At 38.9% G+C, this 144,179-nt stretch overlaps 1 protein-coding gene, 1 long non-coding RNA gene and 1 pseudogene across 6 annotated transcripts; 1 reads left to right on the forward strand and 2 right to left on the reverse strand.

Moving 5' to 3' along the window:
- Positions 1-8,277: 8,277 nt before the first annotated feature.
- Positions 8,278-11,084, reverse strand: LOC126940998 (uncharacterized). Its single transcript, XR_007721039.1, has 2 exons — positions 11,042-11,084; positions 8,278-8,426 (listed from the first exon to the last, which is right to left on the reverse strand). It is a non-coding gene; the product is annotated as an uncharacterized LOC126940998 (long non-coding RNA).
- Positions 11,085-18,530: 7,446 nt separating this feature from the next.
- Positions 18,531-89,398, forward strand: LOC126940999 (putative uncharacterized protein encoded by LINC00305). Of its 4 annotated transcripts, XM_050767168.1 has the most exons (4): positions 18,531-18,805; positions 68,900-68,963; positions 69,517-69,675; positions 89,005-89,398. In XM_050767168.1, exons 2-4 carry the CDS (start codon positions 68,930-68,932, stop codon positions 89,103-89,105), a joined length of 294 nt encoding a protein of 97 aa, XP_050623125.1. In that variant the 5' UTR covers positions 18,531-18,805; positions 68,900-68,929; the 3' UTR covers positions 89,106-89,398. The 4 variants fall into 4 exon arrangements, 2 of the variants coding, with proteins under 2 accessions (XP_050623125.1, XP_050623124.1); XM_050767167.1 differs by lacking the exon at positions 18,531-18,805 and having other exon boundaries at positions 68,930-68,963; positions 69,472-69,675; positions 89,005-89,196; XR_007721040.1 differs by lacking the exons at positions 68,900-68,963; positions 69,517-69,675; positions 89,005-89,398 and adding an exon at positions 28,356-28,909.
- Positions 89,399-104,565: 15,167 nt separating this feature from the next.
- Positions 104,566-106,146, reverse strand: LOC126941032 (aspartate aminotransferase, mitochondrial-like; annotated as a pseudogene). Its single transcript, XR_007721058.1, has one exon. The product of XR_007721058.1 is annotated as an aspartate aminotransferase, mitochondrial-like (transcript).
- Positions 106,147-144,179: the final 38,033 nt, after the last annotated feature.

Raw genomic sequence — 144,179 nt, forward strand, 5'->3', positions numbered from 1 at the left:
TTTCTAGCTTAGACCAAGTTATCTGTTAGCCTGTACATGGTTCATACCACACCCCCAACCCTCAACTTCACTAACCTTTAAAGCAACTAAGTTATCTCCAGTAGAACATGTTGTACATAAGTGTGTTGAAATGTATGTAATAGCCTGTACATGGTTCATACCACACCCACAACCCTCAACTTAATTAACCTTTAAAGCGACTAAGTTATCTCCAGTAGAACATGTTGTACATAAGTGTGTTGAAATGCATGTAAATAATGTCATTATTTCATTACAGTATTATTTTCCATTTTATTACAGACAGTACTTAGTATAGTTAAAACAAAATTAAGAAGAATGTCTTAGTCTTCTTAGAAGTTAGAAATTCTAATGATCTCAAGTTAGAAAATTTAAAACATGACTAAATAAAATAGAAAAGTTCTGTTATAGTACAAGTGTCAAAGTAAAGTTTGCTAAAATAAATAAATAACATGGCTTAAAATCTGTAGTATCAATTGCAACATCCCGCAGAGCATCAGATTTGCGAAGTACAAGTTTAATATTTAAAGTATCATATATTAAAATAAAGCCACATTTATTTGATTATCAAAAAGGTAATCCAGATAACTTTAATTTAAAGAAAGGAGTGCTCTTATTTTCAAATACATTTCTGTGCACCATTCATTTTCTAACTGTATAACCCTAGTGTATCACAGACGTAATCCCTCAAGACAGAGCAGGTCCTTTCCTAGAACTGCAGAGGAAGAGTTTACAATGCTCTGTATTAAAAGCTACAGAATAAAGCAAGGGAAGAGGGAGGGTTTTTTAAAAAATACATGAACATCACCCTTCTTTCCTTAATGTATTTTCCCGTGCTGCTGAACAATCTATTACTCAGCATTAGGAAGGCTTTGCCTCAGCAGGAGGTGTCAAGTGGCTTATGGATTTGAATGTCGAGGCAATCTGTAAGCAGTTAGGGGAAAAAAAACTACAACTCTAGATTGGTTAATGCTTTCTCTTTGGCTTGCCAAATATGCATTTTATTTACAATCTAATGAATTATTTACTTTGGTTGAAATAATCCATTCTTATTAAGGCACATCTGGTGATAATTATGAAATGTGTAAACAATGAAAACATGTATTTTCCAACCAGTAAGCAGAAATTCATCAATATTGGTAACAGCCAAGTTGAAACTGCATCCCCTCTCTTTATCCATAATTGGAATACCTAAAACACATCTTATTATCATGACACATAATTAATATACAGAAGAAAGGGTCTCTTAATAGTCATATTTAACTCACCATTCTTATTAAAATCTAATTAAAGCTTCCCCAATGGAGAACAGTCTGGATTTAGTGAGTAGGTTTATATAACCATTGAACTCTCATTATTACTAATGGGCTAAACAAAATATTTTGGAGACATCAGATGATTTAAGCTTATATCTAGACACCAATTATATATTATGTATAAAATTTCTTTAAAAGGAACAAGTGACAAATAGTTTTACAGAGAAAAGTATACTTATTTCTTACACAAAGCTTTTATTATTTCAGTAATATATTTTTTCCATTGGTCTTGAGTATAATTTTTTAAGCTACGAGAGACTAGCACTGAGACATTGAAGGAATAGCAGGAGCAAAACATCTATTTTCCCCTAAAGAATAAAATAAAAAAATTTAAGTGGATCTTATATTTTTTTGTTATAGCCTGATGTTGATTTTTACCAGAAATAAATTTACGTTTTTTAATCAACCATCAGAGCATAAATCAGTTGTCCTTTTTATGTTCCCAGGGGACCTACACTTATTAATGCCGGCAGCAAATGTTAACATTGTATGCTTACCATGTGCCTTGCCCTGTGCCAGGAGCTAAAAACCCAAAACAGCAAAACCAGATGAGGGTGCTGTCTTGCTGCAACTGAGGGTCTAGAGGCATTACTGTTACTAATCCCTAGTAGGTATTCTGAGGGTTTCGGCTACCTGCTTACAATAGTATGGGGGTTACCTCGCACCAGAAGACTTTGCTGGGGAGTCGGTATGACTATGTCCCGTCCTTGGCACACCTTGCTTTATTCATCCTTGTTTCTGAAGCTCAAACAAAATGCAGAGCTTGTCGTGGAGGAATGAACCTATTGGGTTCAAACGTGGTCTTCACTATGTCAGTTTCCTCAGTACAGGAGCCAGTGCTGACCACCTCTTACCCCTTGGTGTGCTCAAGCCCTCTGTTCAGAGTTCTATTAAAGCACTGGTCCAACTGTGCTGCAGTCATCAGTTCATATCAATACTTAATTCTTAAGGAGGTATGAGGTCACATGCCCCGAGAGTGATAAACCAGAAACCCCGAGGTCCTGCATTGTGAGAGATTTGTGTTAGTTTGGTTTGTTTTCAAAAGAAAGTATGACTTTTCAAAGTTGAAAAATCATTGCTATATAGAGAGAGAATATACAGAGAGGAACATATATATACACACATATATATATATAGAGAGAGAGGAATATATAAAGAAATACATATATATACGGAATCACATGTAGGAATATATACCTATAGGAATATATATATATTCCTTATATATATATGTGTGTGTGTATATATATCTTCTTTTCTCCTTTCACTAGTTCGTCTATGAACACCTCTCAGCCCCCTAGCCAGCATCTTCTTCAACTCCTCTTCTCCAGACCTAGCATCTTGCCTCACACATCAGCTGGCTCTGTACAGCCATCCGTCTGCCTCTCTGCCTATCTTTACTCTTCTAAGTCATAAAGTTTCACAGGAATGTGGCAGGAACCCCACCGCTAACTGTTCAGACACCTTGTCTCTCGTCTCAGTGGAGATCATAAGGCTTATTTCAATGTATCTCCAGCAATTGTCTACCCAACAGCAATTTCTCTGCGTTTCTGAAATGTAAAAGATGTCCGTACTGCTACTGCTGATGTAGTATTCCAGGAGAATGTGGACTTTTGCAGACATCAGGTACCCTTACTATCTACCATATATTTGATTAATTTTTCCTTTATCTTGGGAAAAAATGATTAAAATTATATTGTTCTCAAGTAAGTGACACTACGATGTTTATGAATCTTTGCAGAACAAATTTCATTCTATCATGACATCATACCAAACATGGAAATTTGAGAAGTTACCCCAAAGTCTGATAAAGTTTTATCAACCTTTTTTTTTTTCTTTTGAGACAAGGTATCGCTCTGTTGTCCAGGCTGGAGTACAGTGGCCCAGTCTCACTGCCTCATTGTAACCTCTGCCTCGTGGGGTCAAGCTATTCTTGTGCCTCCCCCTGCCAAGTATCTGGAATTACAGGTGCACACAACACGTCCGGATAGTTTTTTGTATTTTTAGTAGAGAGAGGGTTTCGCCATGTTGGCCAGACTTTGTATCAACCTTTTGTTTAATGTTATAACCAGCAAACAAGGGCCTATAAGCCTGGTGGCAATGAAGTGATGGAGTTATGATTTGATATATTCAGGCTAATCATTTCAGTCCTGAGACTGCATAATAAATGGGTTAACATTGATTTATTCTTTGGAACAGATGCTACTTTTTAAAATACCATATTTATCACTGAAAAAGCTGTGAGGTGAGGGTCTCCAAAAGTTTTATTTTATAAAGCAAGGGCTAAAACTACGTAAACAAAAAGCAGAGTCCACCAAGGTGCTATCTGGTTTTTGTTTTTTTATTTTGCACAACACTGCTTTTAAGTAGAGACGAAGGTAGGAATGTAACCTTCGACTTGTCTTCAGGGCTTGGTTATGCTGAAATTTCTGCATTGTTTTTATTTTAAAATAATTTAAAATTAGGCCTGACTCAGGGAAAGAAGTCCCTCTAAATTGAGCAATCATTTTTCCATAAGTTTCTTTGGTCAAATTTCAAGAACAGTGGGAAGAGAATTAAATGCCTATAAGCTCAATATTTTTCCCATTTGTTCTATTCCTAGGGTTCATTAATTATTTCAATCATTTAACAAATATTTAGGCATTAACTAATCCTGTGTGCATCTAGAGATTCAAGGATCGATAGGACACGCACTCTTCCTGCCTCATGGAACGTAGAGTCCCGTGGAGCAAACAGAAAAAGGGGCAAGAAATAACAAAAAGAGGTGGAGAAATGTCATACTTAGCGCAACTTCAGTTCTTAATTCAGAAAAGTAAACCAGGTTTCTTTAACAAGTCTTCATTTTCATCAGTTTAGTTGACTGGGTCATTTTCTCCCAGGAATATAATATCCCATTAATTCTTCAAAAATACCATCATTGATGCTTTAAAAAAGAGGACTGAGAAATGTAAAAACTTTGAAAAGTCATTTATGAGTTATATTGTGGGGAGTGGAGATTGAGGGGAGCAGTGGTCAGGAGAAAATCTCCGGAGAGCTCTTGAAACGGTTGCAGTTAATGTGAAACTGTAAAGACACCTTTAATAGGATTCCAGACCCCAAGGACTGACAGCGTAGCTCACCTGAATACTTAGGGCTCTCTTTACCTCTATTTTAATGCAAGAGAATTCAGGGTGAGCACATTTCTGAGGGAAGAATGGAGATTAGTTATTCTGTACCCTCCCCAGCAATTTTCCTTCTAGCCAAGTAAGTTTCTAGCTAAAGGGAAGAATCCTGCATTTGGTTTCCCAAAAGCCTTTTGTGACAAATGACACCTATATTAACCTGGTGGATAGGTGTGCTGAAATAGAGAATTATTGCATCTACATTGCATTGGATTCTGATTTCATTCACCCTCGGTAACTCCAGGGCTGCTTTCTTTGAAATTTTTGTGAGCAAATTGCATCAGGAGAAGACTTTTTTTCCCCCTGATTAAGTAGTGTATGGCTAGGTCTTGATTAACTGCTATGGTAGCTGCCTTCTTTCCAAATTATAGGGAGAGAATGAGCTAAACTGTATTTCAAGGTAAAGAAGACATATTAAAAATAGCCCTTCCCTACAGAAAATACGGCATGGATCACAGGAATCCTCCCATCAAAGAAGCATTTGCCTAAGAAACTTTCAGGTCATGCACGTTTTCTCCACTAGTGTCTATAATGATATTCAATCGAGCACATTCAGAGATTTCTGAGAATCTTTGCTTTCAGTTATCTATGTGATTATGTACAAATTAATTGATGAAATTGCTTTGTTATAAGCTGTCAGTCTTTATAAAATATAGTACGCCTGATCAATATTAGATTTCTATTGACAGAATGATGTTAACTTTAGGAGGGTATATCCTCTACCTCTCCTCCAGGAGTTTCCAAAGTTATTTGGACTGCTTCAAAGTCATTAGATACGTAGTTCAGTGTCACACCACTGCTTAAGACTGATGTGCCTTTCTTCATACTCAGATCTGCAAATGCACCATGCTACAAATGGCAGCATAGGACATACATGTTTATATCATACTATTGTATTTTGGTCCAATTATAACATAAATATAAATATCATCAAATATTTATAATTTATAAACATGTATTAAAATAATCCAGCCAGGCCGGCGCGGTGGCTCACGCCTGTAATCCCAGCGCTCTGGGAGGCCGAGACGGGCGGATCACTAGGTCAGGAAATCGAGACCATCCTGGCTAACACGGTGAAACCCCGTCTCTACTAAAAATACGAAAATTAGCCAGGCGAGGTGGCGGGCGCCTGTAGTCCCAGCTACTCGGGAGGCTGAGGCAGGAGAATGGCGGGAACCCGGGAGGCGGAGCTTGCAGTGAGCCGAGATCGCGCCACTGCACTCCAGCCTGGGCGACAGAGAGAGACTCCGTCTCAAAAAAAATGATAATAATAATAATAATAATCCAGCCAATTTCAATGCTTTTAGTTAACTCTATAATCTTCAGATGTCAAAATAGAATCTTTGTGCTGTCTATCCCAAATAATTGTTCCAACTTTTTATTCTCTCTGTAAAACCATAGCCAGAAGAACATGGCTGAACTATCAAGTGGAACGGGAAAGAGAGAAAGAACATGGACATGGTTTGGCATACTTGATAGACTCAGATATGTATTCTTATAGGCCAGTGGTTTATGGACAAAAATACTTTTGAAATAATTTTGGAGTAGGATGGGAAATTTGTATTCTTTTGACAGCAAGATCTTAGGTAACTTTGGCTGTTCATCCAGAGTTAAGCATGTGAAATACCTTGTAGAGATGCATTAAGTAAAACCTAGAGATTTCATTCAGGTTGCCTATAAATAAGCTGGTCAGAGCTAGCACAAAGTTTTAGTAGGCATTGACCTACCTTTTTCATGAAACCTCAGCACTTGACTCCTAAAAATGTTAAAAGCTCATCTAATTATATAATATTTGTGCATCTGGTATCACATATATATTTTTATAGTTCTGTTTGGAAACAACTGGAATGTGATTTCTCATCATAAGAAACTTTATAGGGGTGAATTGCAGGCTGTTCCTTAACTGTATACTTCAGAAGGGGCCAACAATTCTGCCTACCTAAGGAGTAACTCCAACACTATTCTTTACTATTGATATTGTTAGGCTTTGTGTCCCCACCCAAATCTCATCATGAATTATTATCCCCATAATCCCCACATGTCTAGGGAGAGACCTGGTGGGAGGTGATTGAATCATGGGGTGGTTTCCTCCATGCTGGTCTTACGATAGTGAGTTCTCATAAGATCTGATGGTTTTATAAGAGGCTCTTGCCCCTTTGCCCCTCACTCTCCTCTCTCCTGCCACCATATGAAGAAGGTTATTGTTTCCCCTTTGCCCTCTGCCATATTGTAAGTTTCCTGAGGCCTCCCCCAGTCATGTGGAACTGTGAGTCAATTAAAGCACTTTCCTTTATAAATGACCCAGTCTCAGGTATTTCTTTATAGCAGTGTGTACAGACTAATACAATTATAAAGAAACAAAGCCATAGTTCTTCAGTTTCTTATATTCTAAACAAAATATATTTTTAAAATTTATCATGTTACTATAAAGCACCTGTATTTATATATAATTTATATAATTATGTAAATTATATAAAGTGAGGAAATCCTCACTTTATCTTTTGAAATCAAAACATTAGTGCTATGTAGGAGAAAAGTAACTTTGTAAAGCTGCAAAATAATGCAAAAATGTTTTGTTACTTGCCTGATTTACATACAATTTAGGCAATTTACCCAAGTGATTAAAATGATTGCTTTTGACTCTAGGGGAAATATTGGTATCTTAAATCAAAATATAGAAACTTTATCATTAAATTATCAGTTTCATATCAGGATTGCATTTAATTTAAAATTAGTAGTCAACAGTATTCAGATCATCTTTGCAACAAATTTTCTAGCACCTAATCTATATTTGATTTATTCTATTTCTTTTAGTTCTATTTCATTTCAAAAGCCCATCCAATTCATCTACTCACAAAATACCTAAAATTAACCACCAAGGGAAGCTCTCTTTCTGTAATATCTTTAATTCCCTCTTTGCTCCTGAAAAACAAACAGTGTGGGAGAAAAAAACTGAACTAAATCATATAACAAAACTATAAATGCTTGTCTCTTGAAGGCACTGCCTCGGCGCCTGATTCTCAAAAAATAAAAAATAAATAAATACTTAGGCAGCCGTGATGGGAGTTTCCAGGGTATCTTTTATGCATGAGAAGAAATGTTCAGTGCACTAGGCTCAAAAACAAAAGATAAATTGAGGATTCATACGAAAGTATAACCATTTAAAATCTAGGATAGGGAGTGAGAAGAGAGATGGGGGCTGCACGAAAGAGGAGTGAAAATTACACCTGGCAGTCAAAAATGCATTATCCTGAAACAGAGCGCATGAACTCTGTGCTGTAATGTCCTGTGTCGCTCTCTGCCCTGCTGGCACCTACGTCTCTGGCATGTGGACACAGTAAGCTACATTTATTACCCAGGAGAGCAAAAGGCATGGGCCTCAACTCTTCATCCATCAGACCCAGAACAGAGTGCATATTGGGAGATGGGTCAGGTCTCTCACAAATGAGCCAATGAAATCAAGATTTCTGGTGCTACCATAAAAGAAGTATTGGAAGTGAGGCAGGAGATCTTTATTTCTTCTAAAGGCACCATAACGGGAGCTATAACAAATCTCTTTCAAGTAATGAGTTCCACGGCCAAGAAATGGCTTGTCAAGGCCAGAGATGAACTGTGGCCACTGCAGACCAGAGCCTTGAGTTCTGAGATCAGGTTTCTTTCCATTTGGAAGCCATATGCAGGATTGTTCATTCCATCATCCAGAAATGTGAGGAAGTTTTAGGATTGATTACAATCCAGGTAGAACAGGACAAATATTGAAACACTGAGTGTGAGAACTGAAGGGACCATTAAAGTACCGCTTTACTTTTCAAATCGAACAACTCCACCGAAGCCCAGATAAGTAGTGACTTGTTGTGCATCCATTCAGCACCAGAAATGTGGCACAGCCAGTGGAGGTCATCAGAAAGCTGTGAGGTCACTTGAACAGGAGCTGTCAGTAAAGAGAATGGGGTCCTTTTGATCAGTTGTCCAAATATGCGGTAGGAATTATTAGACTATGAATTCCTACAAATGGGGATAAAACTATAACGTTATACTGGAAGAGACTGGTATTCACATATGTATCTTTTTGACCATATTCATACATAACAGCAGAAACACCATTATTAAGGTCAATCCTCTTGAATTTCCAAAGTAGGGGCTGCCTACGACATAGTTCAACTTGAAGGACATTAACAGATACATGTGCCAAAACTATCTGCTCCACCTGGTAGCCAAGTGACTCTAACATCAGCATGAGATCTACTCTTTCACATTAACAAATGATCTATGGAATTTCTGTATTAAAATGCAGTTGTATTATCTCAGAGGAATAGCAGATAATCTGATTAGCACCCAATATCACCTTCACTTGGATTCACTTATAAAACTAGCAAGCTGTCACCCAGCAGAACCAGGGCTCTCAGGGAATGGTTTTTAGACAGAGGTTTTGACAAAAACAAAGCCCTCAGAAAAGTTCCTAGACACAGAGTATCCCGTGCAGTGCCTGTGGGGCGCACCGAGTCACTCACAATCGGAGGCTGAGCTCCCATTTAACCATTTAGCAGCCATCTAACTCCATGTTGACTTACCGAGATTCACTTTTCTCTGTTAGTTAAAGTCAGTAAATCACAACTCACAATATTTGTGAGAGAATTTAATACAACGAGAAGTAACTGATCCAAAGTCACAAGAGAATTAGTGGAAATTTCAAGGCACATTTACTAATGTCTATTTGCCTATTGAGTCATAATTCGGTACTGAGAAGAACTCAAAGCAAAAACAAAAGCAAAATGAGCTCTGCTTCCGTTTCCTTCTCAATTTCTCCAACGTGGCTTAATGTGGTTTACGTGAGAACTTTGCCTCTGGCAAATGACCTGTGCTTTGTGAAAGTTAAATGTAAGAACAGCTGACCACCTCCCACCCTCCTTCTTTCCCAAAACTTGGAGCAAAGAGTTTTCCTTCAATAAATGAAGACTACTCTTTAATGACTATTTAAAATGTGAACTTGAGCTGGAGAAGCCCCTCTTCCCAAAGGTTTTCCAAAAGAAAAGCAGTTTCAAAAATATCCAGAAGTATAGTCAGTTGTCACTATTTTTTGAATATCCTAAAATGTAGAACATGTTTCTCTGTGGGTTGATCAGGCAATCTTTGAGAATGGTTTGAGAGCCCTCAATCTGCCCTCTAGGTTTTGACATTTCCTTCCCCACAATTATTAATAATCCAAAAGTGCAGGAGATGATGGAGACATTTTGTGTCATTTCACCAAAAAAAAAAAAAAAAAAAAAAAAAAATGTGAGAAGTAGAGCACAGGAAAAGTTAACTAACTTGAGAGAATATGGAAGAGGAATGCAGAGATATTTGATTACAAAGAAACAGCCCAATTTAACTCTGAAGTCACTTAAAGTATAAGCATTCTGGATTCTCTGGGAATAGGTGTTGTCACTTATTTCATTCACTATCAGTGTTCTGTGTACATGATCAACAGAGTCACTTCAATGAACCAGCTGATAATCAGGTTTCTGGAAGCAGTCTGGTTGTGAAAATGTTCATAGCAGGTCATGCTCTGTTCATACACGTTAAGGCATCTTGGCTATTAATCCCAGATAGACAAGGTTTTATTATAGAAACAACACATACACATTTTGATAGACATAATTACTCACATGCAAAGTTTTAGCAAAATGAGGCACAGAACAATTTCCCCTAACTCTCAAATAGGAAGATGACTGTGGAGGAAGGTAGATTATTCGTTCTCTAAGAAAATGTGTAGGCATGAATGATTTGCCAATTATTCCACTTCATTGTATTTAAATAGTATTCAGTTCTTTCAAAATTTAATTTTGAATATTTACTGAGACTAAGAATGCTCAGAACTTTAAATTCTAGGATATAGCTAGTCCCATCCCCACCAGATGTTAAGAGCTGACAATTTTAAGTCTCAGTTTATTTACAATGTTTTCTTACATTTGAGAAACATTTATTAATGTGGTTAATAAAGCCAACACCAGGTAGGTGACAATACCTATCTTACTGGCTCGATCTCTCAAACCATATTTTCAGCTTTCATTTGAAAAGGGTGTTTGCATTTACAGAAACTTTTCTGAAAGTTCAATCCAGCATCAACCGGTGTGATTTCAGAACCCAAAGAAGTAAAAGAAAAAAAAGCAACTCTCAGTACAATGTACAAAAATAGTAATTCCTATTTAAATGGCACCTTCTACTTAAGAAATTATCTGAACAGAGGTTTGAAAATAAACTTAATCTGTAATCATTCAGAAATATTTAACTCTTTTAAAGAAATGCAGTTATAATTATAATAGTTTGAGCATTCATTTAAATTCACAATTGGTCCTATTTTCCTTCTTTGCAATTTGACTTGTTTTAAGGGGAAAAAATCCATTTTTTTATCTGTCCCTTATGGGAAATGAAATTATTCATTTTAGTTATTTATGAATTCACATTCTGGACCTTTTCTCTATAGAGTAGACAATCTTTTACAAGTAATATTTTCCAATTTTAATCAACTATAACTTCTAACAATGCTCTGAGGAACTGTGTCTGTACCTTATTTTTTATTCAGCCTTCCACTTTTTGTATTCTGTGCAACCTGGAAAATGGAAATAGGAAAGTCAGAGGAATTCCACACTTGGAATCCTAAGAGGCAGAGCAGAGCAGCAAATCTGAGATGCACCCAAACCAGGAAGGAGAGAAGAGGATGAGATAGGCTGGAAGGAAGGCAGCAAGGCCTGATCACAAGATAAATTATTGGTGACAAGTGTCCTTAATACTATAGACTGATGTGACTAACACAAACACTTTTCCAACTACCATGTGGGGTACAGGAGGGAAAAGTACCCATGATGATCTTTACAAATGAATTCATTGCATCCATTTAGAAACAGAAAACCTCAGGCTGGGTGCAGTGGCTCACGCCTGTAATCCCAGCACTTTGGGAGGCCGAGGCTGGTGATCACCTGAGGTCAGGAGTTCAAGACTAGCCTGGCCAACATGGTGAAACCCCATCTCTACTAAAAAAATACAAAAATTAGCTGGGCATGGTGGCGCATGCCTGTAATCCCAGCTGCTCAGGAAGCTGAGGCAGGGGAATCCCTTGAACCTGGGAGCGGGAGGTTGCAGTAAGCCGGGATCGTGTCATTGCACTCCAGCCTGGGGGAAAAGAGCGAAACACCATCTCAGGGGGAAAAAAAAAAAAGAAATAGGAAACCTAGATTTTCTTGAGAATAAGATAAAGCAGAATTTCATTCCCTGTTGTTTAAATCTCCTTCTTTCTTTCATGCAAAACTCCTGGCAAAGCACCTTTTACACTTCGAGTTATTTTCTTTTTCTCTCCCCTGTTTGTTCAATTGGCATTTAATGAACATTTAGCATGTGCTTGGCACTGAGCCTGATGAATATAAAAATGAATAAGACATAGTCTTTGCTCTTGAGAGGTTTTGCCTATAAAGAAAGATGAGCATTTAAATAGATGATTTGCATGTACCATGAAGTCCTGGTGTGGACTTACCCAGATACGTGAAGAGTCTTCAAAGAGAGATAGTATGTTGTATGGAAAAGCAATGTAGAGAAAGCATTCCAGGAAGATAGAAGAGAAAAATTCTAGACATCCTAAAGATACAGCACGATATGTGCAAAAAAAAAAAAAAAAAAAAACCACGAACTGATTGGCACGTCTTAAACAGGATATTCAAAAATACAAGTAACACATCAACTCTAACCCCCACATAACACCCAACCCCCCAGGGATATTGACCAGTACTGTCCATCCTTAATATTACATAGCATATTTAAATCAAATCCACCCTCGTCACCACGGATACCCTCCTCCATACTTATCTCTTATCCGCCATCCTCCGAGAAATCAATATCCTCACAAGTACCCTACCCCCCTCACTCCAAGCCCACAGACACTTGGGTTGAGAGTCATGAAGATAGAGGGGAAGGAAGGGGGTGAAAACCACTAGAGGGTTTTTCTGGAGAGTAGAGGCCAGCGAGGCAGGGCTTCCTGTTCTGCTAATGTGAACCCACTCCGTCCAACACCAGAGTCTCTGCTCTCAACCACTAAACTCTTTTAGATGGATATAATTAGAATACCAAGTGTTAATTTCTGAGAGAGGAAACAAAGTTCTTTGTGCTCACTTATGGAAGAAGTACTCAGCACAGCATTGGCTGGTCAGTGGTGAGTTTCTGAAGGAGGTGCCTACTCAAGTGAGATTTGAAGTACAGTTAGAACTAGACAGGTGAGAAGGAAGAGTGGAGAGAAGAGATGCATTCTCTGCTCCAGATTCAAGAGAGAACACTTTTCTAGGAACCAGGAAAGGTCAAAGATCAAGGTAGGGAGAGAGAAGGATTAAGCAGGGATTGGATCATGGACCCCTTGGAAATCACACAAACAGGTTCAGATTTTATCCTAAAAGCAATGGTAAGCCAATGAAATAGTTTAAGCTACACAAAAACACCAATAAGTTTGCATTGTAGAGAGATTACTCTGGCTATGTTTTAAGGAATTGGCTGAGAGAAGTACAACTGTGGGCAAGAAAAATAAGGTTATTTCAGCAGTGTAGAGGAGAGATGATGGAGACCTAAACTATGTTAGGAACAGTGAGGCTGGAGAGGTGAGTCACTGTCAGAGATACATAAGAGATGAAAAAACAGGATTTAATGAAATGCACATTAGATTTGAAAAAGAAAGAAAATGAAGTTGTAAACTTTTAAATTTATTCAACAAGTATTTAATGAGCATCTACTACATGCTCTCCAAGCTTCTAGGGCCTAAAAATAAAAATGGTGAAGAAGTTAGGCAAAATTCCTGTTATTACGTAGTTTATGTCCTAGTGGAAGATGGGCTTGGTGAGAAGCAGACACGAACTGCATAAACAAATCAGTGAATTAGATTATTTCAGAAGGTAGCCAGGGCTAGCAATAAAATGAGTAGTACAGTGCCATAATAAATAGCTGGAAAGGATTGCAAAACCTCCTTAGATTGGTAGGTCAGGCATATGTTTCTGCAAACAGGACATTTGAGTCACGATTTGAATGGTGTGAAAGAGTCATGCAAGTCTCTAGAAAAGAGTGTTCGAGGATCAATAAAACCTTATGCCAAGTCCCTGAGATCAGAAAAAGCATAAACTATTCAAGAGTGAGAACAAAGGTAAATGAGAAGAGTAAACAAGTGGGAAGGGAGAGTGAGTAGGCAGAAGCCAGAGCCATACGATTTTTAGGTCCTAGTAATGCATGTGTGTTCTAATCTAATTTTAACGAGCAGCAATTTGAGGATTTTAAGCAAGGAAATGATATAAGTTGACATTTTCTTTTCAAAAAATCTCTTTAGCCTCTCTGTGCATTTTACTGGGGGAATGGGGAATAAGAGTAGAATCAGGACGTCAAATCAAGGGATCACTACAGTAATCCAGGTAAAAACAAATGACTTCGCGTAGAAGCAGGAGACATGATGAGAAGTGGTTTGGTTTAGAATTCAGGAGACACAACGCTGATATGATGGGCTGATAGAATGAGTATGAGAAGTAAGAACAAAAGGTATCAAGCTGGACTCCTCTGTTTTGAGCTAGAGACATGGGAGGATGGTACCATTAACCAAGATGGGAAGGAACAATGGCGGAGTAGTATTAAAGAATACCAAAACAGTAAGTATGATTTTGTCCACCAAGTAGAGGTATTAAGTAGGGAGTTACGTATGAAAGAGTTCCAGGCTGGAGGTAGGGGTTTTGGAGCTATCAGCACTTAGATATTATTTAGAACCATAGGGACAAGAGGGAATTGCCCAGGGAATTACTGTCTCTAAAGTAAAAAGAAGACTGGGTATAGGTTTATGTATGCTGTATGCTGAGCTGGGCAAGTGGGTGGATGATAATGTTAACTCTACCACAGGAAACACATGAACAGAAAGAAAAGTGGGATTGGGAACAAAGCGGGGAGCTCAATTTGAGCCATGTCGTATTTGGAATTCTGGTCCTAGGCACAGCTGCATTTCAGCAAAGACATTTGCACCAAAGATAATTCAGATCCGTGAGCGTGTACATGGTAGTTGCACAAAAGCCTGTGTGTGCGGTCTGAGAAGGCGTTCAGGCCATCAGCCTGCACGTATTTACAGGTAGGCTGCAATGAGGACCAATCACTTGAAGGAGAGGGACGTGGACTAGGGACCAAGAAAGAATGAGAAACTGTTGCTAGTTCTATGAGGAGGAAATCAGACTATGCTGTCCTAATTAATGAGGCACGATAACATCTTAAAAAGGAGCACAGTACAGTGGAATGGAGATTAGACTGTGGAAAAGAGTAAGTAACCAAATTTAGTGACTTCTGCAATGTGCAGCTGTGGAGAGGACACTCTGTGTAGTGTGTGGAGGAGATTACGTAAGAGTGACTTTGAAGATATGGAGACATAAGAGACTTCTGCAATATCCAGGAATGAGTCCACGTGGCTCAAGCTAAAACCATGGTAACAGTGTGGAGATGGGAAATGCGTCCAAGAAACATTCAGGAAGTAAAAGCAGCAAGTCCTATTCATTGCCTGGATGTGGGACAGTGAGAGATTAGCAGTCTGGAAAGATAAATTGTTATTTTCTTGACATGGGGAACTGGGTAATTGTCAGCACCACTGATTGAGAACACAGAGGCTGTGAGAAGAGCAGGAGGCAAGTAAAGATCCCTGAATAGGGACAAGGAAATATTGACTGCAGCTGTGGACATGTGAGTCTGAGGTTTGCTTATTCAAATATATCAACCTGGTAGCAAGATGGACATGCGGATATATAGCACAGCAAAGAGTCAGGGTCAGAGACATAATATAGAGAATCATCTGCATATACTGAGTAATTAAACCATGAGGATAGTGGAAATGCTTAGAGAGGCTCCTTTTTTTTTTTTTTTTTTTTTGAGATGGAGTCTGGCTTAGTCGCTCAGGCTGGAGTGCAGTGGCACAATCTTGGCTCACTGCAAGCTCCATCTCCCGGGTTCACGCCATTCTCCTGCCTCAGCCTCCGGAGTAGCTGGGACTACAAGTGCCCGCCACCACACCCGGCTAATTTTTTGTGTTTTTAGTAGAGATGGGGTTTCACCATGTGAGCCAGGATGGTCTCGATCTCCTGACCTTGTGATCTGCCCTCCTTGGCCTCCCAAAGAGGCTCCTTTTACAGCCGAGAAAGGTTTCCAAAATCTTTTTATAAAATATAATGAATGAATTAAATTTTTGTACTCAAATAAGTCAGCCTTCTTGTTTCCTGTGGGCTTGTAAGAGGCTTGGAAATCGTCACTCTATCCCAACAAGTAAAATGCTTAACAAACAAAAAAATTAACAACCTTCTTAGATTTGTCAGAAAAGTGAGGTCACAAGGCAAGCCACAGGTCCCAAAATTTGAGACTGACAAGCAGATATAGAGAATCATAGCTTACCAGAGCAGAAACCCATACATGAAACCACCGTGGACACCAAACCCAAATTATAACTGACAAATTGCTGGAGACTTGGTGTGGACAAGTCTGAGAGTCAAAAACTCCAGGGGAGCCCAAATATAGAAGCGGCGGAGTTGGGGGGCAGTGGGGGCGATTCGCAGTTTTGTAAATTTTACCTGTGGGAGCTCCTCTAGGTTCTTACAATGAAAATCCAAGAAAATCCTTCTCATGCTTCTGGCAGGGAGAGGGGAAAGAGAATCATTTTAAAATATTCCAGAGCATTCTATTCTTCTTAACAAGGCCTGCCCACAAGAGAAACTATTTCACCCGACCTTAAACTGTGAAAGTTTTAACCAGACCCTAACTGACCTGGGAGGTGGGCAGTACCCAACTCTACCTCCCGCTGCTGGAAAAGGGGAGAAAACAATTCCAGCCCACCCAAGCCAACCTGTCCCACCTAAGGTGGTGGGAGTGGAGGGGGACTGAGAAGCACTTGTGAAGTTCACAGCCCAGGGTACAAGTGGAGAAGTAATTATAAGACTATAGAAAGTCCCATCCCCAACACTCACCCACATGCTCCTTCCCACCACATCGTGAAAAGCTTATGTGGTTCTTTTACCCCATCCATCATGTTGGTTTTCAACACAACAACAAAAAATCACAAGGTATACTAAAAGGCAAACCAACCAACCAACAAGCAAACCCTGAAGCTGGAAACCATCATTCTCAGCAAACTCACACAGGAACAGGAAACCAAACACTGCATGTTCTTACTCATAAGTGGGAGATGAACAATGAGAACACACGGACACAGGGACGGGAACATCACACTCCAGGGCCCTTCGAGGGGTGGGGGGCTAAGGGAGGGAGAGCATTAGGAGAAATGCCTAATGTAGATGACTGGTTGATGGGTGCAGCAAACCACCGTAGCATGTGTATACCTATGTTACAAACCTGCACGTTCTGCACATGTATCCCAGAACTTAAAGTATAATAATAATAATAATAATAAACCATCCTAAAGAGACAGTGCAAGCATCAGGACTAGAATCCCATAAGGCAGGGATGTTGGAATTATGAGACTGTGAATTAAAACAATTAGGATTAATATGCTGGAGATTCCAATGGAAAAGTAGACAACATGCAGGAACAGATGGGGACTATAAACAGAGAGATGGAAATTCCAAAAAAAAAAAAAATCAAGAAGGAATGCTAGAACACAAAAAAGCGTCAGAGACAGACGGAAAAGCCTCTTTTCTTCAAAACCTCTTCAGGATTAATTGAGTTGTATCAGTTGGGGTGGTAGATGAAGGGATCCACAGTAGGCCTGTTAAGCAAAGTCTGGTCCTTCCGACTAGGACAGAAAGCTCTGCACTGGAGCTCCTCCAGGCCCTGCACCACCTGCTGTGTGCCTTCATTAGGCTCTGCTACCTGGAAAACTGATGGGAGGGAGGCATTGAGTACAAGAGCTCTGCTCGATGAAGCATTTCATAACTGCTGCTTGCACACTGTCCAGGCATATTACACCATCAATTGTGTGAGCTCCCACTTATTGCTACTAATTGCTGCAGAGAAAACGATGCTGACCACGGCACAGCAGCTACTAAACCAAGGAAGGTAAGGCCAGGAGCACTTAATGGCTTATTGGGACCGTCGGGAAATTCTGTGAAGAGAATCAATTTCCCTGTAAGTATCAGCCTGCTAACAGCAAAAGGCACTCAGGTTTTTAATAGTAAATAAAGGCCTCCTGAGGACAAATCGTTAATTCCTCACTGAAACTTGCCCTTTACAGTAAGTTATTTATCATAAGCCACTGCTCATCCTCACGTACACATTTCTTGGCTCACAAATGAATTTCCAAAACTGGACACCCTATAAGGAATGTCAGTGATTTAAAGATATTCTCCATTCCTTGCTTGTTGGTAGTAAATGCCCTTATGAGAGTGTCCACAAAACACCCAAGACAAGACTTTGTTCTCTTTTGTTGTTGTTTTTTATTGTTATTCTCTTTTAAGTGGACATTTTTGAATGAGTTTTATCACAGAAGGGATTCCTGAAAATAGAAATGAACTTTGTGATCAGTGACATTGCTCTGTTTGACTGGAATTTCTGGGAAAGAGAAAAGGGTTTTAAGGCATCAAGTTTTATGTTACTTGTTAGTGCAACATTTCCATTCATCTAATGGCCCTTGATATTTTGCAATGAGGCACTCTTCTGAGAATCTGCGGAAAGCCCCAGAATCTCTCCTGAGAAAATGTGCAGAGGCACACGCACACACGCTTGCGTGAAAAATCACCCTGGTTACCATCGATGGTTTCTCTAGAAGTTCAATGACTTCAGATAAAGGCTCCCAGCTATGAGGAGTGAATTGGGTGCTCGCTTTTTCACAAGCGTTGTCTTTAGTAGATGGCTCTTTCCATCCCATGGTGAGAAATTCATTCCTGCCACTCTCCAAGAGATGATGGAAACATTTTACAAGGCACTCAACTCACGGATTCCTTCCGCCGGTGGCCATGAAGGGGAGTATGGTTGATATATTTTGGTATCTGATGTATCTTTCTACACTATGTTCCTTTAACTTCTCAGAACGTTCCTGCCCCTTCAGTTCAACGGACATCTGAAACCCACCTGGGAGCTGGTCCAGGAAATGATGGACTCTGATTTCCATGCCCCCTTCCTGTGAAATTGTCTCCAATTTAGTCTCTCAAGATCCCTTTCTTGTGAGTTAGTTTCTCCCTAGTGCTACTTCTCAGATTGGCCAGTGACTCACAGAATGGCACAAGTACAAATCCAGGCTGCCTTTTGTCCAACTCAGATTCCAGGACCACTGAAACCAGCTGAGGCATCCTGAAATCCTAAGATTGACCACACCAGAGGAACCAGACTGCCCTTCACAAGGTACTTGTAAAAAGACCCTCTCCCTACTTACAACTTTGAAGAAAAAGAAAGTAAAACACATCAACCAACAGCTGCCTTGTGGCCACTGTATGTAGAAAACCTCAAGTGTGGCTCTAAGAAAAAGAATAGCCAAGAAAGATAAAGATATTTTTCCTTCCAACTTTTTAGAAAGAGCCTAAATCAGGAGATAACCCCCCATCTTGCTTTGCCTCCCCACTTCTTTGGAGACAGCCTAGAGAAAGGGAACTTTGTTCCGCTTTGGAGGCCTCATTAGACATCATTAAATTCCCTTATAAGACAGTGAGTTGCAAGTTTGGCTTGCTTAAGGGTATGTGGGATGATTATATAACAAGAAAAAAAATGCATTTTTCATATTAAGAGCAAAGCTTACACATCTGAACATAGTTTTACAGTTAGTCCTAGTGAAAAGACATAAAGATATCTGAGATAAGGAAAGTTTGCACCCCACAGGAAGAAATTTCTTCTGGTCACTATAGGTTCAGATGCTGAGGCATGAAAGAGAGAGAGAGAGACATGAGGTTAGACTTTACTCTCCTCTCTTCCCTCTGAACTGAATCTCAGAAGAGAGACTGCAATAAAGACTTCCAGAAACATTTGAGGATGAGTGGAGATCCTAGATAGGAAGCTTCTTTCTTACTTCCCTGGACACAACCTGGAAGATCCCTTGTCTCCTGGAAGACCTGGAAAACCATGTCTCCTAGGGGCCCCGTGGTCAGCACAGCATCTGAGAACGTACATCTGAGATGATTCCATATGATGTTACCAGATGTCCCAGACAGAATGTGTACTATTGCGAATGGTGTTCACTGGTCACCAAATATAAGGACAAAAGGACTTCACTGTAAAAGGCCCAAACCAGCTGCACCAACCTGGGCAAGATGCAGGCTGAATTCACACAGGAGGCTTGGTCCTTGACCAATATGAGAAAACCAGTTACGAATTATGACAGCTGTAGTCACTTAAGCAGCCCCCTCCCCCAGGCCCCCTCTACCTATCAATCCACGTCATCATATTCTGTAGATTTCCCTTTGCTTCCGGGTGCAACGTGGGAGAAAGAGGAAGAGCAACTAAAATACTGAGTAATTAACTCAAGCTGACACATTTTAATTCAAGAGAGACTGAGACATCCTTGGTGGACAAAGCCAGACATTTTCAGCCAGAATAGGGGTGGACAAGATGAAATGAGCTACAAGAAATATAGTTATGTATTTGTATAACAGTTGTACAAATCAGTAAATTTTGAGTCCAATTTACTCGCAATGTTAAAAACAGAAGATAGAGCAGATATAGCACTGTGGAGTTTCTTAGAGAAAGTGTTACATACACGCAAATGTATGTAAATGTCTTCAATACTTTAACTCACATAAACTCATTCAATAAACTTTATCCACCTTTAACATTACTGTAGAATAGTGCCAGTTTGATGGCTAAAATTCTTATGCTGCCACATAAAAATAGCATACCTATTTGCTATAATCTTTATAAGGTATCGAATTTGTTTAAAGATATCTGTGAGTTTTCATTTGCTGAAGGGAAGGAATAAGAATGAGATTGTACTACCATAGCAACCACATAATGCTTAAATATTCCAAAATTTTCATGTGGCATTGGGGGAGGTGTTCAAAATTACTGGACCTCAAGTAAGTTCTATGATTCTTTTAGACTAAATATATAGCTTTCCATTATGCAATTTGTATGTGTACTTTCAGAAGAAGCAAAAAGTTGGGAAAGTAGTGTGATAAAATAATTCTGTTAAAAAAAGAAACATTCTGAAAAACATACAAATTGACTTGCTAATATGTGAAGCTGAACTAAAAGCATCCCCTTTCGTTTTCAGCAGGAGATCCACTCCTTATTAACAGTGGTTCAATATAATAAACACACACACACACTTAAACCTCCCCTCTCAACCTGGGTCCAAGTCTGCTAGAGAAATTCTCAGCATTTTCATTATGCTAGTCCCCCACAGCATGTGTTAAAACATGTCTCTCCTTAAATATAGCATTCTACTTTCTAGTGTCTGGAAAGGTGTAGGCATCTTAATGCTTTCCAATTCTTCTCCATTAATGAGTACTTTAATGGAAACTTAGGAAAGGTCAATTCAATCTTTCTTCGCCCACAGAAGCCCCGCTGGTGGGAGCTGGTCAGGTGTACTGCAATGTATGCTGGTTATGTCTGGCTGTCTCACTTGGGGATGACTGTTGGGGCACCAGGTCGATCAAATCTCTCACATCTGTGCTTTTTGGGGTGCCACAACACCCTGGTATTCAACCTAGAAGGAATGCTGGTCACTTAAGCTACATCTTACAACCACATTCACCGGTCATAAGCTTTCATTGCGTATTTACACACACACAGTCTGACTACATAAAATACTGTTACAGTTTTAAAAATTCATAATGGGAGTTGTTTCTTGGGATGGTCACACTGTTATCTTTGGACATTCCATTCTCTAAACAAATTAGCTTTCTTTATAATTAATCTGTGCTATGGTGGACATATTTGTCTAATACTACTATCCTAAAAAAGCTTTCTTAATCCAGGCATCAACCATAACTTATTTTGGCCACTAGATAATCTTGAACAAAATTAACTCAGTGCTGACTAAAACTTTGAAATTAACCTAAAATAAAAGTTAATTGTCTTTCAGAGTTTTTTTAAATGACTAAGATAGCTTGTGGTTTGTTCTTTCCATAAAATACTAGTATTTCACATTGAGTTTTTTCTTCTTTTTGAAATGACTAATAAGTACCCCACATTTTTCTAGCAGTTTTGTCTGCAATCTATCTTGTGAGTCCAAAAATTAATGATTTTCAAAAACAAGTGAACCCTACAAAAAGAGAAATGTTCTCACTAGGTATTGCTAACCTAACTTTGAGGGCATATCATTATAGAGCCATATGATTATGCCTTTATAACAACAAAAACCCAGAAACTGCATTAATTTTCTTCTGATGCTGGAAGTTACCACAAACTTAGTGGCTTAGAGCAACACAGTTTTGATAATGCACAGTTCTGGCCAGATGTAGTGGCTCATGCCTGTAATCCCCGCACTTTGGGAGGCCGAGGCAGGCAGATCACCTGAGGTCAGGAGTTTGAGACCAGCCTGGCCAACATGTTGAAACCCTGTCTTCACTAAAAATATTAAAAAATTATCTGAGTGTGGTGGTGGGCACCTGTAATCCCAGCTACTCAGGAGGCTGAGGCAGGAGAATCACTTGAACCTTGGAGGCAGAGATTGCAGTGAGCTGAAATCATACCATTGCACTCCAGCCTGGGTGACAAGAGCAAAACTCCATCTCAAAAAAAAAAAATACTCATTAATAATGTATAGTTCTATAAATTACATGTCTGATACAGGTCTCGCTGGGCAAAAAACAAGGTTTCAGTAACACTGCATTCTCTTGTGGAGGTTCCAGGGGAAAGTGCATTTTTCTGCTTTTTCCAGCTTCTAGAGGCTGCCCATATTCCTTGGCTCATGGCCCCCTTTTTTCATCTTCTATGTCCGTTCTCTCATAGCCTCAATCCCCCTCTAATTCTGAACTCTCTTCCACTGTTAAAAACACTTATGATTACATTGGGTCCACCTGGTTAAGCTGGGCTACTCTTCCTATTTTAAATTCTCCTAATTAACAACCTTAATTCCATCTTCTTAATGCCCCATTCTCCTTTGTCATGTAAAGTAGCATATTCACAGGTTCCAGAGATTAGGATGTGAACATCTTTAGGGGTCGTTATTCTGCCTACCTCAGAAAATAAAACAAATAAGGCGATTGGCAACAAAACCTAATTCTATAGAGCAAAAATAATTCACCAACTCTAGTCAACTTCCTTTATAAGAATCTCTTTATGGGACAGAAAAAAATAAAGCAAGGTAGATATTAATACTAGGCCAGTTTCTTCTTTTCCCATCAGCACTGGCCTCAAGAAGCCAAAGACAGCGTAAAAAGAATTTGATAAAGAGGCAAATCTTCCTTGTATAATTAGCAAGCACTGTATGTAATTCACAAAGAGGAGAAATTTGTGGTGTTTCAGGAAACAATATTCTTACTTTTTATATTCACCTGTATTTGCAAAATTTCTCCAAATTTCTGGCATGTTTGAATGAAGAATTATCTCTGTGTGTGTGTATATATATACACACACACACACACACAAAAACACACACATAATATGTATATTGATGGTGTGTATATATATATACACCATATATATACATATATATATGGTGTATATATACATACCATCAATACTTTTCAGATACTAGGCCATCTACTACTATATAAGGAAATCAAGGCTGCTAGCTAGATATCAACAGGTATTTAGTGTCATCTTGGTGCTTTATTAATCTTATGTTTACCTCTTACAATCCATCCAGATTTGGCAAGCAAATGGAGGGAATCATATTTAAACAAAATAAGGACAAGTAGATCATTTTTAAATAAAGGACTAAATTATATTATAAGCACATAACCCAAGGCCAGTTTATTTCTTCAACTCCAATTTTACGGGTTGGTTTCATAATGCTAACATCACTGTTTACTCTTACAGCTTTAACTCCCATTCTCTTCCCCTTCCCCTCATGGCACCCACTTTGCTTGGTAGGTTTGATCCTTTAAAATATGCAATGATTTTATTTCCATTAATGATAATGAATTGTGGTTTCTATTCTGTTTTTAACTTTTAAAATTGAACACTATTTTAAAAGTTCATCTATGTTGCAGTATGTTCATATAACCCATTGTTTCTGAGTGATTGGCATTATTGTATAGCATGCATCCATCTCGTTTTACTTACTCATTCTCCTAGCTTTCAACACTAAGTTGCTTTCAACTACTCTCTACTACATGGAGAAGGTTCCTGTGATTATATAAAAGGAGTGGAACAGGGCGGAGGTGGCCATGCTGTAAGACGCAGATTTTGTTTCACCAAGTCTTGCGTGTCATGCTCCACGAGGGCTGCTCTGAGATGTGCTCCTACCAGCAGGGCATGGGGGTCCCTGCAACACTCTTTTATGCTTATATTTGGTCTCCAGAGACTCATCAAGCACCAGAGTCCCATTTAGAAGTGGTGGGATAAGTGCCTCTTTGACTTTGTATCACTTTGCTATTTGCTTGCGCCAAGAGGCTCACAATCCTCTGGTAAATACAATTCCAACAGCATTGGACCCTCATTCCTCACTTAGCCTGGATCCACCAGGCCAGGCAAGAAGGAGATGCTGGGCCAGCCACTCCACTGCATCCATCTATCCCTCTGCAAGTAAAAGAGAATCTACACTCTTTTTCAACAACAACTTTTTTTAAAGCCTATTCAATTTCATAACATTTTATAACCTAGTCTCCAGACCCAGACAGACAACATTCTCTTCTTCCAGTGATGAAATGAAAGCCCCATGCTGATTAATACATATATCCACATTGTTGGGGAAAATGTTGAGCCACCCCAACTCGCCACTCAACCAGTGCACATAGACAGTAGCATCTGAGCTGCAGCTCAGCCAGCAAAATGCCATTTCTTATGCTAGCTCCCATACAACTATGAATATAGGAGAAAATTTCATTCCAAGACCTTTATAGCTCAATAATGTACATCCCATTTTAGCTTAGAAACTGTGAAATGATCATGTTTTCAAGATCGTAAGATTAATCAGCCTTAAACATGCCATAAATATTTTGAGCTAGCTTCTCATTTTCACATTAATCATGAAGTGAGAATATTCTCATTTAAAGTATGCATATAATGCTAAAGTACATTGTTTCATATGCGTGAGTATCATACCAAAGTATTTTGGGAAAAGTTGCACTTCTGAAAAATAAACATCTCAGAATGATCAGAATTGGATAAGAGAACTCTTCTAAGGACAATAATTCCAGTACATACAAGAGAGTTGTGTTATCATATTTAATAACTTATAGTTTATGACTTTTTTTTACCACATACACAGTCTTTTTGTTTCTTTACCATTCTTGTAAGGTAGATACTATCATTATCTCAACTTCAGGTGACTTGCATATGGTCACTGGGCCTGTAAATGATGGAGTTGAGACTGAAACATTAACCAACAAATTTTACCCCCTTTTTTTCATTTTTTTCTACAACCATTATCCTTTAAGTAAAAGAGAATTCATGCTCTTTTTCAACAGCAATCTTTTTAAAAAACCTATTCAATTTCACAGCTTTTGAGTGTATGCCTTATGTACATATGTCCTTACATTTTACTTCTCCATCTATTAGCAGGTAGCTTAAGAAATTATTTGGTTCTTTCTGGATATCAAATCTCAAAACCCAAAATACACCTTAGTGATTTATTTTATGCTTTGTTATTTTTTTCTTTATTCATCCATACTTAAAACAGCATAAATTTATTATCTCATAGTTTTTATAGGTTAAAAGTGTGGTGGGCTCAGTTGAGTCTCTGCTTAAAGTTTCACAGGCCAAAAATCAGAGTGTCTACAGGCCTCTTTCTTTTTCAGGCTCTAGGGAAGGATCCTTTTTTTTTTTTTTTTTAATCATTCAGGCTGATTATCAGCAGAATTTGGTTCCTTGTGGTGCTATGTCTGAGGTTCCCATCGCCTTGCTGTCTGACAGCTGAGGGCCACTCTCCACTTCCCCAGTACACCCAGCTGATGCCTCCCCTTCCTCCCCTGCAAAGCCAGCAACACTGCATCTCTCCGTGTCTTTCTTCCCTGGTCATATCTCTCTCCGTGAACTCTCCTACCTCCCTTTTCCATTCTTGAGAAAATGAAGCCATGTGATTATATCAGACCCATCCATATAATAAACAATAATCTCCCCAAGGTCAGATGATTAGAAATCTTAATTCCATCTGCAAAGTCTCTCTTGCCATATCACATAACATAACCACAGCAGTAACACCAAAATCCTGTTGACCACATGGATGTGTCAGGCTCTGCTCTAAGCAATAGGATCAAGAAGTCAACAAAATAAAGCCCTTGTCCTCAAGGAGCATTCATTTTAGTTGGGGAGATGGAGAGGAAACTACTTAGATGGTCTCTACCATGTAGGGAAAAGTACTCTAAAGAAAATCAGGCTGGGTGTCTACAGGTGAGCCAGGTGGCTCACACCTGTAATCCCAGCACTTTGGGAGGCCAAGGCTGGTGGATCACCTGAGGTCAGGTGTTCAAGACCAGCCTGGCCAACATGGTGAAACCCCGTCTCAACTAAAAACACAAAAATTAGCCAGGCATGGTGGCAGGTGCCTGTAATCCCAGCTACTTGGGAGGCTGAGGCAGGAGAATCACTTGAATCAGGGAGCTGATGTCACACTATTGCACTTCAGCCTGGGTGACAGAGTGAGACTCTGTCTCAAAATAAATAAATAAATAAATAAAATCAAAGCAGAGCATAAAGAGGAGGAGGAATGCAAGGTAATTCCAATTGGATAGTCAGAGAAGGTCTCTCTGATACACGAGCAGAGAGACAGAAAGTGGGAATGTGGAAAAAGCAGCAGCGTGCTTGTCTGTGGGCCACACATCCTGAGTCAGGGGAACAGCAGTTACAAGGGCTCCGAGGTGGGAGCAGTCTTCGTGTGTTTAAAGAAAAACAAGGTCAGTATCATTGAAACAGCATGAAAGAGGGCGAGAGGGAGGATGGAGGCTTTGGGTCATGATGTGAGGGTCATTGTAAGGTCTTTAGTTATATTCTGAGTAAGACGGGAAGCTATTGGAAGGTTGGGAAGAAAGGATCCACCTGCCATAACATGTTCAAAAGGATTCCCTCAAGATTCTTGGAAGTTGTTTCTAGGAAGTTAAAAGGACACCTTCCAGACCTGTGGCCACTTCCTGCCAACCTGCACCCATCCATCCTGATAGAGAAGGGACTGGTTATAAACAGCAGATCTACACTGGAGGGCTGTGCCTTACCTATTGCTTGCTTTATTGATTTTGTCTTCGTTTACCATTAAATATTTATTTGACAGTGATTTTTCAAGATTAAAATACATACACATGCACATTGTTTTTTTCCAGGGGAAGACTCTTGAACTTGCCTGACCCAAAGATATGATGCACGCTTCAGACAATGCTGGACTGATTTTTCAATTAAACAAATGCACCACGAAAATGCTGCATCTAAAAAGAGTAAACTGCCAGGATTTCTCTGCTGTATCTAACCACAAACCGAGAGCACCAAAGTCGCTCTCCTAAGGATTTTATCAGGCTATACCTATTACCCGTTTCCTACAGATTACAAGCATGACTTCATTTGAATGTATCCTCACCTAGCATCCCTTTGTCCTTAATTATGTGAATAAAGCACAGCAGTGTGATTTGAGGAACGAAAGTAAAGATAACCTTGTTTAGAGGCTGCTGCTGTGAATGTATTCTCGCTAAAGATCTGGTTCCTTGATTTTCAGGAGATTAAGAATTGAGCTGTTTGCTAAAAAGTATTTCAGACTTGATTTGGAATTTCAGTTTTTGATTGGAGGCGGAGTGCACACAGAGGAAGAATGTTTGGAGGCTGTTAAAAGCAGTGTCGTTGAAAAGAAACCGTTCCCTGCAAAAGTTCTATTATGAGGAGTTGCCTGTGGCAGTTCTGGGTGTTTTCACTGCGGAGCTGACAGTTTTTACTGATACTGTCTCCATGCACTGGTTATGGGCTGTGCCCCACACGTACTCTTTGATTCATTTGGATAGGGTCATTTATTGCAAGTTTATTCAAGTCGTTCCAGGCGCACAACCAACATTATCTTCAAAAAACAATAAGTGGTGGCTGAGCTTTATATACTAAGAAAACACAGAGAGTAAAATAGAAGCTGACAAGCATCAGAAAAGATTCTGCTAGAAATGAAGTACTAAGTATGCCATGGCCAAGGGTTAGAAAATAACCACAGAAGCACCAAACCCGCAGCTGAATAAAAAATAGGCCCCCCAAAATGAGAAAAACAGTGAAGGAAAAAAAGCCAGAGTAGAACTAAAGCAGCTCTGCATTTTCACATGCCAAAAAAAAATCTCATTAGAAAAGAAATTGCAAACCAACAGTCAGATTGTTATGGACTGTGAAGAAATACACAGACACTTGAGAAAGGGCTGTCAACTATTCTACAAGCTGTAACACAGCAAAACCAGGGTGTGATGTAAATAACATTTCCATAATAAGGTGCTTGACTTTTTACTTCTCACTTGTGTCCACTGACCTGAACTCAGGATTTATCATCAACTTTAAAACATTTTAAACAAAGACAATATTATTCTTTGGTGAATCAAATTCAAATAATAGTAGGTCGACAGAAAGACTACAACACAATTCTGGACTTTTTTTTTTTTTTTTTTTTTTTTTTTTTTTTGGTGGGGAGAAAAAGAGGTAATGAGAAAGCAGCCCAGATCTTTCTCATGGATCAGTTTTCCATTTCTTTCCTCGTTCCCAGAATGCCACCACTTCCCTCACTTATGTAACCTGCAAACTGCCTGCCTTCTCCACAGCTAATAATAGCATCCTGGATTCTGTTATCTGTTTGATCTGCTCATCTGCAAACTGCTTCTCTGACAGCAATCTTGTTTTGTTTTCCCAGGGAAAGCCCAACAGCACTGACATTTGGAAAGGCAATCTGAAGAATTTCAGTGGAGGAAATGAATATTTCTCATCCAAATCAGGCAACACTCTAAAACAAAGAAAACTTTAAGGAGTTTAGTTCCTAAAAAGGGTGGAGGTGGTTGACAGAAGGAAAACTAGTGGTTTATATTGTGTGTGTGCGCGTGTGTGTGTGTATGTTATTTAATGGCTTGTGTTTAACTCTCAGATAAATTCCTTTTTAGTAAATTCACATAGGTATTCCTCTCTAAACAATGTACAACTGATCTTAACAATGAAAGTTTAGGATTTCTGATAATTCATAGGTATAAAATAGGAATTCTCTGAGTGTGACATAGCAGGACTCCAAAGACAGCTTTGCAAAGGAGAATCACTCCTCACCAGCCCCAACTTCGGAACTGTAATTATGTATTTGAGTTGTTTAAAAGTGGTGCAACTCTTTACTTTTGAAACAAGTTGTGAGCCTCTGACATATGATATCTGCGTCCACATATGTACTCATAATTTAAAACATTTTAAATAAAGAAAATATTATTCTTTGGTGAATCGAATTCAAATAATAGTAGACAGACAGAAAGACTATAGCTCATAATTGAAGTGCCCACATCTGTCACAATTTCCCAGGGTTGTCCTAACAAAGTGCCACTAACTGGGTGGCTTAAAATAACAGAAATGTGTTCTCTCACAGTTCTGGAGGCTGGAAGTCAAAAACGAAGGTGCTGGCAGGGCCATGCTCCATCCGAAACCTCTAGAGAAAAATCCTTCTTTGCCTCTTTCAGCTTCTGGTGGTTGTCGGCAGTGCTTGCTGTCCCCTGGACTGTGGCTGCCTCATTCCGGTTTCCTCCTTGGCATCACATGGGGCTCTTGTTGTGTCTGTGTGTCCAGACTGCCCTCTCCTCCCCCTTAGAAAGACACCAGTCACTAATTAAGATTCATGAGAATCCAATAGGATTGCATTTTAACTTGATTACATCTATAAAGACCCTATCTCCAAATAAAGTCACATTATAGGTTCCATGAAGACATGGATTTGGGGAGGGGTGCAGGTGGACACTATGCAACCCAATGCAATGGCAAATCAAGTGAGCACCAAACAGCACCGCTACCCTTCATCCTCATGCCTTACATAAATTTTTATCAAGCCAGCGTGTCCTTCAGTCCAGCATGCTCTACACCTGTGTCCTGGACCGTCTCTCAGGCTGCGTTACTTCCCTTCCCGAGGCACAACAGGTCCTTGAATCTAAGGACTTGTGCTACACACAAGCCAGGCTCCTAAGCTCCCATCTTGTAATTTCCTTCTTCATGTTGTCTCTTCTGACAGCCCCACCATCTACTCTGTGTTCCAAAGACTATTACTTAATTTCCACCAATTTCAGCCTTCACAGCTGATAGAGTTTGGCTCTGTGTCCCCACCCAAATCTCACCTTGAATTGTAATAATACTCAGGTGTCAAGGGTGGGACCAGGTGAAGATACTTGAATGATGGGGGTGGTTTGCTCCATGCTGTTCTCACAATAGTGAGTGAGTTCTCACGAGATCTGATGGTCTTCTAAGGGGCTTCTCCCTTTGCTCTGCTTTCATTCTCTCTTCTGCTGCCCTGTGAAAAGGTGTCGTCTGCCATGATTGTAAGTTTCCTGAGGTGTCCCCAGCCATATGGAACTGTGAGTCCATTAAACCTCTTTCCTCTATAAACTACCCAGTTTCAAGTATTTCTTCATGGCCACATGAGAACGGACTAATACAACAGGCCAAGATTTTTCCAGTGTGGAAAACCCTCATCTGTACTTGGAAGGCAGATACCTAAACAAGTCCTGTATCATACATGCACAATCAGTAAGGACAAAAACACATTTTTAACTAGCATTACTACAGTTAAAGCCTATGGAACTGCCTACCTCCGAAACACCATCCTCCTGGGATAGAGCAGGTGGAGTCACAATTGCCACATTCTTCCCTGAGGCCACTCCAGAAGGGGTAGTCTGGGGTAAGCACCTGGTTGGAGCTGGGCCACTAGATGCAAGCCCTGCTGATTATTCAAACTTGAATGAAGTCCTCCAAGTCCCTCCCTCCCCATGCCCACCCTCAGAAGAATTGTAAGATGTCAGCAGTCTTTGGTTATGTGGGAAGCCAATCTATAATGAAAGAAAATAGGCCAGGCACAGTGGCTCATACCTTTAATCCCAGCAGTTTGGGAAGCCGAGGTAGGCCTAGAGGTCAGGAGTACCAGGATAACCTGGCTAAGATGGTGAAACCCATCTCTACTAAAAATACAAAAAATTGGCAGGCATGGTGGTGGCAGCCTGTAATCCCAGCTACCCAGGAGACTGAGGCAGGAGAATCATTTGAACCCAGGAGGTGGAGGCTGCAGTGAGCTGAGAGCCGAGAGACTACCATTGCACTCCAGCCTGGGCAACAGAGTGAGACTCTGTCTCAAAATAAAAAAGAAAAGAAAGCTGAAACAAAGCAAAGTGGAACAAATGGAGAAAGCCTCCTGCCAACATTGAAGGGCCTGAGCTGCATCTCAACAGAGATGTCATTCCCTGTTCCTGGATTGTGTCAACAAATTCCTCCCTTTATGCCAAAACCATGTACATTTGTGTTTCAGTCGCTAACAACCTCAGGGGTACTGACTGGCCTATGTACAGCCTTAACAAAATGTTCAAGCTGAAAAGAAGGAAGTCAGATGTCGTTATGGGTTAAACTGTGCCAGCCTCCCAAAAAACATATGCTGGAATCATAATGCCCGGAGCCTTAGGATGCTACCTTATTTTGGAGATAGGGTTTTCATAAATCTGTTCATGTTTAAAGGAGGGCATTAGGGTGGGCCCTAATCCAATATGACTGATGTCCTTAGAAAAAGGGGTAATTTGGACAAAGACACAGACACACCAAGAGAACACATTGTGAAAAGACACAAGGGCAAGACAGTCACAGACAAACCAGAGACAGGCCTAGAACACGCGGTTCCCCACAGTCATCAGAAGGAATTGATACTTCTGATGCCTTGATTTCGGACTTCCGGCTTCCAGAACCGTGAGACAATAAACTCTGGTTGTTCAAGCCTCCCAACTTGTACTTTATTACAGCAGCTCAAGCAAACTAATGCAGACATTATCTATTAACTCCTTCATGACTAGTACGGAAACAGGCCCAGAGAGCTTAGCCTGATTGCTTCAATTCCTGTTGTAAGAGCTAGAATCAGAATACAGACCTCATAATTTATAACTCGATGCTGATTTTCATAATTGTATCCTAATTCATAGTCCAAAAGTTTTCCTGAAAACTTCACATGTACACTTTTGTTTCGGGAAAATATTACAATGATAATAATAAATCTGACAAGTAAATAAATTGTGAGAAAGAAAATGACACAACTTGGACCCCCATATTTTATAACAGCTGTCATAATATCCAGATCGGATCTTTTGGTTAAACATTCTCATTTAAAACCAATTTAGATAAATAATGATGAGTCATTTCACAAAGAAACAGCTTGGCAGCGCAATAAACAAGATTGACTAAAAGGTAGGTATGCAGAACGCGTCAGACCTCATGCTGGGCTTGAGCGTTTTCCTACCATTGCTCCAGAAAGAAAAGCATTTTCTTCTCTAGCTAGGGAAGCAGAGAAGTCATATTTTCTCAATAAAGAAAAACAAATCTTGATCAGTTCAAGAAAATTTGTTTATATAAATACTGGACATAGTTATGAAAATGTGATTTACCTGCTGTTTTCTTGCTAAGAACTTTTTTGCCTCCCCAAATAACATTCACCAGCTGTAGACAACTTCCTTGATTTCAGGCTATTCTTGTTTTCCAGGGTTTCCATATATGAATGCCCCAAAAGTGACGAATTTACCTTCGTGATTTTGAGTGATATTTTTCTTACAGTATCACAGGATGCTTGATACATTTATACTGAAATAATCTTCCATAAATTAAGAGTCTAGTATGGTACCATAGAAATTTAAAATATTTTTGTCTGAAGCCCCTCTGATGTTTAATACCTTAAAAACTATATTTCTCAACCAATATTTATTATGCATGTATACTTTTTAAAAAGCACTGTAATAAATGTTATGTTATTCAAGTATTTACTATTTTATATGAAGCTGGTTTCATCTAGGGTAAAGTTCTACTTTAACCTTTAGGAAAAGGGGAAACAGTGAATGTTTCCAGCCAGAAAAGAACAATAATAGATTTGGATTTTGAAAGATTAAGTTATAAACCATGAAAATGACATGTTGAAAGACCTTTTTTGTTGTTGTATGAAATGGGAAAATCAGGAAGAGTTTCCAAGGCATGTGTGATTTAAGCTGCTCCTAAAGAAGTAAGTAGGATTTTTACTATGGAGTAGGTAAGGAAAAAACATCACTGGCTCTAGAAATAGACCTGTGCAAGACAAACAAAGTAGAAGAGGCAAGATGCTCACTGAGGACACTCCATGTCTGTGACTGGAGGTCAGAGTAGAAAGATAGAAAGGAACTAGTTTCTGGGAGCCTATCTGTGACCTCGTCACAGCTGGGGTTTTATTCTGTAGGTGACTTTAATGAGGAGTCACTTACGACTTACATTTTAAAAGCACCATTCTGGCCTCAGGGTGGAAGATGAATTAGAGAGGAGTAAGTCTGGAAGTAGAGTCTTTCTCTCAGCTCTTAAAACTCAAAATTTATATAGGACTCTAAACTCCCACTCAAATCTGACTGCTCTTCTCCATCCACCTCTGGTCTGGGTCCTTGTTGTAATTCACTTAGAGTCAATCAATGCAATAGATTCCTCCCCAAACTGTATGTCCTCTCCTGTCTGTCCCTTACATCGGCCAGTGTAGCACACAGCCAGAAAGGTTAGCAGATGGTTTAAAATCCTCCACTGGCACCTCATCTCCTATGGAACCAGTTCCATCCTTTGAGACTGCTCTGAGACTGCCCTCCGAGGCTTCTCAGGTAATGAGCAAAGGGACGTAAACAACCCAAAATTGGCAACAGCGACAACAGGAGGCTCTTCTGGCTGAGCTTCTGCCATGTCGTGTCTGAAGTCCCAGCTGCTCTTATGCCTGCATGTGCCCTGGAACCATGTGGAGGAATCACTAATTCTCTTGACTTTGCTTGTCAGCACAGCTGGCCACACAGCCAGGCCTTCCATCTTTCCTGACTTTATCCTGGTTGCGAAGTCATTCTGGGATGGTGCCACCCTCAAAAGACTAAGGCAGAAGCCACCCAGAGAGTCCTCAGCGCTTCCTGGGCGTGACACCTTAGCCATTTTTCCAGCACTGCTATGCCCACAGCACACACCCCTTGTCCTCTGGAAGGAACAAGACCTTCTCTTCTCTGCTCTTCCCAACACCAAAGAGGTCAGGCTGGGCCCAGAAGAATCATGGAGCTGTGGCTAAACTCATACACTGTGGAGTCAGGTGACACTGCATACTGATTCAGAATCTGCCACTCAGTGGGAATGTAGTCTAAAGTTAACTTTATTAAGCTCTGTATTTTGTGTTTTGTTTTTCTTATAAAGAGTTAATACAATTATGGTATCCATGAGTTACTGGGTCGGGGAGGAAATTATCTAAGGTTAATACAAGGTGATGTACGTACGGAATTCGGCAGAGTGCCTGAAACAGATCATTACTGAAAACATGCAAATAATTAATATAATGAGGCGCCCCTTTTTATCGTCACACACATATAGATGTAAGGAACCAAGAGAAAATAAAGTAATTCTCAAGTGTTTAAAATTAATTATCTATTAATCTATTTAACAATAGAGTTACTGCTAATTGTTTTGTTCATGCAAATGCCCTAGAATAATTCTGCCTGTCTATCTTAGAGAAATCACTTAAAATGATATTTTTCTTTCCTAAGCCTTTCATTCATTCCTACCAAATATAGGTAAATTATAAGGCAGTTTCCCAACTTCCTTCACTTTTTATGTAAATAAATGCAACAATTATTTATATTGAGCTAAAAATTTACATCTTACTTAAAACTGGCATTATTCTGTTATTATAAAACAAAATAAAAATACTTTCTACTGCAACTGCATCAAGTAATGGAAAATAAAGAACACCCTTGAACCCAGGGGACAAAGAATCAGGCTAGAAAAAATTAGAGACTTTTTTCATTTTGGGGAAGATAATTGACTTCTTCCATGTTTCTTTATTTCAAAGAGTGCAAGCTTGTGAGCCATCTTGGCATTATCCAATCCCCATTTCTGATGACACTTCTGGAGCTATCTTCACATAGCACATTGTCTTCCACAATTCAACCACCTAGAGCAGACTTGTTCTCTGGTTTGCCTGCTTGTTGCACCAAATCCCTAACGAGTGATGCTACCACATTTCTAGTACTTTGCTAGCAATCACCACCATCTCCTCATCTATAAATTAAGCATCATAGGCTATCCCTTATTCCACTGAAATATTGTGAGAAACCATTACATAAGTGCTGTTTGAGCCCTTCATGGACAGATGCTATATATAAGAAAAAATTATTGGCTTTGTATTTCAAATCTGAACTACATGACATACCAGCAATACAGAAGCAGGCACTTTCCTCTCACATAAATGGATGATTTATCATTTCTCTCCTGCAGCTGCCCAATTCACTTCCTTTCAATTTTTCTACGTAGATTTAGCTTTTCCTATCTGAATGATCTCTGTCAATGGGTAATTTAAATTTCTCGACAGATGTCACATAAGCCAAGCGTGAATACTTTTTAGGTACAAGTCAAATTTGCAGCATAGTGTATAGAAGTCAAGGTTTCCATTATAATCTAAAATGATAAAGAAATGAATACCGTATTTTTAAAATAAATGGTAGCATGTAGTTCCAACGTTTAGTCATGAATATTATTCAAGTTGTTTAAAAAGAAACTCTTTTAGTAACACATATCAATTGATGAACATATTATTTCCACCTTTTAACCTGCAAGTTCTCACATTTTTGTAGCCGGGCTTCTGCATAATAGAACAACACAGGAGCCTATGAGTTAGGTAAGCTCCAAAGAAAAATCTAAGCGAAATGCCTCCCCCTTTTCATTGGTCTGTGAATATCAACACAAGTTGATAGTTGAAATTTAAATCCATGGCCAACCACCTCTGTTAGTTGTCCTTTACCTATAGACTAAAGCTCCATTTCATAGGATGGTATGAAAGGTCTTTCACAATAGCATCTCCCCTACCTCCCCAAGTTTATCTATCATATCTCCTTCCTATGCAACATGAACATCTCAATCTTTCTTAAACAAGCAATTATTGAACAAGGTGGTTCAATAATCTGGAATGTCATTGCCCCCACTTCTGTTTACCAGGAAACTCATATTAATATTTGTCAACTGAATTCATCAATTACAGCACAAATATCAACCCCTCTGTGAAGATTGTCCTGAATTTCTTATACAGAGCTGATGAATCCCTCCTCTCTGTTCCCATAGACTTTTTTCAAACTTTTATTTCAATTAGTCCATTATGTAGAGAAATATTTACTTACCTATCTATTAATGCGTAAGGTAAGTAAAATTTATTGGGAAAAAATGCTTTCTTTAGCTATGTATTTTTTTGGAAATGTGTTTGGCACACAGTAAGTAATGTATTATTGATTGATTGGGTAACTGAAAAGGTAGAACAGATGGATGATAATGATTATTCTTTTGATTGGCAGAATGGCAGAACTTTAAGAGATTTAAAACACACAGAAATTGTAAGCAAAAGGGACCTAATTATTCTCCAATGTGCTAAGCACATAATACATAAAATTGAGTAAACAATCACTGAGCACATATTATGTATAAAACCTTGAACTAAGAATGAGAAGCACGAAGATAAAAGCATAATGTCTCCAAATTTATGGAATACACAGACTACTGAAGATACATAGAATGCATTAAAGTAAGTTTTGTATTCATTTTGGCTTATCGTCTGTGGTATATAGGGTAAAAGAGAATGTTCTTGAAAATGACATGCACAGACAATTGAAAACGGGCATACACTCCAAGCAGTCTTCTCAACATTTAACTTTCAAACCCCTTTTTCTTTTTTTCTTTTTCTAGTTAATTTGTTTCGCAAAATGAGTGTTTTGAATTTAACCTCTTTCTGCCTTTACCAATTCTACAAAATAAACAAGTTCATGTGAAATGGCAACAAGGAAGCTAGGAAAAAGAAGCAATTGGAAAGATCGCAATTGTCCATGAACTAAGTAAATATCACATAAGGCAAAATGTAAAATAAGAATAATATTATAATGGATATTTTCAGATTTCCTTTTCTCATATCTAACCAGGTCAACTTTAAAGGTTTGCAAACCTCAGCAGAAGATTCCTGAATAGGAAACATGGACAATTAAATGGATTTTTAATATTTATTCAAACCTATTTTTATTTTAATAATAAGAGGTTTCAGTTCTAACTTCAGAGGAATAACTGCAAAAGTATGGAACTTGTTCAGGAGAACACAGTGAAGCATTAGGGCATCCCTGAAGCTCTTGGTACCCAAGGCACTTAGGTATGATTTTTTAAAAACCTATCCCCATAACTCCAATTTTTTAAATGCGACTTCTAACATTAAATCATATTAAAACGAATACAATTTTAAAATTAGCAAACCAGTCACTTAAGAGGAAAGAGAGACACATCAAGTAGCTTGCATAATTTTATTGTTCAACTAGGTGTTAATTTTAGTATTAGAATTCCAGAAAGACAAAGTAAAATGAAAACTACATTGCAATGTATTCCTCCTACCTGATTAAAAGAAACAGGAGTCTTTTAGTTTTTTGTCTTTCTTGGAAAGTAAATTACATTCCCAGAATAAGGCACTCTTGAAGAAATTAAAAAATGTATTGCATGAATTCTGTAATGAGAGATGATAGACTCATAATAGACAATATCTTCCACTGAAGTTTTATAAAAGATCCAAACCAAACAATAAAAAAAGTATTTTTACAATTGATCCTGTGTAAAAGCCAAACCACTCAAGTTCTCCACTCCTCATTTCAGGGGCAATAGTTAAAATATTTAACAACAGAATGGCAGATGCCTCAGTATTGGTGCAGAGTTCCAGAAGAATCTTGCTGTGTCAGGGTTATTTCCCTTATTTGCTGGATTGTGGGAATCTCCTGGGATCCTGAGGGAAGGTCTTTGACTGGAAGGGAGTTACTTAGGAGGTTGAATGCAGTGATTATTTATCAACTGGCATAGAAGTATTTCAATATTTTAACAATAAGTATGGCCATGCCTATACACACAGCTGTGTATGTAAGTCTAGAGTGGGATATGAAATACTACCTGTGACCAGAAGAGCAAATAAATCATAAATTCAGAGAATTTCTCCCAGCACTCCACCCCCAATAATTTTAAGGTGATGGCTGGCTGTGATTTTCATTTCAGTGCTCCCGGGTAAATCAAAGGCAGCTGCCAGTCATGTTGAACACCCCCACCAAGACTGTAGTTGTGAAGCTTTAAATAAAATAACATTTTGCAGTAGGTAAAGGTTTTTCAACTTCCTTTTCAGTTTATGTTAAGAGCAGTTCAAGATTCTGACCTGGAGGTGACAGGTGACAGGTGGCAGGTGATGGTGTCACAGACTAAAAATTTATATCTTTTTCATTCACCTCATTTGGGTCAAATAAGCCAAGCTGATGAATAGCTAGGTGCTTTCTACATTGCACAAGCAGCTCAGGAATCTTGCAAAGATCACTCTTTCAGAGAATCACCTTTTCTATTTAAATCTTTATAAAGTCAGGCTACATTGAATGTAAGTGACTTGGGTTGTTCATTTGCAAAACAATTAGACAGACACCATTTTTTGATTTAATCTGACACTTTACATTAGTATCCTGCAGTGACATTGGATGTCATTGATAGCAACTTTAGAAAAAGAAAAAAAAAACCCCAGAAGAAGAAAAAGATTTCTTATTGGAGTAACCTAGTTCTACCTTGAGAGCTCAGCATGTAAAACTGAAATCAGCCTCCCTCCTCCCAAAATTAGCTCAGTTACAGAAACCCAAACTTCCTCATTCCTAGCACGTTCGGGGCCCTCTACATGAGAATAAAATTTAGAAAAGAGAGTAATCCACAAGATAAATTCAGCCCTATTATTTAAGGAGTTTGGATGAGAATAACAATGCAGAAACACACATTGAGAAACATGGGTTACTAATGACAACCATCCCACATAGCAGGTAGAAGTTCGAACAGAGATTGGGTCCATTGGGCTGGCTTCCAAGGACTTGATAAAGGGGTTACTTCCTTGGTTATCTTACCATGACCTGGGGCTGATTCCAGGCAAACTCTGTGAAAACAAGCACACTATGCATACACACATCTCTGGACAGAACAGATATAAACCAGGTTTTTCAGGATGAAACCAGGCTGATGATTCATTAAGCTACAAAGAGACATGAGACCACCATTTGGACTGAGACATGGGCATTGGCAAGGACTTGCCCATTGAGATTTTAGCCTTCAGTGTCAATTTCACTTACCAGTAGTGTGACCTTGGTGCAGTACCTCACGTCTCTGAAAGCCTCAGGGTTTGATCTGCAAGATAAGGATAATAAAATTACCTCATGTCAGTATTGTGAGAAATTAACAAGTGATACATGTAAAATGTTTACCACAGGGCTAAGCCACAAAGCATATGTTCAAAACCTGAGAAAGCAGGTATTAAGGAAAGCAGAGCTATACAAAGTATATTATCATACCTGTAATATAGCAGTGACAAGGGACCCTAAATATTGAGATGAAGGAGCAAAAATTAAGGATAAATTATCGTTGATTTCTCATGTTATTTTGGACACCTAACATATTATTTGGTTTTAAAACTGGTTACTTGGCAGGGGGTGGGGAGGAAGGTTACTCTTTCATTGATCTATAACTGGGATATATGTAATTAAGATTAAAAAAAATTTCTAGACCATGTAACAAACCTGCACATATACCTCCAAATCTAAAATAAAAGTTGAAAAAAATTTTTCCTGAAATCAAAAGTGCTTAATGTCTGAAATATTTTCCTTACCTGATTAGAGACAATGAAGTTTAAGTAATTCTATGAATATTATAATTTTCGACAATCTAATGCAGTAGACTGATAAAAATCCTAAATCAAGAGTAGTTATTTGGAGAGATCTCCTGAGTGCTTAACACTACACTAGGGGCTGAGAGATGTAAAGATGAAAAGTCTGTAAGCAACATGAAAATACAGCTGGACATGCTTTGATCACTACTCAATCATTCAATCTCAAGCATTAATTTGATCATTAAGATGCATCTTATAAACATTTGTGGAATGAATGAGCCAGTCTCAGAATTCCCATACTAAGAAGGGAAGGAGATGAATGAATAAATTATTAAGGGCAGCTCTGAGCAATCCTATATCTCGGTGAACAGCTCCTTGTTCATAGAGGCTGAGCGAGAGTCTATGTTTGTCAGCATGTCTAACTGAGGGGCAAAGAAGGGGCCTAATAATGCCCATTTATATTTTATAGAAAAAAAAAGTAGCCCCTTACAGTATCTTATAAAATAGCTGCTATTGTCCTTTTTCTTGTGAAAAAAACAATTACTGTAATTGTTTTAAGAAAGTATATTCATTGCAGAAAATTTTGAAAATATAGAAAATAATAAAGGAACTAAAATCACTTATAATGCAATCATCTAGAAATGATCCTTATGAAGAAGGTTTTAGTATAATTACTTCAACTGTATGAATGATAATTGGAACAGAGGGAAGATTCAAGAAGGAGAGGCTATATGAGAAACTATCATCACCATCTAATTGCAAGGTAGCTCAATCTGCTTGTGCTGCGGTAACAAAATATCATAGCCTGGGTAAATTATAAAGAACCAAAATGTATTTGCTCATGGTTCTGGAGGCTGAGAAGCCCAAGATCAAGGAAATAGTGTCTAGGAAGGGTTTTCTTTCTGTGTTATCTCACAGTAGAGGGACAAAAGAGAGTGAGACAGAGAAGAACCAAACTCTCCCTTTTATAATGTATCCATTACTGCAATAACAAACACACTCCCCCTGATAATGGCATTAATCCATTCATGCCTAATCACCTCCCATTAGGCCCCAGCTCCCAACACTGTCGTACTGGGCATTAAGTTTTCAATGCATGGTTTTGGGACAACACATTCAAACCTTAGCACAAGGTAGTAAGTATCAGACTCACTGTGAAAGGAATGAGGAAAGGAGGATAAGAGGACCAATTTAAGAGATAGAGAGATAGATAGATTTAAGACATATATGGATGGATTTAAGATATACATGTATGTATATATTTTCCTTTTTAAGTAAAATATTATCATTGAGATATGCTTAATGTATCTCATTAAACATATTTCAATGATAATTAGTTCAAAAGATTAGCCATGTAACGCTACTAGTATAATTAAGGAATAAATATTTAAGAATATGAATTAAGATAAAAGTAATAATCTTCAGGGATTTTTTTTTATTTAATTGTGAAAGAAAAGCCAACATCTATTTTAGAGACTTGGAACCGAAATGTGAGTGAGAAGTTAAGATGAGGGGAAAAGATACTGGGAGCACTGGGGTATGAGTGGTAGCAGATGCCCAGGGAATCAATGAGTTACTGAGAACCTGAGTGCTGAAGGCAGGCTGAAGGGGGAAGAGACTTTTACAAGTTATCCTAGCTAGAAAACCAGGACAAGGCAAATGAAAAACTAGAGGCAGGAAATAAATAGTTTAAGTGTGGAGGCAACAATTTCATGTCTTAGCAAGAAGATTTCAAGGATGAATGTTGTTGGTAAGATAGTTATTTACATGCTTTTGATTGAAAATATTCTACAACTCACTGTGAGTGGTGTCAGTGTATTAGTAATTAATGGAAAGGATGGATGGTTAGGAAAAGAAAACAATGAATATATTCCATAAGTTCATCAGATCAAAAAGTGGGGCTTTCATTGAAATTAATTCAGAGCAAAAAGGTATTGAATTTGGACTTAGACTTCCTAGGTTAGATGCCTGGTCATTCCACTGATGCGATGCAGGATTCTAGACAGTTTATTTAATCTCTCTATGCTTCAGTTTTCTTCTAAAAATCAGGAAAAATTAGAGAACCACCTCACAAAGGTAAATGTGAGGATTAAATAAGTATCGATAAAGCACTATGTGCCTGACACACAGTGACTGCTATGTAATTGTTTGACAGTATCATCATCATCATCATTATAATCATTATTATTAAATGATTAGTAAGACTTTATTAGAGATCAAGAGCTCAAATTTAATACAACAAATATTTTTCTGAGAATTTTATAAATGCAATTACTAGGAAGAGTGATTGGGATATATTAAGACTTGTGTTTGTCCTCAATTCATTTTTTTAAAAATTTAATCAGTTTGGCAACACACTTTTACTGAGTGTCTAGATATGCCAGGTGTTCTACCTGGCAGAGCATGGAGACAATAACACAGTGTGATTAGTGCCCTGACAGAGGCACACACAGGTGCTATAGGACCACAGAGTAGTGACCTTTTAGTCAGGAAGATGTCTGTGAACTCTTCCTGAAGGACATGAGGAAACCAGCTGAGAGAGATACAGGACTGCAGGCTGGCCATTCAGCCATTACATTCAACCAGCTAGGTTCTGATCTGTGGATGACCATGCCATGCAGAGGTTAAATATTGTGACTGTCATTCCTGGAGAAGTACAATCTGGAAGGCTAATCTGAGGTACGTGTATAAGTGAAGAGCAAGGGGAATATCTCAGAAGGCTTTTGGGAAGAGGTAGTTCTTACAATGTGTCTTAGTTCATTTAGAGTTGCTATAACAGAATGCCTGAGACTGGGTAGTTTATAAGGAAAACAAGTTTATTTAACTTATGATTCTGGTGACTGGAAAGTTCAAGACTGGGTACCTGCATCTGGTAAGGGCCTCACCTCCAAAAGCAGAAGGGAGCGGTGTGTGCCAAGAGATTACATGGTGAGAGATGGGTGGGTTCCTATGGGCACAGAGGAAGTGGAGGATGGTGCTGTCAGAATCTTTTTAACAACCAGCTCTCAAGTAACAAATACAGCAAGAACTCCCTCACCTTTGACAGAGGGCATTAATCTATTCATAATGAATCCACCCACATGACCCAAATACCTCCCACCAGGCCCCACCTTCCAACATTGCCACCTTGGGGATCAAATGGGAACATGAGGTTTGAAGAGGACAAACATCCAAATCATAGCACATGGATCCTGAATGATAATGTATTAGCATATAGAAATGGAAAGGAAAGAGCATTCTTAAAAAAAATAAAATAGGATGAGCCAAATGACGAGGTTGGGGTGAGTGAGAAGAAAAGCATATAGAGTATGTATTGAGGTACTGCTGCTTTGTGAATTTATTAGCAGAGAAAGGGCTACAGTGTGATTTTTTAAAAAAAAGACTGGGCATTTTCAGAGGGTCTGGTGGTATAGGAAGGCCATTTTTGGATTAAGTAGTCTGATTTGATTCTGAAATTTGAGTCTTGAATATTCCTAAAAAAGAAGTGCATTATCAGAAGATAATTCCAAGTTCATTATGAAGGAGTTAGTGGAAGTAGAGTGGCATATTTGGCTACAGCTATAACCCAGATGAAAAGAGAAGAGATAAACTAGGGCAGTTCCTTAGGAAGACCAAGAAGAGGTAATCGCTTTCACAACTTCTATTCAACATAGTACTAAAAATCCTTGCCAGAGAAACCAGGCGAGGAAAAGAAAGGCATCCAAATTGGAAAAGAGGAAGTCAAGTTATTCCTATTCACTGAAGATATAATCTTACATCTAGAAAAACTAAAGTCTCCACCAAAAATCTCTAGATTTGATAAATGAATTCGCAGGATGCAAAATCAGTGTACAAAAATCAGTATTGATTCTACATAGCAATTACAATCTAGCTGTGAAACAAGTCAGGAAGACAATCCCATTTACAATAGCTACAAAAAATAATGAAATATCTAGGCATATATTTAACCAAGAAGGTAAAATATTTCTACAAGGAAAAATAGAAAATACCGATGCAAGAAATCAGAGATAATACAAACAAATGGGAAAACATCTCATGCTCATGGATTGGAAGAATTAATATTGCTATCATTAAAATGACAATCCTGCTCAAGGCAATCTACAGAGTTAATGTAATCTCTATCAGAATACCAACATAATTTTTCACAGAATTAGAAAAAAAATCATAATATTCCTAAAAACCAGAAAAGAGCCCAAATTGCCAAATCAATACTAAGCAAAAAGATCAAAGCTGAAGACATCACATGACCTGATTTCATCTTATACTACAAGTCAATAGTAACCAAAACAGTATGGTACTGGTATAAAAATAGACACATAGATTAGTGAAACAAAATAGACAACCCAGAAATAAAGCCACATTTTTTACAGCCAACTGATATTTGACAAAATAGACAAGACCATACACTAGAGAAAGAACAACCTTTTCCATAAATAATTCTGGGAAAATTGGATTATCATATGCAGAAAAGTGAAACTGAACCCCTATCTTTCACTGTATATGAATATCAACTTAAGATGAATCAAAGATGTAAACATAAGACCTAGAAAATACTAGAAGAAAACCTAGGAAAAACTCTTCTGGACATTGGTCTAGGCAAAGAGTTCATAACTAAGACCCCCAAAGCACCAACAACAAAAACAAAAATAGACAAATGAGACTTAAACTAAAAAGCTTCTGCACAGCAAAAGAAATAATCAGTAGAGTGAACAGACAATCTACAGAATGGGAGAAAATATTTGCAAACTATTCATCTGACAGAGGATTCATATCTAGAAATTACAAGAAGCTCAAACAACTCAACAAAAAATCAAACAAAGAAATAATCCCATTAAAAAGTGAGCAAAAGACATTAATAGACATTTCTCAAAAGAAGACATAAAAATGGCCAAAAGACATGAAAAATGCTCAACATCACTAATTATTAGAGAAGTTCAAAGTAAAACTACAGTATCGTCTTAACACCAGTCAGAATGGCTATTATTGAAAAGATAAAGCATAACAAATATTGGTAAGTTTGTGGAGAAAAGGGAACTCTTATATACTGTTCCTGGGAATGTAAATCAGTACAACCTCTATGGAAAATAGCGTGGTGATTTCTCGAAAACTAAAAACAGAAGTACCATTCTATCCAGCAATCCCATTATTGGGTGTCTACGCACGGGAAAAGAAATCATTGTATCAAAAAGATACCTGTGCCAGTATATTTATTGCAGCACAATTCACAATAGCAAAGATATAGAATCAACCTTAGTGTTTATCAACAAATGACTGGATAAAGAAAATGTGGCATATATACCTAATGGGATACTATTGAGCCATAAAAAGAATGAAATCATGATTTTTGCAGCACAATGGATGGAATTAGAGGCCATTATCTTTTTTTTTTTTTTTTTTTTATTATACTTTAAGTTGTAGGGTACATGTGCATAACGTGCAGGTTTGTTACATATGTATACTTGTGCCATGTTGGTGTGCTGCACCCATCAACTCGTCATTTACATCAGGTATAACTCCCAATGCAATCCCTCCCCCCTCCCCCCTCCCCATGATAGGCCCCGGTGTGTGGTGTTCCCCTTCCTGAGTCCAAGTGATCTCATTGTTCAGTTCCCACCTATGAGTGAGAACATGCGGTGTTTGGTTTTCTGTTTTTGTGATAGTTTGCTAAGAATGATGGTTCCAGCTGCATCCATGTCCCTACAAAGGACACAAACTCATCCTTTTTTATGGCTGCATAGTATTCCATGGTGTATATGTGTAGAGGCCATTATCTTAAGTGAAGCAAGTCAGACACGGAAAGACAAATACCATATGTTCTTACTTGTAAGTGGGAGCTAAATAATGAATACACAAAGGTGTAGACTGTCAAATGATAGACAACGAAGACTCAAAAAGGTAAGGGGGCCGAGAGGGGTGGATGATGAGAGGTTTTGGGGTACAATGTACGTTATTTGGGTGATGGATACTCTAAAAGCCCTGACTTCACTACTACACAATCTATGGATGTAACGAAATTACACACATATCCCATAAATTTATACAAATTTTAAAAAGAAGAGGTGATCAGCAATGTCATGCCAAATGTTTAGTGATTTGCTTTGTTTAAAATAATCACACACAGCTATTCAAAGTAATTTCTGTGTATAACATAAATGTTCCGTGTACCATTTTTAAACTGGAGGGGAATAGATGATTCATTGCCTTAGAGAATATTGCTTTCTTTATAATATACTTTTAAAGTAAAATGAAAAATTTTTAAAGTTTACCAAATTTTTGAGCACATGTCTATGAGTAATCTTAAAGTCTAACACACTCCTAGCAATTTAGAAGAAAGTTTCTGTGGAAACACATTTCCCAGTACTCTATAATCATCTACAGTCTGCTTTGTACCGTGCACAGAAATATTTAAGTGTGTTGATGATATTCATTTTCACTTGCAATCTGGTTTAACTGGCAACTGGCAAAACCAGTTAAAATTAAGAAGATGGATATTTTGAGCTAAACTACAAACAATTCTGCTGGAAATAGAACGTGATAACTAAATTGCTATCATTCATGCCTTGCTCTCTAGACTCTGGCTAATGGCGGATTAAAGAGGCTACAAGTTTCCTACATTGAACATAACAAAACAGACCAATAAACTGGCTCTCCTTGAGCATCTGAAATTTTCTCCAGACATCTCACAAATGCAAAAAGAAAGTCAGTGCCAGAACAAGTATTATACTCAACAATTTCAGAAACTAATATGTTAAGCAGGAATTTCTCTCTAAACACTATAGACTTAAAAAAAAAATACCCTAGTGTGCATACCACACAGGGATAAGTAGATCATTAATCTGAACCAGCTTTACCAGTTAATTGAAATATTTGGCGTGTCACTCAGAGTATTTCTTTAAACTTAACTATTATTGGGACTTAGAATCTCTTTAAACTAACAACAACAACAAAAAGCCATCTTAGAGAGAGGATGGAAGAAGAGCATCTGTTCTGCAAAACATCCCACAGCAATTGGTTTGGTTTCTCTGCTAATTATGCTCCGCATCAGGCTGGGAGATTTAACAGGTAAGCTTTTATTATTTACTTTGATCTCTTTGTTGGAAGATGCTGCCTCTGGTGGCCATAAATCTATTTTTAAAGAAAAATAATTAATTATAAGTGCGTCTCAAAAATTGATGGTGAGGGGAGGACATCAAAATACTTTAGACCCTAAGCTTTTTTTGCTTTTTTGTGGAGTTGGCTGTTCGTTCTCTCCAAACTTTTAGTTACTTTGTACACATGGACAAGAAGCATCACTGTCAACTTTAATATCTATCTAACAGACTGCATGAGAATACCCAAAAGCAAAAGCAAAATTGTGTCCCAAGACTCTAATAAGAGAAAGATGCCACAGAGAAAAGAAGATCTGAGCAGATCAGTCTTCGAGGTAGAACAATCCAGATTTTCGCTTTCTTGCCAACTGCCAAAGAATTTCAAGAAAACCCATCTCACCACTGCAAGAGGAGACCATAGAGGTCTTTGGAAAAACTCACGGGAGAGGTACTTCTCCTCCCATTCCTTCACTATAAGGAATCATATAATAGTAATTTTCAATCAAAACAAAATGTGAAAAAGCATTGTTGACAAATTTTATGTCACTGTGGCAAAAAGTCTACATAACTACCGAAGTTCTAGTAGTTATGATACCTTCTTTAGTAAAAGCACCAGTGTCTATTTCATCTCATTGTTTTAGTCCCTATAACATTAAACCTAGTGAAACTCAATATGCAATTAATTAGATATAACTATGATTAATTAAATATTTGTAAATTATTTAACAAATATGCTAAGTGAAAAAATCAAGCTAGTCTCCGACCTAAACTTCACAAAGCTCTCAGAATTTCTATTTAATCACTTCTAAATGATTCTCCACCAGAATCAGCCAGCTTCAGCCTTTAACTCAGTCAGTCCATCAGCTTGGAATGACCTCCTTCCTTCTGTTCTTCCTCTCAGTTCCAATCAGTGCTCACTGAAAATCCAATCTCCCCTAAGAATTCTGTACCCACAGGAAGCTACATCTTTCCCTGAATTCTATTGGAGTCACATGTATTGTCTTTTGTCATTTACCTGTTTGTAAGTGATTCGTAGCTCTTCAGCTAAACTGTGCAGTCTTGAAAATCAGGATATATGATTTTTTTTTGTATACTTGCCCAAAAGTGATATTCATTGAATAATGCTGTACAAGTCAATGAGTAAGTATATTTAAAGAAAAACAAATCAATCATCAAACAAAACATATTAATTAAGATCCTACTTTGTATGAAGTGTAATCCTATGGACAAAAGATGACATATGTACACACACACACACACACACACACACACACACATATACACACACCAGGGTCTTGATCAAGTAAGTTGATTTTATACTTAGGAAAATAAGACCTAAACTGGTGCAGGACAGCCAATGATGCATAGATAATAAGTATAAAATGGGCAATTAAAACTTATTAGCATAATTTTTAATTTATATATGTATATAATTTATGTACATTTGAGTATAAGTGGAACGTTGAAAGCAGATGGAGCCAGCATTCCACGCAGAATGTATCAACGTGTAAAGCTTTATCCCACAAAACACAAACACAGTGCCAGGGGTAATCCAAGTGTTTGGAGTCATGTCCTCTTAAAATCTTGGTTGATTTTATCGGCACTCATACAAAAAAGTTATAATGATTTTATATCTATATAATGTATATATTTTTAAGATAGAGACATTAAAAATAATTAAAATTAATCTTTTCATAGCACTTATTTGGGAAAATAGGCACAACCTTATTATAAAACAAAAGAGCAGGTACTACCTCAAGCAAGTTAAATACTGTTTGCCTTTGTAGACTGTGTGTATAGCTACATTACACAGCATTTATTATTGAGGATTTTGAGAAAGACTCTTAGCCTAACTGACCTCAGTTTCATAATATTACATAATTGTGCATGTTCTTCATCTGTAAAATAAGAGCATTAAACAAACTGATGGCCGAGTTTCCTTTAAGCTTGCTTTATTTGCCCAAAACAAATACCAGGGACACTCCCTGACTAGAATGAAATGCCTCCTAGATGTTCACACCAAGTAATTACTTTTATATAATGCATTCAGCCTGGAGAACTCAAGGATCTCTGAGATTCTACTCTATCTTATTATTAGAAAATCTCCATAAGATGGGTGTTATCACCACTCTTTAAGAAGTTAAATGAAGGCTTAGAGAAACGAAGTTGCTTGTTTATGGAAGGTCAAAGAGAAGAAAAGCAGGCAGAGCCAGGAATACACCTGACATCGTGGATCGTTTCCTTTGCCATACCCTAAAAGCATCTCAAGAACAGATTGACAGTAAGTGTCACTTCTCTGGGTTTAGAAAACAAATGTGTGGAAACATGGAGGAAAAGACTGGATCTGCTCACTGGAGAGGCAGAGAACTGTTCTCTAGTTGGACCAAGTTACTGTTACATGCACTCGAGTGAACCAGTGGGGTAAAGGGTTTTAAGTGTCTCAAAAGAGACAACTGTTTCTACTGCCTTCCTTGAAAGGTTTGGATTCTGCACACTTCTCTGGGTCCAAGACACTCTCTTTCAGGACTACACCTCTGAGAATTCCAAGCTTGGAATGTAACTTACACATCAACTATTGTTCTGTCAATTTTACAGGGAAGAAAATAGCACAAGGCATAGAAAATTCACAGATTTTGAAGCCACCCGAAATGAACTTTGAAATAGACATCTGCCAACTGGAGTATGAGGGGTAACCTCTCCACCCTTCCTTATCTGCAAAGCAGAGATAACAATACATTACTCCTATGAGTGTTTCGGGCATTAGATTATTATGCAAAGAACCTATCATGGTGGGGTCACTTACTTGCTGTCTAATTATTGCTAACCTGGAAGGCTTTGGGGATGGTAATTTAACTAAGTCACAAAGTTCCATAGGGAAAGTGTTCAGGGCTTTGTCTAGTTGTCTCATTTCCCTATAAAACAGAGCCTCTACAGAAGAACCACAGTTAGCATTTTGTTAATAATTCTAAAAAAGCACTAAGGTTTGTCTTTAGCCACTGGATTTATTAGCGTGAGCAAGGACTAGGGGCCTGAGGCAAATCACTATGGGGAATAAATTAGGCAGAGTGAAGAATGAAACTCATTGTTATGCAAACACAGGTTAAAAATGCAGTTGTGTGAATTTTGTTTGGCTTTGTTTTAATGAAGGAGTGAGGCTTGTGTGTTTTAGCACGCTCGGCAGACGGGGCCCATTTCCACCCCAGGATTCATTTCCATGGAAGGCCGGTGGTAAACCTAAGGCAGCTGGTAAGTTTAGCATTTTTTGCTGTCCATGAAAGTATGTAAGAAACAAGGGCCAGAATTTTCACTGGACTGTCAAAGCAAAGATTGCAATAATTTTGTAAAATTTTGCAAAAAAGTGATAACTCTGTGAAGTGAAGGCAATGTTCATTAGTTCGATCATGGCAATCCTCTCACAATGTCTGCAAGTGTCATAGCATCATCACATAGTACAGTGTAGATATATACAATGTTTGTCAATTATACCAAAACAGAGCTGGAAAAAAAGGAAAGGAAAGAAACATGAAAAGAAAGTGACGATTGACATATATGTTGTGTAGCATCAAATAAAACTGCATGTGAACCAACACCATGTTTGTAGAAACAGAGGAACTCAACAGTTAATGTCAATCTTATGAAATAAATATTCTTAAGATGTTTATATAGGAGTACAGTTTTTGCAATTGATATGTTCTTAAAACACGAGCCAACATAACATAATTTTGCAAATTAAAACTTTTTGTCATGCTAGCAGGAAAAATATTCGAAAGGACATTCTCTGGTCAATATTTCTATAAAAGTTACTTATCTCATTATAATATTAATTCTGTAGGTTGTAAACTGGTTCATCCTGAGAGCCACTTTTTGTTAATGAATTCTTATCGAAAAGCAAATTCCTTTAGGGCTTAAAAAAGTTGCAGCACACAGAATCACACAGGCAAGGAAGACTTTAAGGCTGTTGCAATAACGGAAAAGACACCAGAACTCAGTCTCGAACTCCACTGGGAAAAAATGGCTGGAGAGCTTTTAAGAGCTAAGATTGGGGGTGGGGAGGAGGGATTTTAGGGCATCTGTTTGCTTATTGGCCTTACCCCGTGGAAAAGTAAATTTTCTCCTATCTTCAGGACAGCAGGCAGTTTTACAACTTGGAAAATGTTAGGCTCCTATCCTCCCACAGAAACTGGGAGATAGGAATGCTCTCTTTTTTGATGATTTCTTTTCAAAGAGATGACTCCCAGATCCCCGAGAAAGACAGTCCTGCGTTGCAAAACTGACAAGAGGATTTTTATTTTTTTTTAAGACAGAGTCTGGCTCTGTCTCCCAGGCTGGAGTGCAGTGGCCAGGTCTCCGCTCACTGCAAGCTCCGCCTCCCAGGTTCACGCCATTCTCCTGCCTCAGCCTCCCGAGTAGCTGGGACTGCAGGCGCCCGCCACCACGCCCGGGTAATTTTTTGTATTTTTAGTAGAGACGGGGTTTCACCGTGTTAGCCAGGATGGTCTCGATCTCCTGACCTCGTGATCCACCCGCCTCGGCCTCCCAAAGTGCTGGGATTACAGGCGTGAGCCGCCGCGCCCCGCCAGCAAGAAGCTTTCAATAAGATTTGCAACTCAAAGACGTGGAGGAAGAATTTAAAATTGCAATTTTTTAAAAGTAAACACTTATTTTTAAAAAAGGAAGGCGAGGATTCCAGAGGCGTGAAGAACGGCCTAAAGTTTAGAAAAGCTGAGAGGAACATTGAGGCCTCCTTGAGCAGACTCGTCATAAAGGAGTTTTAACGAGAGAACCTGGGCTCCCCCACACTTCAAAACGTTCTGTAATATCTCAGTACATAAAATATGTCTTTGGGTTCTCATTCCACTGTCCCCTCTGATACCCTCATGTTCCACCTCCTAGCTTACCCCCATAGGCAGCCTCCCCACACACAAATGCACCTGCAAATCATTCCTACCTCATTTTCCTTCTTCTTTGCAAAGTCCTCAGGCTGCAAAACCTAATTTTGTTCCTCAGTGAGGCTTCCTTGCCTCATGCACCTCACCTGTGTTCTCAGTGGGTTGCCTGATGCCATAAACTCTGTGTTCACGCCCTCATGGACGGCTCATGGTAGATTATTGTGTCATCCTTCTAAGGATGCCTGCATATGTACAGTGGCTATTTGGGAACACAATATCTAACTCACTAGACAGGCCCTCTAGAAATTAGTGTTAATGAAATGTGAACAAGGCAGACAATTTGGGTTGAAGATAAAGTAGAGATGAGTGCAGTCTTCAGAGCCTCCCCTAAATTTCAGCACAGGGCTTTCCCTTTCCCTGGTGTGTTCTTTCAAAACCAATGGTGGTACTAAAGCACTCCAGATAGCTGACGACAAATGGGTGCAACACCACAGCCCTGCATGGAGGAGGGTGGGAGGAGGGAGCAGGGCATGTAGAAGCTCTCACAAAGTTTTCAGGCTTTTTACCTCTTTATGTATATTTTCTTTTATGATCATCACAACACTCACTATCTTTACGCACAAGCTCATTTTCAAAAAAAAACATAAAATAGGCCAGGAGGAATGGCTTATACCTGTAATCCCAGCACTTTGGGAGGCCGAGGCACACGGATCATCTGAGGTCAGGAGTTCGAGACCAGCCTGGCCAACATGACAAAACTCCATCTCTACTAAAAATACAAAAATTAGCTGGGTGTGGTGGCATGCGCCTGTAATCCCAGCTACTCCGGTGGCTAAGGCAAGAAGGAGAATCACCTGAACCCGGGAGGCGGAGGTTGAAGTGAACCGAGATTGCGGACTTGCACTCTGGCCTGGGTGATAGAGGGAGTTTCCATCTCAACAACAACAACAACAAACAAACAAATAAACAAAAACCCATAAAATACATGAATATTTTTATGAATAAGTACCACAGGAGATATCAGAAAGTTCCAGTATTGACGTAGAGTATAAATGTCATCAATCAAACCAGAATCCTCCTGACTCATAGCACACCCAGAATGTCCACTTAGTCCCATTCAGCAATCCTCTGGTTAAGGACTTGGAATAAGAAATTGAGGCAACTGTCTCCTCCTCCAAAGTAGAATTCAGAAGACATCCCTAAATATACAGGCAGGGAGAACCTCTTTGGCAAGTTTGCACTTTAGAACCCTGAAAGTTATATTTTCTTTCATTTTTATGTGCTTCCCATAAATTTCATGAATCTCTGCTTAAGATTTTATAATTATTTATGAACAGACCAATAGAAATGGATATTTGAGAGAATGACAAGTTTCAGTGTGCTTTAGAAAGTCTACAGAGTCAGCCTCCAAAGAAACATTATGGAAAAGAGCGGCCTCTTCGTATCCATGACTGGGTGGGCTCCCAGCAGCAAAGATCAAGGTTGTTGATCTCTTCTCTATACATCTGCCCTCCACATTTGGGTCTACTGCTAAAGTTGAGTATTACTGGCCATCTTTTCCCTACAGGTGAAACAAGGGCTTTCGGGTAATATAGCACAAATACAGCACTTACACCTTTCCCTGGAACTGGGAAGACAGCAGAAAGCATGTCTCCTCACTCTCATGGGCAGCATAACTAACTTAGAGATCTAAGCCTGTGGCTCTTCTAAGTCCTGAAAGTGCTTACCTTCCATTATGTGCAAACCACCTGGGGAAGGGTGCAGGGGGCAGGAACTTGGAGGGCAGAAATTTTGAACTTGAAAGAAACAGTCAAATCAAGGAAAATAATTAAATAATTTATAGCTCTTTTCCAGGATAAATATGCAACTGCTCTTCTTGGGGTAATAATGATAATAATCTCTTTTTCTGCTTTTTACTCAGACGTAAGCATTGTGCTATATTATAGGCTAGGTTTTCATTTGAAATTGGAAAGCTAAGTATCATTTTCACTGGAAAACTAAGTAAATTGGTAAGGCGGTAAGTGGCAGAGTGAGGTGTGGTTCCCTGGTCCCTCTGACTATAGCCCATGCTTGTGCTGTCTCTGCCTCTGCTCTTATAGTACCTACCAGAGTAGAGAGTAGTTAATTCTAGAATACTGTGCAAGAGTGGAAAGACCAGGAGTTTGAGTGTCAGAATAACATGGCTTTCTTTGAATGCAAACTCTGCAATATACTCAATGTATAGCCTTAGAAAAGTTGTCTAACACCTCTTACTGTCAGTTTCCAACCTATAAAATATAAGAAATTGTCATGATAGCTCTCAGTAGAAGGCTCAGCATATAGTAATACGTTCACAGTAACTATTACTTCTTTTCCTCCCTGGAGTATGGGGGGTGGGGAGAACTATTGTTTTCTTAACAAGGAATTGAGAAAAACCCAGTAAAATTGCTGGCATCTCAGTAGGGGGAATAATGTGCCCAGATGAAAAACCAAAAGTCATTGATTATGAAGTGAAATAGAAAAGATTCTTTCTGGAAAGAGAGATCAGTGATTAGCGAAAGACACCCAGGTTAGAGCAGGTTGAAGATAGGCAAGATTTGTAATAAATATTTATAAAACAATGAAGAAAGAGGGGAAATAAAAGAATTAATAGCCAGTCTGATAAAATGCTGCCCAATCCATAAGTATAGAATCTTGCTCCCCAAAATCAACAAAATCATACCACTAAATTGTATTATATTATTGTCCTCTGTTCTCAATAAAAATAAACACCAGAAATAGCATTTATCTTTGAGAAAAAATGCATATGCTAATCGTAAGTCCACATATTTTATTCCAATGGAAATATGAATATTTTCCTGGTAAATATGCCTTAACATCCTGTGATAGATGTTCCCATTGTTCTTCAGGAACAAACAAGGATTTTTTTTTTAAACAATGTGCAAAATGGAAACGTTTGAAAAATAGTTTCTTAAATCGCAGTGTGTAGTCGCTAATGGGCTATGACAAGCTATTTTTCCAGTCTTCCAATTTCAATCCATATTTCTGGATAGCATTGTGAGATTTTGCATTAGTTTCACAGATTTCCCCAAATGATTATGCCGCAGTAATAGAATAAGGAGCATCTGCGGCAGGCTGATTGTATCACACAGTGTTTACTGAGAATGAAGGACTGTCACATGCATGCTGATCGGAGAAATAAGCTTGAAGATTACTATTATTAAACAACCAACTGTTAAAAGATCCACACAACATATTAAGGGGAAATACAGAATAAATTGGTTTTGTTGCTTAAGCCAAATATTTTGGAATTCATCCACAATAAGCTCTGACTTTTGCTCACCATGGTCCTTGATTTTGTGATAAGTTTGCATACATTATTCTTCCCAGAGGTGCATTTAGTTTAATTAAATTTTACTATTAAAAAGTATTAAAGCCAGCTTCTCATAATCCTTAGAAAACCTGGCGTGGAAACACATTGCTTCCCTAACACTTTCCTGGGGGAGCTTGGACGACTTGACTCAGGCAGATTTAGAGACCAGAAAGCCATCCGGAGAGAGCAGGGACCCAGCCATCTACCACCTGGTTCTACTCCCACCCTAAGGTTTGCTTCCTCCAGGCAGCATCATACGGTAACAGGGCTAGAGGTTAAGATACTTGTATTCTACTTTGGAATCTACCAGCTGACTTAGTCTTTTCATATTCTGTTTTAAAATATTATGATTACGTATTTTCCTTACTATTCTATAAACAAGAATTCACATTTGAAGCACCAAAAATGACAGGGTATCAGGGAGCTTATTTTCCATTTGAGCTGTACTCAGAAGTTTCTGCTGTCCTTAGGCTCTCCCCCGGTGTTGGCTGAGAACCTACTGTGTGCCATATATTAGGCTGGAATCTGGGCGTACAGAGGTGAGTAAGGTCAAGTCCTCTCCGCCAGGAGATTTACAGTCTCATCCTGAAAATGCCCTGCCTTAATCCCTATCTCACACTGACAGCTGGTCTTGAAGGAGGAAGAGTTGCAAGTTCTGCTAGTCATTCTGAAGGGAGGAAATGGAAAAACACGGTAGGCCACAATAAGGCAACCATCTTGACAAAATAAACGTGAAAGTATGCAAACTATATATTTGAAGGTAGTTTGTCATCTATTTTTTCTCACATAGTCTTTCCTCTGATGGATTACTGAGTGCTTATTTGATCCACGATTGTCAATCATCCATCCTTGCAATATTTAACAAAATAGAGACCCTCTCTGTTCTCAGAAAGCACCGCACAGAGATTCTAAAGCACTAATCAGGATATAGAAAAACACCGCAGTCACCCTGCATTGGAAACAGAGAAGTGCTTTCAGAGCCATACTTCCTGCTGCGAGGTCATTAGCAGTGCGTCCATCCACAGCAAAGTGTTTTGCCACAGGTAATAATGGCTTAGTTTTTCCTAATGTTTTCCAAGTATAGCATGAATGAACCAGTCAGTGTTTCTATCAGGCCAAAGCAAGGGCTCTTCTGTTGTTGTTTATTTTATTCTACATTTCTTACTTAGCAGCAGAGATCTTTTTAAACTTCTAAATAACTCATGCAAAAGAAAAATTATCTAAAATATGGACACAGATACAGGTAAATGTCTAGACAAGGCTAAGTCACTTCCAAAAAGAAGGTCCCCAAGTCCTCTGTGCTGGTAACTTTGTAGGTCACCATAAAAAAATCTCAAGTATTTCTTCTTCAAAAAATGTCCCATTTATACCCCCAAAGTCTTTCCAATTTACCTTTCTATGCTACCAATCCTCTATAGTACTGTCAGTCTAGTATAACCCAGTTAGCTGGTTACATTGATCAAACTACTTTACTATCATCCAGTTGTAGAGACAGAAACAGACAGGCTTATACTCCAGCTGAACTGAATGTGCAATACCAGCTTAAGGTATGTTCCTGTTCCAAGCCTCAGTTTTCTCAGTAAAATGCAACTAATAAGCAGATATTCTTTGCAGAGTGAGGAGAGGTTAGGTTATGCTACAATAACAAACCTTCACTCAGTGGCTTTACACAATAACATTTTATTTCTTATTCATGCAAAGTCTTCTGTGGGACCAGAAGGCCTCTCAGGGATCCAAGATACCTAATAATTTTGACTCTACTATCTCAACACAAAGCTTCCTTTCAGATGTCCAGGAGAAGATGGAGTAGAACTGGTGTGTCCAATCTTCTGACTTCCATGGGCCACATTGGAAGAAGAAGAATTGTCTTGGGCCACACATAAAATACACTAACATGAACGATAGCTGATGAGCTAAAAAAAAAAAAAAAATCGCAAAAAAAAAAAAAAAACCCTCATAATGATTTAAGAAGGTTTACAATTTTGTGTTGGGCTGCATTCAAAGCTACCTGGGCCACATGTGGCCCACAGGCCACGGGTTGGACAGCTGGGAGTGGAGGGTCTTGCATTGGCAATTAATTGAGTGATTTAGCCTGAAGGTGGTGCACATCAATCCTCTTCCATATCCAATGGCTAGAACAAAATAAATGGCTACATCCAACCACAGGGAGTCTAGGAATTGCAGTCTTCCATGTGCCAGGAAAAAAACACAAGATATTTCTGAATATTAGTAATAGTTATGTCTACCAGAGTTATTGTTAAGATTAATGAAGTTACAGATAAAAAAATTCCCAGCATACTCAGTATACTTTCAAAACTGGTAGACACTGAATACATAGAAGGCATGATTGTGATGATGATGATGATGATGATGAGGCCAATGATGACAGTGAATAGATGACTCAGTATGTAAATAAGCAAATTATGAGTGTTTCATTTAATTACTCAAATATTCACATGCTTTATCACATGAAACACAAATTTGTTGTTAGTTCCAATTGTAAGCCTTCTGACCAAAGCTGTCCTGATCAGTAAGAATCATGGTCTTTTCCACTTAATTTCTCCAACCTTTCGCACAGTCTTGTATTACAGGCGGTTCCTAACATGACAAGCTATCATACTCTTTCATTAATGGGAACCCTCTTGAGGTCTGTTCCCTGTACACTGACCCCAATTAAACAACTTTGTATTGGTGTCCCTGTTTCAAGACCCTGTTAGCCTACTTGCTAATGTTAGTCTCTTAAATTACTCATCAGAGTACCTCCCATGGCATCAAATCCTTTTTTCTCAAATCCTAAATGAAATTATTACTCTTCTACAAACCCATTTCACACATCTACAGCAGTGATTTTTCAAATGTGGGGGTAAGAGAGATTGATGTGTTGTAACATATTCTAGAAAAGCTTTAGGCAGAGCTTTCTCCCCCTCCACATAGATGGGAAAAGAAATAAAAGTTAGTTTTTAATCCCCTGAATGGGGAAAATAGCATTAGATGTATTATGTTTCTTTCTTTTTCTCCAGGTTCCATCCTCCATTGTATAAATACTTTGCAGTCTTGCCAAGGCTCTACTCTGTATGTTTTTACACAGAGGGACAGGTGAAAAAAAATATACAATCAAAGTATGTATTGGGTCCAATTGTACACTTGTTCAGGGCTGGTTGCTCAGTGACAGTGTCTACTACACAGCTAACACTATCAGACTGTGGATGTGACTTTCTTGTCCTCCACCCTAGTGGCTGTATATGTAAGCACAGCTGAGGAGTTCTCAATTCTTGTTTGTTTCACCCTTTATTTTCTTATCACCTCACATTTGTTCATCTGGTTCTAGTTTATTTGTCCTGGGAGACAACTCAGGACTTCAGTGACCAAGGAATGGGAATATAGAGTCCTTGGCTCCAAAACAGCAGTAGCAGTTATGGTTAAACTAGTATAGTTACCTACTTCTCTGACTTGAGTTTTCATCTTTCCTTCTCTCTGTGCACCCATCTGAGGAGGGGGAATGGACCACCATCAGCTTATCATGCTAACCCATAATATTCATGTGTTTTATTTCTTTCTTTTATGATTTCCCCTTACCTCTCATTTTTCAGGCACCCCAAGCCATCCTTAGCTTCCTTTATAGATTTAAGCAAGTTCTTAGCATGCTGGCAATTTTCCAAGAAAATGTTACCCTTCCTTCAACTTTAACAAAGTGGGTATGTCGCTTCTTCAATTTGTAGAGTTGGATCATTATCCAGAAATCAGAAATCCCCATTTTTTTTCTTAAGGCTGGTGGTCTCTCAACCTGGGTCTGAGGCTCTGCTACAAGTAATAGAAACCTGGAGGTATAATTCTGTGCCTTTACCTTCATCAGTAGCACACCAACTGTAGATTTTTAGAGGTTGCTTGCCTGCCTTGTCTCAGCTCCCCTGCTTGTGTTCATTCTCTCCATAGTTACAGCAAAATAACTGGTGAAGCCACCTTCAGTGGCCTGAGCCTGTTCTGGAGAACCCTGCTCATGGAGACGTAGAGCCAGCCTATTGTCATCCCCGTGGCCTTGGATATTATGGATAGGCCTCAGGTGGTAGGGCCTTACTGCACTTTAATCCTCCCTCCAGAAGGTGGATTTCAATCCTCTAACTCTACTCTCTAAAATACATTGACCACATGCCTCTTCTTCTGCCAAATTAACTCAAACATGAGAATCCAAAGTCCTTTTGTATCTCCAGTGTCACTCAGGCTCCAGTATATTTCTGTGCTTGGGCAAGCCTGGTTTCTATTCTCTAAACCCTCCACTGCTATGTCTCCTGGAACACATATGCAGAGGACTTTTTTCCATTCATTTTCACCAGTCAAAAATGCAGTAGGCAAAAGCCAATGCTTCCTCCATGCCCATCTATCCCAATGCCTTCAGGTATGCAGCCATCATCACTCCAGCTCTGAAGCTTGAAGGACTTCAGATTTCCCTTCAGTTTTTCTCTTTCCTCAACACCGTGCTGATTCACCAGGATTTATCACCTTTATGGGAAGTACAAAACATAGGTCACAGTCCTCCTCCTTACTCCTTCACATTCTCTCTCCTCCAGATGTCCCCAGTGTTTGGTAGCACATGGCCTCTACCAAGCATTCTATTACTTGTCTTTTTTTCTGACCCAGAGTATGAGCCCAGAACAATCAAAGTTAGGCACTTCTAATCCAGGTTCATTTGCAATGAATCTGTCTTCACCTCCACCAAAGACTATGATTTTCAGTGATGACTCGGGGATCTGAGCTCTTTTCTCCATGGGGCTCCACCATTTTGAATTTCTTCTCTTTCTGCCATGCAGAGATGAGAAAATGAGGTTGAGGATTTTGAAAAATATTTTATGGGCCAGGCCTGGAATTGGCGCACATCAGTTAAACCCTATCTCTTAGCCTAAACATCACTGTCTGTAAACAGCAATCTGCTCACTAGCTTTCAAGATTTTTTCTTCATGTGTCATCCCCCAAGGCAACCAGGAGCCTTCATCTCTTCTGTGATCACATAAACAACGCAGGTGGCAAGTCGGCGACCTGAGCCACAATCAGGAACACAAAGAATGAAACAAAGTTGTGTTTTGTTTTCCTTTTCTTATTCTGCTTGCTCTTCTAATCCCAATTTTTCCTGCATCATGTTTCTGCTCCTTGACTCACTGGAAGCATCATGACCATACTTGGGTCAGTGTGTTCTCATTCCAGAGACACACACGTGGGATGCCAGTCTGTGGGTTAATTATCAGAACACTGACAAGGCAGCATTGATTCGAATGACAAATTAGTGTTATTTATATATCGGGATAGCAGAGGCATTTTGCAAGTGTCATCATAGAACCCAGAAACTCCAGATGACAATGGAGGAAGGGGGTATGAATGACAGAAAGAGGAATGGGCAGAGGGAGAGGGCATCTTTGAACATTTGTTACTGGAACTAGAAGCTTCTAGGTGGTGACAAAATAGATCTAAGTGTGTAAAGGTGGAAGTGAGTGAAACAGCCAGGAGCAGGTATGGAGTAAAGACGTCATTGCCAGGAAAGCCAGAGGGTAGGCACAGCCGCAGCCAACCTACGTCCAGACTTCTAGGCATAGCACATGTGCCCAGGTTTATGGAAACATGCTGGGAGAAGCTAATCTCAAGAGCAAGGGAATTCGGAGGCTAAGCAGAGGTGAGCAATGGATCACTGGAGAAAATATACACAACAGTTCTGAACTGAAGGGCAACCTGAAAATGCTGAGGTGCTGTAGCATTAAATAAACCTTCTAAAGTTCAGGTGCCAATCAGGGCTTCAGTTTGTAGAAGTAGAAATCTCAAAGGCTAACTCTGTTGACAAAATGTCATTGGAAACAATGTTACATGCATTCCTACAAACAGTAGCACCCAGGTATGGCCAATTGCAGGGCATGAGAAAGCACAGGGATGAAAGCCTTTCTAATTATATCTCTTCATTTTCACTCATAACTGCTATTTCTCCTAATTTGGTTGATGTAAAAGTAACTGTGAGCTATTGGAAATTGTGATGCTTCTCTCGCCTACTAACCAGGTTCTCCCTGTGTCATTTCAGAGATATTTATCATAGTATTGATATTATTGGATCAGCTGTGGCCTCTTTAAGAAAATGAGTTGAGCAACTGCATGGATCGTAATTTCATTTTAATGCAAATGTTGGGGGATAAGCACACCATTGCCATGCTATCCCTTACCATTACCATAGTGTAAATGTAAGGCATCATTTCTTTGAACACATGTATTCTACACACACATACACACACACACACACACACACAGAAAAATAACATGTAATATTTATACAATTTTAGAGGGGTTTTTAAATTTTTTAATGATCAATTTCACTAGATAACATTCTCTTTTTTTTTTTTTTTTTTTTTTTTTTTTTGAGATGGAATCTCACTCTGTCACCCAGGCTGGAGTGCAGTGGTACAGTCAGTTCACTGTAACCTCTGTCTCCCAGGTTCAAGGGATCCTCCCGCCTCAGCCTCCCTAGTAGCTTGGACTACAGGTGTGTCACCAAGCCCGGTTAATTTTTGTAGTTTTAGTAGAGATGAGGTTTCACCATGTTAGCCAGGCTGGTCTCAAACTCCTGACCTCAGGTGATCCACCCACCTCAGCCTCCCAAAGTGCTGGGATTACAGCCGTGAGACACTGCACCCGGCCTAGAAAATATTTTTTAAATGCACAGTGATACCTCAGGGAAGCTACATGGCAGGTGGAAGCAGAAAAATAAAAAACTTTTTTTTCTGACTCTTGCTCTGAGGTCTTAGAGCACCCAAAGGGTTTGTGGAGGAGGTAAAGGGAGGGGAGCTGGGGGGTGGGTGCTGAAGTAGTAAAGAAGGAGACCAAGAACAGCATGCTGGAGATGTAGGGGGAGAGTGAGGGGTGCTACGCCCCCCAAACCCCACCACCGATAATAGAACGATTCCACAGGGCCTGGAGGAGGAAGGGTAGACGGGCCTCTGGGTCCCAGAAGGCAGTCTGGGCCACATTTCCTGGCTGTGTTAATCAGGAGAAATGGACATAAGGTGAGTGTCCAGACAGACAGGTCCCTGGGCAGCCTTAAAGAAAATTCCGTTTGTCCCGGGGAAGTGAAGCAGCAGCAGAGAACTGCCTCTCCTGAAGGAGTCTCCCAAGCATAACACTTTCTAATTTCCCAAAGAGGTTTTGCCTCTTCAAGGTAGGCAGAGTCCTTGCTACTTCTCTCCCAGCAAAATAAAACAAAATCTGCTGTACAATAAATCCCAGTCAGGGAACCCAGTCACGCCTCTTCTATGACATCCCCTGTCATTGTCAAAATCTGAACCAAAGCTGCTGAAGTGCCAGCATGTGAAGGCAAGAATGGTAATTGATTAAGGTGCAGATTGTGTTCTTAAGAGGAGGAATCTTCTTTCTATGGATGCTTACAGTTCAGACACACAAATGAACACTCCCTTTTCTCTGCCTCAAAATTAAGCTGAAGTCTGCCTTCCTCTGTAATACATATTATGTCTATACTGCTTTATACAACTTTCTAGAGGAAATAGAAAGCAGAGAAGATGAAGACTTCAGGAAACCACTTATTATCCAAGGAGGATGAGGAAAACTCCAAGTGGTTATCCCATACCTGCTCCCCACAATATGCATCTAGAAGGTTCTTTCTCAGAAGAGCCCGCCACCTGCCACTCACAGTGGAAACTTCACTAGGAACTTTGCTACCCATTCTGGGTGGTATTAGGCAATGTGTTCCTATAGGTCTTTGCAAAAGACTATAGGTACCACCTACATCCATAGGTCTTTGCAAAAGACTCAACACTATAAGGATAGAATCTTTCTCTCTGTCAAGAAATAAAAACTACACCAGATTCCATTGTGACATAGGCAAGTCATGGATTGGCGTAAGAAATACATTTTTAAATAACCATATACATATGTAAATATTTGCCTATTTGAAAACCTCACAACGCTTTCTGTGCCTGTAATTGTGATGCTGTCTATGTCCACAGATCATTCTACATTTTTTGAGGCTAAAATTAACATCACCACTGACTCTAGTATCCAAGCAACACCAAAAGAGTAGTTATAGATAAACACAGCATCGACAATAACTCAAAAAGAACAAATTAGGAATCTCCCCTTGGTGTAGGGTAGACATTTTTGTCTTAAAATATACAATGCTGGTTATCAGCCATGGAGGTTAGAATTAAAAATTCAAACACATTTGGCAGGAGTTCCTGAACTGAGAAGAGAGAAAGTAGGGGAAGTATAATATTCTACAAGAAAATGACTAAAATAAAGACATACATTTTTAAGAAATGTATGAAAGAAACCAAGCCCTTGGACAGAATATGAAATCAAAATCAAACACATTTTAGACCCAGTTTAGTGAAACTAGAGAGTGCTGAAGACAACGAGAAAACAACCAGGATGAGAAATGCCCGGAAATGAAGATAATTAAGAGGCTTTTCATTAGTAACATGAGAGACTGTGAATAAGAAATGCTCTCCTCAGGCTGCTTAGGAAAAAATAATTGTCTACCCATACTCATTTGAACTTTCAGTTCAACAGTGGAATCAAGAAATCAACACACAAATGAAGACTAAGAGACTACTATTTGAGAAAGACAGGAATTGAGGACAGAGGAATTAGTAGCAACATGGAGCAGAGAAAATGGCACACACACGTGGACGAATGCATACACTACAATTTTAAGTTTCTGTTTGTGTTTTATATCTTCTGATTCAGGAAGCTAGAAATAGAATGTGACCAAGAGGGTATGTCAATAAGAAAAAAAGAAAATCCAATAAGAAGGAACTAAGAGCTGCTTCGGGTGTTAGGAATCGTGAGAACTAATCCACTACAGAGCATGCTTGTCCTGCCTGCCAAATATAAGTTGATCACTAGCTCACTGATATGGTATGGATCTGTGTCCCCATCCAAATCTCACATTCAATTGTAATCTCCAATGTTGGAGGTTGGGCTTAATGGGAAGTGACTGGATCATGGGATCAGAGTTTTCATAAATGGCTTAGCAACGTCCCTCCTTGATACTGTATACTGAGTGAGTTCTCGTGAGATCTGGTACTTAAAACATGTGTGGCGTCTGCCCACTCTCTCTCTTTCTCCTGCTCCGACCATGTAAGGCAAGCCTGCTTCCCCTTTGCCCTCCATCATGATTGTAAGTTTCCTGAGGTCTCCCTAGAAGCAGAAGCTATTATACTTCCTATATAGCCTGCAGAACTATGAGGCAATTAAATCTCTTTTCTTTGTAAGTTACCCAGTCTCGGGTATTTCTTTATAGCAATGAAAGAATGGCCTAATATACCGACCTATCCTGATTTTTAGCATTTTGGTCATTTCTGGCATTTGGTTATATATCTTCAGTTCTTTGTTTAAATTGCCATTATATTTTACCCCTTATACTTACGTTCCCAATATAAAACAGGGGACTTGTAACCACAGAGTACGTATTGCTGGAAGCTGACATTCTAAATGTCTACTTATAATGAATCCAAAAAGTTGCTATGAAACTCTAGGGAAAGGTAGGAGATTAAAATGCTAAGTTCTATTATTGTTTTTTAGCCCTTGAGTATCAGTTAATATATCTTACCTCACTAGATCATGGGAAACAATGCTGAATGAGCACAGCAAAGGGAGAATAACTGATGGACCTTTAGCCTTCTCTCATGAAAGCATTTTGTCCAGTTGCTGCTGAGGGCTTTGTGCTTGTGTATGTTTATGGGGCAAGTGAGGATGAATTTCAAATGTTTCTGATATGAACAGCAGTCACTGGGGCATTAGACCACAGGATGATGTTGTGAAATTGACTAGTTGTCAGGACTTGGGAGGGCACATGTTCTAGTGTGGAGTTACGTTGAGCACTTCAGGAAATGTCTGGGGAATCTATTTTCCACTATAAAAATATGACTGGAAAAATGTTAAGTAGTAGCCCAAAAGAGTCAGCCACATTCAAGCAGCCGTGTTCATTTGTGGGCTACAACCTACCATGTGGAAAACTCTGGCTGTATAGTCACATTATACTCAAGATGGATTTCCATTTGAGTAACTGATGCTGTAAATTTGGTTTTGCTTTCCTGTGAGGTTGCTGCAAGGAAATGAAGATGCCAGAGAAAAATGTAGTGAGTTACACAGTGTTCCCCAAAAACTTCTTCCAGAAGAAGCTTTCCTCCCAGAGCCTCAGAATGTGACCCGATTTAAAAAAGAAGGTCTAATTAAATGTAATCTGTTAAGGTGAAGTCATAGTGGATTAGGGTGGGATGTAATTCAGTGAGTGGTGTCCTTATAAGAAGGAAACTTGGACACACACACCTACATAGAGGGAAGACAATGTGAAAGCAGAGACACAGAGAAAATACCATGTGACAATGGGGGCAGGGATTGGAGTGATGTGGCCACAAACCAAAGAAAGCTAAAAATTGCCAGCAACCACCGGAAGCTAGCAACATTTTTTCCCCAAATCCCTCAGAGCATGCGCCTGTCAACAACTCAATTTTCTGCTGCTTTAAGCCACCCAGCTTCTGGAACTCTGTGACATCAACTCAAGGAAACCAATACAGAGGGCATTGTTCCTATATGAGCACTGTTATCTTTACCCTAAGTAGGGTGTCACATTCTTGTCCCTCAATGCTGAGTTAATGATTATTGCTCAGGTTCATTTCATTCTGAAAATATAGCTTCTCAATCCCCTGTCCTGAACTGAGGCGATCGTAAAAAGGGGTTATCAAATACAAACCCACCATGAGATTCAACTTCGAATGGAAATAAACAGCACTTTGCAACAGTAGATATGGGGTTGCTCAGATCATCTGCAAAGATGTCCAGCTTTGTGCTCCTGAGGGTCCAAGGGTCTTTCAAACCATTTGGAATTCACAGGAGGTTTTTGTGGAGGAATCCTAGAAAGGTCTCTGGAAAGCAAGCACCCTGTTTTCTCCATAAAATAAATGAGGATACAAACACACTTTATTGCAAACAGAACAATCACAACACTCTTCACCAGCACCTTTCCATGGGACATTCATTCATGGCTCTCCCACCCAAAAAGCCCTGAATCTGAACATAGCAGGCGACTGCCTGATGTGACAAAACAGGAAGCCATATATGGGCACACAGGTGCACAAGTCTCTCAAGTGCTGATTTTCAAATGCTGTAAATCCCAGGAGAAATACACAGCTATAACTGCACAGGAGGCAATTTGCCAGAGAAAAAAAGAGAACATTTATTTTTGATTTCAAGTAAAAAGAGAAAATCAATTCATTCAAAGACTTTATGAGTCATTTCAGTTATTTGCACTCACTTGTCTAGGGATGTGAGTAAAAGTAGGGTAAATTGGGCTTCCACAAATAACCAGTGAAGATGATGGACTGATTTCACAATTCTGGCCCTGACTGCTTCAAGCTGTACTGGGAAGCCCCCTGAGGAAAAGCAAAGCCCAGCACCGGGACAGTCCTGAGATTGTGGTGAACACACAAACCCTCCTGTGACATTCTTTCTTCACACTTCCAAGAAGTTTCATGTAGTGGAGAGCTCCAATTGACTCTTTTTTTTTTTTTTTTTTTTTGAGACGGAGTCTCGCTCTGTCGCCCAGGCTGGAGTGCAGTGGCCGAATCTCAGCTCACTGCAAGCTCCGCCTCCCGGGTTCACGCCGTTCTCCTGCCTCAGCCTCCCGAGTAGCTGGGACTACAGGCGCCCACCACCTCGCCCGGTTATTTTGTATATTTTAGTAGAGACGGGGTTTCACCGTGTTAGCCAGGATGGTCTCCATCTCCTGACCTCGTGATCCACCCGTCTAGGCCTCCCAAAGTGCTGGGATTACAGGCTTGAGCCACTGCGCCCGGCCTCCCAATTGACTCTTTGGGTATTTAATTAAATGAAATATCATGCTCGAGTAGCTTTGAGGGAGTGTTAAAGAATCACACAGAGCAAACTACTTTGGTCTACACCTAATTACTTTATCTGTTACACAAGGCTTTCTATAAGGCAAAAGGATCCTGTCATAACCACCATCTCCCCTGAAGAAAAGAAAATATTTAACTGAAAACTAAAACTTCTTGAAGTTAGCCAGCCAGCTTTCTTGTAAAAATAATTGGATATTAAGTCTTCCTTTAAAAATATATGTACTATGTCAAAGTAGGGGTGCATTATAAATAGAGACTGCTACTAATTCAGTTGCAAACTGTAACTAGCTTTCACTTTATATTAACGCCCAGAGCAATACGGAACATCTTACAGCTTTGCACAACTTTGAACTTATTTGTGTTATGAAAAGCTGTATGTATGTTAACAAGGAACCACAGAACACACCTTTTTTGTGCCGTTTGACTGGCAGACTTTGCTGTGTAGAACACATCAAGTAGGCCGGGCGCGGTGGCTCAAGCCTGTAATCCCAGCACTTTGGGAGGCCGAGACGGGCGGATCACGAGGTCAGGAGATCGAGACCATCCTGGCTAACACGGTGAAACCCCGTCTCTACTAAAAATACAAAAAATTAGCCGGGCGAGGTGGCGGGCGCCTGTAGTCCCAGCTACTCGGGAGGCTGAGGCAGGAGAATGGCGTGGACCCGGGAGGCGGAGCTTGCAGTGAGCTGAGATCCGGCCATTGCACTCCAGCCTGGGCGGCAGAGCGAGACTCCGTCTCAAAAAAAAAAAAAAAAAAAAAAAAAAAAACACATCAAGTATTCAGGAAAGGGCAACTCACAACTTGAAGGATGCAAACATTACAAAATCCACCACCTGCAACGAGAAACAAGGATCCCAGTACCTAATAAAACCAAGGGGCTGGTTTTTATTCTCCCTGATGGTCAAAACCAAGTCTTTGCACTCAGTGTCGAGTTCCTGTCATTACACGTTAAATCCTCTGTGAAATCCTACTACAGGAAAAAGACAAGGTAAACCAAATGAATTCAGGTGACCAGCTAGCAAAGAAGATTTTTATTTTCAGGAGTGACATCATTTTAAAGCTTAAGAGCAACTCTCTCACTGTCGGTGCCTCTTCCACCTCTGGGTCTATCCCTGCCTCAGCAGCACCTTGCATCTTACCACTGAAACCTGTACTTAGTTCTCAGCAGGTTTTAAATGTCTGCTGACCTCTCTGATTCTCCTATGAGGCTACGAGTTTCTACGACTGTGCCTTATTCATCTTTTCACCCATCACCACCTCACTCAATGTTTGGCACAAGCCCAGTGATTAATAAATAGGACTTTTAAATAAATGTTTAAAATCACAAATTTAGAGAGTACACATGTATGAAATGTGACCATATTTAGGGACCATAGAATACACCAGCAAAACATTAAAAGTAATGTTTCCAGGGATATAGCATTATATATATATATATATATATTTGTTTGTTTTGTTTTGTTTTGTTTTTGAGACGGAGTCTCACTCTGTCACCCAGGCTGGAATGCAGTGGCCGGATCTTAGCTCACTGCAAGCTCCACCTCCCGGGTTTACGCCATTCTCCTGCCTCAGCCTCCCGAGTAGCTGGGACTACAGGCGCCCGCCAACACGCCCAGCTAGTTTTTTTGGTACTTTTTTAGTAGGGACGGGGTTTCACTGTGTTAGCCAGGATAGTCTCGATCTCCTGACCTCGTGATCCACCCGTCTCGGCCTCCCAAAGTGCTGGGATTACAGGCTTGAGCCACCATGCCCGGCCTTTAATATATTATTATAAGGAATATCTGCTTTTTAAATTACAATATTTGTACCTCTTCAGACAGTAAAAGTAAACGAATGATTGGTGATAAGAAGGAGAAGATCAACAGTGGAATAGAGACAGGATATCTTCTCCTCTTACTGATTTGAATAATATCCCTCTATATTCTCTCTCGTCAAACAGCCCATTTTCCTTCTATTCCTGGGATGACCGAGGTTCTTTCTCCCTCAGGTCTTTCTCCTTCCTTACATTGCACGAAACTTCAATGGTCCTTGTCACTTGGCTTAGTGCCTTGACCCTACCAAACATTTTTGTCAAATTTAAGCCAGCAGCACACGTAACTTCTGAAAGAGGCTTAGGGTCATCTAAACCATGCTGGGTGCAAATAGGGGACATGTCTAAGGCTCTTCAGGTTCAGGCTTTAGATGAGCACTGATTCACACGGAAGAATGGGGAACTTTTACACTCCCGGGGTTACTCACTTTCGTTGTGTTTTGCAGCATTCACTGAAAATAACTATTTTCTTTTTTCACTTGCAGGATGAAAAGCATCTGGTCCCACCCCTGGATATGATCGACCTTCATATACGGTGTATTATACATGGTGAGTAACCATTTCAAATTCCTTCTTTAAAGTAACAAACCTAAGAAAACAATTAACCCTATTTATAGAGTTTTTCATAATTTGTTTCCCAAATTAGAATGTTACTTATGACTAGGTCATGAACTCACTTCAAATTTTCTACTTCTCTTTCAAGATGGAGAGCCACTGATTGAATACAGAACTGGTGTGTGATCCATGCCAATGAAAAAAGAATTACCCTCCTTCTCGTTGCATTCTGCACTCTGGGTTACACTTCTAACTGCCATGATTTTTATAATAACAGAACTCACTCCTGGGTCTTCATTTACTGCTGTACCTCTGAACACAGTTAGGTTTATGAAGAGCTTACAAAGGCACTAGGAACTAAGAGTTTTAAAATCTGAATATTGACATAGCAGAAGGCTTCAGATTAGATGGATAGTTTCAACTTTTTTATTTCTAGCATTATCTTTAAAGAACAATGTTGGTCAATAATACATAATAAATCTTTAATTTTGTTGTTGGTTAGTTGTTGCCACCTTGCTCTCCACCCTCTTGTCCCTTATCTCAGTAGCCATCTCTGCGACCTGCAAAGATGAAAAGGGAAAGCAGGAGGTGGAAACTGGTCAGGAGCCTTCTGGTTTATCAGTCATACTTGCAAAGGTCAAATGTGCAAAGCGTCAGAAGACAGTGGTTAGAGTGAGATTCTACACGCTGTCAATGAGGAATAAAGGTAAGTTCAATATTTCATGAAACAAAAAAGTTTTTTTAATTTATTATAAAGGAATGTTTCTGTAGCTACTTTTTTATTAGTGTTCAATACGAGGACTTGAAATAATATTACTTCTGATAATAGAGTATGTAAAATTTTACTTTTTTTTGCAATCTAAAAGCTCCCTCTTCTGACCATGTGGAGTAATTCTTTATAGGCTCTTTTTTTAAATGTTCTTTATTTTTTTTTATTTTGTATATATTCTACTTTAAAAACCTTCATAAGTCTTAATAGTAAGAATAAGCAAATCTGAAATTATAAAAAAGACACCTTGTGCTCAAACTTTGGACTGAAAACATAGCAATTACAAGTTTTACATTATTGTTTTCCTCCAAAGTTACAGTAAGTTGTATTTCTAAGACAATAAGAATCCCTTGTCTTGAGTAGTAATTATAAGCTGCTTTTTGTGGCAAATATTGTGTTATTGAATCACCAGTGGTGGGGCAGACTCTTTGGTTTTTACAAAATGACATAATTGTATATAATATAAGTCAAATACAGAAAATCTTGAAAATACACAAATAGATTTAATTCACGGCACATTAATTCAGCTATTAGCATCTTTAAAAATACATCTTTTGTGGCTGCATAATATTCTATGATAAACATATATTACAACTTTCATAAATAATCACATATACTTATATCCAGTTATAATGATGGAAATATCATTACACTAACATAACTTTATAAAGTCCCTTGCAGAAGCATTATGCAAACTTACAATTCTGTAGACTGTACAGGAGTTCTCACCATGTCCTCCAGAATTCTTAGCATTTTAAATATTTACCAAATTTATTAATTTTAAAAATGCTATTTAAAGTTTTATTAGAGTCATATAAAAATGTTATTCATCTAGTTATTTTGGCCATTCTTCTTATTATTGTACTTCTTTGTGAATTAATTTTGTGTTCATTAAACATTTTTCTAAGAGGGCATTCAAGATTTATTTGGGAATTTCAGTAGTCCTTCATATGTTCATTAAATATTTTATTATTGTGTTCTTTAACTCTAACTTATTATGTTTTGTAATACAAAGGAGATTTTCATATGTCATATAGTCAAATCCACCTTCCTGAATGGATATATTTATTCCTATATTATATTCATTAATTTTTGGTATGATTGTTTATAGTTAGTGTTGTAATTCATCTAGAATTAATTTTGTTGAATACTGTAAATATATAAATAGCATTATATTTTCCTAACAGTTAACGCTCAACAACATTTAATAAATAAATTCATATTTATTCAATTGATTTTAATACCAACTGGATTATACACTATAAACTTCTGTGCATGTACCTATTTCTGGTTTTATTATTTTCATTTATTGATTTCTCCATCTAGTCAGCTATATTAAGCATTTTGACAGTATAGTTAAGTCACTTTTTATTATCCCCGTTTTTCAAAATATTTTTGCTGTTTCGAACATTGATAATTTTACATTTTAGAACCATTTTGCCAAGTTTTTAAAAATTTCTATGATTTCTAAGTTTTTTGTTGGAATTGCATTAAATTTGGGAAAAATTGATATTCACACAATCCTGAGTCTTTACATCTAAGAGTAAGGACTAAATCTTCATTTCTTCATATCACTTCAAGTTTTATGCTATAATGCATAAAGATTCTTACGTATATAGGCACTTGCTTCTTAAGTCTATTTGAGTCATCTTATATTACTATCTGTAAACTCTCTCCTTAGTAAACTCTTTTAACTAGTATATAGGAAAGTTTTATTCATTTTTTAATTTTTTTTTATCAGGACCATTATAGAACTCTGTGAGAATTCTTCAGGCATTTTTCCCATTTTATTGTTGAAATTCCAAATATTCATAGGGAAAACTGAATTTTTGTTCCCTTTAATAATATTCCCATGTTTCATAATTTTTTCCAGATACTCATTGATCTCTTTTTATAGGAAGGCTTGTGTATTTCTTCAGCTCGTAAAAGTCCTTATTTCATATCTTCAAATAATTCCACTTTTTTAGTCTTTTATTCAGAAACGTTGATTTTGTATATATTGAAACTCCAAATCTGTTCTATCTGCTATTTCTCTCTGATCTGTTTCTTTTCTCCACCCACTTTGTTTGTGTTCTGTTAGGATCCTCAAGTGAGTTTTCTAGCCAGTAAGTAAAAATTCTGCAGTGTTGGTTCTGTTCTTTAATGACGAAATGCAGTTGTAAATTCTAAAATTGCATTTTTAATTTTCTTAAATTATTTCACTTCATTCAGATTCCTTTTGGCATGTTTTTAGTTTTCAGATAGCTCCTGTTTTACCTCAGTCTCATAGGATTCCGTGTCATTTTTCACGTCTTCTATTAAAAAAAAATAACTCCTCTTGTCTTATATTTTAGTGAGATCATAAAGCAGGTATTGCGCAAATATAATTTATCTTCTGTAATAAATCTCTTCAAAACTAGTTCCTTCCCTGGATGTGGAATACTATGTCCCTCTCCTTATTTTGAGCTGCAAAAATCTTTTCACAGGCCTCCTGTTGGCTGTTTTCTATTTACACATCCTTGAGAAAGGAGAGGTCCCTCCTAGCCTCGTGCTTGCCTGTAAATAGAGTAGGAGGATTATCCTTGTGTCTCCTCACTATCCATCTGCTTGCTGTTAGAAATCGTCTCTCAAATTTTAAGCTCAAAAGGGGTATTTTTTTGTCATCCTTGCTGTTTTAATTTAAAATTGCTTTGCCCTTTTAGTAAAGCCAGCAGCCTAAAAGAAATAGGGAAGATTCGTAACCATGATCAGTCAAGGCCAATTCTGCTCAATCTCTTCTCTGCGTGGCTCAGAGGTCAGTTTTCTGTATCCAGATTTGTTTGTCCTGGTCTCTATGACAGGTACACAGATTGAGGCTTCTTGGGAGTCTGCTTGTCCAGAAAGAAATTCTTTTTTTTTTTTTTTTTTTTTTTTTTTTTTTTTTTTTTTGAGACGAAGTCTTGCTCCGTCCCCCAGGCTGGAGTACGGTGCAGCTCACTGCAAGCTCCACCTCCCGGGTTCAAGCGATTCTTCTGCCTCAGCCTCCCAAGTAGCTGGGATTACAGACACCTGCCAACACACCTGGTTTATTTTTGTATTTTTAGTAGAGATGGGATTTTGACATGTTGCCCAGGGTGGTCTTGAACCCCTGATTTCAAGTGATCTGCCCCCCTTAGCCTCCCAAAGTGCTGGGATTACAGGTGTGAGTTTGGCCCAGGAAGAAATTTTGCTTTACCAAGGGAAGGCTCGCTGCTTTAGGGGGATGCCTGGCTCACCACCAGCTCTCTGCCTGGTTCAGTCATGCTGGAAGCTCCGGACATCCTGGAGGATCTGCCCTGGGCTTATCCTTACTCCCCAGCAGCAGAAGTGATTCTGAGGGTGCTGTGCTCTCTGCCCACTGTCAACCCTCACCCCTCCCTTCACCACTCCAAATAAGGGAATATCCATGGGGTGCTGCCAGGACTTGCTTTCCTTAATTTCCATGTTTGTATCATCTCAGAAGGGAACCTTGTGAAACAGTCTTCATCAGTGCTTTTGTTCAATTATCCTCCAATTGCTCTCTTCCAGCAGAAGTTATTTGCACTTTCTCTCAGATGATAGACTCTTTTCCCTAGTTTTCAGTAATAACATTTCTTTTAGTTTGCTATCATTTTGGCCATTTCGCAGGAGATCTAGGAGGAGATCAATGAAATGCCTGGACTCCATCAAGTTTCATCTTACCAAAATGCCATTCATTCAATTATTCTCCCACAGACACCAGGTATAGCTGGGGATTTGCATTCCCCTGGTCCAGAATCCCTTCAGCGGAAAACTATTTCCCGTCTTTTCGCAATTGAGAGCACTTTTCTATTTCTCATATTCTGTGTGCACCTCTTTCCAATTAAACTGTAACTTCTCTGAGTAAAGGTGGGGTGACCAATGCCTCCTGGTTTTGCTAGAACCTCTCCTGTTTTGAAACCAAAAATCTCCTGTACCAGAAATCTTGTAAACAGGGATGGGTGACTATGCTGCTCAAGTCAACATATGCTCTATCTTTAAGCCCCTCCCCAGCTCTAATCATTTAAAACTGTCTTGCCTATAGCAGAAGTTAATGACACATATATTAAATGAGTCACTTTTCCCCATGGCTACAACCCCCTATGACTACAAGCACATATTAATAGGGTAGGATTGGCTGGGCACGGTGGCTCATGCCTGTTATCCCAGCACTTTGGGAGGCCGAGGTGGGTGGATCATTTGAGGTCAGAGTTTGAGACCAACCTGGCCAACGTGGTGAAACCCCATCTCTACTAAAAATACAAAAATTAGCCAGGCTTGGTGGTACACGCCTGTAATCCCAGCTACTCGGGAGGCTGAGGCAGGAGAATGGCGTGAACCCGGAAGGCGGAGCTTGCAGTGAGCCGAGATCTCACCACTGCACTTCAGCCCGGCGACAGAGCGAGACTCCGTCCCAAAAAAATAAATAAATCAAATAAATAAAAAAATAGGGTAGGATTAGCCTGCAACTGCTAACCAGAGCACCTAAATGAACTAACTGGCAGTCAGGTATATTCATGTGGGGAAGTCGTGAACTTCTTGTAATAAATAAAGTAGCCTGGTTGATTATCTCTAGACACTTACACATTTTTTTTAAAGTCCTCTTCGCTGGAGTGGATTCAGACATACTTACTAATAGCAAAGTATGGGTGAAATGATTCCTTTAAGGCTAATATTTTTATAGACTCGCTATGATGCCATTCAGTAGATATGCAAAATATATTTTCCAAAAGCATTGGTGCCTCAGGCTGTCCTCCACGGCCATTTAAAACATTATATTGAATTGCTTACTGGATGTGTGATAATACACTAAATGTGCTTTGAGACATGTTCTCTGTCCTAAAGAAGATTTTGTTCAGAAGGAGTGGTTAAGAGCTGTGACTGTTTACTGCTTCCCCACAGCCAGCTCAAAATCAGCCCAAGTACATCCTTAATGAAATGTATTCTGAGCAGCTTCTCATTTCTTAAATATTTTAAATGACTTTCCCTCTTTAAATAGGCAGAACAAGTCTTGCTCTCGGCATAATCACTGCACGCAAGCCACAGAGAGTTCACTTGAGAGGAGAAAATTCACTGGGCCCTTGGTGAAGATCCACCCCAGTATTATTCACACCTCAACTCTGTTGGAGGGGTCAAAGACCAGGGGAAAGGAAAACATCCCATCATCCTTAATTTGAAGAATCAGATTAGTCAGCAAATGTTGTTTGTTTGTTTGTTTATTTGTTCGTTTGTTTGAGATAGAGTCTCGCCCTGTCACTCAGACTAAAGTGCAATAGTGCTATCTCAGCTCACTGCAACCTCCACCTCCTGGGTTCAAGTGATTCTCCTGCGTCACCCTCCTGAGTAGCTGGGACTACAGGCACCCGCCACTACGCCCAGCTAATTTTTTGTATTTTTAGTAGAGTAGGGGTTTTACCATGTTGGCCAGGATGGTCTCGATCTTCTGACCTCATGATCCGCCCGCCTCAGCCTCCCAAAGTGGGCACGAGCCGCCATGCCTGCCTGGCCTAGTCAGCAAATGTTTTACAAACCATAACAATATGCAGGAGACAAACTCATGAAAGCAGCCACGCAGTTGCTGTTGAAAAGAACGTGAAACTAGAAAAGGCACCCAGTAAGCACCAAAGAGAAATGAGGAGAAACAAAACTTGTGAGAAAAGCCAAAGGAGGTGACATGGGTGAAATTATCCTAAAGGAAATGTTGGTTTTTCAAACATATTTAAGTTTCCTAAGGGCAGAAATTGTGCCTTATGAACGAATCCATTTTTATTCTTATACCTCAGTGCACCCAATGCATAGGAGTGGTTTTGTGTGGAAATAAGAGATCAAGTTAAATAAATACCACTATCAGGGCAGAGAGTCTCTACTTAAATAATTTTAAAAGCCCTTTCAATATAGCACAGATTATACAAGCTTTTTCTCTGGAAAACTATGTAGGTGTGTGTTTACATCCTTAACAGGACTTGGAAATTAATCACGTATTGATTATAGAGTGACTAATTAATCATTGAACCAAACTTCCCACAACTATATCATCTGCCTTCAGATATATCTAAATATAGCAACACTGGGGCCGAGTATGGTGAAATGAAGCAGATTTTATGTTAGCACATGAGCTTTGCAGACCAATGGTCTGATTTGAACCCCAGGTCTGTCACTTTCCAGCTGAGTAGCCTTGAACATTACTTGGCCTCTGTAAACCTCAGTTTCCTGATTTGCAAAATGAGGATAATAATAACTCCCTGGCACAAGGATAGCTTTATGGACATGGGACCTGTGCCATCACACAGAAGGGCCCACACTTGATCTGAAGTTCTACCGTACTCCTCCTGAAATTTTTAGTAACGATTATCTTTGAACTTGTGTGTTGCACACAAAGTCCAACGAAACAGTGGAGCATCCATGTGGGCCGAGAGAGACCCTTGCTGCCCCATGTGCACACTGTGTGGGCAATGCTCCATGAGCACAGAACTCAGGTGAACACACAGTGTTTGGGAGTTTAAAGAGACCCAAAGGAAAGAAAAGGAAAGCATATATTATGTCTATCAGTAAGCACGGGACAGACAGCCCAGAGAGGTCGCACCTTCTATTTGAACCAGAACTTGCTTTCAATTCAGAAACAGGCAATGATGTTCCAAGAAACATGAAAAACCAGGGAACACTATCATGTTATTTGTCACTCATTTATTTCCCTGTATTAGTCACCCACTTAGTTGACAATGACCACGTAGTAGAAAAGGGAAAGACAGGGCAGCACATACCTCCTTTTCTTGTCAGTCCTGCCTTATTCATAAGTAAGTCAATGGCAGAAAGTGTTGGTAAATGCTAATCAAGACGTGAATTAAAGACAGTTGAGTTAGTTTTGTGCAGCATTTCCACTGGTCTGGTAAGAAAGAAATACATACACCTGTGTAAGCTACGAAACAGAAATGGTGTCGTGTCAGTGATTCCACATACAAGTTAAATGCTCTAATATTTGCATTTAAAACTGGCATCATACAACATAAAGATGAATGATACAATTCAGGCAGATAATTTACATTTTTATTTTTTTACTTATAACATCAAAAAGCAAATAAAAAATACCATGACACATAAAGAGAGACTGCAGAGGAAAGGAAGAAGCTTCATATTTCAGTACCATTATCACATCATTTTCTGAATACTTGAGCAAGGGGCCCCACATTTTCATTCTGCACCAAGTCCTGCAAGTGATCGCTAGTGGCACATACTGATCAATTGAAAAAAGCAGGTATTTTTCTCACATAAACCCTTTCGGGTAACATTTCCTCAATTTGCCTGATCATAAAAATCACCATTAGCACTATTGATAGTAGCACAGATTACACAAACTCTTTTCTGGAGAACCGATATTGTAGGTGTGTGTCTGCATGCTTAACAGGAGCACCAGGAGAATTTTATTATCAAGTAAGTACAGAAAATGCCTCTTTAGAAGAATGAGGTTGTGAGAGATGATATCACAACTTTCTATTATTTGATTCTTAGAATTTTATTCTGTGCTTGGCAACTATTGTAATTTGCCTCTAGTATCTATTGTATGTATGATATTTTCATATTCTACTAAAAAGCTCACTTAATGCTTTCTGCTTCCAAACACTTAGTGATATTGCCTATAAACTTTTCCACCTAAGTTTAATGATAGCTTCAAAATTGGCCTCTTCCTGCCTATTGAAACATATGCCTCTATTCTCCCAAATGCACGTTTCCATCCATGTCTTTGAGCCCACTATTTGCCCCTTAAGTATTTTCCCCTCTGCCTACTGTGTGCCTGTCTGGAAACAGGCACTGATATGGTTTGGCTGTGTCCCCACCCAAATCTCATCTTGAATTACCACGGGTTGTAAGAGGGACCTGGTGGGAGATAATTGAATCATGAGGGCAGGTCTTTCCCATGCTGTTCTCGTGATAGTGAATAAGTCTCATGACATCTGATGGTTTTATAAGGTGAAGTTTCCCTGCACAAGCTCTCTCTTTTTCCCTGTTGCCATCCATATAAGTCGTGACTTGCTCCTCCTTGCCTTCCACCGTAATTATGAGGCCTCTCTAGCCATGTGGAACTGTAAGTACACTAAACCTGTCTTTCTTTTGTAAATCATGCAGTCCTGGGTATGTCTTTATCAGCAATCTGAAAATGGACTAACACAGGCACAATCCAGGATAATTCATTTCCTGCCTTTCCCCTACTCCTTACTTCTGTAAATGACATTTCTCAGGCTACTTTGACAAGTTGCTTTCCCTTGGGTTTAGCCAACAGAGAGCCTACAGAGCAGTGGAGGGAAAAAAAAGCCATCATGTGTGTTTGCGCTGTCTCTGTATTAGTCCATTTTCACACTGCTACATACTACCTGAGACTGGATAGTTTATAAAGGAAAGAGGCTTAATTGACTCACAGTTCAGCATGGTTGGGGAGGCCTCAGGAAACTTATGCTCATGGCAGAAGGCAAAGTAGAAGCAAGCACCTGCTTCACAAGGTGGTGGCAAACAGAGAGGAGTGAGCATGGGAAACTGCCCTTTGTAAAACCATTGGATCTAATGAGACTTACCCACTATCATGAGAACAGCATGGGGAAAACCGTCCCCGTGATCCAATCACCTCCCACCAGGTCCCTCTCTCTGCATCTGGGGATTGCAATTCGGATTACAATTCAAGATGAGATTTGAGTAGGGACACAGAACCAAACCATATCAGTCTCTATCTCTGGAATTACCTGTATCTTCATGTCTCCTACTTCTTCCTGACAGTCTATCCTTCTGTGATCATAGCTCAACACAGGTAGCTCTGTCTCCTTGGCTCTGGTAACCCCATATTCCCCTTGTGCCCCTGCCCTAAGGTTGGTCCTGTTTTCTGTTGATGTTGACTTTTGGTCACCTTCCTGTCCCTTTTTTTTATCTGTTTAACTTTTTCAAGACTTCTGCAGCTAATCCTCCCTATTAAATATCACCTCTCATTATACCTGGCACAGGCTTTGTTCTCGTGATGAGGTCCTCCACCACTGCAATCTTCAAAATGCAAGTTTTCCAAAAATTATGTAACACGTAGTTTTTGAGTATCTTAGGAGGGCATGACACTGAAGATACCAAAGCGAAGAAGACATAGTCCCGTTGTCCTCAAGGAACTTACAGTCTCATGGGAGGGAGACAAATCCATGTATGATTACAATATGGTATTTTGGACAAACACATCTGCTCTGGAAGCACACCACATGGACATGAGTCCTGGCTCTACCACTTACTGATTCTGTGAAGGTGGATAAGGCAGGCACCCTTCAAGAAGGATTTTGTGCATTGAACTAAAGAGCTAGACTGGGAGGTACTCTTTGTACACATGGGAAATATTTAGGAAGATTGCCCAAGCAAGAGCACTGAGATGCATGAAGAATTTCTGATCAGTTTCAGGGCCACTCTTTAGAACTGTACTTCCATATTTCAGGATGGTGGGAGAAGAAATAAGGAGATGGAAGCAGAAGAATTATTTGGCCAGTAAGGTCATCTGGAATTACTGGTCAACTGGAGAGGGAAAAGAAAGAGTTGAGAAAAATCACAAATTTCTGGTTATTTAGGAAGTCATTCATGACTGCTCCAGAGCTGCCTGATCTTGCTTCTCTCTGAATTTCTATTGAGTAATGGTTAGCACCAGACAGTAACTCATTTCCTTATCTCTAATTCTGTTATGTATTCATCAGTGACCTCCCTCCACCCAGATCAAGAAATGGAGCCTTAAAGACAAAAGCAGTACTATATTTTTCTATACCCTAGAGTGTTCCCTATAATATTTCATATATAAAGGTATTTAATAGGTTTCTTTCATGAATCTATGTTTTCAAAATATATTTCAAAAATGTTATATCACTATAAGCAAGATTAAGTAACAACATCAAGAATTCAATAAGGTAACTCTAAATTTTTAGCTTTCCAAAATATCAACTTACTAAATGTTAATTATTAAATGGAATAAAAATGCAACTTACTTTTGAGTTTGATCTTCTATGGTTTCAGTTTAATTTTACTAACCATCTTTAGTAATAAAGAGCTGCTAATGGCATGATGATTAGAATTCAGAGAACCAATTTGATTGGATTTTCTGACTAAGTAGACTAATGTTAACTATGCAATATGATGCATAATAATCTATCAAACCCCATTTTTTAGCTCTCTTTTAATGGAGGGCTAACTGCATGATTAGAAAATGAAAAATATAGTTTTTCAGGATTCATTTACTGTAAGTTGACTGAAATTGAGTAAAATAAAACCCAAGCCTATTTGCCTTACAGATGTTATTTCCATGTGTATACTAATTATTTCCTAATATCGATTTGAGAAACTGTAATTTGCTTTCACACTTAATCAATGGAGAACAATATTTGGATCAGAATTCTTTTTGAGTAATATCATAATTGCCACATTATAGACCCTCTCTTTCCCTTTTCTTGCTAGCGATATGAGGTTTCTCTTTCCTACTAAACTGTTTAGCCTGTTTGGAATTCATGTGACATTTTACATGGAAAGAAGTGTGAAATGCCACTTTCCATACTGCTACCTTATAAATTATTCATCCCTGCTGTTTATCAGGCAGCTTCTGCTTATAGATAAGAAGTCACCTCTCGTTTGCTGCACACATCATAGGGGCCTAAACAATCAAAAATAGTGTGCAGTCTGCTAACAGAGCAAGGGGAAAATCCAAGCAAGAATCGTTTGGAATGAGACTCTTCCATCGTGAAACAAGCCCCACCAATCTTCTTTGACATGCAGTGATAATATTTAGCTTGCTAAAGTGCATAGCTGAAAGAAAGATGCACACTCTCAATAGAGGACAGACAACAGAGGGTAAACTTTCCCAATCCTGAAGGGTAGCTTTAGTGAATCAGAGGTCAAATGAGCAACTATTGTTACCCTTTCAAGCAACCTTAGAAATTTCCAAAGCTACAACTATCAAGAAATTCTCTATTTGTTTTTTCAATCTTTGGAAAATATGACAGTGATCCTATCCACATTATCTATTATCCATATTGTTTTTCCTGTGTAGAAAACAATTTTCCCACTGTGGTCAGGTTTTGATATGACATATATTTTGATCTAGAATATCCATTTTTTTAACCAACTTAACATAAATCTATTGGTAAAAATATAACAGCATCTTTATGCACTTGAAAGCATAATGGATTCAAATGAAGCCTATGAGAGGAACGACTAAATTTATTATGACTTTAAGTGATTATTAGTGATAAAAATACCACTGAACTAACTAGAACATTTTTGGGCCAGCTCAGTCTTCCCCATAGAGAAACTTTCTTCACTGGTCTTAATTCAATCCTAACTTTGCATGCAGTATAGGATTCGAGTTTATAAATCTCATTCCACATTTTACCAACCCACAAAATGCATATGTTAAGAACATACTCTGTGTGTAACAGTATGTTAAATGAAATACTATGGACAACTGCAAAGAAAGGTAAGACACACAGTGGAGGGCCTTCTTAACCCCCTCAGTTTAAGAAAGGCAATTCCCGACCGGGTGCGTTGGCACACACCTGTAATCCCAGCACTTTGGGCGGCCAAGGTGGGTGGATCACGAGGTCAGCAGTTTGATATCAGCCTGACCAACATGGTAAAACCCCGTCTCTACTAAAAATACAAAAAAATTAGCTGGGTGTGGTGGTGGGAGCCTGTAATCCCAGTGACTTGGGAGGCTGAGGCAGGAAAATCTCTTTAAACCATAAGGCAGAAGTTGCAGTGAGCCGAGATTGCGCAACTGCACTCTAGCCTGGGCAATAAGAGAAAACTCCATCTAAAAAAAAAAGAAAGGCAATTCCCTTTTATAGATTAAAACAGCTTCCTTATTAGCTAATGGCAGAGTCTGCACCAAAAGTCAAACTTGCACTCTTTAAAGCTAGAGTTGCCCCAATGTCTTCTTTTGAGACTGCATGCTGCCTGGGCAGATAAAAATGACACATACAGCCAGGCATGGTTGCTCACACCTGTAATCCCAGCACTTTGGGAGGCTGAGGTGGGTGGATCACTTGAGGCCAGGAGTTCAAGACCAGCCTGGCTAACATGGTGAAACTCCATCTCTACTAAAAATACAAAAAATTAGCTGGGTGTGGTGGCAGGCGCCTGTAGTCCCAGCTACTCGGGAGGCTGAGGCAGGAGAATGGTGTGAACCCTGGAGGCAGAGTTTGCAGTGAGTCGAGATCGCACCACTGCACTCCAGCCTGGGTGACAGAGAGAGACTCTGTCTCAAAAAAAAAAAAAAAAGAAGAAGGCATTATGTGACCAGAGTCAACTCTCCTTGAATGCACATCCACATCCACAATTTTTTCATAGAGCACTAGTCACTAATATTCCACACTATATGTGGTTGATGACATCATTTGGCACTGATTCTTCACACCTCCGTGTTCTCATACTTTTTTCCAAACAACGGCTCAGCCACATACCTGCTTTGATGGACCTGATGCTAGAAGAGATGAAGCCTTGAAGAGTTGTGCTTGGTTATTATTCTCTTGCACAGCTACAAGCATCATGAGAAGACTGGCTCCTATCAGGTGAAAGATAGATGTGGATGAGTTTCATCAGCCAAGTTTAGCCTAGACCATCTAAGCCTCAGCTGCCTAAGTGAGCACAGCCAAAATGAGCAGAGCCCTCCAGGCAAGCCCAGTTTGGATGGACGAACCCTGCAGAAGCACGAGAAATGCATGTCTACTGTTGTTTGCCACTGACATTTTGTGGTTGTTTATTGCAGAGCAAAAATTTATTAATAAACCATGAAAGATATTCAAATGATGCTATTCACTGACTGTTATAATATGAAGTAAAATATCCAAAAGTATGAAGGCTAAAAAAAGAGGTCAGTAACATTGTTTTTTAATTTTTTTAACTTTTATTTCAGGTTCAGGTTTGTTACTTAGGTAAACTTGTATCATGGGGGTTTGTCATACAAACTATTTCATCACCCAGTTTTGATGCCTACATTTTATGTACTCACTGCATACAGCTTAATGAAGTGGGGTCTTATGGGGATAGAAAGGATAAAAAAACATCACCCCTGTTCTCAGGAAGCTTAGAACTGAGTTGATACTATATGCCATATACATGAGAAAAGAGACAGGAAAATTCACTCAGCTATTTCAATGCAGAAATTGCCTTTCTTGGATCACTGCATATGAGACACTGCCAGGCAGATTAAGAGAAAAGGGAACTAGCTTCAAGGTGTGAGAACGCAAGACATCTGGATGAGGAGGGTGTGTTTTTTGTGGGTGCTTCCACTAACAGCCTGCATGCAAACCATGGCGCTGCAGGGACTCGGGCCACCCCAGACTCCCATTTCTTTAGCGAAAAGAGAAGCCCAGCATGGGGATCCTCCCGACAGGAGCTTTCACTGGGGAACAAAGTGCGTGTCTAAGAAAATGGGCTTTTCTTCTTAGGTAATGACATTCGAGTCAGATTCAAATTGCTAAATACAAATCGTAACAAATCAAGGTTACCATCAAGCAGGTTTATAATTGTCACTTTAAAAAAGCTGCTCTAAATAGATTCCCTTTGAGCATTATAATGAGAACGAGGAATTTAGGAACAGCTCTAACAGGTGCTAAAAATTAGGATCCACTTATGCTCCACGAGAAGAGAAGTGACAGCAACTTGGACATAAGGGCATTAAAAGGGGCCCATGCTCCTTTTCTCTGAGTTTCCATGTGCAGGTCAACACCACTTGGTTCTTTACCAAGGGCAAGACTTGCCAGACAGGGCTAGTGCGTAAAGTTCCTGGTGTGACTGTTAGTGCTGTCATGTACTTTTTCTCTTGGCTGTTTGTCTCAAAGTTAATAGCACGTACAGTGTATTGAAGACTATAGATTTTAAATGCATATTGCCTAGGTAAAGACCAGACTGTATGAGAACTTGGGAAGAAACACTATTGCCGGAAATCAGAAGTGTCAGGCACACTAATAGAATTATAGCCAGCGGGAACAATGGGGTATCACAGTGAGGTTTCTGAAGAGCCAGCCTTAAGTGGACCAGGAAATCCATTAGGGGAAAGCAAGCGGAAGCTGCAAAGACAGTGGTGGGAGAGCTCCTCCGTAGCCCCTGTCTGGGGTGAGGAATGACTGCATTTTCACCACTTCTTTGGCTAAATATTCTAAAGGTCACTTTAAAAATATTTATTAAAGGGGAGGGGAGTAAAAAATTTAAAAAAGAAAATTAAAGTAGGATGATAAAGGGAAGGTGAATGGCTAAAGAGACTAAAGATTAAGGACAAGGTAAGGGAAAATTTAATGGAGTAAAATTTTTAACACAATTTAAAAACCCAATAATATTAAAAAGTTAAACTTTAACCATCAAATCAAGCATGAGTTAGAAAGTTCTAAATGTTTTATCTGGAATTTTTTTCAAATATTTTAGAAACAAGAATTTTAAAAGGAGAAAGATTAAAATGAAAGAAAAGAGAAGCAAGAAGCCTAAAGAATGAACAGATGACGTTAACTGAAATGGAAACAGAAAATAAGTATATAATAATCAGCATTTAGAAAGAGAACAGAAAGTTCTAAAACTGTGTTGAGAAACTAATAAAACAAAACAGATCATTAAAGAAACAATATAGTCAGTGTCGGGGAGAAAGAGGGAACAAGACTGGAAAGGGGGATAGGTTGAGGATAGATATAGAATTCACACTGTCAACAGGCCAGTTATGTGAATTCCTGGTTAAACTTTGTGCAATCCATTTCTGTCTCTGCCACTGTAGCTGCCCAAAGGATTCTCCTTGCCCACTGCCCAGATAGAGCCTATTTATCTAGACAGGGGAACTGCAACAGAGAAAGAATGCATTTCACACAGAGCCAGCTAAATGAGAATCTGGGGTTTTGTTACTCAAATCAGTCTCCCAGAAAATGTGGAGACTGAGGTTTTTTAAGGATCATTTGGCAGGAGTGGGGAGTGTTGATTGGTTGGGCCATGGATGAAATCATTGGGGCTGTTGGTAGGTTCATTCTGTTGTCTTCTATCCCTGTTCTGTTGTCTTCTGTTCCTGATTGAGCCAGATTACCAGTCTAGGTGGTGCCATCTGGTGCATCAGAATGGCAATGTCTGAAAAAAATGTCTCGAGCACCAATTTACAACAGTGATGTTATCCCTAGGAGCAACTGGAGAAGTTAGGAATCTTGTGACCTTTGGCTGTATGACTCCTAAATCATAATTTCTAATCTCGTGGCCAATTTGTTAGTCTTACAAAGGCAATCTGGTCCCCAGGCAAAAAGGGATTTTAGTTTAGGAAAGCACTTTCATCACATTTGTTTCAAAGTTAAAGTATAAACTAAATTTCTCCCAAAGTTAGTTTGGCCTAGTCTCAGGAAGGAACAAAGGCAGCTTGGAGGTGAGAAGCAAGATGGAGTCAATTAGGTCAGATCTCTTTCACGGTCATAATTTTCTCACCGTTTTAATTTTTGCAAAGGCAGTTTCACCACTCACAGTCATATTCCTCTTCAAACCTCAGGACCAAGATTAAAAGAGGCCACTTTTCCCTCCACCTTCATCATAGCCATGCTGTTTTTTTATCTGTTTGTTTTTGGGTTTTTTTCCCCAGCTTGCCCAGAGAAGAGGCTTGCCAAACCATGTGGTCGTGTCCCCCCGGAGGATGCAGATTTCTCCACTGTGTACAAGGGCGTTATATGGACTGGCTGTCGCCCCAGATGTTTTTTTAAATTGTTCACATCATCTCACATAATATTTTCACAGTTTGGGCTTTTCAAAATTGAACTTCCTAAGTACTTAACTACTCAAATTCTTTTAATCCAATATTTATATGAATACCCAAAATAATCAAGAAATGAAATCAAACAAGTATGCTAAACAAAAGCCATCTGAGTTTCACAATAAATAGTTATTTTATGTGCAGCAAATAAACCCAGGGAATTACTAATGTTGGTATCTTTTGAGACCATTTTTTTCCTTTGTGACTTTGGTTTATGCAAATAACTATATCTTATGAGCTCATATCCTGAAGCTACAACTTGATGCCTGAGGATTGATTCTTGTATTCCCTTTAATCTTCCTCCAGTCTGACCTGGTACTTACATAGTTTAATCCTTGCATGAATATTTTAATATAGATTTGATTTGGATTGAAATGAGCAAGAAGATTCACTGGAATCTATCTAAAGAGATTACTTGTGTGATTTCATTTTGCTACATTAGTCTGTGATAGATATACTCTATTTGCAGAGTACATCTACCTTCAAATCAAGTGTCTTGCCAAAAGGCAATATGACAGCTAAGCTTGAAGTTCATAAAAAACAGCTATTTGGTTCAGGAAAAAAATAAAACAACTCACAACTTTTCACTAAAACCAAGCCTGCTCTTCTTTTCCAGATGGATTATATTGGATAAATGTGTTTATCCCTATTTTCAATACTTAAACACACAGACACACACAGATAATTTGTATCTTGAGACCAATTTCTTTTATCTGTCCAATGAAAAAATTGGACTAGATACTGTTTTTTGTTTTTAAAAAATAAAAATAGTTCTCTTTTCCTTTTATTAATAATTCATGGTTATGACAGAAAAGAAAGAGATTTAAAATAAGTGAAGGTCATTCTAGATTTACCAATAAAAAATATTGTTAATATCTTCATATATAGTCTAACAGACATGTTTTGCATATTTGTAAATACACAATTATATCTTTTAAATAATTTTGTACTACATATTGTTTGATAACATCTTTCACTTATCACTGTATTGTTTATATCAGAGATTATCTTTTAATTTAATATACCATAAATTATAAACCTAGCTCCAATTAATGTACTTAAAATTATTTTCTAGTTTCTGCTTTATGAGTAATTCTATGATAATCATCCTTTTATAGATACCTGAACATTTATTCAGTTATTTTTAGAATCACTGCCTGCAAGCAGAATTTGTTTTTAAAAGTACACATATTCTAAATTTAGGTATGTATGAATTTTGAATCATTTGATCAAGTTTTTAAAAAATCTCTTGGGTTTTGCTTGAGGTCTCATTGAATTTGTAGTGTAGGTTAATGATCATTCATTATTAATTGGTTTCGCAGATATGTATCAAGTTCCTGCTATGAACCAGACTAACTGCTAGAGTAGTGGGAAAAAAAAGTCTTCCCTATGGAACATCTGCATAAAAGAGTCAAAACCATGGGGGAGCCATAGCCATGGGCTCCCTAAACGTTTGCTGAAAAATCACTAGCATGGGGCAGATTGGTTCATAGGATAAAAGACATACAAACTTACTTACCATGTATACACAGGAGCCTTCAGGATGAAGATGCAACCCAAAAATAAGATATGATAGGTTATATACCATCCTGAGGCCACAGTAAAGAATGCAGACTCAGAACATGGCCAAAAGCAAGTTATGTTGGTAAATCAGGTTTAGTGGCAAGACAGGGAGAAAAAAAAGAAGCTTGGCTGGCAAGGGGAGCCTTGCTATGTAGATGAAGCCTCCCTGAGAGAGAATAGATGGTAAATGTTTCTTTTCAGACTGTTGAAGATCTCAGACTCACGAAGATGTCAGACTCTCAATCCCTCCTGGATCTTGAAAGGTAAGAAACCTACCTGGGGCAAGGGGGGGTGGGGAAGTTGGCTATATAAATGAAGATTCTCTACAGGTGCAAATTTTCCCCACAAAAAATAGCTTTGCAAGGCCACTTCTGTTTGCTGGCCAAGCAGCAGCCATTTCAAAGTATGTCAAAGAAATAAATTTTGGGGTGAAATATTTTAATTTACTTCAAAGTCAGCAAACAGATAAACAACACAAAGTCAGGGTGTGGAGAGTCCTAGATGATAAGAGCTCTCAAGGTAAAGCAAAGAAAGGAGCCAAAGAGTGATGGGGTAATATTGTATATAAGATTATTGGAAAGGCTTCTTATATCAATACCGAATCATGAAACTGTCTTTGCAAAAATTATAACAGAAAATTATGACAGTGAAAAGGATCTGACCTAACCAACTCCATCTTGCTTCTCACCTCCAAGCTGTCCTTGTTCATTCCAGGGCATAGGACTTTGGGAGGAAGTTAGTTTATAGTTTAGCTTTGAAAGAAAGATAACAGCCTTTTCCTGAAATAAACTCTCTTCTTGCCTGGGGACCACACTGCGTTTGTAGTCACAATGTAGTCACAAGATTAGAAATTATGGCTAGTCATGCAGCTAGAGGCCACAAGGTTCTAAACCTTCCGGTTGCTCCTCAGGATAACATCACTACCATAAAACCTAAGAGGGATGCTGGAGATATTTTCCAGACCCTGCACTAGATGGATCAACTGGTGCCACATAGTTCAATAAAATGGCTCAGCTGGTCATGTGACCCTCATCTAAGAACTGACTCAGTGCAAAAAGACTGCTTCAGCTCCCTATGATTTAATCTCCAACTCAACCAATCAATTCTCCCCACCCCATGGCCCCTTACTGTAACCACCCAAGGGGTTCACCTTGCCTGCTGCCTAGACAGAGCCAACTCATCAAGACAGTGGAATTGTAATAGAGAAAGAGTAATTCACACAGAGCCAGCTGTGTGGGAGACGGGAGTTTTATTATTACTCAAATCAGTCTCCCTGAGCATTCAGGATCAGAGTTTTTAAGGATAATTTGGTGGGTGAAGGAAGACCAGTGAGTTGAGACTGTTGGCTGGTTGGGTCAGAGATGGAACCATAGGAAATTGAAGCTGTCGCTTGTGCTGAGTCAGTTCTTGGGTGGGGGCCACAAGATGAGTCAGTTTATCGATCTGGGTGATGCCAGATGATCCATTAAGGGCAGGGTATGCAAAATATCTCAAGCACTAATCTTAGGAGCAGTTTATGGAGGGTCAGAATCTTGTAGCCGCCAGCTGCATGACTCCTAAACCATAATTTCTAATCCTGTGACTAATGTTGGTCTAGTCCTCAGGCAAGAAGAAGGTTGCTTTGGGAAAAGGCTGTTACCATCTTTGTTTAAAGTATAAACTAAGTTGCTCCCAAAGTGAGTTCAGCCTATGCACGGGAATGAACAAAGACAGCTTGGAGGTTAGACGCAAGATGAAGTCAGTTAAGTTAGATCTCTTTCACTGTCTCACTCATAATTTTGCAAAGGCAGTTTCGCCACCAGTCAAATTATCCTCAAAAAACTCCAGTCTCTGAATCCTGGGGGAGATTGATTTGAGTAATAACTCTGTCTCCCGCACGGCATGGCCAGCCTCCTGTCGATTAAACTCTTTCTCTACTGCAATAATGTGGATTACTTTTGTTTGTACAGCATGCAGGAAAAAACTTTCAAAAGGTTACAACCAGAGACCTGAAGGAAGCAAGGAAGAAAGCCACATGGTTGTCAAAGAGAAGAGGAAAGGAGAACACTAAGCTGGATGACGTTCTCTGTTTCTTTGAAAACAGAGAAGATGACAAGTTAAGGAGAGATCAGAGGTCATACTATGAAGCATCTTTGGATAAATGGCAGGGACTTTGGAATTTCTTTTTGAATGTGAGCATAATCCATTGAAAGGTGTCATGCAGGGAAGTGGCAAAACACTTTTAAAATTTTTCATCTTTTCTTTCTGAAGTAGAGTTCACTCTCCATTTATTTGTCTTATTTGATATCTCTCAATAGAATGTTGCAGTTTTAGTATTCTCCTATTAAACATTTGTTTAACTTTCTTGTTCTTCTAAATCATAATTTATTTTCATAATTAGTGTCTCCGAAATGCCAGAGTTTCTGACTAGGTCTGCTACTCACCACACAAAAAGCCAATCACTGAGACACAAGTATTGACAGGTAAGAAGGCTTTAATCAGGTGCTGCAGCCTAGTTGATAAGAGATTAGTCTTAAATCCACCTCCCTGATGGACTAAAATCTGGGGATTATGTAGTAGAGAAGAAATGTGACTATATCTGAGAAAATAGGAATCGGGGAAGGATAAGCAAGAGGAGTTGGTCAACAAGACACAGGTGGTCAGTTAGGCCACCATGATGGGTGAGGGATCTGGCATCCCATTGTCTAGATGTGGTGATCTCAGTGATCTTGTGAGTTTTAGCTCCTTGATACTATCTGGGAGGCCTGAGGGTTGGTTTCCTAAGAAACGAACTCAGGTAAGAGAGAAATGTCACTTTCTTAAGTTTCATGACTAGGAAGGTCAATTTCTATGTTTATTCAAAAAAACCCATAAACATCAGTTCTGTGGGACAATTGGGTCAGTTTCATCAGCATTTTAGCAAAAAACATCTTATAGGTCCCTTCAGTAGTTAATTCGCAGGGTCTGTGAACACTGTGTTGTACCAATGATTCATAAGTAAGTCTCTGCAGATCCATTCAAGAACATAAGTTTCTAGGGAGCTAGGGAGAACGGTCTGGGATTACCTTTATGTCTGGTCTGCTCTAGTCACCTCAGAAGAGACAGGGGGACAGATTCGAGCACATTAAAATCAGATGAGCTGTACCTTCCTCTTAATTTTGCTATGAATCTAAAACTGCTCTAAAATAAATAGTATTTTAAAACATCAGATGAGTGCTTTCTAGGAAAACTGTGACCTCCTCCAACAAACTCTTACAGTTCTCTGGCTCTGGTGGACTCTGGTTCTCAGGCCCTTAGATCTTTCCTAAATTAAATACCTTAGATCAGCATCCCCCAAAATATATGTGGAGGCTCAGATCCTAAAGGTCTGGATTCTAATGTGCAACAAAATTTGAGAATAACTATTCAAGACTAACCTTTGATCTCCTACTTTTTTTTGGAAGATCCAGGATTCCCTATCACTGTACTAACAGTAATCAGGACAGGCCTTGGAAAGCAAGTAATCTGATTGGAGTTGCTCAACATGAAATTGCCATGAAGTTAAGTTTCCGATTCAGAGAAAAACAGATGAAGAGAAATTCAATATCAAATTTTATTTAGGCCTTCATTTATGTGAAAAAAGATATATGTATTTGTGATCTAACAATTTTATTTTTATCCTTATAATTTTCTAGGAAACACTCTGGGTAAAATTTAGAAAATGGTACAGATAGACACAGAGCATACTGGAAAGGCTATACCATGAGGTGATACTTTGAAGGATAAGACCTTCTGAAGATGTAGAGAATAGCTTACTTTAATGAAACGAGAATGAGTTAGTATGGGAGAAGGCCTGGGTTCAAAGCTCTAGTCACTTAACTTGACAAAACCTTAGTTTACTCAGCTGTAAAATGGAGAAATAGCAGATATGTCTTTTATAAGATTTGTGTGAAAATCAAATATGAAAATGTATGTTAAAGTAATCAATCAAGGGCTAAAAACATACAAACTACCAATCCACTTACATTTCTAGAAAGTATATATTATTGGTTCATGTGTTAAGAGAGAGCTCTCCTTCTCCACATACATCCTTGGGATAAAGTTTGCCAGACACTCAGGCCTTGGGTGAAAGAAACTCTAGAGCTGAAATTCTTCCAAGTAATTTATAACCATAAAGCAAACATCTGCAAAGACTGAAATCTATTTGAAATATAGGGTACATTTATTTTTTCACACACTACTATTGTCATATAAAAATAACATAAAAATAGTAAAAAGTAAAATTAAGAAGTCATTGGGAAATACCCAATTGCCCTTTTCATACTTGAAGTATAGGACTCTTAGGATGTTCACAGTCTCCAATATGAAGCCACTAGTCTTGTAACACTTCCAAAAGACCACAGAAAAGATGAAATAGGAAACCCAGTATTCGTATTTTATCCAACTTGTAGTTCATCAAGCTGATCACATACTATGTGTAACATGCTATGTTAGGCACAGCAAGGAATACAGGGAAGCATTAACCATCAAAGAGCTTACAATGAGGGTGGGAAAACAAAACACACACCTGTCAATATTTAATTAAAACTATGACAGATGAAACAGCAGCCATATCAGAAGATAAGAAAATAAAAGCAACAATTAATATGATTCAATATGTAACAACTACAGAAAAATACCACTCTGGTTTCTTAAAAGGATGACATTTAAGTGTCATTTATTAAAGGATAATTTTCAAAAATCAGGTAAAATCATGAGTCTCATATAGATATAAAATGAATACGTGTTAAAGATTGTTTTAAACTCATTATTAATGTGGAAAACAGTAAGCTGTTACAATCAGTTTTAAAAATAAGTTAAAGGAGCAGAAGGTTATGTGTAGTAAAGGAAAGTTGAAATGCATTTACAAATAGAGAGAAATCTGGGTTTTTTCGCTGGAGGGAGGGAAGTCAATTGAACCACCAAACAGAATTATTTTGCATGTCTATAGAAAAGAATTATTACATCTTGCTATCAGTTATCTACAACTTACACAGTTGTAAATGGATTAAAGGCAATGCCAAGAGTCCCCAAAGAATCAGAATCAGATAACGCAGAAGGGTGTGCTCAAAGCACTTAGTTTTCCATTGAAGCACACAAATTTCCCTACAAGGTTTAATCTAAATCTAAACTATCATTTCCTCACATGTAGTTTCCAAATGTGACATTTGTTATGAAGATATTACTAATATGAGAAGATTTATCAACATTTATTATACATTTTCACTATGCAAAGTATTTTAAATGACTTTAATTAAAAATTAACAAAGTAAAGCAATATATTTGTATCACAATATGATACAGTATAATATGAACTATATTAATTGAAATCACATATTACTGTAACTGCCCAATGGGTTCACCTTGACCGCTACCTAGATACAACTGATTTATCAAGACAGGGGAATTGCAATAGAGAAAGTGTAATTCATGCAGAGCTAGCTGTGTGGGAGACTGAAGTTTTATTATTACTCAAATCAGTCTCCCCAAGCATTTGGGCATCAGAGGATTTAAGGATAATTTGGTGGGTGAGGGAAAGCCAGTGAGTCAAGAGAGCTGGTTGGTTGGGTCAGAGGTGAAACCATAGGGAACTGAAGCTGCCCTCTTGTACTGAGTCAGTTCTTGGGTGGGTGCCACAAGATCAGATGCCATAAGACCAGTTTATGATCTGGGTGGTGCCAGCTGATCCATCAATGGCAGCGTCTCCAAAATATCTCAAGCATTGATCTTAGGAGAGGTTTAGGGAGCGTCAGAATCTTGTAGCCTCCAGCTGCATGACTCCTAAGCCATAATTTCTAATCTTGTGGCTAATTTGTTAGTCCTACAAAAGCAGTCTAGTTCCCAGGCAAGTAGGAGGTTTGTTTTGGGAAAGGCCTGTTATTGTTTCTGTTTTTATAAACTATAAACTAAGTTCCTCCCAAAGATAGTTCAGCCTACACCCAGGAATGAACAGGACAATTTGGAGGTTAGAAGCAAGATGAAGTTGGTTAGGTCAGATCTTTTTCAATGTCTCAGTTACAATTTTGCAATGGCGGTTTCAATATAAAATTGAATATAAAACATTAACTTGTTATGTAAAAAATTTGAGACACCTGTAAAATAATGCTCTGATACCCATCAATGGCTCTCCCAAAAAATCAAAATATTCGTCTCAATAAAGTGTCAATCAGTAAAATGTCAAGATCAATTAAATTACTTAGGTTATATTATTTTGAAATTAACACAAGTGAAAATATATTCTTTCAGAAAATTCCTTTTTAGCAGCTTTAAGGAGCTTCTCTTTAAATTTTGTTTTCTGGCAAAATATACTACACCATTGATTTTATGCTTGTTTCTTAAAATAAATATGACTTCATCCAATGTTGGGGACCTTATAGTCATTCAAATCACTTTTTTCCTCCCAAAATACCCATGGTGTGACATTCCTAAAGTAGAGATTGTATGTCCTACTGAGTCATATTTCTAGCTAGTCACCTTGTCCCCTGCTTCTCTTTTTGTCTTTTAATTACAAGACTAGGATCTACTAAATATAATGTTTGGCTGCTTTTACGTCCTGTAGGGGTAATAGGTGATTTATAGGATGACATTGATATGGGTTGACTGACCGATAGGTACCCAGCATTCAGATTAATGCATTGGACTTTTCTCTGGGCTGTGAGTCCTAAAATTTGGTAGGATTGATTGCTTTATGTGCAACTCTTGTGAGTTTTAGAATACATTTTCCTCTTAATTTCCCCTAGATTTGAAGCCATGTCCTAAGAAGGCATTAAATTCCAAATTTAATTATAAACTCAAGAATGGCAGAAGTGCTTCTCTATTAGAAGGTTAAGTAATAAAATAGTTAAGATCTAAAATTATATCATGCCATAAAGAATAGATGTTTTACCTTCATTCTTTCCTCCACACGTATAACCAACTCTATCTCTACAGAAAAGGGTAGCCACAGTCAAACCAGAAACACAATGGGCAGAGCCTTCACTTGCTTTGAAAGCTTGACAAGTACAGAGCTTATTCCTATCTAGAAAATGCCAGGAACATACACTACTGGAAAAGCCTCAGTGCCCCTCCAATAAATAACAAAAGAAGTAGGAAAGGTGACACGCATAACTTCTGTTTCATGAATTATCTATGTACGGTGATAAGATAAAGCAGTGTGGTATAGCAGACAGATGCAAGCATGGGAGTCAAGTTCACCTTGATTTTGATTTCAGCTCTACTGTTCATCTGCTCTCCAATCCTTTGAGCCTCAGTTTGTTCATGTGTAAAACTAAATATAATCATGGCTACTTTATAATGCATTGCAATAAAAATAACATATAGGCATTTAGTAAATTTTAATAATTGAAATATGAGCACAAAGTCACAGGTAGAGGGTTTCTCCAGTGGTTCTTTTTTTTTTTTTTTTTTTTTTTTAATTTATTTTTGGAGTCTCCCTTTGTTGCCCAAGCTGGAATGCAGTGGCACGATCTCACTTGCTGCAACCTCCGCCTCCCAGGTTCAAGCGATTCTCCTGCCTCAGCCTCCCAAGTAGGTGGCAATACAGGTGCCCACCACTACAACCAGCTAATTTTTTGTATTTTTAGTAGAGAAGGGGTTTTGCCATGTTTCCCAGGCTGGTTTTGAACTCTTGAGCTCAGGCAATCTGCCCACCTTGGCCTCCCAAAGTGCTGGGATTACAGGTGTGAACCACCACACCCGGCTTCCACTTGTTCTTTAATTCTTCATCTAAAGTAGATTTAGGAGTCAGAGAGATTATAGAGCTCATCGTATCCAGCTCAAGCACTGCCCATACTGATCCATGGGCTTGGAATGACCTTCAGGCTGACCTACACCCTTCTCCTTTCTCATCACTCTCAGAAGCAGTGGCTGCTCCTTGCAATGAATATTCACCCATGGTGAGGAAGAGCAATAATAAACCAGAGTCACATCTGGTATAGAGAAAACTGCATTCACTTTGGAGTCAGCAAGACCCAAATTTAAATTCTGTCTCCTTTACTGTCTCTGTGATCATGTTGAGGCTTTGCTTTTTTATCCTATATAAAAAAAATAGCTTCCTTTAAAGACTTTTGTAAAAGTTAAATTCCATACGTGCTGTAAGCATTCTAGGCATGGGGTATATTTTCATAACCCTTTTGCTTCCTGCCAGACACTGCCAATTGTTTCCTAACAGCTGCCAACTATTACTTTAAAAACATGCCTATTTTGACAAAATCAAGTTCTATCAAGAAATAATGAGGCAGAGGGACAACAGACTGAAAGAAGAGAAGCAGGAGATCTGGCCTTTGCCCTCGGCTACTGGGAGGTGATCTTCAGGCCCCTCGAGTGCCCTGCCTGATGAGAATGTATTTTCTGGAGCTTTGTCTTTCAGGAAGTCCAAGAATGTGATTTGTGATGAAGACTTAGAGCAAGGTCATATAAGTTCTGACCTCCAAAGAAACTGATAATTAAAGATATTAGCTCAAACTCCAGGAAAGCTAGGGACTGAAGTTTAGCCACACAGGTAGTATGTTATTGACCTGAATAAAATTTTGGATACCAAAGGCTTGGGTGAGTTTTCACGGTTGGTGATTGTCTGTGTATATCATCACACACTGTGGCCAGGAGGAGGGAAGGCCACTCTTGAAGCCACAGGGAGAGGGCAACCAGAGCTCTACATTGAGCCCATCCTGGACTCTGCCCTATGCCTCTCTTTCCTTGGCTGATGTTCATTTGTATCTGAGCTGTAATAAACTTTAACCATGAGTATAGGAGCTGTCAGTAAGTTATATGAGTCTTTGCAGCAAATTTTCAAACCTGAGGTGTTTATGGGAAACCCTTCAAACTTCCATTTGGTGTCAGCAGTGAGATTCGTCTTAAGGGAACTGTTCCCTCTAGCTTCACAGTTGTTCTCAATTTCTCACTCTTCCAAAGAGAGGAAAAACGTCAAAAGGGCAAGGAAGTTTTAAAGGGATGCATGGAGATAGAAAAAAAAAAAAAAGATAGAAAAAGAAAAGGACAAATCAACTAATGGAAAAGATAGGTAGAAAAAGGACAAATGAATTTTTCTGAAAAGTTATGTGAGGACTAATAACGGACAGCAAGACAGCAGGACTGAAGAGGTAATTTCGGACAGTAAGCTGGGTTAGATACATAAGAATGTATTAGCAAGTTGCTAAAAAGTAAAGTCTCTAGGATCATACCTTCAGAGATTTGGATTCAGTAGGTTCAGAATTGAGCTCAAAGAATCTGTAATTGTTTTAAAGCACCATGGGTGATTCTGCCATGTTTGGGAATGACTAGTATATGGGAAAATCACAGAGGACTTTAAATGTCAAGCTAAAGTGAATAAACTTTTGGTGGTTGAAATATTTTTCTTTGCACGCTTACCTAACTGGAAATTTCACTGCAGCACCATTGATGTCATCTGTGATATCGTGAGGGTGGAAGCATCAACTCTGCAGCTGACAGACCACAGATTGGGCAGTCCCCAGGATCTCCTTATTGGTTCCACAGCATTCTCTGCCCTATCACTCTCCGTAGTGATCTGTCAGGAAATATTGACAATCTCATCAAAAGTGATATTCTCACAGTGTTTAGTGATTTTCTACTTTCTTCTGTCTCTTGGCAGATCCTTGAGGGCTTTGATAATCAGGGCAGAGGCAGAAGTTACCCGTTCCCTCTGGGCCTGTCTGTTCTGAATGGTCAGTTTCCCTATAATCTTTAGACCCTTCCAGTCTCCAGTTACTTTGATGATGTCATCACCAACTTTTTTTGGAGACAGATCCAGAGGACCAATTTCAGGACTTCGGCAGATGTGGCATGTGTTTTCCACCAGTACACCTCAGGTATACAACTCTGATCTTCCTGGGGTTGAACTGAGGCAGAATAATAGAGGATATTGGTGTGGGATGAACCTGGATGTTGGACAAATAAAGAAAGTTGCACCTTGGCTTTCTTCAAGCCAAAAACTGGAAGCTGGACAAGTTTTTCTAAGTGCGTGTCCCATAGATTATTTCTTCTAAGTTTTTTCATTTTATACACAAGAACAGAATTGTTTATTAAAAATTAACTTATGATGTCTAAGTATGCCACATTTAGCAATGCAGAAAGAGTGTCCTTCAATTCCAGACCACTTGAGGAGGCACAGAAGGTATGCTTCAAGATCTGAATACTTGCTTTAGCATTGTTCTCATTCTTCCTAGAGAGGGCATCTCTACCAATACAAATTTAGTTGATCTAAAGTAGAAACCAGGGCAGTCCTACATGACATAGCAAAGCTCTTAAGTTTAGGGTGATCAGTTTTCCCATTTCAATGGGATCTCAACTGTAGGATCTCCCAATAGCTAAGTATCCACAGTCTGGCAGTCCCATCTTGTCAATGAATGACTCATAGTCTCACAGTGTTGCAATACCTGCCTCATTCTTCAAAATTACATTTTACAGCCTAGTGGCAGTTGCAATTTTGAAAAGAAATGTATTAAACTTTATCACACTAAACTTGTATGACTTCAGAAAGTATTGTAAGGATTAATGGATTTTAGGCATTACTTTTTAAGACTCCGTAAAGTATACCAACTGTAAGCTATGGGAAGGAGGAGTAAGAGCCTTAGAGCGGAGCTTGGCAAACTTTGGTGGAAAGGGAAAAACAGTAAATATTTTAGACTTTGTGGGCCATTCACAGTCTCTGTCACAACTACTAAACTCTGCCATCATGCAAACGCAGCTACAGGCAATATGTAAACTTTATTTACACAAACAGTTGTCAGGATGGATTTGGTACTAAAGCCAGAGCTGCCTGACCCCTGGCTTACAGAAATGAGGAAAATAGAAAAGTGTGAGAGAATCAGTAGACTCAATGGACAAATTATTAGAATTGATAAGAGATTTTAGTAAGCCTGCCAGATACTGAATCAATTACAAGAATAATAGTATTTCTACACGATAGCAAGAAAAATAAGAGACTGCAACTAAAAATAAGACACTATTTACATTAGTAACAAAAATTATAGAGAATCTGGGAATTAACCAAGAGTGCACCATACTACTGTGGGGAAAAGTATGAAACTCTCATACAGGATACAGTGATTGATCTCTCTAAAAAGAGAAGTAGGCCACCTTAAATTTTCCCTAAGTTTTTCTGTAAATGTGATGCAATTCTGGGATAGTCCAAATAATGGATTCCCAAAGATGCCCACATGCTAATCCCCACAACCTGTGAATATGTCACCTTCCATGACAAATAAAAAAGAAAAAGATCTGCAAATGTGATTAAGATGATCAACGCTGAGATAAGGAGACTATACTGTAGTATCCAAGTGGGTATATTTAATCACGAGGACATTTAAAAGCAGAGGGCCTTTCCCAGCTGTGGTCAGAGGGACATATGACAATGGCACTGGCTCTTAAGATGGAACAAGAAGGTTATGAGCTTAAGATATCCTCTAAAAGCTGAAAAAGACAAGGAAATAGATTCTCCCTTAAATCTTCCAGAAGAGAACACAGCCCTACAGGTGACTTATTTTTTATGCAAGTGAGATCATGTGGGATTTCTGACTTACAGAACTGTAAAACAATACATTTCTGTTAAGTTTGTGGTAATTTATCGTAGCAACAATAGGAAACTAACACAGATTTTTTTTTTTTTTTTTTTTTTTTTTTTTTTGAGACAGAGTCTCGCTCTGTCACCCAGGCTGGAGTGCAGTGGCATGATCTCAGCTCACTGCAAGCTCCACCTCCCAGGTTCACACCATTCTCCTGCCTCAGCCTCCTGAGTAGCTGGGATTACAGGTGGTCACCACCACACCCGGCTAATTTTTTGTATTTTTAGTAGAGATGGGGTTTCACCATGTTAACCAGGATGGTCTCGATCTCCTGACCTCATGATCCACCTGCCTTGGCCTCCCAAAGTGCTGGGATTACAGGCGTGAGCCACCGCACCCGGCCACTAATACAGATTTTTATCAAAGTTTCAGTTGAAATGTTTTGAGGATTTTGTAATCTTAGTCTAAAATCTATAATGGCCACAAAAAATTAATTCAGCTTTGAAAAAGAAGAGTGAAGAGAAGGAGTCATTCATTACCTGTATTAACATAGTATAAAGCCATAGTAATTACTGTATGAGATGTATGTAAAAACAAATAGCCCAATAAAATAGAGTGCTCAGAAATATACTCATTTATATATACACGTAGATAATATTTGATAAAGGTGTTCCACAAATCATCGGAAAAGCACAAGTTTTTAAATATATATATATTTGCACCCTGTACCTGCCTACCACAACCAGCGACTGCATGCACCATCAAGAGGCCTGAGAACAGCTCTGCCCAGCCCAGCTCTGGCCCTCCCAGTACCTAAGCATGCCATCCAGGTTTCTGGGGATTGCCCAGCTCAGTCCACAACCATTGGCACCTGAGCTCTTTTACTGGGATCTGAAGTCAGGCCCAACCAACCTACCGCTACCTACACAGCTGGAAGGCACCCACATGCAGGCCTGGGGATTCACCCACCCCACCCACCACAGCCATTGCCAACATCAGCATGAACCACTTGGGTCCCAGAAGGTTGGCCAACTATTGCTACCACCATTGTCCATACCACACACACTACGCAAGGGCCAAGAACCTAACCACTCATTCAGTCCACCATTGTCATTTCCAGCACCCAAGCAAGCTACATGAAGGCCCAAGAATTGGCCTGCCTGAACCCACTAACACCAGTGCCAGCATACGCCACTCTGAAGCCCAACGACAGGAATACTCAGCCCACTGCTGCCATGACTGGAGCCTGAAGGCTGGCCCATGTAGCATCTCAGGGCTCAGCAAAACTTCACCACAGTATCCACTAACAACCACACCCTAAGCCACCAAGGAAATCACAGACATCACTGATGCTATTTACAGTCGAAGAAATCATACAGAGACTACACTACTACATATACCGAGAAACAAAGCCAAAGTACCCTACACAACCAACACTATACATACAGCTTCAGGAAGAAGTCCTCCCCCTTTGAAAGCAAATTCAAAAAGTTGGAAGAAGCGACTGTTATACCAGATGTGCAGATATCAACATAAAGACACAGGAAACATGAAAAAACAAGGAAATATGATATTTCCAAAGGAACATAATTATTTTCCAGCAATTTATCTTGATTTTAAAATGATATTTAAGAAATTATAGAAAAAAATGAATTTAAGGAATTTTTTAAAATTTGAAATATTAAAGAAGCTCAGTGAGATACAAAAGAATTATGAAAAACAATAAAAAGAATTCAGAGAAACAGAACAATGAATGAGAAATTTACCAAAGAGATAGATATCATAAAAAAGAACCAAACAGAAATTCTGGAACTGAAGAATTAATTGAATGCATACAAAATATGTTCAAAAGCTTCAACAATAGACTAGATCAAGCAGAAGAAAGAATCTCAGAACTTGAAGACAGATCTTTTAATGTAAGCCAGTTAGACAAAAATAAAGAAAAAAGAGGCCGGGCATGGTGGCTCACACCTGTAATCTCAACACTTTGGGAGGCCATGGCAGGTGGATCACCTGAGGTCAGGAGTTCAAGACCAGCCTGACCAACATGGAGAAACCCTATCTCTACTAAAAATACAAAATTAGCTGGGTGTGGTGGAGCATGCCTCTAATCCCAGCTACTTGGGAGGCTGAGGCAGGAGAATCACTTGAACCTGGGAGGCAGAGTTTGCAGTGAGCTGAGATTGAACCACTGCACTCCAGCCTGGGCATCAAGAGCAAAACTCATCTCAAAAAAAAAAAAAAAAAAAGAAAAAAGAATTTTTTAAAAATGAGCAAAGCCTACCTGACAGATGGGACACCATAAAATGACTGAATATTCAAATATTTGGTATCCCAGAAGGTAAGGAAAAAATGAATTGATTATAAAACCTACTTAAAGATACAATAGATGAAAACTTTCTGTCTAGTAAGAGATTTACACATCCACAAATAGGAGGCTCAGAAATCCCCAAGCAGATACAATTAAAAAGCTCTTCACAACGCATTATAGTCATATTGTCAGAAGTCGAAGACAAAGAAATAATTCTAAAAACATCAATAGAAAAGTGTCTAGTCACTTATAAGAGAATTCTCATCACACTAAGAGTGGATATCTCAGCAGAAACCTTACAGGCCAGAGAGAATGGGATAATACATTTAAAATCCTGAAAGAAAAAACTGCTAGCCAAGGATATTATACCAACAACGTTTTTCTTCATATATGAAGGAGAACTGACGTCTTTCCCAAACAAACAAGCTGAGGGAATTCATCGTCACTAAATTGGCACTGCAAAAACTCTTTAGTCCTATGCCTGGAAGCAAAATAATAATATGTACCATCATTAAAATATGTATATATATAAAAACCACTGGTGGAGCAAACACACAAACAAAGAAGAGATAAAACACAAATATTACCATGACAGAAAAACCACCAAACAACGACGACAAACAATAAGAGAGAAAGAAAGAAAAAATAAGTATAGAACCAGAAATCAGTTAATAAAATAATAGGAATATGCCCTCACCTATCAATAATAACCTTGAATGTAAATAAATTAAGCCTGCCACTTAAAAGATACAGCCTGGCTGAATGAATTTTTAAAATGACCCAACTATATGCTACCTACAAGAATCTTATCTCACCTGTAAAGACACATATAGACAGAAAGTAAGGGAATGTAACATAATATTCCATGCAAACAGAAACCAAAAGTAAGCAGGAGTAGCTATACCTATATCAGATAAAACAGACTTAGACCAAGTGGACCTAACAGACATTTAAAGAACATTTCGTACAACCACTACAGAATACACATTCTTCTCATCGGTACACAGAACATTGTCCAGAATAGATCATATGTTAGGACACAAAACAAGTCTCAACAAACATTTAAAAATAGAAATCATGTCAATTATCTTTTCAAACCACAATCAACAAAACTAGAAGTCACTAACAAAAGAAACTTTGGAAACTTTACAAATACATGGAAATTAAATAACATGTCCTGGGAGAAATTAAGGATGAAATTTAAAAATTAAATAACCTGCTCAAGAAAGAAATTAAGAAGGAAATCAAAAAAAATTTCTTGAAACAAATCAAAATAAAAACACAACATACCAAAACCTATGGGATACAGCAAAAACAGTGCTAAGAGGAAGGTTAAAGCAATAAACACCTACATCCAAAAAGTAGAATTTTTTTAAAAATCTAACCATGCACCTAAGAAATTAGAAAAGCAAGAGTGAACCGAAACCAAAATTAGTAGAAGGAATAAAATAAAGATCAGAACAGAATTAAACAAAATAGAGACAAAATAATACAAAGGGTAAACAAAAAAGTTTGTGTTTTGAAAAGATAACATCAATAAGCCACTTGCTGGAGTAATCAAGAACTCTTATACACTGTTAGTGAAAATGTAAATTAGTATAGCCACTATGGAAAACAGTGTGGAACTTCTCAAAAATCTAAAAATAAAACTACTATACAATCCAGCCATTTCACTACTGGGTATTTATCCTAAAGGAAAGGAATCAGTATAACAAAGAGATATAAGCACTCCAACATTTATTGCAGCACTATTCACAATAACATATGTATGAAACAAAACTAAATGTTCAGCAATGGATGGATGGAGAAAATGTGGTGTGTGTATATATATACATATATATACACAATGGAATCCTATTCAGACTTAAGAAGAATAAAATCATGTCATCTGCAGTAACATGGATGGAACTGGAAGTCATTATGTTAAGTATTAAGTTTAGAAAGCTAGGCATAGAAAGACAAATACTCATGTCCTCACATGTGGGAGCTAAAAAAGTTGATTTCATGGAGGTAGAGAGTAGAATGATAGATACCAGAGGCAGAAGAGTATGTGAGTGGGAGAGGGGATGAAGAGAGGTTGATTAATGGGTGCAAACATACAGTTAGATAGAAGATATAACTTCTAATGTTTGACAGTGAACTAGAATGACTAGAAATGACAATAATATACGGCATATAACAAAGTAGCTACAAGAGAGGACTTGAAATGTTCCCAAGTGATAGAAATGATAAGTATTCAAGATGATGGATATCCCAAATACCCTGACTTGATCATTACACATTTTATGCATGTAACAAAATATCACATTACTCCATAAATAAGTAAAATATTATGGATCAATAAAAAATAATGTATTTGTAAAACTAACTTCTTTAAAAAATAAAACTGAATCCCTACATTACACATATAAAAAATTGATTAAAAACTAAATGTGTAAGAGGAAAAAAACTTTATATTAAAGTTAATAGAAATACAGGATTTATATGCATATATATACATATTTATAAAGCATGACTTGGTAAAACTTCAAAAGTAAAAATAATAAGGCATATGCATGATAAATTTGATTGTATCAAAATTAAAGATTTCTATTCAAAGACATATAATATGGATGGTTCTTATAGCGAAAAAAATGAGAGAAGAGTCTTATATGTCTTGGCAAAAAAGTGAATAATATTCAGAAAATACCATGTATAAATGTATAGACATTGTTAATTGATAGGAAAATGACAGTAACTGCAATAGAAAAATGGGCAAAGGGTCTGAATAAGAAACTCCAAACTTAGGAAGTATAGTCAGCTCTCTGTATCTATGGGTTTTGTTTTATATTTTTTTGGGGGGGGGTCTACAGTAATTTTATTGTAACAGAGAAACCAGGCCTCAATAAGTCTACATGGTTAGAGCAGATGGTGGTTCTTTCCGGTAGGTGAAGCCTGAGCCCAGCTAGCAGCACACAAAGCCTAGAATATCCTCTTTCCTGGTACCACCCTGCACCACTGGACTCACGGTGTGAGATGAGTGACTGTATAGCGCATTCAACAAAGGGAGGAGGTCCAACTGGGCAGAGACAACATCCCAACCAGAGAAACTTGCACAATCATTCAAGAGGATGCCTAGATAAAGTACAGTTTCCTACTGTCCACTATTCTTTGCTGAGAAAGGTGAAGGTATGGCATCAGCAGAAAATTATGTTCTTCATTCTTAAATAAATCTCAATAGGATGGAGTTGATGGTCAGTCAAGCAGTAGAACGGGATGAAAATCTGCAGTAGTTTAAAATGTTTGTACGTAAGGAAAAGAACAGCAATGACAAGGCTCTCTTTTTTTTTTTGAAAAGAGAAGGCTCTCTTTTTCTTACATAAGACAGGAAATTGCATTATTTTCCTTGCTGGAGTGGCAGCAGCCTCATTGGTTTTCATAAAACATCATTTCTGCAGTGCAGCCTGTTGATAAGGTTGCTCCAAGATGGGAGGACAGACACAAGGCCGACTGTTCATGACAGAACTAGGTCTTCTCTCAAAGCCTCTAACGTGTGCTATTTCTCACAAGGAACCTGACACTTCAGTTAAAACTTCTGAAATATTGCAATGGTATAATTGACAGGTTTTTTGGTGCAATGACTTTCTTGCACATGTAAACTCTTTGAAAAAAGTTGGAGATAAAAGGACAGGGGAGAGAGTTTGGTTTAATGTTCCAGATGCCAGCCACGGATGCCTCTGCCCTGTGTCACTACATGTTCTTTTCTGAGAAACATTCAAATGCTGAGTGTTACACACTGTGGTTGAAAGAAATGATCCACTCAGCACCATCCACCTTCTCTCATCGTCTGTGTGAAGCTCTCAATAGCAGAGGCTGAGGACAGAAAGGTTGTCTCTGTTTCCTTGCACCAGGGACATTACTTGGTGACCTGATGAATGGCATGGGCAAGGTAGCCCACGTTGCCGGAGGTGACCCCTGCCACAGAGATGCGGCCATCCTTGGTCATGTAGATGGAGAACTCCTTGGTCAGTTGCTCCACCTGTTCAGGCTTTAACCCTGTGAAACAGAACATACCAATTTGGTCAGTGATGTGTTGCCCGTTGTGGGTGGAACCCTCCTTCTTGAGGTTGGAGACCAGTTGAGTCCACATGCCAATGATGCGGTCGGCCATGCCTTTCACTTCTTGCAACCATTGTTTTCACAAATCTGGGGTGTTCAGAATGGCAGCAGCAATCCGGGCCCCATTGAGGGGAGGGTTGGAATAGGTGGGATGGATCAAGATCTTCAACTGTGACTCTACCCTTTTGGCTTTATCCGCATCTTTGCAGACCATAGTGAAGGCTCCTACACGCTCACCATATAAGCCCATGTTCTTGGCATATGATTGGCAGAGACAAACATTAATGCCCTGTTCGATGAAGTGGCGCACAGCCCAGGCATCCTTATCACCATCACCACTGGCAAAGCCTTGGTAGGCCATGTCAAAGAGCGCAAAGAGATTCCTTTTCTTCGCCACTGTTGCTCTTTCCTTCCACCGTTCCGGACGCGGGTCCACTCCCGTGGGATTGTGGGCACAGGGATGCAGAAGAAGAACAATCTGCTCTGGTATTTTTGAAATATCCTCCACAGCGCCTGTGAAGTCAAAATCGCAAGTGTTGGGGTCACAATACCGATAACCTCGTAGCTGCATGCCATCATCCCTGAAGATGGGTGTGTGGTTTTCCCAGCTTGGTTTGGGCTGAAAAACATCTCGGCTGAACTTAAAAAATTTCTGCAGAAAACTGGCTCCGATCCTTAAGGCTCCAGCTCCAGAAATGGTCTGCACAGTGACAAACCAGCCACTCTTCCAGACTTCGCTCTTCTCACCCAGGGCTAGTTTTGCAGATGCCTTGCAAAATTCAGCCAGTCCCTCAACGGGCAGGTATTCCTTGTCCACATTCTTTGCGGCAATCTGGGCCTCTGCCTTGTGGACGATAGGCAGCACCTAAGGCTTTCCGTTATCATCCCGGTAGGCACCAACTCCCAGATTCATCTTTTTGCTATTGGTGTCCCTCTTAAAGGCTTCAGTGACACCCAGAATGGGATCTGGAGGTCCCATTTCCACATGGGTCCACCAGGAGCTGGCTCTGGCAGAGGCCGCGGCGGCGAGGCCCGGGTGGAAGGCGGCGACGATCCCGGAGAGGACGCGGCCGGAGTGCAGCAGAGCCACGGTGGACGGTAGGAGGGCAGTGGGCCGCCGCAGGACGCAGCAGAGGGCGAGCGGACACACACACAGGGAGCCCGCTCCTGTTCGTGGGTTTTATATTAGTGGATTCAACCAACTGAGGATGGAAAATATTCACATATAAAAACGAATGGTTGTGTCTGTACTAAACATGCACAGACTTTTCTTCTTGTCATCATTCCCTAAACAATACAGTATAATCAATATTTACATAGAGTTTACATTGTCTTAGGTATTATATGTAATCTAGGGATAATTTAAATCATATGGGAGCATGTGCATATGTTATATGCAAATACTACCCCATTTTATATCAGGGACTTGAGCATCTGCATATTTTGGTATTTGCGGAAGGTCCTGGATCCAATCTCCCATGGACACCAAAAGACTAACTGTACATAAATACATAAAGATACACTCAAACTTGCTAGAAATCAGAGACATGCAAATCAAAGCAAAGCAACATCACTTGACACCTATTGGATTAACAAAAATTGGAAAGATGGATAACTGATGGGGTGTGGAGACCTGGAATTGTAAACTGCAGCAGCCCCTGTGGAGAGCATCTGGTACATTTAACTAAATTTTGTATAATCCCACCTGCAGTGTGATTCAGCAGTTCCACTACTAGTTAGATATGCCAATAAATTTCTCATGCAGACTTTTTTTTTTTTTTTTTTTTTTTTGAGACGGAGTCTCACTCTGTTGCCAGGCTGGAGTGTGGCGCGATCTCGGGTCACTGCAACCTCCCACTCCCTGGTTCAAGCTACTCTCCTGCCTCAGCCTCCCAAGTAGCTGGGATTACAGGCAGGTGCCTACATGACCAGCTAATTTTTTTTGTATTTTAGTAGAGACGGGGTTTCACCATGTTGGCCAGGATGGTGTTGATCTCCTGACTTCGTGACCCGCCTGCCTCGGCCTCCTAAAGTGCTGGGGTTACAGGCGTGAGCCACTGCGCCCGGCTCTCATGCAGACTTCTAAGAGGAGAGGTGTAACATTTATTACAGCATTATTTGGGGAAGACTGGCGTTGAAGGTGAGGTTTGGCAAGTTCATTGCAAGGAGAATGGATAGATAAAGGTTGATGGATGCCCTTCATATGGTACTACAGAGTAAAAGGAAGCAACGGACTAGATGTACATATAGTCACATGGATGAATCTTATAAACATAATGCCAAGTAACAATATTTTAAAAAACATATTATCTTATCTGTAAACTAATAGCATTTACATAAGTTGAAAATGTACACACATAAAAAATATATGCCTTTTCCAAAAGCACTTATAAAGAAAAAGACATGAGAATAGATGCTTATGTTGAGAAGGAAGAATACAAAATGGGTACTGGTGATTAAATGGAATGAATTAAAAGTATTGATTGAATGAATGAAGAGCAGGGATTTTACTGGATGAATGATGATTCAGGTTCCATTAACGTACCTTCTGCATTTGAGCACAGAAAATAGGAACAGAAAATTTGAATGGCAAACAAGGAATTATGTGAGCTCTTCCTCCAAAATTTACATCATATAAGTTGAAAAATGGGTGAAGCATAAGCCGGGAGCATTTTTGCAATGCTTAAAGTCCTAATTCATAATTTTGAATTGTGTTTTTCTTAAATGACTCCTTAAACATAAGATTGTATTTTAGCAAAGTCAATAATGTTTTCATATTCCTATCGATATGATCTACAAAGGCAAAAACAATTTTTAAAGATTAATTTCTCATCTTACTTTAATTCCTAAACTAGATTTTCAGTGGATACTGTCTTTCCATAACATTAATTGCTACAAGAGAATATAGAAATTTCCCCATAAATAAATAAATCAAAAATTATTCTTGACTTCAGATATTTTTACAGACTTTTGACCAGTTTGTTCTATTTTATATAAATTCACTTCTTACACAAATTTGTACCTAAAAGAAAAAATATGAAATTCTCCATATTTGACACTGATCCCTTCTGGTTGATTTTTTTATTTCTTGAAGGAACTAGCAATGGTGCCATGCAATCGTAGCTCACTGCAGCCTCAAATTCCTGGGCCAAGCCATCCTCCTACTTCAGCCTCCTAAATATCTGGGACTACAGTTGTGTACCACCATACCTGACATATATATATACATATATACACACACACACACATATACACACACACACACTCACATATATATGTATATGTATATTTGTACAGACAAGATTTGGCTATGTTGTCTGGGCTCATCTCAAATTCCTGGCATCAAGCAAACCCCCCACCTCAGCTTCCCAAATTGCTGAGATTAGAGGTACCAGCCACAACTCTTGGCTTTGAGCACACTTATTTATTTAAAGGTAATCTTTCTCTTGAAAATATTTGATTTCAAACAAGTCAATTTCCTGATTTTTTTTTCCAGGAATTTATTTTTCACTGTTTCATTTATGTTTAATGCTGTTTTAAAAATTCTAGTTATTTTCAGCTATTCTTATGAAAGATGAATAGCCACAGGGGTTCACCAAAAAGAAATGGAATGACATTTATCAAAGATAATCACATTCATTAAAATTGGAGATACTGGTTTTACAAAGGATGATGACTTCAGTCCTTAAACATGACTATTTTTAATACTGAGATTTAGGCATTAGAATACAGGGAAAAAACATTTGTCAAAGAGTTTTGAAACTGCAATAATTCTGCTTTCTTCAATGAATATCTTGACAGAATCCTCTGGGAACAAAATGTCTAAGAGCACAGATTCTATGACAAGGACAAATTCTCACACATACTCTGATTATTCTAACAAAATAATCACAGAGAGAAGAAAAAGAAAGAAATATCTATTTCTTCCAAGCAGTTCAGATCTATCTTCCATGATGCTGACTACCATTGTGGGGAGGGGGCCAGAGTGAGGTTGTTTAATCAAGTTTGATAATGAAGCAGTTATCACTACATAAAGTGTAAAATAATATATAAAATATTAGAATTCAGATTCTAAAGGTAAATCAAATATGCATTGCCTGATTATATAACGAGAACTTTTCCCTCCCTCTTTCTCTCCCTACCTACCCCTTTTCCTTTCTTCCTTTTCTTTATAACACTTGCAGAATGATACCATAGGGAAAGACCAAAATATTATCCCTAGATGAATGTGAACATATTGTATGACTGTGAGGAAGTCACCAACCTTCATGGATTTAAAGAACACAGTTTTGGTATATAGTGAAATGACAAAATTGGACTAAAATTTCTTCTAAATAGGCAATGGGTACTTTCGTCACCCTTTGGAATCTGAAATACAAAATAAAAAGGAGGAAGACTTAGCCAAAGCAATCAGGCAAGAGAAAGAAATAAAAGGCATTCAAATAGAAAAAAAAAAAAAAAAAGGAAGCCAAATTATTTCTATTCAAAGACGATATTATTCTATACCTAGAAAACCCCAAAGACTCTGCCAAAAGTCTCCTGGATCTAAACTTCAGTAAAGTTTCAGGATACAAAATCAATGAACAAAAATCAGTAGTATTTCTATACACCAATAACATTCAAGCTGAGAATAAAATCAAGAATGCAATACCATTAAAAGAGCTGCAAAAAAAAAAAAAAAAAAAAAGAAAAAGAAAAAAGAAATACCTAGGAATACATCTAACCAAGGAGGTGAAACATCTCTACAACTTTTTTAGCTCCCACATGTGAGTGAGAACGTGAGTCATTTTCTTTCTATGCCTGGCTTCTTAAACTTAATACTTAACATAATGACTTCTAGTTCCATCCATGTTGCTGCAGATGACATGATTTTATTTTTCTTATGTCTGAATAGTATTCCATTGTGTGTGTATATATATATATGTGTGTGTGTGTATATATATATATATATACACCACATTTTCTTCATCCATCCATGCTGAACATTTAGTTTGGTTTCATATTCTTCACACATGAAGGAGAACTGACGTCTTTGCCAAACAAACAAGCTGAGGGAATCCATCGCCACTAAATTGGCACTACAAAAACTCTTTAGTCCTATGACTGGAAGCAAAAGAATAACATGTACCATCATTAAAAAAATATATATATATAAACCACTGCTGGAGCAAACACACAAACAAAGAAGAGATAAAACACAAATATTACCATGACAAAAAAAAAAAAAAAAACACCAAACAACAATGACAAACAATAAGAGAGAAAGAAACCAAAAATAAGTATAGAACCAGAAATCAATTAATAAAGTGAGAGGAATATGCCCTCACATATAAATAATAACCTTGAATGTAAATAAATTAAAAAGTCAAAAAACAATAGATACTGGTGATGCTGCAGAGGAAAAGGGAAAAAGGAAGGCTTATACACCATTGATGGGAATGTAAATTAGTTTAGCCATTGTGGAAAGCAGTTTAGAGATTTCTCACAGGAGTTAGAACTATTATTCAAACCAGAAATCCCATTACTGGGTATATGTTTAAAAGAAAATAAATTTTCTGTCATAAAGACAAACATGCACCTGTATGTTCATTGCAGCACTATTCACAATAGCAAAGACAGGGAATCAACCCAGGTGCCCATCAGTTGTGGATTGGATAAAGAAAATGTGGTGTGTATATATCATGGAATACTACACATCCATAAAAGAATGAGATCATATCTTTTGCAGTCACTTGGATGAAGCTGGAGGCCATTATCCTAAGCAAATTAACAGAGGAACAGAAAACCAAATACCACATGTTCTTACTTGTAAGTGGGAGCTAAACATTGGGTACTCATAGACATAAAGATAGCAGCAATAGACACTGAACTACTAGATGGGGAAGAGAGGGCTGAAAAACAATCTACTGGGTACTATGCTCAGTACCTGGGTGATAAAATCAATTGTACTCCAAGTCTCAGCATCACACAATATACTCATGTAATGACTCTGCACATGTACACCTAAAATCTAAAATAAAAGTTGAAATTATTTTTAAAAATTTAAATTAAAATAATAAAACAAAATAAAAATAATCATTTTCACTTCTAGTTCCTCCATTAACTTTTTGTATTTAAGAACTGATTGCTTATGGTCGGGCATGGTAGCTCACACCTGTGATCCCAGCACTTTGGGAGGCCAAGGTGGGTGGATCACCTAAGGTCAAGAATTCAAGACCACCCTGGCCAACATGGTGAAACGCTGTCTCTACTAAAAATACAAAAGTTACCCAGGCATGGTGGCATGTGCCTGTGATTCCAGCTACTCAGGAGGCTGAGGCAGGAGAATCACTTGAACCCGGGAGGTGGAGTTTGCAGTGAACTGAGATTGCATCACTGTACTTTATCCTGGGCAAGAGAGCGAGACTCCATCTCAAAAAAAAAAAAAAAAAAAAAAAAGAACTGATTGTTTCTTATCTTTAGTGTGATCCGAATGTTAAGAGGGAAATTCTCCATCACCATTCCTGAAACAAAAGAATAACTCTCTAAAATAAAGTTCTAGTCATTTGGCTGATGCCAACTGGTGAAATTTTACAGCAAGAAGATTTTACTGGCACTCTTTAACACTTACGGCATACTGTATACTCTAAGAAATTAAAACCAGGGAAACTGAGGTCAACTGGACAAAAGGAAAACAAAGTCCAAGTTATTCGACTTAGAGATAACAGGACGAATCCTGACATTAAAAACTTCATTAACAACTCACACTATCCCATGCTTGTGTGTACTGAGACATACAACACTAAGGAAAATAAATTGGAACGGGAATACGTAAACAGGGGTATGGCCACTTGGGACTCTAAGGACAAAACAGCATCATGCTATAAGAGTGCTCTTGGGCCGGGTGCGGTGGCTCACGCCTGTAATTCCAGCACTTTGGGAGGCTGAGGCGGCTGGATCATGAGGTCAGGAGATCGAGACCATCCTGGCTACGGTGAAACCCCGTCTCTACTAAAAATACCAAAAAAAATTAGCCGGGCGTGGTGGCGGGAGCCTGTAGTCCCAGCTACTCGGGAGGCTGAGGCAGGAGAATAGCGTGAACCTGGCAGGCGGAGCTTGCGGTGAGCTGAGATTGCACCACTGCACTCTAGCCTGGTGACAGAGCGAGACTCCGTCTCAAAAAAAAAAAAAAAAAAAAAAAAAAAAGAGTGCTCTTGTTGGAAAAGAGCTGCTTGACCTGTGTGGGGGCTGAATATTGTAAGTGTATGAGGGTTCACAGGCCTCTCCCTATAGCCACCTATGATTGAACAAGCAATGGTTGGTGTTCGACATCTTCCATACATTTATATAATCTTCCCTTTACGAAAAAATATATGAAAGGTACATGCAAAGATTTTTAAAGGAAAAGCAATCAGAGATTGTGTCAAGGGGAAATGGGCTTTGTTGATATGTAGGATGCAGAAGAGGGCTCAAGGAACCAAGATGGTGAAGGCTGTAGATGAGAGACATTGTGTATAAGGCAGAAGACTAAAAGGCCCCTGGAGGTTTGAAGGTATCAGAGAATAAGAAGGATCCAGCCTGTTTAGTACAATTGGCAGTGAGCAAAGCAATTGAAGTCTCTTACATGTTGTGAGTAAAAATCTTAATTTTGGTTTCAATAATGCCTCTCTCAACATTATAGCTTGAAAACTAGACCATACACATTCCAGTTCGTAGGCATTACACATGGCATGAATTCTTTGAAAACGGATAATGTATTTAAAATTGTGACATCAAAGCAAAGGACTTTCAGAGAGTGGCTTTAAGTAGCACCTTCTCTCCCAACAACCCCATATACTTGCTCATCTGGTCCCACCCTACTCCAACAATTAAATGCCAAACAAAGTTTTTTGATCCCAAAGTGTCTTCCAAACTCCCAACTCAGTACTGTGGCACTTTAATGCTTTATATACATGGTGGGGAAATTTTAAATGTTTAGAACTCCCATTGCAGAGAGGAGAGGAAGGATGCCCTACTCTGCATTTGGTTAAAGCTAGCTCTTTTATTACACTCAGCTTCAACATTTGATCATGGGCTTATGGGTTAGTCTATTCTCACGCTGCTATAAAGAACTGCCTGAGACTGTGTAATTTATAAAGGAAAGAGGTTTAATTGACTCACAGTTCCACAGGGATGGAGAGGTCCCAGGAAATTTACATTCATGGTGGAAGGGGAAGCAAACACATCCTATCTCACATGACGGCAGGAAGGAGAAGTGCCGAGTAAAGCGGGGAAAGCCCCTTATAAAATCGTCAGATCTCATGAGAACTCACTATTATGAGAACAGCATGAGGGTAACCGCCCCCATGATTCAATCACCTCCCACTGGGTCTCTCTCAGCATGTGGGGATTATCAATTCAAGATGAGATCTGGGTGGGGACACAGTCAAACCATATCAGCCTATATTATTTTGTTTCCTGTGTTTTCTCTTTACCCTTTTCCCACTTGTATGAATTTTTGGTTCTTCCCCACCAGGACTAAAACTGTGCTCTATAAACTGTAAATACTCAACCTTATAAACATTAATGATGACACAGAAAAGAGAGGTGTCAAGTGAATTAATTGGATGCTGAGGGTTAACCATTTAGTGAGTTGAAAACATTGACCATTGGCCACTCCAGAACAAAGTATTTCCTTAAAGCTTATTTTATTAGTGACGGAGGCTATATGCATTATGTTATTTTCTTATCTCAAGGCCTATATTTATTCCAAAACATTCAGTGTTAAAACTATATCAATGCTATAGTTCAAATCTCAACGCTACAAGATGTTGACTTTGGGGAAATCACTTAATTGGCTCCTCACCTGTCAAAGGAGGTAAGTCTAGTCACCTCCTTGCAGTATTATTGCAAGAATTTTGTGAGATGATATTTCTCTAGCAGTGTTCTTAACTAGGTCAAACTTGAAATTTGAATAAATCTGGCATGTACAGTTAAGTATTTATTATAGGCAAAGATTTACTCCAGAGAGAGAAGAGCTGAAGAACACCATGGGAAATAAATTTGAATTGTTTCATGATGGTAGATCCCAGATTCCACAGTAATGGATGAGAAGAGACAGAGACATAAGACAAATTTGAAGTTTTTCTGCAGGACAACAGGGAAGGAAATTTGGCACAAGAAATCTGGGGGAAAGGGTGCTAAAAATGTGTAAACTAGAAGAGTTATCTCAGGACTTTTGGGATCCATCAGTTCCGCTGCAGTGTCACTTTCAATAAATGAAACAGTGTGCAACAGAGGGGTGGACGCTTTTCCTCACCAGTAGAACCATAGTGGGCAGCTATGAGAACAGGATATGAGAGCCTGGGAAACAGCGCCTAAGAATTCTTTTTTTTTTTTTTTTTTTTTTTTTTTTTTTTGAGACGGAGTCTCGCTGTGTCGCCCAGGCTGGAGTGCAGTGGCCGGATCTTAGCTCACTGCAAGCTCCGCCTCCTGGGTTTTTACGCCATTCTCCTGCCTCATAATAGAAGAAACCTTGAAAATGAACCTGCGTCCCCATAGGCACATGAGATAGAAAAGGCATATATAGCAAGGTAACTTCATTTGTATGTTCACAGTCAGTGCAGGACTGAATGAATACAGGTCTCAAATGAAAAACACTAAGCACAAACCCTGGTGTGTAGTAGGTCCTCAATAATAAATGTTTGTTCTCTTTCCCTTGAAAGACAGACCTCTTAATTAAGACATCCTCGAGAGAGATTTCTCAAGTTTTTCATTAGCATCCTCTGCATACCTTCACTCTCATTACCTTCAGCACTATGATTAGCTTCAAAAAGAATTCTTCATGTAAAGAGTCTGTAATTAGGATAGCAGGGAGAGCTCAGCACCTGAAAAGGACTGCAGCGCCTGCCTATTGTCTCAGTTGCTTTTTTCTCTCTCTAGGCCTGCAATATCAAAAGCGCCCGGTACAAATTAAAGATGCAAAAACCTGGCTGGTCTCAAAGTTGGTTCATTTCCCGTTAGAAATACTGGCTGTGCATTTTTCTTGAAATTAGAACTTCAGAACAGCACATCCAGTAATTAGTGCATGATTTTCTTTTCACTTGAATGTTTTCTGCCTTTTTTTTTTTTTTTTTACTATTGCAGCAATTGGGTATTCAAGAGAGAAAAATAATGTCTCAACGCATGCTTCATTTCCCAAAGCAGGCGGCAGAGTCCAGATTCTTGATGAAAGCTTCAACCTTTTAATTCAGATGAACTGAAGCTAAATTTATTTTGTTGGAAAGTTTGAAGTGGTCTGCGAGGGAGTTCAACAGTTCAGGCTTACTGTAATTAACTGTCAAATAAGAGTCCGGGACTAAGCAGAGAAATGCAAGTGGGTCAGCATCAGAAAGGTTTAAATTCTGATGAAATTTTACAAGAAGAATGGCCTTTCGTGGAAACATTCATCCAAGTCAATAGTTCACTGTATAAGCAGCAGCAAGTGTAGGTGGTTATCAAAAACACAGCTTGAACTCCCATTAGGCTTCCAGTGCCCTCCCTTTCTGGTTATCACTGATGCTCCTTTACTAGAAACATTAATTCGGGGTTTCTGGTAACCTTGCCTCTGATGAACTCTTCTACTGGAGCTTGTCTGCATAAAGAGAGCAGGCCTTTGAGGCTGTGGCAGTCTGAGGGGAATACCTAGAACACTCCTCTTGCTATTGTGCTAACACATAGACCGCATTGAATGGCAAAAGGCGTAAGAAAAATGTCCTTAGCCGAATGTGGTGGCTGACACCTGTAATCCCAGCACTTTGGGAGGCCTAGGAGGGCACATCACTTGAGGACAGGAGTTCGAGACCAGCCTGGCCAACATGATGAAACCCATCTCTACTAAAAGTACAAAAAATTAGCCAGGTATGGTGGCATGTGCCTGCAATCCCAGCTACGTGAGAGGCTGAGGCACAAGAATTGCTTGAACCAGAGGGGTGGAGGTTGCATTGAGCCAAGATTGCACCACCGCACTCCAGCCTGGATGAAGGAGTGAGACTCTATCTCAAAAAAAAAAAAGAAAGAAAGAAAAAGAAAAATGTCCTATATAATTACCTATGTGGTTACCTTCCCGTGTCTTCATGTAAGTCCAGATTCCATTTAGTGTTGCTTTTCTCCTGCTTGGAGGCCTTCCATTCACATTTCTTGTACTGTAGGTCAGCTGGTGATAACTATTTTCAGTTTTTGTATGTCTGAAAAACCTTAAACACGATATGGAAATAACAGACCAACAACACTGAGCAGAAAATATTAGAATTTAATGTAGGCAAATCTAATTTGCAATGTTTCCAAGACCACACCCTTTCATTTAGAACCTTCATATCTAAGGAAAGCCATTTTGGGAGAAAGTAAATGGCATGACCTTTGTGACAATTTTCATAAAAATCCATTTTTAGGTCTCCATTGAGCTAACATAAAACAAGTCTGCTTTTGACCCATATACTGCATTAATAACATCCAAAAAAGGCTCCATATCTGAAGTAGTTTTCTGGGGTAAAAGAATGTATAAGCAAAAGGAGACAACCTTTCAAAGAACTCTACATATGAAACAGGAAAAAACTGATGTATTTACCTGAAACAGGCTTGTAATACGATGACACCAAATCCACAGAAATCAACTCGGCCTCATGTCACCTTCCCAATGAACCTGCAGGACTGAGCTTTCAGTTTTCTTAAACACACTCACATGCACATGTACATATGTGTGTGCGCACACACACCCACACCCACACACACACACACAACACACACAGGCAGAATAATGTTAATAGAGCTTTGCTTACAGATCCCCAGAGGAGAAAAATCAATTTCTATCTTCTTTATTTCTTACTTTTAAAAAGCTGACCTACATGGCCTTAACATTCCCCTCAGCTTGGCTAAACTTTAGACAGGTTTGTTCCTGACTACAGATCCCTGACCTCTTTTTTTTCATAAAACATTTGCTTTAGAAAACATGCATTGTAAGTCCTTTCTCTGCCCCTTTGAGAAATAAATCTGATGTGGGAACCATCCCTTTGAAATATGATCATAAAGATAGTGCCCCTATCTCCCAGTCTCTGTGGAAAGGTCAGAACCTAACTTCAATCAGTGACAATCAGCAAACACAGATGACCTAATCACACTGACCAGCCTCTGCCTCACTATCCTGCAGTACTTTTTCACTAGCTCTCCTTGGGGGTTACAAACTCTCCTGCCTTTTGTTTCAGTGCAGTTGAGTTCCATCTCTCTTCTTTATTGCAGTAGTCCTGAATAAGTCTTCCTTGCCATTTTTCACAAGCATCCGGTGCAATTTCTCTTTGACAAAGCCCATACTTGTATTTTCTAGTAAAAAGATAACGCGAACCCAAGTACCTGACAGTCTATAATTTCCATCCTGTTTCGTAGAAATCACCAAATTAAATGACAAAAAATGTGGAAACAATTAAAGTTCTTTGCAAATCTATGAGGTACTTTATCTAGATTCTGCTTGTCTTGCAAACTCTGACCACTTCTATAAGTACATAAGAAAGAATTAAATGTCATCCCATAATCACACACTAGTACACTAGAGTGATGGACATAATTTTATGGAGTGTATAGAAGCTAGAAGGGACTTAGATGTTCATTTACTCCAGAACTGAAGAGCCAAAGTCATCTCAGAGATGTTTTGTTCGCTCATTACAGTGTTAGAGGATGAAAGAAGAGGAGGATTGAAATGCTTCTGGTGGGACAAGTCCTCCAGTTTATCCCAGAAAATGTCCTGTCTATTATCTTATACTTGGCTGCTCCCCAGAACATATTTACCATCTTTCCTTATCCATGAAAGCCTTTGGGGTTGTTATGCTTGAACCCTCATTTCACTTTTTAAATGAAGTTATATGCTCACGGAAGTAAAATAATTTTGCTCCCAGTCCTGATAAGTAGAAACTGAATTCAGTATTCCAGAAGTACCACTGAAATACTTCTCAACCTTGACTGGATATCAGAATCACCTGGAGAGCCTTTAAAAAATATCTACACCTGAGACTTACCCATAGCATTCTAAGTACACCCGTCTTGGATGGGGCCTTAGAATTGGTAATTTCCAGTGTGCAGCTAAGATGAAAACCCATTGACACAACATACTACCAGACTGTCTTGGAGATTCTGTTTCAGAATGTAGACTGAGACAAAGTTGCTCTCAATAAATAAATTTTTCATTATTTTGATAAATTTTTCATTACTATAATAAAGAGATAAAAACATTCAATGATTTTATTAAGAATTCTATGCTAATAAGTTCAGTTAGATAAAATTGACAAATTCCTCCAAAAAACAATATCAAAACACACAAAATTGTGAATATGGATAATCCTGTCATTAATAAAGAAATGAAATTTTTCATTGAAAGCCTTTATGGGTGTGTGCACAGACCATAAACACCCTACATACTATAAAGCTATACAGTCTTGGAAAAATAATAAAATCCAATATTATTGATGGTTTTAAAAAATGATCTCTACTAACAACAGAAAGGAAGTACCCAAACCTAACCAAAAGTATCCTTAAAAAATATTGAAAACTTTTTCTCTGTTACTGGGTGCAAGAAAACAAAAAGTTTGCCTACATACATCACTCAGGTTCAATAAGTACTGGATATTCTGTTAGGTTGGTCCAAAACTAATTGCAGTTTTTGCCTTTTTTTCCCCCCAAAAAAATCACAATTACTTTTGCAACAACCTAATCAGTAACCCAGTAGAGCAAAATAAAACTGCATCAGTAGCTGAATATAAAACAAAAGTTTAAAGATTTTCAAAGAAACTGATAACACTTCAGTTATTTATGGAAAATATAACTATTGCATAAGAAATCCAAGGTAGACCAGGCACAGTGGCTCATGCCTGTAATCCCAGCACTTTAGGAGGCCGAGGTGCGCAAATCACGAGGTCACGGGTTCAAGACCAGCCTGGCCAAAAGGCTTGGGTTTCCCCAAACCCCGTCTCTACTAAAAATACAAAAAATTAGCTGGGTATAGTGGCAGGCACCTGTAATCCCAGCTACTCGGGAGGCTGAGGCAGGAGAATTGCTTGAACCTGGGAGGCAGAGGTTGCAGGGAGCCGAGATGGCGCCACTGCACTCCAGCCCTGGAGACAGACTGAGACTCTGTCTCAAAAAAAAAAGAAATCCAAGGTAATCCACAGATGAATTATTAGAATCAACAAATTATTTCATCAAAGCATCAAAGTTGTCTGATTAAAGATCAACACATTGAAATGAATTGCAGTTGTATATACCAGCAAGAAACAAAATGAAATTTTAGAACCACTTTCAAAAGTATTAAAAATACTAAATATCAAGGAATAAGCCTAAAAAAAATGCAAGGCCTTTATGTAGGAACCTATGAAATGTTGCTAAGATAAATGAAAGAATGTTTGAATAAAGGTATTTATCAAGCCCATGCATTAAAAACTCAATACGTAATATGTCAATTGTAATATGTCACTTCTCTACAAACTGATCTATAAGTTCAAGGAATTCTAACCACAATCCCAATTAGTGAGTGAATTTGACAAGTGGATTATACAATTTATATGAATATTCAAAGGGCCAAGAATATTCAAGACACCCTTGAAAAGGACAAGATATCAAGGTTTCATCTAGGTTATTACATCTTATAATAAAACTACAGTATTTAAAATATTGCAATATTAGCATAAGGATGGAGAATATGCCCGAGGAGGAAGATAGAGTGTAAAAATATACGATGCATATATAAACATTTAATTTTTTAATAGGTGGCATTGCACAGGCATGGGATAATAGTGGTCTTTATTAATAGTTCTGGGACATTTTGGTATGCATCAGAAAAAAAATAATGAAGCTAAACCCCTATATCACATTATTCATAAAAACTCCAATTAGATTATGGAAATATATGTAAAGAGCAAATCAAAATGTTTTCTTAGAAAATAATGCCAGAGAATATTCTCATGAATTTAGGATAAGGTCAGTTTATTTTATAATTGAAATGCATAAAGCAATCATGATGAGCACATTAAAATTAAGAAATCATGCTTATCAAATAAACAGCATCAAAGCAGTGAAAAGGCAAGCCATACAAAGATAAGAGATGTTTGCTAAATGTATGACCAGCAAAGGATTAGTGGGTGCCAGGGCTCAGCAGACCTTTTCTGTAAAGGGCCAGATAGTAGATAATTCAGACTTTGCAAGTCGTATGGCTTCTGTCTCAGCTGCTAAACTCTGTCATTGCAGCATGATAGCAGCATGAAAGTAAGTGTGGCTGAGTTTCAATAGCATTGCATTCACCAAAACACGGCAGGTCAGATTTGGTCCATGGTCCAGAGTTTACCCATTATTGGTGTATAGAATATATAAAAGGTTTCCACAAAGCAATTAAAAAAACAATTAAAAGACTGGCAACCCAAAATAAAGAAAGAAAAGAAAAAAGGAAGGAAGGCTGTTAAACAGTGTTAATCACCAGATAAATGTTAACTAAAATCATAGGAAATATTATTTTATACCCTCCCAGTAACTAAAATTAGACAGAATGAAAATACCAAGTGTTGCCAAGGATTTAGAATAAGCAAGCAGAACTGATGAGCGATGTACTGATGTTGAGAGTGTAAATTAGTACCACTACTTTAGAAAGTTCGTTGGCATTATTGACTAAGATACATAAACCTCAGAACCCTTCAACTCCACACCTAGATATACCACAAAGAAATGAATGCACGCATGTTCCCGGGACATGGGGTCATAGCATCCTTGTTCAGAAGAGCCCAAAGCAAAAGCAGCCCAAATGTCCATCAGTAGTGTAGATAAACAAACGCTGGCATATCATTCAGTGGAATGCTTCATCGTACTTAACACAGTACAGCTATTTTGCACCAATGTACATTGATCTCACGAACATGATATTTGATAAAAGAACAGTCCAAAATAATATTTGCTTTATGTTTCCATTCAAATACATTTCAAAACTAAATCAAATTTCAATCATGTTTGAGTAGCAAAGGTAGGAAGAAAAAGTATGAAGACAAGCAAGGAAATGATTAGCATGGAAGTCAAGATCATGGTTAACTTTGAAGAGAAGGGAGGAATTTGGATGGGAAAGGGTGCACAGGAGTTTCTGGACACTGTCAACTTTATATTTTCTAATCTGCATGATATATACATGAGTGTCAGCTTTATAAGGCATTTAGCTGTGACCTTACATTTTACACAGTTACCTGTATACACTAAAAAGGCAGTTTAGAACAAAGTTCATGTTCTACACCCGCGCGCACACACACACACACAGAGTATGGTGCTTCAAAGAGTTAATGCACACATATTTCATGTAGAATTTGTAGACACGTGATCTGAAGTGCATCCTCATGAACCCAATGCCCTCCTGAGGAATAATTTAAACAGAGGAAGAGTTTCGCTGTCCAGGAAGGTACTTGGACTTCCTATGAATTCAAATATACTGAGGTTGAAGTGACTTTGTAAAAAGTGTCTGAGGCAACTCTTAGTGCCTCTGGGAAAATTTAGTCTAATAATGCGTGTTGAATATTTTTACATCTTTATACAGTTCATAATATCTTTGTTTTCCCCAGCCTTTATTATTACTTATGTATACTTCTCTATTCAATACTTACCAAACCCTGAGGCTACCCAATAATAGTGTAATGTTCTTCACTTCAGTCAATGAACTTTAACAGAAACCAATGCATTTTAACTGAATTTTTGTTTATCTCAAGGAGCACATTTTAATGAAATCAATACATTCTTGCTGAAAGCCACATGAATCCATCGGAAAGAATACATTGTTACCGAAACCAATATACACTTTTATAATGTCTGTATGTTTTAGCGTAAGCATAGCCATACATTTTAGCTGTAACCAATATATTTCTGCAAGACTGATACCGAGAAAGCCTGATTTCATAGTGAAGTCAATTCAGTCTTACAGAAACTAATACTGTATTCCATATTCCTGAGCCAGCAGTGTCAGGCTAAATGAAGACTATGATTTATATTGCTGAAAAATGTAAATATTTCCAGAAATGACTTTAAAATAAAAGTAGTTTTGAAAGTATATAAAGTATTTCCGTATCTTGATTAGAGTTACAAAAGCAGCTGGAGAAAAGTTTTTGGATGGAAAAGCTAAGGGCCTTGTGTATAATGTGTGTTTCGGTTAAATATACATTAAATATATACACTAAATATTTATATTTATTATATATATAATATTTATATTTATTATATAATAAATATATAAATAATATATTATAAATATATTTAAATAAATAAATTATATATTATTATATATTATAAATAAATAATATATAATAATATTTATTATTATACTTAGATATTAGTTGTTGAATTTTCAAAAACTCCTGTTTATTTATTTGAATGCCCAGAAAAAGAATATCCTTCAAGAAAAATCAGATGTTAAAATATTTAGAGATTTCCTGTCCTAGAAATATCACATCTTCATCCAACCTAAAAATGACACAAACTCTTAATAGTCTCCCTGTAATTCCCCTCATCCTTCAAAAATGTGAATAATAATAATAGAGTTATTACTAGTCACAAACTAATAGAGGAACACCGAAGGAAAAACATTCAAGCAATGACTCAACAATAAAATGGTCAAAGAAAAACATTTAAAACAAGTCATACAGATTTGTGTATATGTGTGCATGTATGTATGCATGTTTGGTGAATTTGTACTTACCATTGCAAAAGCCTCTTGACCTGAATTATGTAATACCATTTTCTAAACTGAGATTGGCCTGCTGTACTTTGTACTTAGCCCAGACAGAAATTCTAAAAGCATTACCTGTTAGAAAACTAACATTTTAAAATTCAAATGTGCTTGTATTTAGAAGCGACTGGTTATATCCCAAGACGTTATCTAATTGGGAGAGTAACCTTGTTGTATAATTTATCCAGAGTTGGAAAAGCGAGGGCAGTCTGCTTCCCTAGACATCTTTATTTGCATTTTTAGTTTGCTGTGCTAATGACATTTCCAGAGGATGAAGAAAATGGAGAAAAAAAAATCATACAAGAGAAAGTATAATAAATCCAAAAATATTTTTAAAAGCATCTCTCAGGAAAGCATGAATCCTAGTTAAAATTAAAATATTTCTAGTATATTTACTTGACATTCATATAAGCAATATAAAATCACACAGCCATCTACTTGATGTTTTTGATTAGGAAAAGTAGATAAAACACCAAAATTTAAAAGTAACGACATTATTCTTGCTAAATAAATAAATTAGTAAAGGAAAAGAAAAAAATACGCAGAGCAGATACTAAAGCAAAAAAATGGGACAGGAAACTTTTTATCTTACGAAAGCAATTCTTTAAATCATTCCAAGTTCCTTGGCTTCAAGGCTTCTGTGTAAACTTGTATCCTTTGGCTGTGTCTCTGTCACTGCAAAGATCCCAACTCCTAAGTAGCTCTTACTTTTCCCCGGGGTTTATTTTTCTTAGAGGGGTACAATTCAAATGCAGCATTCTGCTTTAAAGATCAGCCTTTACAATAAATGCTTACAACTTTCTAAATTGGGTGTGTGAACTCCAGAAATGAAGGCAGGCAGTGAGTCTCAAAAGCACTTCTAATACAACAAGAAACATCACAAAAATAAGTCCTGTATTCTCTTACTTCCCTTTTACAGATCCCTAGTTTTTGTTCAACTGAACAATATTCTGGCTGGGCGTGATGGCTCATGCCTATAATCCCAGCACTTTGGGAGGCCAAGGTGAATGGATCACCTGAGGTCAGGAGGTCAAGACCAGCCTGACCAACATGGTGAAGCCCTGTCTCTACTAAATACAAAAAATTGCCTTGGCATGGTGGCACATGATTGTAATCCCAATTACTTGGGAGGCTGAGGCAGGAGAATCGCTTGAACCCAGGAGATGGAGGTTGCAATAAGCCGAGACTGCACCATTGTGCTCCAGCCTGGGAAACAAGAGTGAAACTCTATGTCAAAAAAAAAAATTAATATTCTGAAGTTTAATCATTTTAGCCTTTGATTTGTGCACTTTGCTGTCAAGCTTGTCTGCTACTTGGATGAGGGCCTCATTGAAGCCATTTCTAGCATCATTTCACTGGGCCTCATACCGTTAAACTGGGCAACTCTGCCCTCTCCATGTGCCCTGAGCCTGGTCTCTTACCTTCTAGCTTTCCACTTCTGCATCTGCTATTTATTCACCCACATTGAAGAAACTCCCATCATTCTTAGTCATGGAGCACCACATCATTCCAATCATCAAAGAATGGCTTGAAATAGAACCTCCTTCACAAACCCTTCCCATGGCATGTTGCCTTTTTGTTGGGAGTAAGCTGTAGGCACTTATTATATCTTGTCTTGCACTCACACATTGCTCTTCACATCCATCAAAGTCTCCCTTCTTTTCATTTCACACCCACTCCATAATTGGCCTCCTCTGATCTGACTTCACTGTGTCAAGCAGTCAAGCAGTCCTTAAGCAGTAGAAACAAACTGCTGTAGCTGGTAGGTTGGTGCCCACACTTTCAGAAGTTCAAGCAGAAAAGATGTAATGATTCCAAATGAATTTCAACAGTTTACTGCTCACAGCACAGAAGGCCTGGGCTTCTTGTTCACATGAGTTCCCCTAACTAGCTTTGCAAGTACCACAGGGGTGAGGTTGGCGCTGCACACACATGGATCTGGGTCACAGCTAAGGACTCCAAAATAAGGAGACCTGGATCTTATCTATGGGCCACTGGCCAACCTGCTAGTTCTCCCCTCCAGGGAGAAACAGTTATCTTTATTATCTAGAATGCTCTAGTGATGGAAAGGAGACATTATTACTCTGGAATGATTCCAGGAAGAGAAAGATCTGAATCTCTCTGGAGGGAAACATTGTCTACAACTTCCCAAGGTTATCTAATATGCAAACAACCTTGAGCAAAGCCCTCAACATCCTTTGCTCAGAAGACACACGTAAATGCCAGACCATGCCAAATGATCTCCCTGCATACTTCCACAACCAGCCCAGATCTCAGGCTTATCACATCAACACTTTTCTTGCCAATAGCTGCAGCTCCCTCTACACCCTGTCCTGCCACATGCACCTTGCCAACACTGATTATCTAGCAGTTTTCCTATTCACTTTCTCATGGATTTACTTAGGCAAGGTTAGGAGAAAAACCTTCCCATAACAAAGATTGATGGCATTTCAATGTAGTTATCTCCAAGTTCAGGTAGGCCCTCAAAACTTCTCCACAAGCCTTTTCTTGTCTTTGATCAGGTCGTTTTCCCCTCCCCACATTGGCTATTTCAAACCCTCATATCTCCTACAGGCCTTCACAATTCCCTGTAAATCAACCGGCCTCCAACCAAACAGAATATCTACACCACAGACCCAACATAAATGCTCAAGCCCTATGTTCTCAGGCAGAGTTGCTTCTTGTTTTGCCCTAGGTTTATCCTTTAATCTCTTATGTCCTATGGCTGTGTCTCCACTCAAATCTCATCTTGAAGTGTGGCTCCCGTCATCCCCACATGTCGTGGGAGGGACCCAATGGGAGGTAATTGAATCATGGGGGCAGGTTTTTCCTATGCTGTTCTCATGATAGTAAATAAGTTCCAAGAGATCTGGTGGTTTTATGAAGGGCAGCTCCCCTGCACACGCTGTTTTGCCTGCCGTCATGTAAGATGGGCTTTGCTTCTCCTTTGCCTTCCACCATGACTGCGAGGTCTCCCCAGCCATGTGGAACTACGAATTCACTAAACCTCTTTCCTTTATAAATTACCCAGTTTCAGGTATGTCTTTATTAGCAGCATGAGAACAGACTAATACAATGTCATTCCTTTCCAAGACTTTGTCAAATTTTCCTCTCCATCCTGTCTCTTCATCTTCTTTATTTCATATTTTCCCTGAAATTCAAGCTGGCTAAATTTCTTTTTATCTTAAAAATAATCAGTCTTAATTATGTCTCCTGTGCTCTTTATTGATCATGCCACTATCTGTCTTTCTTTCATAGCTAAATTCCTTGGTAAAAATAATATAAACTAACACTTACCTCTCTGCCTGCTGCTTTCACACCATACCAACCTGCTTTCCTATAGAGAAATGACCAACCACTTATTGGCTGCAATGGACAAAATGTTTTTGTCCCCCCACCAATTTCATATGTTAAAACCTTAATCCTAAGTGATGATTTTAGGACATGGGGCATTTGGGAGGCAATTCATTTATGAAAGTGGAACCCTCATGAATGGGATTAGTGTTCTTATAAGAAGAGGCCCAGCCGGATCCAGTAGCTCACGCCTGTAGTCCCAGCACTTTGGGAGGCTGAGGCGGGTGGATCACCTGAGGTCAGGAGTTCACCGCCAGCCTGGCCAACATGGGGAAACCCCGTCTCTACTGAAAATACAAAAATTAGTTAGGTGTAGTGGTGAGCTCCTGTAATCCTAGCAACTCAGGAGGCTGAAGAAGGAGAATCACTTGAACCCAGGAGGTGGAGATTGCAGTGAGCTGAGGTGACATCACTGCACTCCAACCTGGGCAACAGAGTGAGATTCCATCTCAAGAAAAAGAAGAAGAAGAAGAAGAAGAGGCCAGAGGACTAGCTAGTGGTCTTTTCACTGTGTGAGGACACAGGGAGGAGCCAGCATTCTGCAACTTGGAAGAAAGCTCCCACCAGATCCCAACTATGCTGGCATCCTAATCTCAGACTTCCAGCTTCAAGAACTGTGAGAAATAAATGTCTATTTCTAAGCCACCCCGTCTGTAGTATTTTGTTACAGAATTCTGAGCTGACTAAGACAATGGCCAAATCAAACATACTTTTCAGTCCATTTCCTATGTTTCCCTTCTGTGGTATGACATGCTGTTGATCTCCAAGTCTTTGAAATCACTTCTCCACTGCTACACTATAAGCTCCTTAAGAGAGAAACCATGTCTTCTTCATCTTCATGTACTCACTTCCCCACAGAGTGACCACATATAAAAATGGCTAAATAAACGATTTTTTGCACTGATTATCTCCCTTCATATTAGCGCTTTCTCTTTTACTCCATTAGTTTACCATCCTTTACCTTCCTTTTAAAAGCTGGAGTCTACCCATGACCTCTCCTCTTCCTTGCTCTGAAGCCACAGACTGACTTCCTAACTAAATTGCTTATTATGCCAGAAAACTTCTTCTCTTTTGCAGGCATCCATGGATTTCTGATCATTACTGGACTTATCAATCTATACGTAACATAACCCCTGACATTCAACATGTTTAAACCCCAACTCATTATACCTACCCACCTTAAAACCTCCTCCATTCTTAGTATTCCCAAACGTCGTAGTACCACCCTATGCTGAGTCATTTGAGCCAGAATTATGAGACACATAGTCCATATATGTACTTTCAGTGGGTTTCTTTTGATTTCATCTAGCCAGCATCCCTCCAGCCAGTCCCATTTCTGCTGCATGTGACTGTCTTAGTTGAATCCCTTGTTATTTCTTGCCTAAAATATTGCAACTGCTCTTCCTGTTCTTACCCATTCTCCGCACGGCTTCTAAAGTGATTATTTGGCAAGTCAAATGTAACTCAGTCAATACTCAGTTTTAACTTCTCATTGCTTAGAGAATAAAGTGTAAGCTCCTTAGCAAGCCATACCCAGTCCTGCTCATGGTCTCAGTGTACACTGCTGACCTCTGGTGGAGATTTTTATTTTACTCTTTTTCGGTTACTTGTCTTTGTCAAACAAGGGAATTGTATACCAATTACTTTCATAATAGCAAACACAAAAAATAGTTTGGAAGTCAATTTAAATACTGTGTGGGACCTGTCAACTGCACAGGTGAAATTGAGACAGATAACCTATCAAAATCACAAGAATTTGCTCGTTGCTTACCTGCTAGTCACTCATTAACTTACAAGTACTTTTACCGTCTTTTAACTCAAACTGCTACAAAGAAGATTGGAAGATTGGATATTGATGTATGTCCAGTGTGGCCCATTTAAAACATCTCCCATAACCATTTAAAAGCTGTTAATTCATATCCATTTACCTATGCACACATCAATTACAACTAGTGAAATGCATTTGTCAGTTTTTTCCCCCTTCCCTTCATCTCTGAAACATTCTAACACAAAATTGTGCTTGCTGGAAAAATCTGGGGACTAATAAATTAATGTTTTATTTTTGTCTTAGCATGCCTTTTGGAAAAAACACAGTCCTGATTGTCATATTCCTCTTATGCTTAAGTGTAACAATTGGAACTCAAGAATAGCCCCATGCTTTGCAGGATGTGAAAAATAGTTTGAAGTCCAAAGTTCCACCCGCCATATCTAATGATGATCACAGACTCAGTTACAGAAAGTTTTCCCTCAGTAAACACAGAAGAAGTGGGTACTTCTTATATTACAAAGATACAATGGCAATCTGTCTGCATGTGATTTTTTTAAAAAACATGGGACCTCTGGATTCTAATTTCTAAAGTTTGAATAACTTTGGACAAGTCACTAAATGTCTGCAAATCTTAGCATAAAGCGATACAAAGTTCTCGGAGGTAAAAAGAGGTGTTGTGTAGACAGGGACTATCTCTCTGATATATGGTCAGAGACAAAAATGATGAAAAGCCCAGCCCTGGGAAGTTCTGAGGGAAAAACCAAGCAGAAAGGAACAATACAGAATAAGCTCATTTCTTGGGAGATCAGCAGGTCAGTGGGCCCTGGGGCAGAGGGATGGAAATGATCAGATGGGACATTGAAGAAGTAGGCAGCTCAGACCACACAGTTCTTATAGACCATGCAAAGAATTGAGATATGAATCTAAGTTTAAAATGGGAGCCATTGGAGGGTTGGAAGCAGGAGAATCATGTGATTTAAGTTTTTAACTTTTCACTCTGGAAACAGGGAAGCTGGTCAGGAGGCTATTGCAGTAGGACAATATTGCAGTAGGGCTGCCACGATAGAACATGAAAGTGGCTTGGTCTTAGCTGCCGAGGCATGATGAATAACCAAGTATGAGGTGCACAGTTAATAACCAATTTGAAATGTGTTTTGAATGAAGTTGCATGCTATGACAAATTATCATTTAATTCTCATTTTTAAGATTACTGAAGCTTAGATTTTTTTTTTTTTTTTTTTTTTTTTTTTTTTTTAGACGGAGTCTCGCTCTGTCACCCAAGCTGCTGGAGTGCAGTGGTGTGATCTCGGGTCACTGCAACCTCTGTCTCCCAGGTTCAAGTGATTCTCCTGCCTCAGCCTCTCAAGTAGCTGAGACTACAGGTGAGAGCCCCCACACCCGGCTAATTTTTGTATTTTTATTACAGATGGGGTTTCATCATTTTGGCCAGGCTGGTCTTGAACTCCTGACCTCAGGTGATCCACCTGCCTCAGTCTCCCAAAGTGCTGGGATTACAGGCGTGAGCCACTGCACCCAGCCTGAAGCTTAGATATTAAGTGATTTATCCAATGTCACACAACCATTTGGTTGCAGATTTAGAACACAAACCTAGTTCCTGTGGCTTCGTATCTGTAATTATACCTGTTACTCTAGAATAACATTTAATAGCACCAACTCAAAATTATTATGAGGCCATGGGCCACTTTTAAGAGTTACAGAATTTTTGAGTTGGTAGAAACTTCAAAGATTATCTCCTTTCACACTCTCACTTCACAGATAAGGAAACCAAGGGAAGTTTTGTATGTTTGCTTTTGTTTTGTTTTTGTTTTTTCCAACTTAACTAACTTTCTAAAGCTTCTCAACAAGTAACTGACAGAGATGGCAACAAGTTAAAGTATCTTGATTCTTAGAGGGATGTTATTTCCACAACAGCATAGCAAGTCCATTATTGGGTGCTTTCTATGACAGGAAATACGTATTTTGAAAATATGGAGAGAATTTTGCCTACTTCACAGTTATATCCAAATTCATCTTGTTCTTCAAAATAATGGCATTTGCAGCAACCTGGATGGAATTGGAGACTATCATTCTAAGTGAAGTAACTCAGGAATGGAAACCCAAACATCGTATGTTCTCACTCATACACAGGTGCTAATCCATAAAGATGCAAAGACATAAGAATGATACAATGGACTTTGGGGACTCCTGGGAAAGGGTGAGATGGGAGTAAGGGATAAAAGGCTACAAATTGAGTTACAATGTATCCTGCTCGGGTGATGACTGCACCAAAATCTCACAAAGTACCACTGAGGAAGTTACTCATGTAACCAAACACCACCTGTTCTCCAAAAACCTATGGAAACAAGTAATAAAATAAAATAAAATAGAGAATTTGATTTGGCTCACAGAAAAAAAATTGATATTTTACGTGGTTTCTATGTATATAATTAGACATTTCTTCCTTAAAAAAATAAAATAAAGATACTTAAGACACTAAAATAAATAAATAAATTTATCTGGTTCTTTATTAAATATCTATTGAACATCTATTTTGGGGCACTATAATAGATTATAAAGATTTCAAAATTAACGTTATAGCCCTGTAGGAGATTATAATCAAATGGGAAAGGCAAAAATAATGCAAAAATATATTTCAATATAACATGGTAAAAGCCAAAACACAGAAATAAACAGAGTCATGAAAACACAGAGAATAGAACTGTATCTAGAAGAGGAAAGATCAAAAAGTGAATTTTTTTCCAAACCTTGGCCAATAAACTAGTGATGACTGGCTTTGATTTTACCCCATGAGTAATGGAGGCTAGACAGACAAGAATGAGATTCTCCCTGTCTTGATATTTTCAAAGTATAAAAAAGGTGGAAAGTATTTCCCACAAATTAAGGAAGTAGAAGAACTGAGCTTTTCCGTGAGAGCTCTTCTCTCTGATCATATTGGAAGAAGGTCATAACAATATTCTCAGGTTATGTGATGGTAGCTCATTCTAAATCTTTATCAAAAAATGCATTACATTTGTGGTTTGCATCTCCAAAGCTGTGTCATTTCACAGCCACTATGTGCTTTCATGCTATGCATGGAAATGAAACTCAAGAGTATCCATGGAGCAGTGCTTCTATTACAGTTTACTACTGTTTGGTTTCTTTTCTTCATCTACCCTCCTCTCATTACTCCAACCACTATCTACATGGCTAAATCTCAAATTCACATAGTCAGGCTAGACCTACCAGAGCAAGAAGGACAATTTCCATTTGGGTGGTGTTGATGGATGTCTCCTTTTCTTGACTGCAATATGCAAAGCAGATTTGCAGAGCTGGTTCAGAAAAAAAAGTTAGCGGCTGAGTCAGAATGTTCCAAATTAAGAGATTAGATGAAAATAACAAAAAAAGTGCTAAATATAAAATGAAGAGCACTGATGACCTCTGCTTTGTGCATCCTATTATACCACATATAGTCTTCTGATATAAAACCAACCATATTTTACTGTGTTTTCTATTTCACATATGCCTCTTTCTTGTTAGACAATTAGATCATTAAGAGGAAGGAATATTTCTTGCTCATTTTACATTTCTAGTGCTTAGAGCAGGGCCTGGTACAGAAGCACTCAACAACAACAAAAACTAAATGAATGAATAAATAAATTAAAAACCACATCCTGAAGTATTTGGGGCCTTCGTGGTATCTGTTACATCTTAGCAGAATCATAGAATCTCTGAAGCATTAGCAAGAGAGGGTTGTTAAAGCCCTCCAGGTGTAACCCCACTCATCAAACAACCCTCTTCTTCCCGGTGTCATCTGAAGACTTAGGGTGATAGACTCACTGTCTTCTAAGGCCATTTACTCATCTTTGAAAGGCTTAAAATTAGAAAGTTGTTTGTTTTAACAAGCTGACATCTCTGGCTTCCTCCCACACGTTCTAGCTGCATCCTTAGGGCTTTCAGTGAATAAATACAATCCCTCAGAAGATTCTTTGCTATCGATTTGAGAGCCTTGTCTAGGCCATATTTGATTTCAGACTGAACTTGTTACGAGTTTTTAAGTCTTTTCATTCACAAATCCTAATAAAAGATTATTAAAAAAACAATTGAAATTGCTCAGCACAGCAATATCGAAGTGATGGCTCCTTTCTTGAGGTCTTACCTTTGTTTAATCAAGAAGAAAGAAAAGAACTATAGGCTGTTGACACTAGCCATTTGTTATCTACTTTCCACACACTTATTTTCTTCATCTAATTTAATTCTTCTAATCAAATCATGATATTATCATTTTCCTTTTACAGGAAAGCTAAGAGGCATTGTTTAAAAAGCCAACTGTTCCTGGTTCAAAGATATAATGACCTGCATTTGATGTTATGTTGATTCGACTGAAGGACTGTCATAAATTAATGCATGAATTTAAAAAATAAATACATTTGTTTAAATTGCAGATAAATTACCTCCCTCTAGGTAGGTACCATAGATTTTGGAATTGAAGGGATCATGGCTTTATTTTCTGGCTTTAGGTTACTTCTTCATAGCTAAGTAACCTAAAGCAGGTCACGTAACTTCTCTGGGATTTAATGTTCTAATTTGTGAAATTATAGTAGTAATACAGACCAAGGCCAAAGTGAGGTTATAATGGGATCACATATGTCAAGGCGGCAGCACCATGCCCAGCACATGACAATGGTGATGACGATGAAGAGAACATTGAGATTCAATTCAATTGAAAATATCATTGCTGGGAGGACCTTTAGCAATTGCCTAATCAAACTCAAACTGACATCAGATCTAGAGGGAGACAGGGTTTTATTCAAGGTCACAGAGCAAGTTAGCTTCCTGCCACCATTCCCTAGGTCTACTCTCCTCTCTGCAGTCCAGAAAAAGCCCTCCAGGTCTATCTAGCATTTCCTGGACAGGACAGAACAGAAATGAGCAGCCCAGGTATCCTTGGTGCTCAGCTTTCCTCTAGCTTGTGTGAGGGGTACGAGAGAGAGAGAGCACAGTCTCGTTCTCTGCACAGGCTCTTTCTCTGGGGTTTCTTTCCTTCACATTTAATTGCTAAGGACAGTCACATAAAAAATAAATAAATCTTTATTTCTGTGGGGTCCATCTGCTCCTACCGCTCACCTGCACATGAAAGATGCCTGCTCATGAATGCATCTCAATTTCAAATGAACAGTCAAAGAAAAGAAAAAAAGCTCCCATCAAGGCTGCCTCATAGGGGGCACAAGCCTCTGCAACAGCGCTGCTCCTGAGGCAGCAAGTTCATCCTGTCCATTAGCGAGGAGGATAAGAAGGGCCTGTCAGGGCTGCCTCCCCAGGACACAAGGCCCTCGGGCAGACAGACGCGCTGAGTGTGAAAAGAAGTTTTCAAAAGCCTTCCTCGCTCCCAGCCCGGGGCAGAGCAAACAGGGCTGGGACCATCAAAGCCGGCTGCTGGCCTCCAGGCTGACACCCCAGCTACTGGGTTTTAGTTTCACATTCTTACTCTCCCCTGCTACAGTTAGTTTTGGTGATTATTTTTAGCGTGGTATATTTGTAAAATTATTTTTCTTGGATCTTCTCTCTGACACCCATGTGCTGCAGTGATACAGGATCAAAAAGATAGGTTCCTATCTAATCAGGAAAGAGGCAGGAATTATTAAAATTGTCAGGGGAGGGCTAGGGACACTGAATTCTATTTCTTAGGTGTTTCTACTTTTCATGATACCTCTGTCCGATTTATCCAATCTAAAGAGCAGGGTGATGGGTGCAAATCATTTTTCTACTCTCCCCTGTTTCTTCCCTCAGAAGTGGAGGACAATAATAAGAGGTGGAGAGGGTGATGTAATTTTAGATTCAAAAGAGGGTGGTTTTTAAGTCTTCATAGCCAGTATTACACAGATTGCTGCCATATAATGGAATTCTCCCAAGTATTTTGGAAGGAATCAGCCTTCTGTTCACACATCAACACATATTTGATATTATCAAATTATTTTATAACTTTCAATGTGCTTCCATGTTTATCTCATTTTAAATCTTACAATGACAGCATCAGATGGGTGTAATTATTCGTTACTTGTTAACAACAGATAAGCCAGAGTATTCAGGGAAAAGGAGGGAGAACAATTTGCATCGCACCATTAAGCCTTGGGACATTGTCAGAATAATTGTCAAATAATTCTTTTCATCTAGATTCTCTGTCAAACTGCCTGATACCTGAGCCCAGGGGTGGGAGTGAGGGAGGGGAGTGCAGAGAAGAGAGGAGGGAGGAGAACCTGCTAGTGGCCCCCAGCTCACAAAAATGAACTCAACTCCAGACGAGGCTATATGGCTAAATGTGATCCTTCTGAGAGCAATTATCACTCAGACCAAGGAGAGACCAGAAATGGGGAACAGGGGCTTCCAGAGAGTTGATGTCCCCAAGATCATGGAATAAACACTGAGGTCGCCATCAAGATCTGATCTCATCAGGAACCCTAACAGGTCTCCCTGTGAGCCAAATCTCCTCAACCTTTCTAGGAATCAGTTTTCTCATCCATAATAAGAGATGCTTAGACCTCGCTGTCTTTCAAATCCTTTTTGACTAATGTTAAGTGGTTCTAGGACAAATCACAGAACCTACTCAGAGTGTATTATTTTAGAGACTTCAACGGACACATAAGCCGTAAAGGGAGTTCATGTTGCTTTTCACTAGTCACATTTTTGACTAGCACTGGGGTTAATATCCCAGTTTTAACCTTTTCTGCACTCCAAGCAGAAAATGCCTTAGATTGGAGGAACGGGTATTACGAGGGGGACTGTCACTTTCCGCCATCAGCAGCAGATCTGGGGAAGGAGTCACGCATTATTTGCAGAATAATGGACCTTTCTGATTTACACACCCTCTAGTCAGCTGGTCTGCTCATCAGGGAAGGAAGATCAATGCAGATCTGGGAAATCAAGGAAAAACAAGATGGTGAAACTGGAAAGAAAATGAATAAATGACAGGGAAAAAGAGAAGAGAAGGGATATTCCAATATTGGCACCATGCTTCTCCGCATATGTAATGCCTTCAGTGCACCCTCCAAGAAAGGCATGGATATCTCTCCCTTACATGTAAAAACACTAAAGTTCAAAGAGTTTATGTCACCTGCCTAAGGTCATTCAGTGAGTAAATGGGTGAAGTAGAACCTTAAAACCAGTCTGTCTGACTAAATCTAAAACATCACACTGTGTTCCTGTCAGTCATAGTCAGCTTTGTAAATCTGTGTTGTGTTGGATAGAATATATGTTAATGGTTATGCTTTGTTTTACACTGTAATTCATTAAAATACTTTGAAATTGAAATAAGCTAAAGACCATGAAGTTTCAAAGCCTACTAAGTGACATCATTAACATGGAGGTAGATGATAAAAATCTTTCCCAAGTTCCATTATAAAATAGGCTTCCCTCCTAATCACAGGTGGCAAAAATCATCTTAAATCATGTTATACTTTATATTTGGGAGAGTTTTATTATTTTGTATTGAATGTTTATGAGGTTTTTTAAATTTTCACTTGGGGAGGTGGGCAGCTCCCAGCATCCATTTCTCTTTTTTCTCCTGCAATACTCTAAATTTTTCACTGGAAATTACACCTATGCCATTTCCAGTCTTCAGTGTTACGGTGGGCACGTGACCCATGTCCCACCTATCAGGACAGAGGATTCACCCATCAATATGGATAGGTTTAGGGATTGGTGTGTGATTCAGTCACGAACAATTGGCCGCATATGGCTTTTTCTGAGACTATTGGACAAGAAGCATGTTCTCAAATCTGTAGACTTTAACCTGTAAACACATGAGCCCAGACTGTTAGGGGCCACCAGATAATGTCTGAGAATAAAACTACTCAATGTAAGGCAGAGCGAAAAAATGGAGAAGCACCAAACTCTGACAAAGTCAACAGCAATGATTGAAACTATCAATTTTCCTTTTTGCCAGTTGCTGTTTTCTGTTATTAGTGAGTAAAAGAGAACTCATTGGTCCAATTTCATTGTAAAGTCTAGATTAATAAAGATTTTTAGCAAAGCAGATTCAGTGTAAAGATAAATGAATTTTTTAGCACAAAACATCACAAAACCTCATGGGGTTACTTCATCACGTAATTTGGTTTCTTTGGTAAGCACCACACAAGAAAGAAAACGTCAGGAGCAACATTATTTTCGTTATTTTGCCGTTGATATGTCTTGAAGTAATACCAGAGTATGAGACTGGCAGGACTTGTTTTCTGGTCACAACCCTGCTGACCAAAACAGGATCTGGTCCACCCAGGACAATGTGAAGAGACTGGCAGGAACCAGCAGATGGTGACAAAGCCATCCCTAGCTGCCCTCACAGCTCATTAGCTTGTAAGATACTCCCACCGGCACCATAAGAGTTTACAAATGCCATGACAACACCCCAAAAGTTACCACCCCTTTCCATGGCAATGGCCCAGAAGTTACTGCCCACTTTTCCAGAAAGTTCTATATAACTCACCCCTCAATTTGCATTAACCCATTCCTTAATTTGCATGTAATTATAAGAGGGTATAAATGAGTATAAACACAGTTGCCAAGAGCCCATACATTGCCTACTCTGGGCGCACTGACTATGAGTTAGCCCTGCCCTGCAAGAAGCGGAACCATTCAAAAGAAGATTAGGCTGGCCCTTGAATTCTTTCCTGGGTGAAGCCAAGAACCCTGCCAGGGTAGGCCCCAATTTTGGGCTCACCTGTCTTACACCAGTACCACAAAGTGTCAAACTTTTTTACCAATCAGATTAAATTTTTCCTCAATTCCCTCTTTGTGAGAATGCCTTTCTTCACTAGGAAATGGGGACCTTCTCTACATTTCCTCAAATCCAAAGCATCAGTTTGGCTGGTATCCGTTCAAGGAGGGAAAATGAAAAGCGTGCTCAGTGCCTGGGGATCCTGTGCTCATTGAAGCACATGTTGCTAGCAGTTTTTTCAGGTATTAGAGCGACTGAAGAACTCACTATAATTTCTGGACTGGAAATGGTTTCTCTAGATGCTGGAGAGAAAGAGTGGCCTTTCTTCATCAGTATGATGCTCAAATATTGTCACTACATGCCCAAATAGGCAAAGCTTCCAATGTCAAACCATTCCAGAAGCTCAGTGTCCTTCACAGCCATTCCTTGAGGCATGCCCAAGCTGCCAGGGTGACTGCGTTAGGGGGAATCTGACCATGAGCCACAGATTGTGTCCAGAGCTAACTCTTCAATATGACCATGGAAAATCACAGAGTGCAAGAGAGAGAGGGAGTTATTAAGTTCAAGAGGTCGGTTGCAGTTACCATCATTGATCGCAGACACAGCTGGGATTTTCCAGCGACCTGAGGCTGTGAGTTTGTGGGTGGGGGAAGGCTCGGAGGTGCTGAACAATCAAAAGACCCTCCTTCCCAGTAGTCCCTGATAGACTGCCACACATTCTCATAGTAGTCTTATTTATTTTTCTAAAGCAATAGGTTTTAGGACTAATTCAAGTTTTTCTTCTAACATCCAGAGCAGATCTATTTTCTGTGTAGAGTTTTGCTTTTTATTGCTTTCTATTTCATTCTACATTGGTTCTCTACAGCATTAACTTCTGCATCTTGTAGTACTTTGTTCTTTGTCACCAATCACACTTCCCTGTTTTAGAACAGCATTAACATTTTGTGTGTGCACAGTGCATAAAAGAGTACCTAACCCACTTTCTGCCCGGTGGTACCTATGGAAATAATACATCTTAGGAAACCACCCTAAGACGCCAATAGCACTCAAAGATTCTTGCCTGTATGCCACTCCAGCCTTGCTATTTATTGTCAGATAGGTGTTCAAAATTTCATAGGCCACACAGTCTTTCCTCGCTGTCAGGGAAGGACTGGCCCCACCATGAATTGCTCTGATTCTGGATGAGAAGAAGTGAGACCCAAAGCGCCAAGCCCCAGGAACAGGTGACCTTGATCAGAATAATAGCAAAATCCACATGCCCTAGAATAGGGCAGGGAAAGCATCTCCTCCATACCAAGGTTATCTTAGGCCCCCAGACAAATCCCTCTGCTGTGACATAAACAGTTGTAAAGTATCATGCAGAACTTCTCGTTCCACATTTTGGGAGCGCACTGAGAAAGGAGGACATGACAGCCCGGCAGTACCCCCGAGTCAGAGGCAATCACACATCCTGGACCGTCAGGAGGAACTGCAGGGCACTGAAAACAGGAAGAAAATGAAAACTTGGGAGGGCTGGGCACACACACAAGAAAGTGAGGAAGGAAAATGGGTTTCACAAGGAAACCTAGGAGGAGAACTGGCTAGCACCCTGGACCCCGTTTCTCCAGCTGCTGCACGGAAGTGACAGAATGGCAAGAGTGACCTGGGTGACATGCAGGGGTAGGCGCAAAAGCCACCCTCGGTTCAGATGAACGGATCTCGGGTCCCACGTGCTCTCAGAACTCTGTGACTCAGTGACAAGTGTCCTCGGGACGATGCCTCCCCAAGCAGCTGGCACTGAGGGGTGACTGTGGTGACGTGAAAAAGGGGAGGGAAGGAGGCATGTTTAAGTCACGTCAAAAGTTGGGCCTGGGGCTGGGCGCCTGGCTCATGCCTGTAATCCCAGAACTTCGGGAGGCGGAGGTGGGCGGATCACTTGAGGTCAGGAGTTCAAAACCAGTCTGGCCAACATGTTGAGAGCCCCGTCTCCACTAAAAATACAACAACAACAACAACAAAATAGCTGGGTGTGGTGGTGCAGGCCTGTAATCTTAGCTACTTGGGAGGCTGAGTGGGGCAGGAGACTCGCTTGAACCCGGGAGACGGAGGTTGCAGTGAGCTGAGATCGCGCCATTCCACTCCAGCCTGGGTGACTCTGTCAAAAAAAAAAAAAAAAAAAAAAAAAAGTTGGGCCTGGGAGAGCTGTTGATTGCATGTGTTGGGAGAACGAGAAGGAAATGAGGGGTGGCAGGCCTGGCTAGGGTGGGGCACGCCAGTGCCTCCCGTGCTGCCTGCGGGAGAGGCTCTGGCCCCTGGGAGACGCGCCAGGCCTGGCTGGGACGTCTGGGGCTGTCCCTGAAAGGAGATAGTAACTGGTTTGTTTTGTTTTTATTGTGGGCGTTTTTTGTTTGGTTTTCATGAAACTGTCAATTCTGAGAGGAGCTGCGAGGGAAGCGGAATCTGCTCCTCCAGATGGAAGCAGAGCCTGAGGGACCGCGCGGTGGGAAGCCAGGGTGGGCGCCGCGGGCGGAGGCGGGCGTGAGCTGAACCACCGCAAAAGCCGGCGGAGACCCGGGGCAGCTGTCTGCAGGCCCGGGCACCGGGGGGTCTGCCTTTGACTTGAAGCCTAGAAGGGGGTGAATTTGGGACCCCAAGAGGGAGGACATTTTGTCCAGTCATGCAGGGCGGTCAGCTTAGGCTTGAAATTGGAAGACTGGAAGGAGGGAGAGCGGCCCAAACTCCTTACTCATAGAGGATGAGAGTTAAAAATGGACACGGCGTCAGGATCCCCGTGGCTTAATGATCATATCCTAGTGAGCCGTCTGTAATGTCGTTTTTGACGTGGATTATGACAGTGTTACAACCCCGCTCAGAGGCCCCTTACTGGATACACCTGGGCTCTTAGGGAGACATTAATTCAGACGTGAAAATTAGACTCAGGTGTCATCGCTTCCCTGCTTTTCCGCTAACATCAAATGCAGACTCATGTATCAGACCCTGCCTTCTACAGGGCACAGACTTAAAAGAGAACGTAAACGCATACTTCTACAGATATATAACAATTTAAAATATCTTATTTTAAATTTTTTATATTAAAATTCATTTGTATGCAAACATTAAAATTAACAGAGACAAAAGTGACATGAAAAAAGCTTAAAATACAAAGATATAAACACTTTTCATCAAGATAAACATTGCTTCAGTGAAACGGGCCCAACTAATGTTTATGGGTTTTTTTTTTTTTAATAAATATAAAAACTAACCATCCCATTCTTAAAACTTGAGAAAGCTATATCTCCATCTGTCTTACCTAAGTTCCTTTCTCAGGAAAACAACCATCAGGCCTCCCAGATAGTATCAAGGAGCGAAACTCACCAGATCTGTGACCAATGAGAAGCCAGACCCTTCACCCACCATGACTGTGTAACAGACCACCTGTTTCCTGTTGACTGGCTCCTCTTCTTTATCCTTTCCTAATTCCTTTTCCTACACATAGTTACATTTCTTCCGTACTATATAAAACCCTGATTTTCATTGGTCAGGTAGATGGATTTAAGGCTGATCTTCCATCTTCTAGGTTGCAGCACCCAATCAAAGCCCTTTTCCCTGGCAATACTTACTGTCTTAGTGATTGGCTTTTGGTGCAATGAGCAATGAGACCTCTACCAACCGGATCTGTACTGAGCCCCTAGGGCCTGCGTAATATATAAGTAACTTCCAGGTAATTAAAATGTCATTGCTTAATACCTGATTTTTGGGGGTTGGAGGTCAGTGGCAAGGGAGATTCCTAGTGAGGATACCAGAGTGAACCATGTTGGTTTGACTGGTAGTAAGATATGTTTAGAATGAGAGCTGAGTGAGCTACAAGCTTCAGCAGCCAAACTTGTTTAAAGCATTCTTTATTTACATGCTGTAAATGAAAAGTTACTGCATAACACTTTTTAAAAAGAAAAAAAAAAACTTGTATTCTTGAAATGCCCAATTTTAGTTATGGATCATACTAAGCACAAGCAAAGGCTCTTTTAGCTGTTCTTAAAACCAAATGCAAAATATAGTGGAATAATTTAATTCCTGTTATAAACAAAGGAGATAAGATATAATGACAACTCTAAAATAGCAGGAAAAATGAACTCATTTTAAAATTAGTTGTTAGCAGGTATAATGAAAGAAGATAAATTTAAACAATTAAGAACTGATGAAGACTTTGTAAAAATTGCTATTTAGAAAGAATATGTGAGAAAATGCTTGGGAAACATGGACATATATCAAGCAATAGATCTGAATGACAAATACCCTAGGCTATTAAGGAAATTAGTCAAGCAACTTAATTAACTTAACAATGATTTTTTCAAAACCCATGGTAGTTTGGATACTGGCAACATGGTACCCACCTTCAGAAAAAGGTTAGGAGAAATTAACTCAAATATTACCAGGTGGTAATTTTCCCACTAATCATAGTCATCATTAGTAAAATTGTAAGGTTAGAAACTCAGCACATGATAAAAAGATTATGGCACCAGAGCCATAATAACCATGAGCAAGATAAAATGAAACAAAGCACACACAACAAAACAATATTCAATATTCCCTCAACATCATTAAGATATAAGCAGAGGGAAGGAAAATACAATTTACACTGGCTAGTGAATATGTATCTTTTAAATAATTTTAGAACGTCAGCACTCAAACATTTACTTACCAAATCACTCTTAGTTTGTTTAGAAGTTCAGCTGTGTAAACTGAAATGTGTCCTTGGCAAGGGAAGACTAATCATTATCTTCACGTAAAAGATGTCTCTAGTGAAGTGTTTAGTACCTGATTTTAGTTGGATTAGTTTAAATAGTTGACCAGAGGGCGAATTTCCATTAGTTTATACCCTTCACTAATGATGTCAAGACTGAACATTGGGACACTTGCTTATACCTCAATAGTGAGAACAATTTTAGGTTTTAAAGTTTCATTGCACTGGGAATTTGTGGTTAACATTGGTATGAGTACAAAAAGGGTGTATCTAAAACCTCACAGCCAGGGAAAAACAGCTTTAAATAGGAAAATTGGAAACAAGTATTTGAAAGGAAACAAAATCTTTAATGAAGATAAATGGGTGGATGAAAGCAAGTAATCAGTGGAAGAAGGATATTCCTGAGCAATCCTAATGAATTATTCACTAGAAGGGAGCCCAGGGGCTGCTGGGAGCTGTCCTCTCCCCACTCTGCAGTTCCTGGCAAAGGCAATGAGTATGCCAGAATTGTCTTCGTGCACACTGAGCCAGGCCTTGAGGGGAGTCAGACTGTGGCAGATTTGGGATAACTACCTTCATATTGTTGAAAATAGACAGTAGCCTGTGTTAACATTCTTGGGCAAAATATAAAATAGACACAGACGCCATGGAGGAATAAAGACAGAGCCACCCTGTATAATAGTAAGTCACATTCTTGTGAGGTTTTTGTCAGATTCAAGACTAAGAGTAGCTTTCTTCTCACTTCAAAACAATTAAAGGAAAAAGACCATTTCTCTACCAAAAAAAAAAAAAAAAAATCTAAATGTGTCGATGCCTCTAATATCAGACAAACATTTTAGTTTCATTGAGTTCCTGTTTTCTGCTTTTCAGTTATAAAATACAGATGGTTTCCTAAATGATCTACTTATCAAGATGAGTGTAAAGGTTAAATTACCTGAGCTATCCCATGGTAAAGTTGTTCACAGATTTTGAAGTCATATGCACCAGTTATTATCCCCATCATTCTCATTAGATCATGTTTGTACAACTCTCCACCAAAGTATTAACATGTACATGGACCATTAAAGAAACATTTACCTCCCAATAGTGTACTACTGTAGTGAGTCAGGAATACAGTGATAAATAAAACAGTTCTCTGCCCTGAGAATTTATACTCTTGGGTAGAAGGTGATATTTTAGTGCAATGTGACAATGATTCTGATTTTTAAAAAATATGGTTGTACATCGGAAATACATTTATTCCATTCCTGGGTCAAAGAAGACTTCCTGGAGAAGGTGATATCTAAGACAAGAACTAAAGGATATATACAATTTAGGAAAGTAAGAGAAGGTTTCGATGGGAGAGGACAATCAGACGGAATAAATGACATGTTCCAACACCTGGAAGAGACATTTATACCAGATTTTTGGAACTCGGCACAGTTTAGTTTAGATAAAATTTTAAAATGTCATCCTGTATATACAGACAGAGGAAACTGGAGGGCTTTATAGAAACCACATTTTCAATGGCTTTATACAACCTACAACAGAATTTGGACTTTTGCTGGTGGTCAACAGCAGCTGTTAAGGATTCTAAGCAGACCATACTATGATCATATTAGCATTATTAAGGGTTGTATTATGGATTTAGAATAGGATTATTGATTGCTATAATAATCAATATTGACTACCGCAGCAATCCAGATGAAATATACTAGTAAAATGATCTAAGGGAGAAGGAGTCTGCACACTTTCACTGCCCATAAAGTTTTACTATAACACAGACACATTCATTTCTATATTATCTGTGGCTGTTTTAGTGGGACAATGACAGAGCCAAGGAGTCACAACAGAGACTGACCTGCAAAGCCTTAAATATTTACAATACGACAATGACCAAAAACATTGCCACCCCTTGATCTCTAAAAAAAAAAAAAAAAAAAAAAAAAATTACAGAGAAGGCGAAAGTATTTCAGAAATATCAAGAAGTTAAAATTAACCATTTGTGACTGGTTAAATGTGGAGTAGGAAGAAAGATAAGTCTAAGATGTCTACTATGGATTGAATGAGCAGGTGATAAATTAATAAGCTAGATCTGATATACTTTCTTTAAAAATGCTCAACTAATATGAAATAATAATGCTATTTGTGATCACAGCTTTGTGGAATACAAGTAACAACATACTGCAATATATTAAACCTATAAAATTGTCAGTCTATATGGTCCAACATGTAGATGAAATAGGCCACATTTTATTTGGAATCAAAATTGAAATGAAGATTATCTTCAAGTTAAGTTAAACTTTCCCCTTCAAATCTGATTTCTTTTTCCTGAATGACTTTCATACTTATTTCTCTGTGCCATTAACTATGCATGTTGGACAAACTCAAATCTCACTTTTCTTATTGGCAAAATCACTACTTTTATTATATTTAATATCTAAAGGTTCAAACATTAATAAATCCAGATACGATGATTTTCAATTAATTTACAACAAAGGGAAAAAGGAAAAATATAGTTGAGGTGGCTGTAAATCTGAGTAATAAAACGTCAAGAGAGAGAACCATCTTGTTAGGGAATTATTACTGGGCTTAAAAGGAAGGTTCCAGACTAGATGCTTGGGAGGCATGTATCCCGTCAAGTCCAGAACTGGACTAGATACACACTATGTTTAGTTAGTTATAACTTTTAAAAGGTCAACAAGGTAAAAATCTCCTTAATGGCCAACTTCCTGTACTTTCTAATACTTCTGCTGCCATGATGATTCACCTATATTGAGATTTGTTTATCTTTCTTTAATAGATAGAACCAATCAGTGTGGTTGGCCTGTCAATTGACTAATGAGTATATTGGAAAGATTGAGATGGGTCAACTAAAATATATGCCTTGGTCAGCTGCTTTGATTTTTGGTGTCTAGAGATACATCTTTCTGAAAGTTCCTTTTG

Source organism: Macaca thibetana, chromosome 18 (genome assembly GCF_024542745.1).
Source record: "Macaca thibetana thibetana isolate TM-01 chromosome 18, ASM2454274v1, whole genome shotgun sequence".
In the NCBI taxonomy this organism is placed as follows: domain Eukaryota; kingdom Metazoa; phylum Chordata; class Mammalia; order Primates; family Cercopithecidae; genus Macaca; species Macaca thibetana.

Coding starts and splice junctions, on each gene's coding strand:
- LOC126940999 (XM_050767167.1), top strand. CDS start 68,930: ATGATCGACCTTCATATACGGTGTATTATACATG. Junction 68,964..69,471: donor TATACGGTGTATTATACATG/GTGAGTAACCAT, acceptor GTTGTTGGTTAG/TTGTTGCCACCTTGCTCTCC. Junction 69,676..89,004: donor GCTGTCAATGAGGAATAAAG/GTAAGTTCAATA, acceptor TTGTTTGTACAG/CATGCAGGAAAAAACTTTCA.